The sequence below is a fragment of the Notechis scutatus genome, chromosome 5 (genome assembly GCF_049901735.1).
Source record: "Notechis scutatus isolate UNSWTSFEM ecotype Mainland chromosome 5, rNotScu1.2, whole genome shotgun sequence".
Taxonomy (NCBI): Eukaryota; Metazoa; Chordata; class Lepidosauria; order Squamata; family Elapidae; genus Notechis; species Notechis scutatus.
In genome coordinates this window covers 15,602,811-15,746,989 of record NC_142013.1, presented here as the reverse complement: position 1 = coordinate 15,746,989, position 144,179 = coordinate 15,602,811, and the positions used below count along the sequence as shown (strand labels likewise).

At 40.2% G+C, this 144,179-nt stretch overlaps 2 protein-coding genes across 11 annotated transcripts; both read right to left on the bottom strand.

The window, feature by feature from the left end:
* Positions 1-23,712: 23,712 nt before the first annotated feature.
* On the bottom strand, positions 23,713-118,146 carry YAP1 (Yes1 associated transcriptional regulator). Of its 8 annotated transcripts, none has more exons than XM_087966189.1 (9): positions 117,222-118,123; positions 107,916-108,151; positions 66,784-66,899; positions 62,177-62,290; positions 41,371-41,552; positions 39,421-39,468; positions 30,593-30,720; positions 28,361-28,473; positions 23,713-27,376 (listed from the first exon to the last, which is right to left on the bottom strand). In XM_087966189.1, exons 1-9 carry the CDS (start codon positions 117,537-117,539, stop codon positions 27,138-27,140), a joined length of 1,494 nt encoding a protein of 497 aa, XP_087822315.1. In that variant the 5' UTR covers positions 117,540-118,123; the 3' UTR covers positions 23,713-27,137. The 8 variants fall into 8 exon arrangements, with proteins under 8 accessions (XP_087822315.1, XP_087822314.1, XP_087822320.1 ...); XM_087966188.1 differs by having other exon boundaries at positions 41,359-41,552; positions 117,222-118,092; XM_087966194.1 differs by lacking the exon at positions 62,177-62,290 and having other exon boundaries at positions 117,222-118,146.
* A 1,334-nt stretch (positions 118,147-119,480) lies between these two features.
* Positions 119,481-140,363, bottom strand: CFAP300 (cilia and flagella associated protein 300). 3 transcript variants are annotated; one of them, XM_087966187.1, is made up of 7 exons: positions 140,242-140,363; positions 137,828-137,909; positions 134,554-134,626; positions 131,906-132,072; positions 129,302-129,474; positions 127,735-127,801; positions 119,481-120,893 (listed from the first exon to the last, which is right to left on the bottom strand). In XM_087966187.1, the coding sequence occupies exons 2-7, from the start codon at positions 137,903-137,905 to the stop codon at positions 120,762-120,764; spliced, it is 690 nt and encodes a 229-aa protein (XP_087822313.1). In that variant the 5' UTR covers positions 137,906-137,909; positions 140,242-140,363; the 3' UTR covers positions 119,481-120,761. The 3 variants fall into 3 exon arrangements, with proteins under 3 accessions (XP_087822313.1, XP_026531434.1, XP_087822312.1); XM_026675649.2 differs by lacking the exon at positions 140,242-140,363 and adding an exon at positions 139,995-140,171; XM_087966186.1 differs by lacking the exons at positions 119,481-120,893; positions 140,242-140,363 and adding exons at positions 121,573-121,821; positions 139,995-140,177.
* Between the last annotated feature and the right edge of the window lie 3,816 nt (positions 140,364-144,179).

Here is a 144,179-nt window from a genome sequence, read left to right as displayed (position 1 = left end):
GTAGACATATTTGAGAGGCAGTTTAGTGTAATGGTTGAGACCTCAGACTAGAAACGAGAGTTCTATTCCCATTTTAGGCATAAAGCCAGCTTGGTGGTCTTGGACCAATTACTTTCTCTCAGTCATAGGAAGGAGACAGTGGCAAACCACTTCTGAAAAATTGGGAGGGGGGGCTACCAGTACTTAAATATTTAGGTATATTTTATTTTACAAAAGAGATTGACAATTATCCTTCTTTCAACATCAGGTCTCTACACCTCACTGCATACTTAGATCTGTGTGTTTAGAATGGGAGCAGCAATTCTGCCGGCATTTATCTGGGTTTAAGTTTCATGGAATTTCAAGAGTAAAATATATATGAGATTATATAGCTATTGTTTAAAAATCATTTCCCTTATTGAGAGTGGAAAAGGTGCATTTAGGCTGGATTCTTATGACCCGCTTTCCCAACTCCACCTGTAACACCAGAAGAAGCTATTGCACCAAAAATCTTACCTTCCGTATTTTTAATTCATTGTACAAGTTGCTTTGCACCAGACATTGCAGCCTGACTCATTCATCATTTGGTAAACCTGAGTATATAGGAGCGGCATTTCAGTTTTCTAGATCCTCTTGGGAACCTGTTGATTAAAGAGTGACTGATTGTGTTCCTGCCCAGCTGTCTCCCAGGAATTAAGAGTGACCACACAGGAGAGGCCAAAGACAATACTGCCATTGTTAAAACTTGCCCAACTATAACAGCAGCTTCTTAGAAGGAAATGGTTGCAGTTTCTTTAGCGTTCTGTATAACATGGGAAGGATTAAAGGCCTGAAGATGCTGCATGAGTAGGTAACAATCCAGAAGACACCCTCAAGGTGGCAGAATGCCAATGAAGGATCCCTTGAGCATTTTTAAAATAGCCACCCAGAAGGTAGTGGTTACAGCCGGTCTACTTCACATTGGCAGTAATGGCCCACTGGATCGGATGGGGGGAAAAATGCAGAATAAACTTTCAGCACTGCACTCTCCTCTGTTTTTAGAAGGGCTCTCAGCAAAGGCAATTTGGCCACCCTGAAATACGTTCCCCAAATCTTTTGCTTTTTCATAACTGACATATTTCACACCCACAGAATAAACTCAGTCTTCAATGAGCTGTTTCTTCCTCTTAGGCTGTTTTTAACCTCCATCCCATGAAGACTGTTTGTATTTCAACCAAATCTGGTGTGTGTGTGTGTGTGTGTGTGTGTGTGTGTGTCCCAGTCTGCCTCTACTATTGGTCAAGGATTATGTAATTTTGGCAATAAAAACAAACAAGACTTGAAGAAGCGAGTACGAGTTCAAAGCAGATGAATCAATTGCTTGCCATATTTATACAATGGTGCTCAGTAATATTCAGGGGGGCAAAGCACAAAGTGATGCACTAGAAAATTAAAACGGTCATAAACAAATAAATTTCAAGCAGATAAAAAATAAAATTGGGCAGAGATCTGCAAATCAGTTGAAGAAGCAAAGTGTCTGTGGAGATTCTTAATCATCCCCGGTCATTGTTGTCCCAAAGGTGCTTTCTCCAAAAGGCAACTGGACTTTCTTTTTTCCCTTTGAAAACATTTTTTCTTCTTGGATGAGAAGTGGAATATTTTCAAAGAAAAAAAAAACCAAGAAAGTTCAGTTGCCTTTTGGAAAAAGCGTATTCGGGACATTTGAAGAGGTAGTTTGCAAGAGCTAGCCAAATGTCACAATTTATCCCAGGCTTGATAAAACTCCTAGAAAGTTTCCTCACATCATCTGAGCCTGCAGGCCTAATTTTATCACAATTATCGTATTAGTGAAGGAGTCATCCCATGGTCACACCATCAAAATTGGAGTGCTTGGCAACCAGCATGTGTTTTACAAAGGTTGCAAAATGAAGCACCCACAACTTCTGAAGGCAAACTGTTTCTCAGGTTAATTGTCCTCACTGTTAAGAAGTTTCTCCCTAATTCCAGGTTGCTTCTGTCCTTGATTAGTTTCCATCCATTGTCTGGTGCTCTGGAAAATAAGTTGACCCCATCTTCTTTGTGAATCCTCAAATATTATATGTATATAATAATAATAATATAAATAATAATAATATAAATAAAAAACAATAGAATCCTCAAATATTATATGCCACAATTTGAATCTCAAATTAGTCGAATTATATTCTTTTCACAATTGCTGTTCACGTAGTACTCAGTGCAGAGGTGGCATTCCGCAGGTTCTGACCAGTTCTGGAGAACCAATACTGGAAATTTTGAGTAGTTCAGAGAACCAGCAAATACCACCTCTGACTGGCCCCGCCCCCATCTATTCTCTGCCTCCTGAGTCCCAGCTGATTGGCTAGGTCTTCTTTGGTTGCCCTGCACAGGAGAACGGAGCTGGAAAGCAGGTTAGTGGGGTGAGGAGGGAATGGGGATTTTACAGTATCCTTCCCCTGCCATGCCCACCAAGCCATGCCATGCCCACCAAGCCACACCCACAGAACCGGTAGTAAAAAATTTTGATTCCCACCACTGACTCAGTAGGTGCAGAATGAGTACCAAGCAAGAAGGAAGGACAACTGGTTTATCTTTCATCATCACCCACCTTTAAGCTGCTTTCCTTTTTAAAGTGACTCACAGCTGTTCGTGTCCTGACTGCCAAGGTCTAATTTTCTACTGGTTATAAACTTTTCTGTTACAATGCACAATGCCTCTAAAGCAGTGGACCCCAACCTTTTTTGAACCAGGGACCGGTTTCACGATTATTTATTCTTCCACGGACCGGTACCTGAGCAACGCGACACTCCACCGCCATCGGGACGGCTCTTCGTTCGAAGCCGCCCCCCCTCTTCGACGAAACTAAGGCGCGAGCACCCAAACGCTGCTTTCCAACTGAAAACCCAGAAGCACTTTCCAACCGAAAACCCGGAAGCAACCGAAAACTCGGAAGCGCCGTCGAAACAAGATGGCGGCGCCCAAGCTATGCGGCCCGGTAAAAAATGATCCACGGCCCGGTACCGGTCCGGGGACCGGTGGTTGGGGACCCCTGCTCTAAAGGAGGAAGTAGGTCAAAGTTAATCCCTTTTTATTTGCTTCACTAAGATTTAAAACGGACATGGGTCAGCCGAGTCTGGCAATCCTTAGGGAACCCTAAATTCTTCATGAAGATGAGTCCAGACAGTGTCCTCTCTTGGAGTTGATTTTGCACTTTACTGCTAATCAGAAGGACAAGAGATTCTTCAACGATAAGGCATTGTTTGTATGTATCCCCAGAGAATGTGAGTTCTGATACCACTTTAGGCACGAAAGCCAGTTGAGTGACTTTAGGCCAGTTACTCTCTCTTAGCTCACCCCCCAACATCACAGGGTTATTGTTATGAGAGAAACAAAGAGGAAAAATGAATATTAGGTATGTTTTCTGTCTTGAGGTACTTATAAAGTAATAAAGGTGGGATAAAAATCATAGATAGATAGATAGATAGATAGATAGATAGATAGATAGATAGATAGATAGATAGATAGATAGATAGATAGATAGATAGATAGATAGATAGATAGATAGATAGATGATAGATAGATATAGACAGACAGAGAGGTAGACATTGGAATAAGATGAAGATGATAATAAAATATGTGTTGAATCAAATCTTAGCAACTAACTGCACCTTCAGATTTCAGTGGGAAGTGAGAAGGGACTCCACTTTGGACTCCAAAATTTCCGTACTGCTCTGCTTTTCCTTGTTCCCTCAACTCCTTCAAGATAATTTAGCTATTTTTCTGCTGAAGAAGTGTGGCCTATTTCACTGCCTGGTCCCCAAATAGCTTTTTAAAGCCACCATAAATGTTCCAGTTGCCCTGAGTTGCATCACATTTGATTGTTTCTCTATTTATTCATGCCTTCGGTGCACAGTGCATGAAGGACATAGCAACAGCCCCAAAGAGAACACACTCTCCTTGCCTAGAGATGTGCGTTAATGATATACAAACACACCAGGAAAAAGCAACCAAAGGTGAAACATCAGGTCTGAGCATGCTGCTTTTTCTGGGCCAGCTGCTCATTATCCTTTTCACTATCCATTTTCTCTGCCAAAGGAACTAAAGCCTGTATGTTTAACTTCCAAGAACAGAGGGGAGCGGATGAGAGAACAGTTCAGGGGTAACCAGTGGTGGGATTCAAAAGTTCCCACCACCGGTTCTGTGGGCGTGGTTTAGTTGGCGCGGCTGCAGGGGTGGGGGTCGCACGACTCACGGAATTGCACAATCACGTGTGCCAAGCGTGCACTTTGCGCAGGCGTTAAAACAGTAAAAACTAAGCTACTGCGCCTCTCAGCTGTTTAGCACAGTGATCCGCTCTGCCACGCCAAACAGCTGAAAGGTTAAAAAAGGACCTAGGAACAGGGGCAGGTGGATGGGCCCAACTGCAGAGCGTTGGAGAGACTCGGAGTGAACTGGTTCTTTGCCAGCTGATCTTCGGCGCTACCGCTATGCCAGAACCGGGCTGAACAGGTAGAATACCACTACTGGGGGTATCCTCCCTCCCCACTTTACAGACGCGTTCCCGCTGCCGCTTTGTTAACTCTTTGATGGTGGACCATAATAGGCCTCTTACTCTGCATTGTTATAGCTTGTGGCTTATGATTGATGAAATGTTTAAATGTTCGTTTATTTATTGCACTCAATTCAGGAGTGGACGCTGTGTACAGACAGTCCTCAACTTACGACCAGTTGCTTACTGATGGTGTGATGACCCTGGATGGGATACAAAATAAACACAGTCACAAAAAACAGGTGAAGCCCCTTTTATTCCTTCACTTTGCTTCCAAGCTCCAAATATCCTTGACTGGAGACAAAAAACTCCCACACAAGCAGTTACAAGAAGGAAGAAATGCCATTTAAATTATAAAGAGTAAAAAACAACACAAACCAGGCAAGATAAGGGCTTGAAGACGTCCACAGATATCAGAACACACACTGGGAAGGACACCAAACTCAGACAGGAACAATAAACGGGGGGATATTTTCATGCTTTGTTTCCAGCACTCACCCGTACGCATGTCCATCCTCTTATCCAGTTGTCAGAGCTGCAGCCCATGAAGAGGATCAAGGCCCTCTCTCCCTTATCCTCTCCTCCCTGCGTGGCCTAGGATGGAGAGGGGATGGGCCTGGGTCCTCCTCTGACTGGCCAGTCGGCCTCTGCCCTTCCCCAGCCTTCTCCACAACCTCCAGAGCCATCACTTCCACCTCCTGTCAGCTGTTGCTTCTCTCCCTCAGAGTCAGTCTCCACCAGGGGCATGACAGACGACTTGAAGTTATGAACTCCAAAAAGCTAGTTACAACCAAGTTTCTAAGTCAAGGGTGCTTAAATCTGGCCCACGGGGCCAGCCTGGAAATAATAAAGGATCGGCCCACGGTGCCTCTGGCAGCCAAAACGGGGTTGAAAGCTATAGGCAAATCGAGGGTTGTATCAAAACCTACTGCCATTTGCCTAGACTAGGAGTGTCAAACTGGATTTCTTCTCTGCAGGCTGGCTGGCTGGGGGGGGGGGCAAGGGATGGGAGATGTAAAACAGTCATAAAATCATGTCCCAGCATATGGTGATCTGCTTTACAACTATCACAATTTATGACTGTTGTAGGAGATGACCAGGCTGAGCTTGAGGGAGGGGTCAAACGCATCATCAATCATGAGTCCCTTCGCACCCACAAGAGATCTAAGTCCAGCCCACTGTGAATTCCTTGTCTACCACTAAATTGCTTTGACTGTTAGTAGTTCAGATTCTTGTAGAGACCTTAAGCTTGCAATAAACCTTTATACCCATTTGAATTGCCTGGATCTCCTGATTTCTCTGGCCCTTGACAACTGTAACCCCAGTTTCAATTGAAGCTGTTACTGGAGGACTACCTGTATATGGTGGGTGGGTGGGAGACAGATGGGTTAAGGGGCAGAAAAAGTAGGCTCAGCCCTATTCAACAATCTTGCCTCGTTTTAGGCAGGCGGGAAACCAAAACCAAAAGAAGAACCTTATAGATCCACAGTCAATCCATGTTTTTGATGCTGAATTTAGAAATATACTTGTAGAGGTGTCAAAATTATGCTGAGGGGCTATATGCGGTGTTGATATAATTCCTGCTGCCATTTTTATTTCTGCCTTTATTTAATCAGGCAATCAACCAATCAATTTATATAGCTGCCATTCTAGCAGGTCATTCGGAGCAACGTACAGAAACTCTACTTCTGTAGTATAATTATGCTTTCAGGTGGGATAATTTATTGAAGCGTAATTTATTTTTATACACAGAGCATGCTGTTTTATGGGTTTGGTTGCCCCTTACAGTTATCAAAGTAGTCATTCAATAGCCTCACCCCTTGGGATTCTTCAACAATCAACTCATTGTCACATCCTGATATAAATTGGTTTGCAACTTTGCAGAGAATAAATTCCCACAAGGGGAGTGACTTGAGAGCCAAAAGGTGTAGCCAGCTGTCATTGTTATTTCTTGGGTGTGGTACCAAATGATGTTTTGCAGGTGTACATGGCTTGGAGTGTCTCCATTTCTTGTTTCAGATACACATTGCATTTGTAGAGTTGACACTCTGGTATAAGACTCATAAGCCAAATTATCTTCTGATGCTGTTCTTCTGTTTTATTTATTTTCATGTTATTTATTCATGTCCTGCCTTTATTATTTTAATAAAGTTATAACTTGTATTTTATTGAATTGTAGTGTGTATGTATACATACTGTATACATACATACATACATACTGATTGTGGAAAGATGGGTGGCAAACAAATTTATTATTTTTTTTAAAGTCAGCAAATATACATCCTCCTAATCCTCTTTCTCCATAAAAACAACGCTGTGAGGTGGGTTGAGCTAAGAGAGGGTGATTGGCCCAAAGTCATCCAACCAGCATTTTTATGCCAAAGGCGAGACTTGAACTCATCACCTACCTGACTTCTAGCCTGCGTGCTTTAACCACTAGACCAAATTGGCTCTCCAGTTTTATTCTCATCATGCACCATAGAATAAAAGGTTTTGCGTTATTACTATTTTCCCCTCTTTATCTTGATGCCAAATTCTTTATTATTTCACTAGTTTCTCTCTTGTTCCACTTCATCCTACTCATTGCAGAGCCTTTTTAGGACTCCAAGAGATTCTGGAATAAAAAAAAAACATCCCCTTTTTAACTTTCTCCTTTTTTTGAATTCTAAGTCAATGAACAACAAATGCAATTTGTTTTTCTTCCATCCATTTTGTCCACTGAAATGAACCCTCCCTGTAATCAGGAGGGTAAAGGGAAACTCCAAATATTGAGATATCTGACACTCTTTGCCATTTCAGATACAGTGGTACCTCAGTACTTATCATTAATTACTTCCGGGAGGCATGACGAGTACTAAAAATAACAGGTACCAAATAAATCACGTGACTTATCACATGCTGCTTCATTTCGACTGGGAATGACTTCCTTTCTGTCCGTTTTCCTATGTCAGTGACCTTCCCAATACGGCCGACTTCCTGGCTATCTTCTGCAGCCAGCCCACTTCTTCCTTTTATTTATAGTGACATTCCCAACATGGCTGACTTCCTGGCTACCCTCTGCGACCGGCCTCCCTCTTCCTTTTATAGTGACCTTCCCAACATGGCTGACTTCCTGGCTACCCTCTGCGACCGGCCTCCCTCTTCCTTTTATAGTGACCTTCCCAACATGGCTGACTTCCTGGATACCTTCTGCGGCTGTTCCCTTTACAGGAAAGGTGGGGAGCTATGGCCCCTTTATGATTTGTGGACTTCAACTTCCAGAATTCCTGAATCAGTATGGCTGGCTCAGGAATTCTGGGAGTTGAAGTCCACGAGTCATAAAAGGGCCACATTTCCCTATCCCTGCTTTACAGCATCCTGCCCAGCATGGCTGACTTCCTGTTCGTTCTCTGCGACTGTCCCCCTTTTCCTATCACAGTGCACCGAGCACCAAACAAACAATGAGCATCGGGATGACATTTGTGCATCAAAATGCGCCGAGTACCAAATTCAACAAATTTTGAAGCAGTCGAGTACCAGGATATCATTGTACTGAGTTAAAGTCTTGAGGAGGGAACTCATGACAACCCAAAACATTCCTGTTTCCTAAGAAGGTCTACATATATTGCTTGCTTATCTTTGGTACCCTTTTCTGAAATAATGCAGGCAGTCCTCGACTTACGACCACAATTGAGCCCAAAATTTATGCTGTTAAGTGAGACATTGGTTAAGTGACTTTTGTCCCATTTTATGACCTTTCTTGCCTCAGTTGTTAAATGAATCACTGCAGTTGATAACTTAGTAACCTGGTTGTTAAGTGAATCTGGTTTCCCCACTGATTTTGCTTGTCAGAAGGTCGCAAAAAATGATCACATGACCCCGGGACACTACGTCCGTCGTAAATATGAACCGGTTGCCAAGCATCTGAATTTCGATCATATGATTGTGGGGCTGCTACAAAGGTCAAAAGTGTGAAAAATGGTCATAAATCACTTTTTTCAGTGGTATGGTGATTTTGAATGGTCACTAAATGAACTGTTGTAAGTCAAGGACCACCTGTAATCTCCTGTTGTGCCATGTAGCCGGAAGTGTAGTACATTTTATTTGTTTGTTTATATGGAACCATTATTATTTTCACAAATGTCAAGGCGACAAACATATTCAACACACCTTCCTCTTCCTGTTTTCCTCACAACAACAACCATGCGAGGTGGCTTGGGCTGAGAGAGAGAGAGAAACTTGCCAAAGGTCACCCAGTTGGCCTTCATGGCTAAGGTGGGACTAGAACTCACAGCCTCCTGCTTTCTAGCCTGGTGCCTTAATCACTAGGCCAAATTTGCTCACCTTTGCTTTGTGGCAATCTTAGCAGGATCCAGCCTTCCCCTGGCCTCGAGTCTTTGACATAAATTGCACAATGAAGAGTTTGGGGAACGGATTTATTTATTTATTTATTTTAAAAAAGGTTTCCAAACAGCCAAGTTTTCAAGATTGAATCTGGGTTGGCATGATATAAATGTATGGCCATGTTTTCCCCTTGCAATGCAGTTCTTTGTATCTCTAAGCTATATTTGTTGCACTCTTCCTTCATACACGTCAAATCCTCACTGCAGCTGCTGAAAGAAAACTTTGGATAATCGGAGACAAATTGAAGTAAAATCCAAAAGGCCCTTCCCCGGCCCACCTGCCCATCCCAGCGGCACATCTGTTCATTGGAGCAGACGCTGAAAAGTTTCAACAGCCTATTTCCTTCTGCCAGAGTTTTATAACTTGCTGGTCCTGCAACTAGATGCATCAGCCTGCCTGTGTTTGGTCTGATCCAGAATCCTTGGCAGCAGCTTTTGGGTTGCTCCATCTCAAGTGCAAAATGAAGACTTTGAGGGGTGTGTGTGGGGGGTGTGAGGCACTTTTGGACATCCCCAAGAAGAAGGAGTGGGGGAAAAGGGAAGATCAAAGGGAAGACACACCCCCTTAGCATAGAGTTGGAGTTTTAGCATCACATTGTGCACAGTATTGGGTCTTCAGCCCCACTGCTCATGCTGGTTTCCCTCAGACAATAAGAAAATCCTTACAAGGATTTATTGGCCTAGCTGACATCTGGACTGCAGATGCCAGGCTCCCACAAAAGCATTCAAATTACTGAAGAACGCCAACATCTGGAAGTCTCCTTAGGAACACATCTGTACCCCGCAAACACACCCAGATATTTCCCTCAGTGCCTGTAAAGTGATATTTGAGTGATTAAGATCCAATTCAAACGGAAAACAAAGAGGGAAGAAAAGCAGAAGGATAACATGCTATTCACTCTTAAATCAATCAAGCTGACCAGGGCATTTGCCTACTTGCGCTAATTTAATAGCTATTTCTCTTACACTTGAGTTTGTGGAAAGGCCATGAGCTAAGTAGAGAATCAGAAATCCCAGCAGTGGCCAACTTTGGGTTACATCTGCCTTCTCTATAACTTGCAAGCTTGTTTTAGCATATATGTATAGTAGATATTTTTTTATTTTTAAGAAAAGCTAAGGTTTTAAGATGATAAATGAGTGTCTCCCGATTTGGTGCAATCCCAGAAATCACTCAACCGTCACTTAAACATACAGTGGTATGTTCGTACTCATCGTTAATTCGCTCTGGGAGGCATGATGAGTACCAAAAATGATGAATACTGAACAAATTTTTCCCATAAGGAATAATGTGAGTCACAAGGAAGCCGACACCAAACAAGTTCTAGTTTGTGCATTGAATGTCAAACAAACGTTGAGTACTGGGGCAAATTTTTTGCATCAAAAGGCATTGAGTACAAAATTTGATGAGTTTCAAAGCATTTGAGTACCAATAAGGTGACCAACATTTTTACAATGAAAAGGAGGACACAAATAAATTGAAGAAAAAAACCCAAAGCCACTTGCACGTGGCACACTCTTGCACACGGCACACTCTTGCACACGGTGCACTCTTGCGCGTGGCACACTCTCTCAAAACAATTCTCTTGTGTGGAGCGCATGCGTCTCATAATCACGTCTCGCCGCACTGTACTGAGCCTTGACGAATCGTCACGTCAAATACAAATATGTCACATCACACATAACGGATCGGATCGGCATCGATCAAATACGGAGATTTACAGATTAGTCTTCAAATATCAAAAAGGAGGACATGCAGGAGGACACTTTTCGAGGGAGGACAGAACTTACAAAAGGAGGAGTCCTCCCTAAAGGAGGGTGGTTGGTCACCTTAGTGCCAAGGTACCACTGCATTTGGAATCTGCTCTGCAGATCAGCAGTTCCCTTTGGGAAAAGAAGAAGAAAGAAAAGAAGACAATAGGAATTACGTTGTCGATTTAACTTATTTTAAATAATCCAGAGACATTATTGCTTGCAATGTGGGGACTGCATTGTACTTACAACAGTCACTGCTCCCTCTTCCCACAATTCCTGAGGTTTGGGAAACTAAGCTAATTTTCTATTGGCTGAACTGCATTAGCTAATCAGTATATTTGCACAGGCTGAACTGCTATTCCAGAAATGGCAGCATTTCCTCAACACTACAGAAAAGTTCTGTATTGTGTATCTTCTGGAATTTCCCCCCACTTGCTTACAGCTAAGGCATCTTGCTACCATCCAGTCACTGTTTCTGCCGTCAGCTGGCTGTTGTTGCTACACAAAACAGCTATGAGAGAACAAGTGGAGAGTAGGCCAACTAGCTCTTGGTTTTGTTTGTTTTTTTAGCATGTTTCCATTCACTAGTTGGAGAGAACACTGGCTGTCCTCAGTGGAAGGTTGGGGTGCCATCATGGAGCACTTCTTCAAATGCTTTTTTGTCAAGTGCTGCGTCTGTTTCTTCATGATCTTCTTGTCCTCCATTATCTCCCATAGTTTGCCCAAATTCATGTTCATTGCATTGATGACACTATCTAACCATCTCATTTTCACCCATTCCCTTCTCCTTTTGCCTTCAATCTTTCCCAACATCAGGGCCTTTTCTAGTTAGTCTTCTCTTTTCATGGTCAAAGTATCCGAGCTTCAGCTTCAGTATCTGTCCTTCCAAAGAACGGTCAGAGTTGATTTCCTTTAGGATTGACTGAGTCTTCTCCTACACAATTAGAAATCACCAATTCTTTGGCACTCAGCCTTCTTTATGGTCCAATTCTCACAGCCATATATTACTACTGGGGAAAAACACATTTTTGGCTACAAGGACCTTTGTTAGCCAGGTGATGCCTCTACTTTTTAATATGCTGTCTACGTTTGCCATAGCTTTCCTTCCAAGGAGCAAGCATCTTTTCATGATGGAGCAATGATAATCCCCTATCTCTTTTGCAGAGAAAGCTTTGTTCTCGTGCAGAAGCTACGAGATTATTCTTTTTCCAAGTGTAAGAGGAAGATGTAGTTCAGCCAGAATGAAAAAAATTAGGAACACGGACCTGATATCCTTCATCTTTCCAGGACTGAACAGAAAGCATGTTCATTGAGCCACTTCTTTATAGAGACACCGAATTTATGCCTGTTGTTCTTTATCCTGTCAGCAGTCCCCCAACAGCTGGCCAGCAGGACAAGACAATTCTTAATGTGAAATGGCATAGATGAGAGATTTCCTGTATTCACACAACATGCTTAACTCATGTTCTCAGTTCCCATAGTACAGCGAACCCTATACTAACCAAACAATCTAAGTTCAGGCCCCTTCCCCAAACTCTAATTAACCAAGGTTAACCCGTAATGTCCTGCAAATGCTTCTGCTAAGTTTTTATCTGCCATTAGGACCATTTTGCAGAATAACTGCTCTCTATATCACACACAGAATGATACTTTTCATATATCTGTCTATGCCAAGGGTCTTCAAACTTGGCAATTTTAAGATTTGTGGACTTCAACTCCCAGAATTCCTGAGCTAACATGACTGGAGGAGAAATTTTGGGAGTTGAAGTCCACAAGTCTTAAAGCTGTCAAGTTTGAAGACCAAACTCCATCTTTCTCTATATATACTACTATGTAGAATAGGGTCATTCAAAGTCAGTACATTCTCAATGCCGTTTCCCACTGAAACCAAATTCAACTGTTTCCAAAGGTCAGCGCTAACAATTTGGCTGGAAATCTTTCTTTTTCACTGATAGCAAAACATATGAGTTTGCCAAGAAAAGTTGAATCATACCCAGTTCAGCGCTGGGACTCAAGTTAAGAAGGATTGTCATGGACGGTATTCATGAAATTATATTATTTTTCTTCTTTTGGATACACAGGGATCGCCTGGTCTTGAGAAATGGCCATATCCAATACAAATTGCTCCAAAAACAGTCCAGTCTAAATATAGATTCAGGAAAAATGAGCATTATTTTCCTCTAACTTGCATGGAGAAAGCAAATTTGTTAGCAATGTTAGCAAGCAAACTAGAACTTTCTGGGAAAATGCATGCCAAATTTCATACATACTAACGGAAGAGAATTGAGCTATATCTTTTTCATCTTATTCCTATATATATATATGCGAAATACCAGTCATGCATCATCACAAAGTCTCCAGAACTGTAAAACCTATAAACTTGAAATTTGGCATGTTTGTTCCTCTTGGCTTCTGGGTGCTCACTAAAAAAAGGGTTTTTCAAAATGCCCATCAGAGCATTATTATTTTGTATATTATCATTAACACTCTGTGATGCTAAGGAGTTCTACTCCCCCTCCCCACCTGAAAAGAAATCTGTTCCAAATGCAAAACACAAGCAGAGGAGAGGAATTTCAGTTTCAGTTTTAGTTTCACAGCACCAAGCAGCTTTAGTACAGAACAGTTGAGCTAAGCCATGCCCAGGCTCCTTGCTGTCTGCTCCTTGCTCACACAGCAAATACTGTTTCAGTTTCCAAACAGCCCTCAGCTGTCTCACACACTGACAGGACGCTAGCCAGATGAATACCGATGGATGCTGGTAGGCAGAGGCAGAAGTTCCCCTCCCCTTATTTTCCTCCCCAAAAACTAAGCCCGACCACATAGTTTCATAGTATCAAGCTAGTTGTACTATATGGGAAAAAGAATTCTTGCACTCCACTTGAATGTAACAGAGTAATAGAAATAACAGAGTTGGAAGGGACCTTGGAGGTCTTCTAGTCCAACTCCCTGCTCAAATAAGAAACTTTATAACATTTCAGATAAATGGTGGTCCAGTCTCTTCTTAAAAACCTCCAGTGTTGGGAGCACCCACAAATTCTGGAGGCAGGTTGCTCCACTGATTAATTGTTCTGTCAGGAAATTTCTCCTTAGTTCTAAGTCGGTTAGTTTTATTCCTTGTTTCTTTTCCGGCCTTCAGGTGCTTTTTCTTTATGGCAGCACCTTAGATATTGGAACACAGCTAACATGTCACCCTTAGTCCTTCTTTTTATTAAACTAGACATACCCAATTCCTGCAATGAGAAGAACAATGCTTCTAAAACAAACTCACAAAAGTGCTTCTAAAAACATCTTACAGAATTGATATCGTTCATGGAAACATATCTGAAGGGTGCTGTGATGACCCAGGGTGGGATACAAAACAAACACAGTCACAGGAAACAGGTGAAGCCCCTTTTATTTCTTCACTTTGCTTCCAGGCTCCGAATATCTTTGACGGAAGACAAAAAAAAACCTCCCACAGTTACACGAAGAAGGAAAAAAGCAACACAAACCAGGCAAGATAAGGGCTGGAGGATGTCCACAGATGACACACACTGGGAAGGACGCCACACTCAGAGAGGAACTATAAACTAGAGATATTTACACAATTTGTTTCCAGCGTTTGCCAGTACGTAGGTCCAAACTCTTATTCAGTTGTCACACCTGCAGCCCATGAAGAGGATCAAGGCCCTCTCCTCCCGAGGAGATCACGTCTCTCCCTTATCCTCTCCTCCCTGCGTGCCCTAGGATGGAGAGGGATGGGCCTGGGTCCTCCTCTGACTGCTCAGCCGGCCTCTGCCCTTCCCCAGCCTCCTCCACAACCTCTGGAGCCACACTTCCACTCCCTGTCCACCGTTCCTCCTCTCCCTCAGAGTCAGTCTCCACCAGGGGCATGACAAGTGCATTTGTGCAGATAATGTGATTGCAGGATCTTGCCTGGGCATTTTTAAGTTGCTCACAGGGAAGTAGTTTAGGACATTATTCATTTCCTTTTCTGACAGAACTATAAGCTGGAGCTGCGTGTTTATCTAAGCATTGCAAAGGGTTGTGTTAAACTAGTAAGTTTAACAGACTAAGTTTTAGGACAGATTTTCAAGTTAGTTCCTATTCCAAATCAACAAGAGCAAATGTCACCCTGAACTAGGGTATTGTCATTATTAGTCATGCAATTGGTTGATAGTTTTGTTTTTGTTGATAGTTCTTGTTAAATTTTCAAATGATTTAGTACTTTCTTCCAGTAAAGTTAATGCCCCTCTTTATAAATCAAGAGGAGACCACAGGGTTCAGAATATGACCAGCATGAATGCAAGATTATTTAATATGACCACTGTAAAAAAAAAAAAAAGACCTTGAAACAGAAAAATATGTAATGTTAATATCTCCCTTTAGCTAGGCTGGATCATTTTATTATTTGGGCGTAACAAATTCTTTTATACTTTTTTGTAGGTGTTGTACAGTAGTCCTCGACTTATAACGATTTATCTAGTGACTGTTCAAAGTTACAATGGCACTGAAAAAAGTGACCTATGACCATTTTTCACAGTTACAACTCTTGCAGTATTCCCCATGGTCACGTGAACAAAATTTAGACACTTGGCAAATGATAGATGATGCGTATCCCTCCCCTAGGTGAGGGAGGGCTGTTTCTGCTCAACAGAGACGAATATGACATTGTCTATATCTAGTCTACAACCGTCCTTTCAGTTGTTCCGAGAAGGCTCCAGACCCATTTGCACTACACTGGTTATCCTGAGGACACAGGTAAACCTCCAGGTGGCCTCAATTACTCTCTTAAAAGAATGCAAACAACCAGCTGTCTGCAAGGAGTATAAATCCTTCCATTCCCAACCATCCAGCCAGAGCTAAAAAAAGTTTCTTGGGTGAGAAGCGAAATGTCTTCAAAGAAAAACGAAGTCCACTGGCCTCTTGAAAAAAGCACCTTTGGGATAACCATGACCTGGATGACTGGGAATCTCCATAGACATTTAGTTGTCAGTCTTTTTTTTTTCCAGTGCTGTTGTGACTTCAAACAGTTGCTAAATAAATAAGTCAAGGACTAACTGTACTAACCAGGTCCAAACCTGTTTCCTAAATCACCTAAGGTCAATTATGTGCTGTCACACTTATCAGAACAATCACTTCAAAGCAAAACAAAGATACATCAGCCAGTTAATTCTAGCGATCTCCTGGCTACCGGGATATCACATGACACTATACTAAATTATGCTCCAAGGTTTGAATACAAGGAGTCCTTGACTTATGACCACAATTGACCCCAAAATTTGTTGAGACGTTTGTTAAGTGAATTTTTTGTTCCATTTTATGACCTTCCTTGCCACAGTTGATAAATGAATCACTGCAGTTGATAAGTTAGTAATCCAGTTGTTAAGTAACTGGCTTCCACATTGATTTTGCTTGTCAAAAGGTCGTAAAAGGCGATCACATGACCTTAGAACATAGCAGTGGTCATAAGTATGAACCAGTTGCCAAGCATCTGAATTTTGATCAGCTGACCGTGGAGAGGCTGCAACTGCTGTGTGAAAAACGATCATAGGTCACATCTTTTTAGGACCATTGTAATTTTGAATGGTCATTAAACAAACTGTTGTAAGTTGAGGACTACCTGTACAAAGGCTCTTTTCAGGACCCTATGATAAAGGTTGGCCCTGTTACCAAGATTTGTCAAATAAATATAGAAATATATGTGTAATCTAGACATATGTTCATAATATTTTAGCCTTTGTATTTCATATTTTATGTTCTTCTCTTTTTATTGAAACGTGATGCGAAGGTGCCATACAATAAATATAACATAGTGCTACCACAAACAGTATTGGAATGATTCTCACAATGCTATTGCAATACACGCAAAGTTCTACTATAACAATATTATGTGTAATATGCAATATATTACATATGAACAATGAATTACAGACCCTTGTCTTAGCTGAAAATGAATATGCTGACAAGCTTTGAAAAAGAAAAGTTGATTTTCATTTTATAGAGCATGTGCATAAAATTAGACTGTTGTGATTTTTTAAATTTATTTGTTTTCAGTTTTTAAAAATTACTAATTGTTGGTAGCCTGTTCTTATGTTGGTCAAGAACTATAATAAAGATTTGATTTGGGGAGGCTGGGAACCCAATATGCTTTGAGGGTTACTTAGGAAAGAGCAATATTAAGATAGTAAATAATTGAAAACAAATATTTTGAGACAGAAATGCATTTGTAGGTGTCCAGGCCATAAGAACAATAAACACACTGCATGAATGATGTAAAAAGTTTAATAATCCAGAATTTTTTAAAAATGGAGGATTTTCTGCTGTGTTGTGCAATTAACGCAGCAACCTTTCCTTGGATACATCCTGTGCAAAATAGTTTTTCTTAATAGCAATAAGCCCCTCTCTCCGATTCAAAAGTGTTTTTTTTTAATTGCACGTAACTCTTCTCCAACTATTAATGTACAAGTCATAAGGATTTAAATATAATGTACGACTCACAGCTAAACTATGTGCGCGCATGAAGACCACCCAGAAGCTTCAGTTGATCCAGAATACAAAATTTTGGATGCCCTGCAGTTTGCTTGTCCCATATCACTGCTGCAGGAGCTACACTCTATATATGGGTGCAATTCAAGGTCCCGCTCATCAGCCTTAAAAGCCCTACACAGCACAAGGTCAGGTTGAGGGGCAAATCAAATAATTTGGGAGTCTTCCAGGTTCTATTAAACAATGCCATCTGCCAGGATCTAGGAGTGGCATTACCCTCTTCCAAATCCAGAGGGGTCTCCCCAACCTGGCCTTCTGGAAGTCCATTGTGACCTGGCTCTTCCCCTACATTTGGGTCAGGATGCGAGTTGAGCCCAGCAGTTTTTATTTAATAGCAATAGTACTTAAACTTACCCGTGTTTCCCTGAAAATAAGACCCTGTCTTTTTTTGGCTACCACAAAAGGCACCAGATCTTATTTTCGGGGGGGGGATGTCTGCTGACTCACCTCAATTGTGGGCGTTGCCCCTGGACTCCTTTTCGCTGTCAGAGGCCTTCAGAAACTTTTCCGGCCAGCACAGCTTTTCTGAAGGCGTCTGAGCTGATAAGAGCGCTCCGGGTCAGTCCAGAGCTCTGTTATTGGCTACAAAGGCCTTCAAGAAGAAGAGATTCAAATAAGAAATTGATGCTAATCCACTTTGACATTAATAGGCTATTTCTAGCTGAAAATAAAGTGTCAAAGGGATAAAAGATGCTTGGATAATTTAAAAACTTTCTTTAAAAAAAAAAAAGAAAGAAAGCAGCGGAGGGAAAAAGGAAAAAAGAGGGTGGAATCTGGAAAATGGAGGAGACCACCTGGAACTTTAAAAAAAAAAAAAATTGATAGTGGAATTTTAACAAGGCTTGCAAAAGATACATTGTAGCTGAAACTTTGTTACAAAAGAACAAAGCTCCTGGAAAGAGAAAGTGAGAAAAGAAGCAAGAAACAGTTTTGGATTATTGGATGATTCCTGGAACTTTGGATGGAGGATCCTAATGAAATAAAATAAAATAAATTGGGGGTTGTTTAAAATTAAAAAAAATGGCATCACTCCTTGAAGAATTAAAAATGAGACTTAAAGAACAAGAAGAAGAAGCACAAGACAGAAGAGGATCTTTTGGCTTCGTATTTCAATTTTTAGAAATGGAGATCTTGAACTATGAAAAACAAGAAGAAACACTGGCAGAACAAGAAGGGCAGGACAACGAAGAAGCCATCTTTAACGACCAAGCAATTTTAAGCGGGGTAAAAAAGGGAAAGGGGGGAAAAGGGAATTAAAAACTTAAGCACTGAGGCAACAACCAAAAAAAAAGAGTAAATTGAAAAGTAATCATAATATCAGGAAGAAACAGAAGGGAGAATCAGATAGAAAAGGGAATAAAAAGGGGAGGGAGAAGAAGAGAGGGAAGAGGGAAAGGAAAAGAAGCTACAAAAGACAAAAACAAGATATAGAGGTACAGGAAAAATGTACAAGAATTGAAGGTATAAACCTATTTAAAAGACACAGAGACAATGGTTAAAATTTAACTTAAGGAGAGGATTCTGCAAGGGTGCATGGGATAGCATTGTTATATAATATGTTAGATGATTAAAGTGACAGAATTTTTTTTTATTGATGTGTAGTGGAATATTTGTTTGTAAAGGGAATAAGGCTCTCAATGATTTAAAAAGGATGTTAAAAAAACCTGAAAAGAAACATGGAAGATTTTTATCAGATGATAAGATGAACTTGAATAACAACTTTATTGACTACTGTTAATAACTATTGTTTGGTTTTTTATTTAAAGACAGTAATAAGTAAAATATGAAATATAGATGATTAAAGTGAAAGACAACTGATATTACTAGGTAATGTTTTTAAAAGAAATAGAAATGTAAAAGATTGTTATTAATATTAATGGCAGAGCTGTACTTGAATAGAATAATTATTCCATTTACTATTGTTATACATATATAGACAGATATATGTACATATATACTTTTTTCTTTTAAGAATTTAGTGTGTATTTTAAGGGAATGTACCAAGCAGAATTTGATTGAAAATTGGTATGTGTTATAAAATAGAGGTTAGAAAATAAATGTGATAACTGTAAAGATGTAACTTAAATTTTTAAATAAGATTTGAAAAAAGATACAAAGGTGTTACATTCCAGTCTAGTAACAGTAATTACAGGGGAAAATTTGTTTTATGAGAAAAGATAATGTGAAATTGTAAACAGGACAGACGAAAGTATAAAAACATTGATTAGAAAGATTTTAAAAATTAGAAAAAGATATGTAATTGAATTAAGAAAGGAATGAGATAATTTAAAATAAGGCTATAGGAAGTAAAGAAAAGGAAAAACTATTGAAAAACTTGTGAAAATAGTTATAAGATATGGATTAGAATGTATAAGATAAATATATATTGAGTTTATGTCTGCATGGAGAAGTGATAACCCGGGGCCACGCTGTTCTCAAAAAAAGGTATTTTATTTGTATATTTTGTGAAAACTTAAATAAAACTTTTTTTTTTTTTTTTAAAGGAAAGCCTTGCCGGCTGCAGAAGAAATGGGCCAAGATGTGCAAGGCCTGGCTGCAACTATATCCAAAGGCAAGTAGTAGGGCAGCTTTACACACCCCCATCCCCAACCTAGCTTAACTTTTACTCATGCGCCTTGGGGTGAGCAGGGTCTTACTTAGGGCTTATTTTTTTGGGGGGGGTAGGACTTATATTGGGTGTACATGTAAAAATCAAGCTAGGACATACTTTCTGAGTAGGTCGTATTTTTGGGGGAACAAGTATATCGCTTATAGTTAGCCTATTGCCCCCAACAATCTGGGTCCTTATTTTACCGACCTTGTTATACATATATACACAGATATATATATACATATATACTTTTTTCTTTTAAGAATTTAGTGTGTATTTTAAGGGAATGTACCAAGCAGAATTTGATTGAAAATTGGTATGTGTTATAAAATAGAGGTTCGAAAATAAATGTTATAACTGTAAAGATGTAACTTAAATTTTTAAATAAGATTTGAAAAAAGATACAAAGGTGTTACATTCCAGTCTAGTAATAGTAATTACAGGGGAAAATTTGTTTTATGAGAAGGATGGAAGGCTGAGTCAACCTTGAACCTGGTGAGACTTGAAGGGCCAAATTGCAGTCAGCAGAAATAGCCTGCAGTACTGCATTCTAACCACAGCGCCACTACGTCTCTTAGTTTAAATTAATCTTAAATTATGTTATATAAATGAGCAACCACATCCCAGTTCCCACTCTTTGAATGTTTCCCCTCTGCAAAGTAACACAGAATTGTTTCAAAGGCAACATATGGATTTGCTGAACGACGGAGGCGCATTCTGTTCAGTTCTGCTTCTCTACCCATGTACATCTCAGAAACATAATGTGCTGCATTAATGCTGGATCATATACAGGTGGTCCTTGATTTACGACCAAAATTGAGCCAACATTTCTGCTGCTAAGTGAAACATCCAACAAAAGTGAATTTTGCCCCATTTTACGACCTTTCTTGCCAGTTGTTAAGTGAATCACTGCAGCTGTTAAGCCAGTAACGCAGTTGTTAAGGGAATCTGGTTTCCCCATTGACTTTGCTTGTCAGAAGGTCACAGAAGCTGATCGCATGACCCCAGGGCATTGCAGACGTCATAAATAGGAGTCAGTCGCCAAGCGTCTGCATTTTGATCACGTGGCCATGGGGATGCTGCAACGGTCATAAGTGTGAAAAACAGCCATAAATCACTTTTCCCAGGGCCATTGTAACTTTGAACGGTGACTAAATGATCTGTTGTAAGTCGAGGATGACTTGTACTGCATGAGGAATATTAGATACATAACATTCTTTTGAGTATACTAAGCTCTGGGTGCAAAATCTAATCTATTATTGTAATATAAGATAACAGATAACAGATAATCAGAGTTGGAAGGGACCTTCTAGGTCATCTACTCCAACCCCCCACCCAAGTGGGAGACCCTTCACCATTTCTGACAAATGGCAGTCCAATCTCTTCTTGAAAGTCTCAAGTGATGGCGCTCCCACATCTTCCGAGAGCAAGGTGTTCCATTGGTTGATTGTTCTCACTGTCAGAAAGTTTCCCCTTGTTTCCAGGTTGAATCTCTCCTCGTTCAGTTTCCATCTATTGTTCCTTGTCTGGCTACAGGGGCTTTAGAAAATAGCCTCACCCCTTCCTTTCTGTGGCAGCCCCTCAAATATTGGAAGGCTGCTATCATGTCTGCCCTGATTCTTCACTAGACTAGCCATGCCCAGTTCCTGCAACCGTTCTTCATGTTTTAGTCTCCAGTCCCTAATCATCCTGGTTGCTCTTCTCTGTACTTTTTCTAGAGTCTCAACATCTTTTTTATAATGTGGTGAACAAAACTGGATGCAGTACTCTAGGTGTGGTCTTACTAAGGCTTTATAGAGTGGTATTAGTACCTCACTTGATATCAATTGTATCACTCTGTTAATGCAATTTAGGATTGCATTAGCTTTTTTGGCTGCTGCTGCACACTGATGGCTCATATTTAGCTGGTTGTCCACTAAGACTCCAAGATCCCTCTCACAGTTACTGCTATTGTGTCTGGTTTCACCCAGTCTATATGTGTACTTTTGGTTTTTCTGGCCTAAATGTAGGACTTTACTTTTCTCTATATTGAATTTCATTTTGTTAGATACGGCCCAGTGTTCTTAGTCTGTCAAGATCCATCTGGATCTTGAGCCTATCTTCTTGGGTGATAGCTATTCCTGCCAGCTTAGTATCATCTGCAAATTTGGTAAGTTCCCCTTCTATTCCCTTATCTAAGTCATTAATGAGGATATTGAAGAGTACTGGGCCTAAGACAGAACCTTGTGGCACCCCACTGCTTACTTCCCTCCATGTAGACTTAGATCCATTTAGGGCTACTTGTTGAGTAGTCCTAAATGGATCTAAGTCTACATATCAAAACAGCCGAACACCAAATCCCAAAAGTTCCATCTTTGGGGTAAAAGTCTAAAGAGTCATTTCCAAAGTAGAACAATCTTGCAGACTTGATAGTAACCTGCCATACAGTTTGAGTCAAAGGGGAACTTCATTGTATCACAAATCTGAGAGGTTAGGGTCTCAAAAGTCTAAATAGGCTTTTTTCTCCTCCTTCTGAATCTCAAACAAATGATCCACTCTCTGCCATGCTTTCTGAAGCAATTAAAGCAGCTATGTTCTATGAAAGACTCACAGCTGCTTCAAAAGGTTTCCCCAGTCATATGGAAATTGCCATTGGAAATGTTGCCTGTGAATGTATACATACCTGTAGGAAACAGGGGACCCTTTGAAGGAGCTACACAATCATTCTAAAATAGGGGTCACCAACCTTTTGGACCTCAGGGACCACCAAAGGGAACACTAACTGGTTCTGTGGGCGTGGCCTAATTTGTGGGCGTGGCTTGGTGGTCATGTGACTGGCTGGGCATGGCTTGTATGTAAATATTATAAATATTTAATAAATATTGAAGTTTTTATAAAAAAAGAGCAACTTTTACCCAAAATCAGGCAAAGCAGGCAGATTGAGTTGCTCACAGATTCATTCAGAGATCTATCTGCCATTGGCTAGCTCAGTCTGTCACATAAAATTTGCTAGCAAGCAAACTCACAAAATTAACTCACAACACACCATTTATGTAAATATTGATTTTTTTATAAAAAAAGAGCAACTTTTACCCAAAATCAGGCAAAGCAGGCAGGCAGATTGAGTTGCTCACAGAATCATTCAGTGATCTATCTATCTGCCATCAGCTAGCTCAGTCTCTCAAACTTGCCTGCCGTGAGTTTGCACTGAATAATAGAACCTTCAGTCCGCGGGGAGGTTTGGCTGTGCTTAAAAGCAGAGCCGAAGATCTAAAGACTAGCTAGAAAGCAAGAAATCCAACCATTTCCTGCTTTCTAGCTAATCTAAATCTCCCAGCAGAGCAGAATAGATGATGGTCGGAAAAAGGAAAAATAGCAATTTAGCAGGCAAGTTTGCTGGGTAAGGAGTGAGTGGGCGGGGAGGGTTCCTGCGGGCCATGTGAATGGCGCAGCCTTGTGTTTCTGCGCAGCCTGGATTGATTGCTTTGGGGGGGGGGTGCTCTGGGGGTGAGATTTCTCTGCAGCCCACCAAAATTTTCTCATGGCCCACCAGTGGGTTGCGGCCCACCAGTTGGCGACCACTGTTCTAAAAGATGTGGCAGATTTAATGCTTCCATTGAGAGTGTTTTGCTCATGCCAATTTACGCTGCAAAACAATTTTGTTTTGAATGGGCAAAGCACCACATTGATAGCTTTGGTTCAACCTTGCCAGCCAAGCTTACATTTCTTAAAGTACTTGGATTTCTTGAGAATATACAACAATTGTTGTCTTCAAATATGATTATAAATTCAAACCAGAATCACCCTCCCCAGTCATTATTTTAAATTACCTGTCAGTTTATGGGTGCAAATTCACTCATATTAGGGTTTTATTAGCATTAAGATGTGTTTAATGTTAAAAATATATTAAAAAAATAAAACAAACACATTGTTAAGCGCAAAGTATATATTTATATCACGTAAAACAAAAAAGCAGTGAAAAATGTATTACATAAAAGAAAATAATGTAACAGAATTTACTAAGGTATCTAACATAGGCATGCTCTTACACCTAAAGAAAATATAACATTTATAACTATATATATTTGAGAGTTGTGTTTCAGAGTTCTCTAATAGAAAACATTTTAAAATATAGAAGTTTTTCACCCAAAGGAAAAAGTGTCATTTTAGACAAACGTACAAACCCACCTCTTGTATAAAAAGTCGCTTCCCCCCATGATTACAAGTGAAGTCATTTTAATATGGATTTTCCATATGTGCAAAAGATAGGGTACCATTGATTGCTCTTAACCTTGCATTGCTTGAGCTCCAACACTGATTGGTACATCTGTGAATCCACATGATTTATCGACACAGTATATTTTTTTCAAAGCATGTTGCCAAACATACACAAGAATTCATAAGCTTTCACTGCATTTTGAACATACTGTATTTAAAAAAATATCTAGAAGCCATAAAGTTAGGACAGTAAATCTGTTTAAATATATACACCAGTCAATACAAAATACTACCTATAATACTTTTTGTCTTTTCATTTCAATACCCTAAAAGGAGTAAGCCACTTTGTCAAATGATAGATTTGAATAAAAAAAAATGTGTAATAGCATCTAGTTTGTGTTTCTTCTGCCAACAGTACAAGTGATTGCTAAGGCACATTTCCCACCTAATAAACAGGCTTAAAGAGTAACTAGAGTTAAGTACTGTACAGAAGGCTTAGTGTTAAGAGAAAATCAGGGAGAGTTTTAGGTAAGTACTTTTGTAGCAGTGCTACTCAAATATAGTTTGAGCTGTGTAGTGTAATGTACAAGAAGGAAAAATTAGGGTGGGGGGAAGTTCCAACTTTAAAGCTATAACCAAGTAAAGCAACCAAAAACTGTTACTGGGTACAGGAATTCAGAAGTTCCATTTGATATTCAAACAGGGACACATGGTTCTCCCATGTATGGAAAAAAAACCAAATGCAAGAATTCTGAATTTCTCACCCTTTCTCCCATTTGGAACACTATTTGAATCAATTTATAGTTAGTTTCAGTTGGCTTTCAAGTATTTCTTGGAAAGGATGGGGGAAACAAAAATAAAAATAGAGGAATCTTCTTAATGGGACTGAGAATCTGCTCATATGACCCCCATTCCCATGTTCACTGATATGGCATTGCAGAAGGCTGATATGGCATTGCAGAAGAAATATAATTCATTAAGCTGTGGCTTATTGGCATACACAAAACTCAAGGCTGGCAACTGTTAACTTCATCCTCGTGTCAACTAAAAAGAGACACATTGCTGAAACCCAGCATTACACTTCTTGAATTCTCTTCCATGTACCCATGAAATCGTTTCCCAAAAGAGCCAATCTTTTTAGAACAGATTTTGAGGGTGAATAGGTGGTGCCCAAGGGAGAGGGCATTTCCTGCGTCACAACACCTCAAATGGAAATAACTTTTAGCAACTTGAGCAAAGAATTGGACTCCGTATAATTTTTTTTTAGGATGTCCTAGTCTGAAAATTATACACTGAATTTCAGGTTTAAACTTTTCTTGATGGTTAATATCAACTCTTGCAACAAAGGTAACAAATTAATGGGAATGTTGACAGACCTATAAATCACTTATTGATACCAATGCATTTAAAGGAGAAAAAAAAAGACATCATAGCTTATATTTCCACATGGGCACATTTTGTTCATTTAAAATACTCTTTGGAATATCACAATTCCTACAGACATCTTTGAGAATAATCCATTCCTGCTAAAAGTAAAGTTATAGATTTATATATACTCACTCTTTGATTTCAGTGCTAATCACTACAACTAAAATACATGGCCAACTACATGCTTATGTTGCCATCTATCACATATCTTTACAGTCTTAATGTACTATGGACCTATTTTTCAGTATGCTTTTGATACAATTTAACTTTAGTGTTCCCACTGCTAGTATTGTAAACTCACCTGACAGTGCAGACAGTATCATGAAACTACGTACAGGAAAGCATAATTTTCTTTTCATTGAGGACACTTGATTCTCAAGTCAACAATTTCATCAAAATTAAAAAGCTCTCCAAATGACAAAAACTGTCCTTGGATTAAAAACTCAGTTTAAGGTTTACTGGGTTCAAAACTCAGGGTAAAAGCCATACAGCTGGCCATTCCTAAATGGCAATGTTAAAAACTTTAAAAACTCCTTCCAGAATATGTGAGACTAATAAGTACATTTAGGTAAAGAATTATGTAAGATGAGGAAGTTTCTTTGAATTCTGGATACAGGGGTGAAACTTAAGCCCATTACTCTTTAATCTAATGAAAACATTCAAAGTTATCTTTTTAAAAGCTGTAAGCAAAACATAGAACTACTACTACTACTATATTATCAGTAGTTAATATACTACTGATATTAACTGGCTATACTAGCTTAGTATAAAAACAATCCATTCAGACTTAAATAAGACTAGGTAAAGTCAGGAAATTTAAATTTCACTATTTAAAAATATTAAAACAAAAACAATCAATAAACACAACAGAACCAGAAAAAAGTTCCTTTTCTAATCTACTGCTATAATTAAAAATAAATCTAAAATTTGGAAAACAAGCTACAGAGGCAACAATCACGACCCATGATTTTGTATAAAAGGGTTTTTTTTTGATGCTGTAAAATGTGAGCAAACTAACGGAGGGAATTAAGAAGCTGCCAGTGGGCACAATCCAACAGCCGTCCTTGGCATGTTTTGTTCAATATAGATCAAGCAGCATGAAGAACTGTACCCAACACTAAAATGTCTCATGATTTGTGCCCAACAATAAAACATTTTATGCTTTATTTCCAAATTAGTATGGACTCCATCCACCCTACCTCCTATCAGCTATGCCATTTTTGGCTTGCTGGGCCAATTCAGTTTTTTATTTCTTTCTTTTTTGACAACACACAAAAGCTGAAGCTCCACAACATCCTTAGTCAAAGAAAAGGACAAGCAAACAGAAAGCAGGGCAAAAGGAATGGTAGACAGCATCCAGAAATATAGCTGGTCTCTTTCTCTCTCTCTTTCTCTCCCAACTTTCCCATCCTCTCCCTGTCCATTGCCACCATGCTGAACAGTAGTTGCAACAGAAAAAAAATAAAAAATAAACCAGAATTCTTCAGAGTCAACGTGAAAGAGGTCAGCGATATAACAGCAGCGATTGGACAAAAAAAAAAAAAAAGAACAAAACATTGGATCAACAAAATCTGAAGTATTTTGTTCAGTAAAACATTATCCTCTCTGATCATAAGCCAAGATGCCTTTATGATACAGACTCGTTCTCAACAAAGGTACATGTCTTATCTCCTTAGATCCTTCAAAGATTTCAAATTCCATCACCCTGAGGCCCCTATAACCAGGTAAGAAAGCTTTCTTTATCTAACTTGGTGGCTGCCAGCACAGATTCCATGTCATTAAGGATATCGGAGCTCAAAGCTTCTTGTAGGCTTGGCATCAGTTCCTCTCCTTCTATATTCATTGCATCGCCTTCCAGTGTTCCAAGGTCCACATTAGTCCCCGGAATGGCTTCAAGGTAGTCTGGAAAACGGTTCTGATGGGAGGGGATGGAGCTTTGGTTGATAGTGTCACCTAGATGCACAATAAATGCAAAACACGGCATTAAGCACATATATTTAAACGGCTCTAAAACTGGTCACTTGAAGCCACACCCCACCCTATGGAGCATCAGCAACAACATCTTAATCATGGAGACCCCCTACTGGAGCAACTCCTTTGAAAAATAGAAGGCATCAACTGGGAGCAAGAACAACTGCCAACCCATAGAGATAACTTGCAACAACTGTTGCTCAAAGAAGAGAAAATCAAAGCCAGGTTTCTCTTCTGAAACTGCCAGGAGCCCACAATAAAAAGATCCACCTGCCTTAAAAGGAGGGGTATCAATTTAATATCTCTACTTCTTTTTTCCCCCATCCCTTTCTTTTAGCATATTGTTGTTTAGATTGCAAAATGGGAATTGTTTTATGACTGATCTTGTAGGACACTTTGGCAGTCTTTTAAAAATTAAGGTTAAAAATAAAAATAATAATTTTATAAGTAATATAAAAGGATTAAATAAACAACAATATAAGCTCCACGATTGCAGTCAGAATAATTTTCAATAATGTTTGTTATCAATGGGACAGGAAATATGGAACCTTAAAAACTGAAACCACAGGGACAGGCTGCAGAACTTGCAGCAGTAAATTAGGAAATGGTTCAGATTTGCAGCTCAAAAATATCCAGGCCATTTTGAACAAAAGACATCATCACGAACTTTCTAGATTCATATTTGAGCATGTCACAGAAGAAGATATACTATAAATCTGTTGTCAAAATCACTATGAATCCAAACCATTTTTTTACTCTTTACAAATGATAAGGTTCGGGTAGAACGCTGTGAGACACATAGTTGAATTCCTTGTTCTCTGAGGAAAGTCAAGCCAAATGTACCTTTCCTGACAATTCCACTAGCTCAGTAATAACTCTACTGTAGCCAACTCCTCCATCTTACTGCTAGTTAAACAAGACATAAGAGCATCAGTCAGACAGCAACTGGAAGGAAATGAGCCTCACCTGTATCCATTTCATCAACACTATTAAGGAAGTCATCTGGAGTTCTGGGAACACTGTAACTGCTCATGCTGAGGCCACTGTCTGTGCTCTCATCTCTGGAGTGGTATGTCCCACTGCAAGGGAAATGTTATGTTAATTTAAGTTACTGATGGAAAGAACAGACAGCATTTATCATCAAAGGGGCTCATTTTCGCAGTCAGGGTTGAATTATGTTCTCCTTGTAAAATTACGCATTAAAAAAAGTCTGTGAAGGAGAATTCTTTAAACATTCAATTCTGAAGGTCTCAATTCCCACAATGCAGCATAGTTGAACACGTGGCATGTTCCCAGCACAATACATTTCGTACACAACCTTGACTAATCTTTGCTGCCACCACATAACTTCTCAAGTGCTATGATGCTGCAATCTTCTAAAATGGTAACTACATCTGTGTGACTCTCAATAAAAATTAATAAATTCACAGGAGTTAATCATAACAGATCTCCACTAGGGCAACATTTTTTAAAAGAAAGTTGGCAATGCCTTCTAATTTGCTCATGTGTTCTTGAGAGTTCTAATCTAGATATGTTTCTAATTTGTATTTGCTGTCTGTAACCTAGTTCGAGTAAACCTAGTTCGAGTCTATACTGAAGCAGTATAGAATTTGCATAAATAAAACTGAAATTTAGTTTACACACTATTATGCTACCGACTGCCCCACTGCAAAAGTGTATAGGTAGTCCTCGGTTTACAGCAGTTCATTTAGCGATGGTTCAAAGTTACAACGGCACTGAAAAAGCTACTTATGACCTTGTTTCACACTTCCAACTGTTGCAGGATCCCCATGGTCATGTGATCAAAATTCAGATGCTTAGCAACCTGTTCAATATTTATAATGGTTGCAGTGTCCTGGGATCACACGATCCCCTTTTGTGACCTTCTGACAAGCAAAGTGTATGGGGAAGGCAGAATCACTTAACAAGCAAGCTGAGATGTGGTGGCGCAGTGGTTAGAATGCAGTACTGCAGGCTACTTCTGCTGATTGCTGGCTGCCTGCAATTTGGCAGTTCGAATCTCACCAGGCTCAAAGTAGACTCAGCCTCCCATTCTTCCGAGGTCGGTAAAATGAGGATCCAGATTGTTGGGGGCAAAAGGCTGGCTCTATAAACTGCTTAGAGAGGGCTGTAAAAGCACTGTGAAGCAGTATGTAAGTCTAAGTGCTATTCCTTCTAAACAACTGCAAGAAAGGTTGTAAAACAAGGCAAAATTCACTTAACAAATGTCTTGCTTAGCAACAGAAATTTTGGGCTCATTTGTGGTTATGTCAAGAACTACCTGTATTAAAAATGCATTTGTGCCACAATGGCTGACAACTTATCTATGATATACACAGACATATAACCAAGGACTCCAGATATATTCAGAGTTTAGTTATGGTGATTACTATCCTTGAAGTTAGAATTTTGTAGGACTGCCACTGAGAAAATTCTGAAAATAATATTTATATGATAGTAGGGAGAGGAGGAAAGCCCTTGAGAAATGGCAAATTTCATTAAAAAGTAGTAATTTTCTTATGTTGATTGACTTATGTTTGAAAAATACACACAAGTCCTCAAATGAAACAATATCCAAGTAACTAACAATGACCAGCATTTCTTTTCAGTTGTTTGTGTGTATGGATGTCCCATTTTTAACCTTATCTATTCAATAATAAGGACTAGAAGTATTAAATACATGACCCTGTTAACTATTAACCAGAGGCTGCATAAATTAATACCAGAAAAAAATACCCTGCTTGCCTTGTAATATGATCTGCTGAATCCTATCACCATTTCCTGTGTGTCAGTGCTGTAAAGAATAAAATTAAAACCAGGAATACTGCAAGCTCCTTTAAGAAAGCCCCACAGCAAGTTCACTCCTAGCTTTTGAAAACATTTTCTGAGTCAGTAGTTTTAAATGGCTGTGCATCAATTGACTTGTGCTTGGGAGAACATGTTACGACTTTGAAGACAAATCTTTTCTACAAGTCTGAACAGTTGACTTTCAGAGATCTTAATCTTCAGCTTTTTTTGGGGGAAGGTGGGGTGGAAATGCGAGAGTGAACTGGATTTGCCCTGTAAGAAAAGATCCTTTTTCAGCTGTGGTTCTTAGAACAGACCAAAGTCCCAAACAGAGGATTACAGAAACCAAACAGAATTTGAAAAATTGTTAGCTTTGGTGAAATGAAATCACTCATAGCTACTGCCACTAACCTGTTAAGAAAGGGATCTGAGCTATTTGTGGTCATTGTTCTGAGTTCTTGAGACATTCCGGGAGAGGATACTCGGTTCTGGGTGCCATCTTGTTCCATACTGGGAAGCTGACTACGGAGAGCCAATTCCTGCCAATTAAGAAATGACTGTATTCATAACTCACATTCAAAGTTCAATGCTCAGTTGCAACATTGGAGGAAGATACTATTTGTTTGGTGCTAAGCTATGTAATTTCAAAAGTTAGCACAAGTCTCTTACCAGTTATCAGTAATTGCTACGGTAGTCATGGCATGTTATATGTTACCTCCAACATCAGTCACATAGGTACGCCCCCAAATATCAGCTGTTGGGGAAATTAAGTGGGAAAGTACTAATTTAAAGTACTAATGTAAAGTACTCATCTCCTACTTCTACACTTCCCAAGAGGCATCTGCTTGGCAGATGTGAGAACAGAATGATGACCTAAGTAAGTCTTTGATCAGAGCCAGCAGAACTCATAGTCTTATTATTCCATCTCATCCATTTACTTCACTTTCTTATCATCTGGATGGCTTTTTTTGTACATATACACTCCTTTATCAATGTACAATGAAAAATAATTTGTGAAACAACTTAAATGGTGGAGCTGGAGAAAAATAAATAAATCAAGGCACCTGCAGGGAAAAGAACCTGAGACTTAAGAGGAGGGATAGGCAAAGATAACATGAACACTAATGACACAGGAGATACTTCAAGTTCTTATGAAGTTTAAAAGGGATTTGCTTTGCTAGTTTAAGAGATGGGAAGGGCCTTGAAAGTTTGCCAAAGTTCTGCCACCAGAAACATAGGAAGTTACCCGGTGGTGTCAGCAGCTTTAGAAATGGGGACATGAACCAACAGGTTTAATGGGGATTATGAGACGCCGTCCTTCAATGGCTCCTCAAATATTACTCACCTTCATTCTTAATAAATGTTAACATGGCTTTTAACTTACACAATACCAAGAAGGAGAAAGAAATTCATAACTGCCCACTATTTTCAACAAGGTCCTCATTAATGTTTTCAGAGTAAAAGACAACACTGGATAGAAACAACACATGTGCACCCTTCTGTTTTAAATGCAGCTGAATAAAAAAAACACTGTAATATTATTTCTTAATCATGAAATTAACATACAGTATATAATCCAATGCAAGGCTTTGGAACTTGATATTTCAATTCATAAATCGAAAGGACACTGAAAGGATTCAGATTTCAGTTAATGTTTGTATACGAAGTCTGGAAAAGATCTGCCTGGTAATTATTATTTCCTCATTACTTAAAAAAACCAAAACAAAGTCAAACATTTCTAATTGGCATTAAGAAAATTAAGATTTAACACATTTTTGTACATAATTTTTAACACTGGACTTTATAAACCAAGCTAAAACAATTCATCAAATCCATAGAGAAGCTAGTCAAGATGAATTTAGACTTTTGAATATTGTCCAACTGCACTTTAAATGCTATTTTTGAGAGTCAGAAATTCATTTTTTTTCTAATTTTGAAATATGTAATAACATTCTTTTAACATTTTCTGTCCTTGAAATGTGAAAATCTTGTATTTTATAGTGATGTTTTATAGGATCAAATCGATTTTTTTTTAAAAAAAAAAAAAAAAATCAGTTATAAAGTATATGCTAGTAATGTATTACTTTCCATAAATGTAAAATGTGTCATGAGAGTTCAGATTCTGATACCATGGACAATAACGACATCATTGTACTGGCACAACATTATTTATTGGGGATGTATTTTCTGGAATATAAAAAAGTTGCAGATTAAAATCAAGTTCTATGTGAAAAAAAGGAATACTGGCAAAAGAAAAATCTCCATAAATTAAAAGTAGCTTTAAAAAAAAAAGAGGCTAAGAACTAGTACAGGTAGTCCTCGATTTACAACCACAATTGAGCCCCAAAATTATGTTGTTAAGTGAGAAATTTGTTGAGTTTGATCCATTTTACAACTTCTCTCACCACATTTGTTAAGTGCATCACTGCGGTTCTTAAATTAGTAGCACAGTTGTTAAGTGAATCTGGTTTCCCCACTGATTTTGCTTGTCAAAAGGTCACAAAAGAGATCACATGACTCTGGACACTGCAACTGTCATAAATGTGAGTCAGTTGTCAAGCATCTGAATGTAAATCATGTGACCATGGGAATGCTACAATGGTCGTGTGAAAAACAGTTGTAAGTCACTTTTTTTCAGTGTTGTAACTTCGAACGATCACTAAATGAACTGTTGTAAGTCAAGGACTACCTGTAATAGTTTACCAGATAAGGAATCCAAATTAAAACTGAAATAATAATAATAATAATGGTGCAACACTTTTTCTCAGTACCTGAAGTCCCGGCTCTTCCCTCAGCCAGGATATTATGTGAGCTGCCAGAAAGTTTCAATGTTTTTTGTGAATTATTGTGCATTCTACTAATTTGTTGTCTTATTCTGGTTTTTTTTTTTTTTGGCATTGTTAGTTGCCCATAGTTGCTTAGTAAGTAGGTGTCTATGTCTATTGAATAAAACACACACACACACTAAAGTTCTAAACTACCATGGGTATGTTTCCATTTTTATAATTTTCACTTTTTTATTTCAAAGTAGATCTTAATATGAGCAATCAGAAGCAAGTGAGTATAAAGGACAGAGTCACCAAATACGAATGGAATCTTTCAAATGACTTTAAACAGAACTATGGCTCATAGTTTCCACAGGCTAAAGAATATTTAGATTCAAGCCAAAATAAATCTATTAGGCTATTGGCCCCTTTATTTTTAGAGGCTTTTCTAGACATTGACACCAATCTAGACTTGGTGTTCCAGAGGCCTGAAAGTGACCAAACAGGTGTCGCATAGACACAGATGAATTTCAGGATCTGATTGCATATGAACATGGTAAAAATGATTAAGGGTGGAGTTGAGGAAAGCAACATGGATACAATGACAAAAACAGGCTTATGTAGTGGAATCAAAAGGATACACAGGACTGCAATCCTCAAATGGCTGTTCAATTCGTGCAGTTTTGAGGTATTGCTTTGACTCATTAATCTAAGTTATTTTTAATCAAAAGAACCTGTGATCTCACATAAATCTGCAGCCTTGACATTACTATTTCTACAAGTAAGCAATTCCCAGGATTAGAAAGAAGTTACCGTATTTTTCTCACTATAAGACGCACCTTGGTTTAGAGGAGGAAAACAAGAAAAACATAGGTTTTTTTTTTGCCTCCGCGTGTCCAGTTTTTACTTTCCCTGGAATCCAGAAGCATTCTGCAGGCCAAAAGCGGGCCTGTTTTTGGCCTCCCATAGCCTCCGTGAGTTGTTTTTGCCCTCCCTGGTGTCCAGAAGCACTCTGCAGGTCAAAAACGCACCCATTTTTGGCCTCCCATAGCCTCCGTGTATCCCGTTTTCAGCCTCCCCGGCATCCAGAACCACTCTACAGGCCAAAAACGTGCCTGTTTTTTGAGGAGGGCAAAAACAGGACCTGCAATAGCCTCCGGAAGCCAAAAACAGGTGCGTTTTTGGCCTGCAGAGTGCTTCTAGACGCCGGGGAGGGCAAAAACGGGATGCAGAGAGGCTTTGGGAGATCAAAAATGGGCTCGTATTCACTATAAGATGCATAGAAATTTCCACCTATTTTGGGGGGGGGAGTGCATCTTCCATTCGGAAAAATACGGTAATTGCTGCCATATTGTCAGAACCAACTTTCTCTACAATGATTTCATTGCTGAACTTTTCACTAGATTATATGCTGAAGCAGTCACATTATTGCTTCTAACAGGCTAAAAAGAACACTTTCTCAATGTTATGAATAACCATAAAGGAATCTTGCCCTAAAATAGGAGTTTATGTAATCCATCTTCATATTTTGGACAGCAAAAAAAATAAGAACACAAAATAAAAATAATAATTTCAGATTAAGATTGTAGTCCTCTGAATCCAAGGCGACTAAGACACTGCTGGCTTCTACCAATTTAATATTACATATTTAAATAAATAGTCAAGAATCCTACTTTAAACTTTCAGAAGTTTATCCAGAATTAGAGATTATGAACAAAAATAACCAATGGTTCAAGCAGGAAAATATAACAATTAAGATTAGAGAGATTATTGTTCATTCTTTTGCTTAAAAGCCAGCACCATTTATGAGCAACAATTTGAAGGCTGTATTTAATTAGGTGGGGGGGAGGTAAAATATCCAAATCAAACTCCATTACTGGTGATTTGATGGTCCATGTAGTTTTCTTGGCAGCAACACAGAATGGCTTTGCCAGAGCCATTTTATGATATAATCTCAGTTCCAGAGTCTTACCTATAATCCTGCAGTTTCTTGATCCTATGTCCAATTACTAAGTAAATGTAATTCAGTTAGCTTTTTGAAATCAGACAAGATCAGGCATATGCTATCTCCTAATCACATTACAGTATTTCCTGAGTCCAACATTTATCCTACTCACATTGATTTTGAGGTAACATGAGACATCAATAATATCTACCCCGGGACTTACATTTCACCATCTGTAGATGTTTAATTGGACCAATCATCTTGCATGAAGCTACAACAGGAGTTTTTTTTTCATACCTTCTTGTTTACTTTTTAAAATCTGTTTAAATCAGGATTCTGTATGGCCTGCTGTAATACTTCTATAACCAACTCTTCCGTATTCAGTTACAATGCTTAGTATTCAAGCAATCCCTCCCATTAGTCCTCCCACAGTCAATACATAGCACTGCAATGTGGAATTAGTAGTATGTGCTTTTGAGGTCTGGCAAAACATTGAGCCACACTGGAGAAGATGGAACATCACAGACTTATGATCATACGCACTTTTATTAAAAACATTAATACACATTTTGCCAGGAAATTCAACACAGATGAGCTCAGTCTGACACCGAAATCTTGAGAGCACACAGCCTCACTGTTCACAACAGCATAGAGTTGTGAACGTGATGAATTTAACAAGCAGGGGTTTAGATCTTTGGTGCATGAAATAATTCTAGTACTATGTGGTTTTAACTACATATAAATTGAGCTTAATTTGTTGGTCTCAGAAGGAGAACAGTGCAAATTAGTACTGTTTTCCCCAAATGGTATTTAAAAATAAATCCAACAACATTGCAAAGACGTCCAACCAGTTACTTATCTGCAACTCTCTCAGCTATTTCAAACAATCAATTTAAGATCAAGGCAAATCAGCTAATTAATATAACTGCCGTACCCAGAAAAGCCTTACACTAACTAATATGATGTCCTTTGCAGACTGTACTCTCTGTGGTCATTTTAGACTGCATTTTTAAATAATCTTCCAGGTTTATAAGCCTGTATCTATCAAGACAGTACATTATTTCCATTCATTCTTCTTTCTGACTTCTTCAGAAAATATTTATTAAAAATTGTCAATTTGTATTCTTAAGACTTTAAGTTAACCACATTTTCTTTCTCTATAGCTGAGTTGCTGAAGCCACTGCATGAATGCTAAAACCATTCTGATGAATCTGTTTAAACATTTGTATTCAATTATTTATTATTAGGAATTCTAGAATAAGAAGCAGTAATTTATGTACTGTTCACTTCGGGAATCCAAATTAAAGTGTCCCTGATGAATGGCTGTGCCTAGTCTCTTTTTCAACACATCTTCTAGTTAACTAGTTCCACTTCTGAAGTTTTTTTTTTCCAACTTATTGAGATAGAAATAAAAGTCTAACTTATAGACTTAAAACTTGTATTTTAGACCAGAGTTTTGAAACAATGGCTTTGAATCATTTGGGAGGGTTGCAAGCAACTTAAGGGCAAAGGGGTTGCAGTTTTCAAAATCTGATTACTTTGGTCTAGGCCAGGGGTGGGCAAACTACGGCCCGCGGGCCACATCCGGCCCGTTGGTCTGTCCAATCCGACCCGCCCCTGAAAAAAATCGCTGGGCCCTGAAAAAAATCGTATTGCCCTGCGCGCGTGGCCCCAAAGCTGCAAAACAGTGCGGGCGCTCTCGGGAGTAGGAAAGAAAAGAACTTTGCAAAGGCCTCGGCTGGGAGTTTGAAATCACCTTGAGTGCGACCTCTCGAAGGTGAGTCCCGCTGATCCCTTTTTTTCCGGGGCTTCAGGCTTAAACTTTGCAAAGGCAAAGTTTGCAGGAGGGCGTCTTCCCGCCGAGGAGTGGGAAGGGTTCCGCCCGGCGGCGGCGGGCTGCTGGAGCCACCTAAAGCTAGGCCGCTGCTGGTGGAGCCTTGCCCTGCCTTGGTGCCCTGTTTCCCGGCTTAGCGGTCCTGCTCGGGCGGCACTTTAAAGCCTGCTCCCAGCACCCGAGCAACTTCCCAGCAACTTGCGCCTTTCTTTTCCTTGCAGGCGCTCGCGCCTGGCCCAGCCATGCGGCGGAGGAAAGCCAGCCGGGCGGGCGGGCTGCTTGGAGGAGGCGGGCTGCTTTCCCCTCTGCCGCGTGGCTCGGGGCCAGGCGTGGCGCTCGAGAGGAAAAAGCAAGCCGCAAGGTTGCTGGGAAGCTGCTCAGGTGCTGGGAGCCACCGTCGTGGTGAGCGGCTTGTCGGGTGCGTCAGCACAAGATTTTGCCCCCCTTTTGCCCCCCTTCCCCCTTCTCCTCCTCCTTCCCCTCCTCGGAGGCCCCTGAGTCAGGAGTTGCTACCGCCGGCGCAGCTCCGCAGCGGCTCCAGTCCCGCGTTGCCTTGGGAAGGGAAAGGCAAAACCAGGAGCCGCTGAGCCTGAGCCTCCGGTGCCGCTGCTGCTGTTGCAAAGCACCACACGGCTCTTCCTTTTTGCCTTTCCTTCCCGAGACAACGGGACTGGAGCAGCGCGAACCGCGCCGCGGTAGCAACTCCTGACTCAGGGGCCTCCGAGGGAGGGGAAGGAGAAGAAGGGGAAGGGGGCAAAAGGGGGGCAAAAATCTTGTGCTGACCCGGCCCGTCTGTCAAATTTTAAAAGTCAATGAGGCCCCTGAGCCAAAAAGTTTGCCCACCCCTGGTCTAGGCAAATGACAGTAGGTTTTGATAGAACCCTCAATTTGCCTACAGCTTTCAAAGCTTGCTCTGGATTTCTGGGCTCTGCTTGTGCAAATCTTAGTGGGCGCCTTGAAAATCACTGTGATATAGAGTTTAAGATCTAAAATAGATGGCTCACACCTTTCTTCTTTTCTGGAGAACCTCTTACAATCTGGCAGTGATGGGGGAAAGCTTCCTATATGTTGGATGTTGTTGCTGTTCCTCAGGCTGCTGCTACTTCTCCATCTTGTTGGTAATGATTGCTGCTATTTTAATATTGCATACTCTCACTGTGTAACTATTGATGTAAGCTACTTTGATCCTTGCTGGACTAAGTGGGTGTATAACGTGTGGTAAATAAACATAATTTTTAAAAATAGGTAGCTAACATTTATTTTTCGCAGCTACTATCTCTATGGAAATCATTAGTTTCACTCATGGGCAAAACACTATTATGAGAACCTTTGTTCTAAGCTATTAACTATCCCACCCAATTTTTGGTATATGCAGATTTGATTGTTATTCTCCCCTGATTTTCATCCAAGATATTAATATAAAAGCTGTATAGGATCCAGAATGTTTTATGTGATCCAGAATCTTTTGACATCCTACTAAATACTTCATTGAATTTAATGAAAAACCACTAATAAGACATTTTAAATATGATTTTTGAATAAGCTGTACATCCAAGTCATATATTAAAATGCAAATTATTTAGCTATTTCAACTTATGTATGGTGTGCAGAAAAATAAAACATCTCTAATAAACAAAAAAGGTACAGTCCATATACTGATTAAACAAAGTTGGTTACTGGGATGTCTGTAAAAATTAAAATAGCACCATTGCATTAATTTTGCCAATTTCTAAACACAGGGCACAGGAATAATATGATAAACACAAAACCCAATCTGATACCAGGAATAAGTACTTATTTTCAACCAAGATAACCAGGCTTTAATTTTGCCTTGGCTATAATTGAAATCAATTGACTTTTGATAAATCTTAATGCTATAATTGAGCTTCTAAGAAAAAAAAAAGTGAGACTCTCCCACAAATGTGACAGATGGAATGAAACTGTATGTCACTATTTTCTTTACCCCAAAATATTTCCCAACAAAATGCTGTAGCAAAATTCTTCCATATAGAGGTCCATTCCTAATATAGCCCAGTATAAGATTTAGTGTTATTATTCAGCTCCTCAATTGGCAAAATTTGAAACACTATATCACAGGGTGGCCTTTACAAGATTTCTCTGAGGTAATATTTAAATGTGACATATTTATTTGCACAGCAGATCTGAAAATAAGAATTGGCAGTTAATATAATTTTTAAATCTTTATAAAACATTCAGCAGACTTGATAATTTCAATTTTAGGCCTAAAATTGAAGGAACATAAGATTGACTGCCAAGTTAAAAAAAAAAAAAAAAACAGTTGAGGCAACTTCGCTTCTTAAAACTGAAATAGAGTCCTTAGCTTTACAAGCCAGTTTTGGAAATTCAAAGTTACACAAGTCTAAGAGAGAACTAGAAAAGTAAGTATCTTTCGATCCCCGAAACCAGCAATTGACAAAATACGACCATACCATCTTGAAGTTGTTTGTGGGCATTTGTGTTGGAGGAGTGGGGGGACAGAGCAAGTGAAGGTATCTGTTATGAAACCACCAATTATTTATTAAACATATCAAAAGCAAGCTTATGAGATACACATAGCTGCTTTTTAGGCATGCCAGGGTATTAAAATACAAATGAAACCCAAGCACCTTGCACAGCTGATCTAAGTCAAAAGAAAATGTTTCTTATTTTGCTGAAACATTTGTTATGAGCCTACCTGACGTTTTGGAGCATTTGCTGTGCTGGGATTGATATTCCGCAATGCCTAAGAGTAAAAGAAACAAGATGGGTCATTACTTTTTTGTCTCTTACGACAGGGATGGCTACGCTGCCTTGACTTTACTCATCATCTTCTTAATGTTCTCAAGAGGGATGTTCCTAAAGCAACCACAGATGTCAAGGGATAAGGTGGTTAAGAGATGGCAAAGTTTTCTGCATAATGGAATAAGACGCTTAGGAGTGCTTACAGAGCACATGAACATATTTTGCTTAAGCATACAGGGGACAAAAAGAGGTAGTCTGAACACTGCCTGGCCTGAAGTTAGTTATCTTCTGGAGAAGAAGATATTGAAGAAAAGAAATCCCAAATTAGAAGCCTTTTCTAAAAACATGCTGGCCTGGCGGCATTTGGATTTGTTTTGATATTAATAGCAAAGCAGTTATAGGCAAAGTTCAGAAAATTCAGCTTAGGAAGCTGTTATTTTTAACTTGTCCAGAGGCAACTCATGATTTTTTTAAAAAAAAAGGAGACATCCCATAACAATCCAGTTTAAATGGAGTATTTATTCCTTTAAATATTATTTTACTATAAAGTCTAACTGCCTCTAGAACAAGGGCAGGAAAAGCAAGGAATGATGAAGGCAAAAGCCTGAAGAAGTGATCTCCAAGAATAGGAAAATACTGCCTGATGCAAGAACCACCACCCAAAAAGCAAGGAAAAAGAGGTTTTAAAAAGATTCTCCAAAAGCAGTTAGGGAATCTGCAATGCTCCACAACCCTTACAAAACATGATGCACAGCACTGAAGACAAGGAGCTAATCAATCATTAGCAAAAGATCTAGGACAGTAAGCAATGACTGAGAGCAAAGGTTTTAGAAAGTAAGCTTCATTGTTTCTTTGGGCTCATGCCTCCAGGGTTACCAAAAAAAAAAAAAAGCAAAAGCAACAAATCAGTTTACATTTAAGCGTTTAAGAAAAGTATTTTGGTTTAAAAGAACAAAATTTAAACTGAAGTAAAAGACCTGGGTTAATCAGTTTTAAAGTTCTCTTCTGAGAATTACTAATGTTACTGCAAACCACATAAACATTACCTAACATGGATGAATTTCCCCCCTTTAATTTTCTCTCTTATGAAGCAGACAGAGAAGCCGTTCATAATGAACTATGTAATTATCACATTGACTGCAAGAATCCACATCCATGGAAGAGGGCTCAGTAAAGTACTATGATGATAAGTTTCCTAAAATTCATTACTTTATGGAATTCACTTCCACAAGATCTGTTGAACAGAAACAGGCTTAGATGACCTTAAAAAAGGTTTAGGTATATGCGGAGCATGGATTCTTTAAGGACTTTTAAATTACGGTACCTAAAGAGATAAATATTTTTATATTTAAGTTCTAGATGCTTGAGATAGGTAACAGGGCCAATATCTTTAGGCCTTGCTTGTCAACTTCCAAACTCCCCTGATGACTACTGACGGAAAATGGAACAATGCATCACGTCCTTAGAAACAAGGAACAGCTTTGTTTTTTTACAGAGAGGCCAAAGTTTCAATACTCTTCACAAATACAGCAAGACCAGATCCAATTCACACATGCCATCCATCATGAAAGCTGGAAAATTCAGTCAGATGAGCTCTGACCATGCAGAGCATTAATACAGTTGCAGAGCTACTCAGCAAGTTGTCCAGGAAGCAGAGTTATCAGCAATGAAAAGAGCACCATGCCAGAAACAGCCCAGCACCACAAACAGTCGCAAAGAAATATTTCAAAAGGATCAAAGTGTCTGAATTGTTGCTTGCTGGGACAAGTTATACAGTTTGCGATTCCCTCTATCTACCGATGCTTACTAGAACTGCAGTGCTGAGAAGCTCAATGCCACTCATGCATATGCAACAAGTTATCGTATTATAGTTGAAGTTGTTTTTTCTAACCTGTGGCCTCACCTGCCGAAGCAGTTCTTGATGCTTCTGTCGCAACCTTTCTTTTTCCATCTGCAGCTGCTGCAGTCTTATCTGTTGCTGTTGATTGGAAGTGCCACCTCCCAGGACTCCACCGGGAGGACTTTGGGAGGCCAATGGTGGTGGCTGTTTCACTGGAGCGCTTTGGCTGATTCTCTGGTTCATAGCTGTAGAAGCAAACAGAAGAGCAGACACTGTAAAGTAGTCTTATCCCCCAAAATCCAAATGTTTTGGAATATACATGCCTTAATGCAGGGGCGCCCAACCCCCGGGCTGTAAACCAGCACTGGTCCACAGCATGCCAGAAACCGGACTGGCCAAACAAGCTAAGTCCCAATCACAGAAAAACCTTTCTCCACAGAACCGGTACCTAGACCCAAAAAAGTAGGGGGCCGCTGCCTTAATGGATATAATAAAGGGAGAATTAGGGCCAAATATAAGTTTCCCCACATTAACGGACATTGAGAACAGGAAGTGAGAAGTCAGAAAGGAAATAGAATAAGAATTGCCATTTGCAAGTAAAAATATATCTTGTTTATTATTTTTAACGCTAGAGTAGAGTACAGTGAGATGGGTAGCAAATACAGGTAGTCCTCGATTTACAGTTCGTTTAGTGACCATTCACAGTTTCAACAGCACTGAAAAAATGACTTATGACTTTTTCACACTTATGACCATTGCAGCATCCCCATGGTCACGTGACCAAAATCCAGGTGCTGGACAATTGACTCATGTTTACGACTGTTGCAGTGTTCTTGGACCGAGTCAAATGTCTTTTGAAACCTGACAAGCAAAGGCAATGGGGAAGCCAAATTCACGTAACAACTGTGTTGTGGTCGTAAAATGGAGCAAGACTCACTTAACAAATGTCTCACTTAACAACAGAAATCTTGGGCTCAATATATGGTCATAAGTTGAGGACTGCCTGTAAATTTAACAAATCAATAATGCTAACATGAGATGGAAAAAGGCAAATTTATGTTTTGAGTTCACCAACACACATCGTAAGTTTAAATCTGAAGGGATAATAATGTTAAAAATCTCACAGGCTGCAGAGGAAAATCTAGATGAGTAGGGAAAGGAAAGTTGTCTTGTTAATACTTCTAATAAAGGCCATCCAGATGGGTCTGTCTGTCTGTCTGTCTGTCACTCTTTCTCTCTGTCTCTCTTGGAATTTCAAAGAGATTGCCAATACTGCACAAAGATAAATCCTGGAGACAGTTTAAAATTGAAATCATAGTATCAGTATATATGTACAAAATTCAGTTTATGTATCAAAGGAAGTCCTCAGAACACGTCCATAATATATGTAGACATTATGTGATTAGTATTTAGTAATACCCTTATTATTTCCAATATTATTACAAGCAGAACAACATGGCTTAATGAAAGGATGAATTAAACTGAATTCAAAATAGCAACTGAGAAGAAAAAACACAGGTCAGAAACTCCACAAACTTGATTTATAGCCAGCCTTCTCAAAATCTATTTAAATTATCCAAGCACAGTTGGGCAAAGTAGCTGTATTCCAATTACATGTTTTAGTCAGCTGGGTTTCTTCTAGATCATAGAAATAAAATACATTTTAAGATAAATATAGGCTCATGTAGAAAATGTGCGAGTTTCCATTTCGGTTGTAAACTGACAACCCAACCAGTTCTACTGGGTTATAAATCAAAATGAGGCTTTTTTAAAATAGGCATGTGACAATAAGAACCAAACATTTTTCAATCTCTCAACTGATTCTAAGCCAGGTCTAAGATATACAATGATTAACATTTATGAGCACAGTGTCTCTAATAACATATCTGATAAAGAGAAATAAAGACACAAAACTATTTCTCAGCCTCTGCATTCTATCTCTATAATAGGAGACTTCAAGGACCATCTTGCCTTTAATAGAAAAGGCAAATAAATAAATAAATAAATAAATAAATAAGCAAGCAAACATTAAAAAAACATTGACGAATATCTTTGGGCAGTGAAGATGAAAGCTACAACTTTCAATCCATGAGTGAAATAGAAAAATAACACAAAAGACTTTTATCTAATAAAATGTATTTTAAAGAGATTATTAACATTATTTTAAAACATCATTAACAGGACATAATTCTGTTGAAGAAGGAAGGAGTGGCTGTAATTCTGTTGAAGAACGAAGGAGTCTAGAAAAACTGTACAAATTAAGTTTCAATCGTGCAAATCTCCCATAGGGGATTCTTTTTGTTGTATAGCTTCAATGCCTCTTTAGCGGCTCAAAACATAACTGCTTTTCAAATGGTGCCTAAATTGAGGAAAAGGAAAAAAATAAATATGTAGTCCTTTATCTACTAGAATTTGGATTTATCTGTTTCCTGTTCTTTCTTTTCTTGGGTAGCAGAGAAGTATTTAAATATGGGGTTCTACACCCACACGAGACAAGTAGCAAAGACCTCACAGGCAGACAAGAAGAAAATAAGTCTTTGTTTCACAGAGGATTTAGGAGGAAAAGGGATTTGGAAGAAGTGAAGCAGGGGACAAGTTAATAATGCACTGTTTACCTATCTTAGTTTCACGAAACCACCATGCCTTTTAACAAGGATAATTTTAGGAAAGTATGCTGTCTAGTCACCACTCTTGCTGCTCTAATGCAGCACATTATCCAGTTATCCTTCTGAAATTACTAAAATCCAGTTTATTATACATACCCTACTCATTCCGTCTAAAAGGCAACTGTGCAGTATTCCTTTTAAAAAAATAAATCTGAACATCAAAACCCTGGAAACTCTTAACTACCCGGTACTTAGTAAATACAAAGAACTAAATCATAAACAAGTATATTCATGTTTCTTTAGAACTAAATCCAACTATTTTCAAAGGGCATTACACTCTGGTTAAGTTGTAGGTAGGATTTAATGCTATATCTATTTAAAAATAAAGAACTGAAAAGGCTCTTTATTTGAACATTCACATTTTATACAGTATGGGCAAACTTTAAAGGCACATGTCTCAATAGAAAAATGGAACACTATGCTGGCTTTAGATACTCAATGCGATTTTCTCCAGGATTCCCATGTCCATATAGATGGAGGGAGATAGATGGAGGGAGGGGTACCAGTTGAATACATTCTTATAAGTACTTATGACCATATATACCTACAGCAAGGAAAAACAAGGTATTTCTTCATGTTAGTCATTTGATATAACACAAAGCAAAAGTAGGCAGATCTTACTTCTATATAAGAGTATCTCTACCTGCATAAGTGAATTAAAAACTGGTTCCCTGTTAGCCTTCAGTGAGAAAGTTTAATATAATGTATCAGATCTAAGCTCTGTTTGACTTTCCAGTAACAGTTCCACAGAGGAGTTGTGGCTTTTGAAAAGGGTTAATAGACACCTAAAGCAGGGATCCCCAACCTTTTCGACGCCGCGGCCCGGTTCCGACATCAGCTGGGCGCCGCGGCCCGGTACCGGCGTCAACTGGGCGCCGCCATCTTTTATGACGAAAAGGCGCTTCGGTGGCGTCACGAAGCGCTGTTCGTCATAAAAGATGGCGGCGCTGAGCGCTTCTGGTGAGCTTTTTCGGGTAGAAATGGCTTTCTACCGGAAAAGCTCACCGAGCGCTGGCGCCCGCCATCTTTTATGACGAAACAGCGCTCGGTGAGCTTTCCAAAAAGATGGCGGCGCCCAGCAACCAGCGGCCCGGTAAGGCTTGTTCCGCGGCCCGGTACCGGTCCGCGGACCGGCGGTTGGGGACCCCTGACCTAAAGTACTGCTGGAGGAAAATGATTGAATGACTCTGATTGGACATGACTCAGAGCTGCCATTAAGGCCCATCTTGTGGCAGTTATGAGCGGTAAATGGGCGTTGGTTCTTACCTGATACGCTTCTTCTCGTAGAAATGCGTAGAGCATCCATAGAATGGGAAGTGCTCTAGTCTCGCGTTACACAGGCTGAGCTGTAATTAAGGAACGCCCTCCTCCTCCACGTGGCATCTCCTTCGTGCTCCCCTCCCAGTTCAGCGAAACGAGAGGACAAACTAAGCCTCTAACTCAATTAACAATTCAACTCTAAACAATAGTAATAATAACAAATCATTGGCCGAAACAGGATTCCCTACCAGACGGAGAGAGAAGGGTGGGGATGGATGCTCTACGCATTTCTACGAGAAGCGTATCAGGTAAGAACCAACGCCCATTCTCCGTAGAAATGCTACGAGCATCCATAGAATGGGACATACCAAAGCATGTGTGTCCTACAGTTGGGAGTCCGTCTGGGTCGGAATCTCCTCTGACTCTCTCGCCACCTGCTGAAGGACTCGTCTACCAAAAGATGCCTCAGCTGAAGCGTAAGTGTCAATCCTATAGTGTCTAATAAAAGGAGATGGGGAAGCCCAGGTGGCCGCCCTACATATGTCATTAATAGAAGCCTGAGTGGCCCAGGCTACCAAAGTAGCCGCACTCCTGGTAGAGTGAGCAGTGATTCCACGAGGGACCGGTAAGGCTTGACTTAAATAGGCCTTAGATATGGTAGCTCTGATCCATCGTCCTACAGTAGACGGGGAGACTTTGCAACCCAGCGTCTTTGGTTGAAAGGAAATGAAAAGCGACTCAGATTTTCTAATGGGCTGAGTACGATGGATGTAGATGCGGAGGGCTCTGCGCACATCAAGAGTGTGCCATTGCCGCTCCCTCTCCCGTACAGGTTTCGGGCAAAAGTTAGGCAGGACCAATTCCTGTGCTCTGTGAAAGGCCGAATTAACCTTTGGCATAAATACGGGGTCAGGTCTTAGAATCACCCGATCAGGGTGGAAGATACACAGGTCTTTTCTGACGGATAGAGCTGCAATTTCAGATATCCTTCTTGCAGAAGTAATGGCCACTAAAAACACCGCTTTGAAGGTGAGGAACTGAAGCGAGGTCTCCCTGAGAGGCTCGAAGGGAGGTTTGGTTAATGCCAACAAGACTTTATTAAGGTCCCAGGTAGGGTATCTGTGGACCATTGGGGGGCGCAGATTGGAGGCTCCTCTGAGAAAAGCCTTGATACGAGGATGGTGGGAGAGCGGCACAGACGAGTCACCAGATATAACCGTTGAAAGAGCCGAGACTTGGCGTCTTAGAGTGTTTGGAGAGAGACCTTTGTCTTAGAGTGTTTGGAGAGACCCTTTGTCTAGACCGTCTTGCAAGAAGGCTAGAACTTGCGCCACGGAAGGAGAGAGCGGATCGATAGCAGATAAGCGGCACAATTTGTGAAAGCATTCCAGGTTGCATTATAAATGCGAGTGGTGGAAGGACGCCTAGCTGCCAAGATGGTAGCGATAACTTGAGGCGAAAAACCCTCTGCCTTTAGCTTTTCCCGCTCAACCTCCAAACGGCTAGCTGAAGCCACTGTGGATCTGGATGGAGGAGAGGGCCCTGAGACAGTGAGACTTTGTCCGCTGGAATCCTCCAAGGAGGGGCCACCGACAGGTCGCGAAGGTCCGCGAACCATGATCTCCTGGGCCAATATGGCGCTACTAGGAGAACCTCCGCCTTTTCCAGAACCAATTTCCGAACCACTTTGGGGATTAGCGGAAGAGGAGGGAAGGCATAGAGAAGGCCGGGAGGCCAGGGGCAACGGAGGGCATCGAAATTCTCTGCTCCGTTGGTTGGGTAGCGGAGAAGAACCTTGGCGTCTGAGCGTTGCACGGAGAAGCAAAGAGGTCTACTAGAGGCTGGCCAAAGATGGTTGTTGCCTCCTTGAATAGAAGAGGATGAAGGCGCCATTCCGCTTGGTCCAGCACGGTTCTGCTGAGCCAATCCGCGTGCACGTTCGAGGCTCCCAAGATGTGGTCCGCTTTGATGGACAGAAGATGTTTTTCTGCCCAGCGACAAAGACGTTCGGCTTCCCTCATCAGCCGAAGAGAGTGAGTGCCCCCTTGGCGATTGATATGTGCCTTGGTTGTAGTGTTGTCGGTGAGAATCAACACGTGTCTTTGCTGTACCTGAGGAAGGAAGGCCTTCAGAGCCAAGTACACTGCGTGAAGCTCCAACCAATTTATACTGCATCGCTGCTCGGTGACGGACCAAACGCCCTGAGCCGAGAGGGAGTGAAGGTGCGCCCCCATCCTAAGAGACTGGCATCCGTGGTGAGCATGACTCTTGGAGGATCTTTGAACAGATGGCCGCTGTTGATGGAAGGCCTCGTCCACCATAGAAGGGAGGTGAGTACTCGTGGAGGGACCTGGACCATGGTGTTGGAATTGCTTCGCCCGGAGCGTTGGTATGGCAGGAGGAACCACTGCAGAGACCTAGAATGCAAGCGTGCCCAAGGAATAATGGAAATGCAGGAAACGAGTTTACCCAATAGCTTGGATAAAGTAAGTAACGATACCCTGGGAGACTGCCTGATGGCCCTGATGGAGGTTTGGATGCTAATAAACTTATCCTGGGAAAGGAAAACTCTTTCCCCAACCGAATTGATAATGGTTCCCAAATGGGCTATCCGAGTGGCAGGAGTAAGTTGACTCTTTTCCCAGTTTACCAGGAAGCCGTGAGCCTGCAACACCGAAAGGGTGGTGTTAGTGTCATGTGAGGCCTGGGTTTGATTGGGTGACACCACTAAAATATCATCAAGATAACAATGAATCCGGATTGGGACGTGTCTGAGGTGAGCCGCTAGAGCTGCTAGTACCTTAGTAAAGGTTCTTGGGGCCGAAACCAACCCAAAGGGCAGAGCTACATATTGAAAATGCTGATGATCATAACAAAACCTCAAGAATTTGGAGTGTGTTGGAAGAATAGGAACATGGAGGTAGGCCTCGGATAGATCTATTGAGGTCATCCAGTCTCCCTTTCTAATACCCTGCAGGATGGACTGGAGGGTGTGCATCTTAAATTTGTATCTAACAATGAAGCGATTGAGTCTTTTCAAATCCAGAATGGGCCTCCAGCCTCCCGAATGCTTAGGGACTAAAAAGAGAAGGGAATAGAATCCCTGTCCTCTGTCAGTTAGGTGCTGGATAGCTGAGGACATAAGCGCCCGCTTAGCCGGGTCTCTGGATAGGGGAGAAACCATAAAATGATTCGGAGGGGAAGAATGAAATTGAAGGGAGAGGCCAAATTTAACAGTGTCTCTCACCCAAGCATCCGAGGTGGATGCTGCCCATTGGTTAGCAAAGTGCCTAAGGCGACCGCCAATGGGAAAGGAGCCGAAAAGGCTATCTGGGTCTCACGGGACGTCCTGCTTCCTGAACCCCTGAAGGGCCTCCTGTAATTTCCCCTCTCCTGCCCCTATCACTTGAGTCCCCTCTATCCTGATAGGCTGGGCGAAAGGACTGAGAGGCCTGATACCTGGGGGTGAAGGACTGCTGGAAGGAGGGACGAAAGGAGCCCCTCCGAAAGGGATGGGAACCTCTGGCATCTGGTCTACGCAAGATGGATGGGAGAAACTTCTTTTTATTGCGTGTCTCTAGAAGCAAGGTTCTAGGGCGGGCCAAAAAGTTTTCCCCGAAATGGGCGCTGATGCCAGTTTTGATTTATTTTTCACATCGGCGTGCCATTGCCGGAGCCAGAGTAGCCGACGAGCAGCCACGTGAGAAGAAATGGCCCGTGCTGAGAATTTTACTGAATGAAACGTGGCGTCAGCTGCAAATTCCGCCGCGGCTGTAAGTTTGGCGATGTCCTGCTGGGCTCTTGTGTTAGAGGCCGGGACATGTTGCTTGAGCTGCTTAAGCCACCTAATAGAGGAGCGGGTGAAAAAGGAGGCTGCTGTGGCCGATCTTATGGCCCAGGCGTCTGATTGGTGCACCCGCCCAAGCGCCAGCTCTGCTCGTTTATCCTCCGGTTTGAGTGCCTCTAGGAGTCAGTGGGATTGGAAGAAGAAGAAGCCAATCTGATGATAGGGTCGTCAACCTCCGGAGTAGCCAGCATTGCTGAAAATTCCGGGTCAAGGTTGAACAACCTTTTGTCCTGATTAGAAGGGGCAGGAGAAGGACCAGTCGCCAGCTGTCTAGCTACTAGGTCGGCAAATATCGGGGGTGGGAATAACCTCAGCCTCTACAATGGGATGACTGAAAACAGCATCTTCATGACCCCTGGGGTAGCAGGAGGTGGCTCAGAGGTGGGTTGGGGAAGAAGACCTGAGATATTTTTGGCTTTGAACAACAAAGATTTAAATAACTGGGGCTTGAACAGACCCACTATGGTTGGTTGTTCAGGGAAATGCCCTTGTCCTCTGACATTTCCCCCTCCATAGGATCCCCTCAAACATAGGTTCGGAGTACTGAAATGACCCCCTATCGGAGTCCTCTTCATCCCCGAAGGACTGAAAGTCCCCTTCCTCTTCTACCAGGGCTTCCTCACCCTCCAGGCACGGAACGTCCAATGGGAGAGGTACCTGACCCTGCGGAGATGTAGATTCCGTGATGGGTGCGAGCATGGGTGCCTGTGCAGGCGGCGCTCTCTGAGCCTCCGGTCTGGACATCTGCTGCATGCCCTCGGCAATCCCCTGCCGGATGGCGAGCTGTATCCACTCCTTGATGCTGTCAGGGATGACAGAAGAGGCCGGATCTTCACCTCGTAGGCCCGCTGCAGTGGGAGTAAAAGTTGCTTCGGGGACACGAGGAGACTGAAGACTTCAAGTAGAGCTGCACCTGGATGGGAAGACTGCCCTGGCAGGGGGCTGAACAGTAAGAGAGGGAGAGGCAATGGCTACAGAAGGTGAACCCTTGGAGCGTTTACTGAACTCCTTCTCCAGAGCCTTATGACGACGCAAGGCGTCCCTCTGGGAGGCACTGGAGGAATCCTTGTCCCTTGTGCGTAAATAGTGGGTTTTGGATTTGGCCTTTAAGGAAGGCCCACTAGGATTGCGCTCTGCCATGATATAGAAGTAAAAAGGAGAAGGAGGTGCTTTATGTGCTGAGGAGTCCGGCCTATCACCTAGGTCGGTTTTCCTAAGTTGGGTCACGTCCCCCTTTTTGGAAGGGAAAAGGAGAAATTCCTCCTAAATAACTACCTCTAAAAAAGTTTAATTCTAACCTAACTTATAATAATAATTTTTAATTCTTTAAATTTTTAAAATTTTAATTTTTATTACTATTATTATTATTTATTTTAGTTTATTTTTTTTATTTTTTTGAAAAAAAAAATATATGGGGCGGACCCCAGGTAGTAAACAGGAAAACGAAAACTTACTGTAAAACTAAATAACTAGAAAATGTACAAGGAAGCCAAATACAACGCTGAGGCCAATACACAGAGAAAGGAAAAAAACTTTTTTTAGTCCTCTTTACGCACACACACACAGGAAAAAAAATCACTGCACCAGTAAATCTTAGTGAGGAAAAAAACAAGGCCTCAAGGGCAGCCTCCCAGCGAACTTGGAAGGTTTCTGCCAGGGTCTCTGGGTTAGTTGCGGCAATAACACAGCAGCACTAATCGAGGTAGAGAAAGGACAAGCAAAGGGGAATAACTGGGCCCGGAGCCACGGTATTCCCTGCAATACAGAGCCCACGCGGCCTAGTAATCACGCTGAAGGCTCTGAAAAAACCACCACGCAACTTTATGCTTATTCAAAATGGCGCCGATCACGAGGCGCGCCTAAAATGGCCGCCCGCAATGGCACCAGCAGCCCAGAGACACACCAGCCCTTAAAAGTAGGAAAGAAGTCAGAAGGGCCGGGGAAGAAGCGACGCTTCCTCCGATAGCGTTGGGGGAGACGAACGATCAGAAAGATAAGCACCCAGAAAGGAAAAAAACGGCTGGTTTACAGAAACGCAGCCTCGGAGCGGCAGAGAAAGGAGGGGGGGCAAAGCTCCAACTCCCCTAGTTTCCCCTGAGAGCGAGAATACTCGCTAGATAACCCAGATAGCACAAGGAACAAGGATTAATGAGAAAAATTAGATCCAACCTGAAAACACGCTATAATGAGCAACAAGGAATCCTGAAACGCCAAGGAATATAATTAGCTGCCTGTTCGATCGAAGGCTGAGCTGAACTGGGAGGGGAACGCAAGGAGATGCCACGTGGAGGAGGAGGGCGTTCCCTTAATTACAGCTCAGCCTGTGTAACGCGAGACTAGAGCACTTCCCATTCTATGGATGCTCGTAGCATTTCTACGGAGAAACATTATTATTTCTCTGCCCCTTATTGCGTCCGCAGAGTGTCACCTGGTGGCTCTGTTCAGGATTGCTTGGTGCGTCCTGGGATGGGGAGTTAGGTTTCAGATAATCATCTTCATGGTTGCACAGAGGGTTTTGTTCCATACCTGATGGATAAAATCACTCAGATTTGTTCCCAGTTGGAACACGTGTCCATGTGAAATGTCTGGGGAAAGGTCTTACCTAGTCACCTGGGAGCAGTTCGATCATGCTGGACTCGATGAAGTGGGCAGGGTCCCTGATGCTGTCAGTCCAACCATCTGTCAGTTAGATCTTTATCCCTCCTGGTTGGTGACAGCTTCCAGATGACCACCAGGTGGCTTAGGAAGTAATTAATTCCTCACTGCAGGAAGGGACATTTCTGGCTTTGGTTTGCCCCCTTCTAAAAAAAAAACATCTCTTGACCCCCATCTGCCTGGACAGTTTTTGTCCAGTTTGCAACTTTCCCTTTTTAAGGAAGGTGGTGGTGGTGCTTGAAAAGGACACTGGATGAAATGCATTATCTGGAGCTTTTCCAGTCAGGATTCAGGCCTGGTTATAGGGCAGAAACAGTTGGTTCCATTTGCTTATGATCTCTGGTAAGAGCGGGATGGGGGTGGTACCAACATCCTTACTCAACCTTTCAGCAGCCTTCGATACCACTGACCATGGTATCTTTTTAGTCTCACTGTTTGAGGTTGGGCAGTGCAGTTTTGCATTGGTCTGGCTCTTTTCTTCAAGGCTGGTCCCAAGTGTTGCTGATAGGGAGTGAGAGATCCAATCCATTTGGGGTCCTTGTGGTGTGCCACAGTGCTCAGTATTGGTACTCTCCTCTCCATTCTTCTTTAGCTTCTACATGAAGCCACTGGGTGAAGTCATATATCACCATAGGGTGAAGTGGATGGTACCGAACTCTTTATGGTGACCCAAGGGATGTTGTCTTTGCCTTCTTGCAGTGGCTGGAGGCTATGAGGGTCGGGATGGGGCACAACAGTCTTTGACTAAACTCTGGCAAGACCAAGTGGCTTTGGGTACATGGAGCTTTGAGATCCAGGAGTTTTGCATCTCTAATTCTGGATGGGGTTGCACTACCTCAGATAGATCTGGTGCGCAACTTGGGGTTCTCCTGGGATTCATGACTTCTGCTCAAAGAGCAGTTGTCAGTTCTGGCTAGAAGAACCTTTGCACAACTCTATGTTGTACACCAGTTGCATCCTTTCTTGGATTGGGAGTCCCTGCGTTTAGTCATTCAAGCCCTGATCATCTCACAATGCACTCTACACAGGGATACTCTGGGAAGAGTATTTGGAAACTACACTTAGTGCACAATATGGTGATGTTGTAGGCAGTTCTTGGGGGCCCTAGAGTGGCCCATGTTATACCAATGTTCTGTGAGCAGCATTGGCTGCTTCCGGATGCAATTTAATATGTTGGTTATCACCAGTGAAACCCTTCCTGGTAGGGGTCAATTTTTCTTCAGATCCTGAGATTTTATTAAACATGCTCATGATTTCAGAATCTCTATACCATTAAAGCCAAGAACTCACTATTTATATTACTTGAAAACTAACAAACCCTAACATATCTTATTAGTGTTACTAACCTGCACAGAATGTGTGTGTGTGTGTGTGTGTGTGTGTGTATGTGTGTGTATGTATGTATGTATGTATGTATGTATGTATGTATGTGTATATATATATATAATAAAATGGTTCAATCAAGTTATACAGTGTAAGTAACTTATTTTTAAAAATTCTCAGTATTCTTAAAATATGATCATAAACCTTTTCAGGAATATATTTTTAAATAAAAGAATAGAGGAAAATACACTTCTAATTATGCATTCAATTCTTGGTATAGAAGAGAAATGTATATTTGTTTTGTGATTCAGATGTCACAGCAAAGTATGCAACTGAATAACTACTGACTGAAAAAGAGAGAGAGATCTAGTTCCAGTTCTCTGAGCCTTAATTTAGAGAAAATAACAAGCAAGGGGAGCTCATGTCATTTTGCATTTGTCCAATACAAAAAGGACAGAACTCCATCTACTCCTTCTCCCGTCTATAGAGATGCTGAGAAGATTGTGAGTCAATGGTCATGATGGGAAAGAATCTTCTCTGCATCCCTAGAGAGAAATGAGCTCATTTAGTAAGAGGAATAGTTCATCCTCTCTTCTCAAAACTATCAAAGTTTTAGAAAAGTTCTACAAATCTTAAATGTAGCTTTGAAAATATGGTGGTTGTTTATTTATTTGATTTATTTTAAAAATGTATATAGCCCATCTTAGATTGAAATCTGGGTGGCTCCCAATCAAACCCAGACACTTATTTACATGAGAATATGGCCCTTTATACACATTACCAAAAGCATTATCCTTGCTGTTTCTCCTACTATGATTCTGTTTGGTTTGATTTCTCCTATTTTGATTTTGTTTGGATAACATTTTGAAAAAAGTCAACCTGGACTAATACCCTGATCACTGTCTCTATGAAGACAGTGTCAGCAGGATTACTTTGTCAAGTACTAAAATAGCAATAGATATATATTTTTGTTTTGCTCCCAAAGGCTACCTGGACGCCAGTTTACTTCTTCAGGAAAAGGGATGTACAAGTGAGAACTTGTGTGCATACTCCTGCATATTTTACGCACCAAAACATATACTTACCTTGCTTGCTAACACCTGCTTACCTCCTCCTCCTGCATTTCCTTCTACTTCTGCTACTCCCACTTCCTCCATCCTCCAGAGCTATGCCCTCACCTCTCTATTAGTGCTATGCTATATGGAAAACTCTGGACAAAAAACTTGCTTGAAGTTCTCTATCTGCCTGTCAAGAGCCACAGTGGGTCAATGGGAAATCTTCCCATAAAAGCTGAACTGAATGGAAAATGCAAGCAAGATGCTGCATTTCATTACCAATATTTGAGTTCTGCAAAACTAATGTAAGGAAAAACAGATGTGTCTTTTCTTCATTAACTGGCGAGGAATAAAATATTCTGTGATGACCAAAACTCAATGCATTTGATTTCCAGAGTGCCTGAACAATAGGATATCTATTATAGCTGCTTATTTTGATTACATTCTGAATCTTGTGTTGCAACAGGCAGTTTCTGCATTATACAGGTGAAACTCAAAAAATTAGAATATCGTGCAAAAGTTCATTTATTTCAGTAATGCAACTTAAAAGGTGAACCTAATATATGAGATAGACTCATTACATGCAAAGCAAGATAGTTCAAGCTGTGATTTGTCATAATTGTGATGATTATGGCTTACAGCTCATGAAAACCCCAAATCCACAATCTTAGAAAATTAGAATATTGTGAAAAGGTTCAATATTCAAGGCTCAAAGTGTCCCACTCTAATCAGCTAATTAAGCCATAACACCTGCAAAGGGTTCCTGAGCCTTTAAATGGTTTCTCAGTCTGGTTCAGTAGGAATCACAATCATGGGAAAGATTGCTGACCTGACAGTTGTGCAGAAAACCATCATTGACACCCTCCATAAGGAGGGAAAGCCTCAAAAGGTAATTACAAAAGAAGTTGGATGTTCCCAAAGTGCTGTATCAAAGCACATTAATAGAAAGTTATGTGGAAGGGAAAAGTGTGGAAGAAAAAGGTGCACAAGTAGCAGGGATGATCGCAGCCTGGAGAGGATTGTCAGGAAAAGGCCATTCAAAAGTGTTGAGGACTTTCACAAGGAGTGGACTGAGGCTGGAGTCAGTGCATCAAGAGCCACCACATACAGACGGATCCTGGACATGGGCTTCAAATGTCGTATTCCTCTTGTCAAGCTGCTCCTGAACAACAAACAACATCAGAAGCGTCTTACCTGGGCTAAAGAAAAACAGAACTGGTCTGTTGCTCAGTGGTCCAAAGTCCTCTTTTCTGATGAGAGCATCTCATTTGGAAACCAAGGACCCAGAGTCTGAAGGAAGAATGGAGAGGCACACACTGCAAGATGCTTGAAGTCCAGTGTGAAGTTTCCACAGCCTGTTGATTTGGGGAGCCATGTCATCTGCTGGTGTTGGTCCACTGTGCTTCATTAAATCCAGGGTCAACACAGCCATCTACCAGGAAATTTTGGAGTACTTTATGCTTCCTTCCACAGACGAGCTTTATGGGGATGCTGACTTCATTTTCCAGCAGGACTTGGCACCTGCCCACTCTTCCAAAAGCACCAAAACCTGGTTCAATGACCGTGGGATTACTGTGCTTGATTGGCCAGCAAACTCGCCTGATCTGAACCCCATAGAGAATCTATGGGGCATTGCCAAGAGAAGGATGAGAGACATGAGACTGAACAATGCAGAAGAGCTGAGGGCCGCTATTGAAGCATCCTGGTCTTCCATAACACCTCAGCAGTGCCACAGGCTGATAGCTTCCATGCCATGCCGCATTGAGGCAGTATCTGCTGCAAAAGGGGCCCAAACCAAGTACTGAGTACATATGCATACTTATACTTTTCAGAGGTCCGATATTATTCTATGTACAATCCTTGTTTTATTGATTGTATGTAATATTCTAATTTTCTGAGATTGTGGATTTGGGGTTTTCATGAGCTGTAAGCCATAATAATCACAATTATGACAAATCATGGCTTGAACTATTTTGCTTTGCATGTAATGAGTCTATCTCATATATTAGTTTCACCTTTTAAGTTGCATTACTGAAATAAATGAACTTTTGCATGATATTCTAATTTTTCGAGTTTCACCTGTAGGTCCTATAATTCTGTTTACTCTGATGGTTAACTTCTTCCTTAGTTCTTAACCCAAGGGTTCACACCTGGGATTATTTTTAGCAAGTTAGTAGATGTAAACCACTAAATGTAAATTATTATTATAATAATTATAAATAATAATAAATAAATAAATATTAATTCCCATCGAACAGATTTTAAAGTTTTCATAAATAAACTTCTACTTTCAAAACAGAATTGTAAGCAACCACTTTTTAAGAAGGAGGCAAGAAAGCAAGATATACAGGGCAATCAAACAAATAGTGCTTTTGATGAAGCAACCCTTCCTGTTTAATTTATTTAGAGATCTTCTAACTTCTCTCCAAAGCACTATCTTCATGTTCAAGCAACATCAAGAGCCAAGGTGGCACAGTGGTTAGAAAGCAGTATTGCAGGCTAACTAACTCACTACTCACAGCCAAGAGTTCGATCCTAACTAGCTTAAGGTTGACTCTGCCATCTTTCCAAGGTGGGTAATGAGATTGTTGGGGGCAATAGGCTGACTCTGTAAACCACTTAGAGAGGGTTGTAAAGCACTGTGAAGTGGTATATAAGCCTAAGTGCTATTGCTATCAACAAGTCCAGCAATTTCTAAATTGCTAAATCCCAAATTTCTCTTTTATCTTCTTCTGGATGGGGAGGGGGTATGTGAGAAAATAATTTCTAATAATTAATCCTTCCACTGCAATATCTCATGATGCCTTTTCTGTACAAGTTCACCAAGGGAAAAAGTAGAATACAAGCAAATAATTTTGACTTTTTTTTTTTTTACTGGTCCTTAAGCTGGAGGAAGCATTCATATAACTGAAATTGTAAGGGGAACAATTTCCTTGGTACAGAAATCTGCAATACATTTATCATAAGCAAAATGCTCATTTTCAAGGAAGCCTCCTTTCTCTGTTCAAAAGCAGCCTGTCTCACACTTGCCATCAGTGTTCAGGGAAGCCCTTGTGTTTGGTTTTGTTCTTTTCTTGCTCTCCTTAGCTAAATAATCAATCAATCAATCAATTAATCCTTACTTCCTTCCCTTCCTCCCTGAACAAATTAAAGGCTGAACCACAAAATAATAATACAAGAAACTTCTGGCATTTAGTCAAATTTGTCCTGACAAAGCGTAGACAGTGGGCCCAAAAAGGGAAACTATGCAATTTCAAAAATAAAACAGTAATATGCATTTCTTTTTTAGAGTCTGAAGATCTTATTTTAACGGATGTTGTCATTTAAGAATCTTAGGAAACAATGGAATGCTTAAGCCAAGTAATTATGCCTCTCCACATAAGGTAATGCCACTGAGTACTACCCTAGTTCCTAAAGGATGTATTTTTAGTGTCTGGCCTTTGTTTCACCTTTATTTGCAGATAATTTTTAGTTAAGTCTTACAAGTAGTGTGTGAAGAAGAAAAGATGAAAGAAAGGAATAATTGCCTGAGGAAAAAAGAGCCAAAAAAAAGGAAGTTTTTTGACAAATCATCAACAAACAACTCAAATGTGATACTTGGCAGTTCACCCACTCTTTCCCTGGAGAAGTACCCTTCCCTGATTCTGTCCAAATATAGTCTATACTTCCCATAGTAAAACAGGCTGAAGTCAAGACTAAAAATCATCATGGCATGTATCAGAAGGACCACCTCCTATACCAGTTTTTCTCAATCTCAACAGCTTGAAGATATATGGACTTCAACTCTGAGAATTCACCAGCCAACATGAGCTTGATCGAAAAACTATCCCACGTGAGTCCACCTCCTCTGATTCCAGACCCTTTGGGAGGCTTAACAAGCTTGATACCCTTCAATGAAATGTTCTCCTAAAGATGATTTTTATGGCATCTACCCCAGTGTTTTGGGGGTATCAACTGCATAGCTTTAAGCTCAAAGTGGCCTTTGTTCCATTTTATAATATTGCTTAATTGGAATTCTTTTTTCAATTATTGACAGGGTTTTGTCTGCATTTTCAGAAAATACTTCAAGGCCTCATTTTTAAAATAAAAAAAATATTATTAATAATAACACTTTTAACGCCCTCGACCTGCAAACCACTTCTGAAATTTTGCAAGGAAAATGGCAGGGATTAGTCTAGGCAGTCATTAAAAATTAAAACTAACCTGAAAGCAAACACTACATACAAAAGTTTTATGTGATATGTACCATTGAAAAGTCCAAGCAGATGACAGTGCCTGGATAATTTTATCTACATCTATAGTGTGGGGCCAGATTAATACATGGATGGAAGACAACCAAGAAATCCCAGTGATGGGAAGCATAAACATCCTGGAGGAAAGCACTTCTATATGTTATTGAGCAGAGGTGGTATTCAGCAGGTTCTGACCAGTTCTGGAGAACTAGTAGCAGAAATTTTGAGTAGTTTGCGAACCAGCAAATACCACCTCTGACTGGCCCCGCCCCCATCTATTCTCTGCCTTCCAAGTCCCAGCTGACTGGCTGGGTCTTTTTTTGTTGCCCTGCATAGGAGAACGGAGCTGGAAAGCAGGTTAGTCAGGTAGGGAGCGAATGGGATTTTGCAGTATCTTTCCCCTGCCATGCCCACCAAGCCACGCCCACCAAGCCACGCCCACAGAACTGGTAGTAACATTTTTTGAATCCCACCACTGCTATCAAGCCAATTACACAGACCGAAGAAGACATGTTCAGAGGACTCATTGCTAAAGTAGCTATTTTTATCATCTTTGCCCAAATTCTGTAAATTCATTTTTACAATATTTATATTTTAAGGTTGATTTTTATATTTTATATTGTTGTGTTTGATTGTTCACACTGTCCAGAGTTCTTTTTGTGAGATGGGAGGTTATACAAATATGATTAATAAATAAATAAATTAGACGTATCAGTGTAGTCATAGAAGTAGAATCAAGAACTGACTTGAAAGAGACATCACCTTTCACTCAAGGTACACATCAGTCACTGGAAATTAAGAGTATGTATTCAACACAATTACATTTGAGAAGCAATCTTATGGTTGCAATGAAAACCTGAAAGTATCCACCACCAACCTAGGTTGCCAGGGACAAATAGGAAAAAGACAAAGGCTAATATATTCAGTATCAGGCAGTCTTGCTTTAGGCAAAATCTTAATCACACTTCTAATTTGCCTTTAAAAATCATATAGTAATATTAGGTATGCTAACTGCATACATTTATGAGAAACAGATTAAGCCACATTTTAGTATAATTGTAGCTACAGGATTATCCATATCTTTTTTCTTTAGATACTAACATAACTCTGTCTAAATGTACCATCTGCAGAATGAGTACACTCCAAGTCCCACCAATTAAATGCTGTCACCATATGGGAGCAAGGTTTGCACAGCTTACTAGGACCCCAAAACAACATTTAAGAGTGGCTTCCTTTATTGCTCTTCACCTATAGACAGAATCTTGCCAGACTAAAGCAACCATTGGCATAACTACTGATGTATTCTGAGCATAGCCACAGAGGAGCCATTTTAACCTTCTTTCTGCTGAAGAAACATTGCAAGCTCCGCTGCTTCTTTGCTCTCTGGAAAACAGCCCCTCCCTGCTGGGAACCCAGATTATGACACCTTAGGTTCTTGGGAAGAATGTGTTGTGTATGAAGGCCAACACAAGTTTAAAAAATCTGGCAATTGTGACTTCACACTGTTGTGAACAGGTAACAATATCATCCTTGATTTATTTAGCATTTTAAATATTGTTTTGTCCAATTTGTAGAAAGTTAAGATAATTATTGAAGCTATTATCAAGCAGCTTAACATTAAGCTCCTCCAGTTTACTGTAATTTCAATTATTCAGCCAGGCTACATGAGTCCTCCAAATTTGCAGAACAATACTTTCAAATGACATAAGCCAGAGGTATAGAACTAATAAGTAACTTGTGGTTGGTCATTCTTATTCCATCCTGTTAAGCAGCCTTCAGTATTATCAAGCAGTTATAGACCCATTGTGACAACTGAACTACAGCATCACCCATGCACCTGCAAACCCAGCAATATGTACAATGCAAGGACTGGAAGGAAGAAATATTCACAGTATTTCTGTGCACCTGAATGTTTGGAAATGTGACAAAATGTTGTGAGTGATAATTTTAAAGAAAATGGAAAACACTCTGCATGTGGAGTAGCTTATAACTGCTGACTTTTCATAGGATTTAGAACTGGTAACAGAAATGAATTATGTATGATAAGAGATTTTCAGTTCTTTCTTCCCCTCATATCTTATGAAATATTTCTGAAATAAGAAAGAAAAAAAAGACACCTTTCTTCTGCAGCTCTCTGGAAGCTGCCCTGCCTCTGCCATTTAGAGTCAGGTACTTATACGTTAATAAAGTATAGGACTAGTACTGATGAGAGATTCATAGTTCTTCGCTATCAGTCAATTCAGGCCAGCTGACTGAGCTGTTATATAAAAAAATTGGAAATGTAAGTCTTATTATAGCATCTTGACTGAAATAATAATAGTAGTAATTAAAAGTTATAATGATAATTAGCCATTTGTCTGTTAGGTTTGAGAATTACAAGTCTTTTTGATCTTCTTTTTTTATTACATAATAAAGAATGGGAAGATTTTAATGGGAAGGAAAAAATTCTTTTTCTTCCTTTGCTCTCGAAACTTCAGCTGTGCTGCAGATCTGCATGAAAGTGTTCTTATTAAAGAAAGAGGCATACGCTAATATTTTATTGCAATTTCTTTACTTTTTCCTGTATTAGCTGCATAGCACTTTTGACTGCTTAAATTCCAAACAAGGTTCACTGCAATTTTAAGACACAGTTTAGGAAGTCTAATTAATCACTGCAGGATTAACATATAAATTCACATATATAGGATTGCACTGGACACAAGAAACATTGCAAATTACTCATCCTTCACTGGGGAAAACTGAAGCTTTTGCATAATTTTGCTACCTCCGCATTAGTGATTGTTTTAAACTGAAACAAAATCAAAACCTAACTTTTTCCAGTAATCTTTAAATCGAGGAAATTCATCTGAAAGGATCAAATACAAAGTGATAAATACTACATTAATCACTAGTATTTTAGCTCTCCCCAAAATTATTTGGTTCTCGATGGAGCAGTTAAAAAAAAATAACGCTGTGACATTATTAGTTCTAATGGGGCTTGCTCGACTTGCTTATGCATGAATTTATCATGAAAAGAAAATTATACAGAATTGGAAGTTGTAAATTTTGAACAAAGATGTTATGTGTACTTTTTTTAAAAAAAAAATCTACTCTGCAGTTGTGGGGAACTTCTTAGGTCAGAGTACAAGACTGATAATAATAGCTTAAACAACAAATAACTGCCATTGCTTTATTGTAGTAAAACAATTATACTAACAAGAATTTATACTGCCAGACAATGCCTTATATACAATGGAACAGAAACCTAAAACAATGCCCCACAACACATAAATCTAAAGAAAGATTTGAAGGTTAAGTTAATATTCAGAGTCAGATCAGCTTCTTGTTAAGTAACCCAACAGGCTTAAAAACTATCATGAACTAGACTTTTTAAAGTTGATTTTACCCTATGCACACCGGGTAAGCCTCCATTTTTATTAACACCTAAGCCATCATGTTCAATAAGAAAACTGAATTATCTTTGAAACAACTGGCAATATAAATAATCATCTCTATTTTTATACAATAAAAATAACAAATATAATAGTAGTGGAAAAATTCAAATCTAAAAAAGAGATGGGAGAGGTAACATAAAATCGAAATACGATGAGCATGAATGAAAAAAGAGAGTATATGGAAAGTTTCACCTTGCCCTCAAGGGAGAGAAAGGTTACATGCTGTTAGTAGGAGTGGGCAAAGGCACAAGACATCAAGATGGGAGGGGGTGAATTTCTCAATTAATTTAAATTCAATAGCCAAGTCTCTGGATACAGCTACTAGTTTTTATCTAAGTGGAAGGAAAGGGTGGGTGGACGGGTGGAGGGAAGAATTTTAAGTGCCAGGAACTTTTACCAAAACGTGGGTCAAGTCTTGGATCTAGCCAAGATGTAGTCTTGTTCTTATGGTTTATGTAGTAAATTTCTCCATCCTGGGTCATGGCTTGTTCCCATCCTTCAGGGAGCGGGCCTGTAACACAGAAGGAAGCAATTCATAGTAGGCTGTGCTATGCCTGCTGAAAAAAAGTAGCTAAACTTAAAAAAGAAACAAACCTCAGTTAATTTACATAAAACCCAGCACACATGAAACTAATTGTTTCAACATATCGCGTGGCTCTGAGGGTTTAAGGCAGGGGTGTCCAACCTTGGCAACTTGAAGACTTGTGGACTTCAACTCCCAGAATCCTCAGCCAGCTTTGCTGGCTGAGATTCTGGGAGTTGAAGTCCACAAGTCTTCAAGTTGCCAAGGTTGGACACCCCTGGTTTAAGGGAAAGGAAGAATACTATAGCTGTGTTGCAATAAAACATTTGTTTCAAATATCTAGAGGGGGGGGATTTTAAATGCCCTAAAATTTACCCCATCTTTGGATTATTCTAAATTCTTCCTATTGAGAAAATGAAAAGGAAGGGATAGTTACAACTCCAGGCTCTACTGCCTGGCTTCATAATATTGGGGTGTGGTATTCCTATTTTCATTTTTGTCTTGGCATCTTTTTCAGAATTAGCCAAACATTCATATTCCAGGACATTTCAGAACTATTTTAGGCACGTTTCTGTTCCTATTTATCTATTTAATTTTCCATGTTTTGTACATTATTCCTTATATTATACAATTGTTTTTATGTTAAACAGTGGGAGTTCTGTGTAAAAACAATATCCTGCAGGAACTCAGCAAAGAGGCTGTATATATATATATATATATATATATATATATATATATATATATATATATATATATATATATATATATATATATATATTGTAATATGATACAGGTCATCATGGAGCCCTTAGCCATACTTATGCTAATTTTGGGCTGGCAAACCATTGGATAGTTTCTGAGAAATAATCTTTTTTTTCTTTATATAAAAAGCAAAAGGGTCTTCTGATGGTTTTCAGATTCTTTGAACCATCATTGCAGAAATCTCAGACCATTTTTTATCTTTAACCATGAACCTAGACAACTGGAGGGCAACTGTCCCTGTTCTACAGAATGGAAAAAGCAATCATGTAGTTTTCACAGGTTTGATAAGACCACAGTTAAATTAGAGGATAAAAGAACTATATAAACCATTAATCAGGGAGAAACTTGTTTATTAGCTGGGAACAGCAATGTCCTGTTTTAATGAGCATTGCTAATGGTCCATATTGAAACATAACACATGCTCCACTTAGCTTCAATGGAAAACACACATTAATTATGAAAATTGATGGAAATTATGTAGAAAATGAAAATGATGAGCTAAGAAACTTTCAATGTTATTTCAAGAACAGAGAGAATGAACATTTAAGCTGGAAAGGTCAACCAAGACAGAAGCTATGAAGAGTGTAGAAAAATACGAAAGTTTAGTTGCAATATGGGGTTTTTGAAAAATTCAAAACACTGAGAATAAAGTTATGCTGCTAAAATCTTTGCTCATGTCACTTGTTTAATGAAATATATGTGTGTGTGTGTGTGTGGTTTTTTTTTAAAGCTTTCGCGGGTACTTACATGTATGGTATTCAGCTTTGTTCGGGTATTTTCCCACGTCATTATAGTTGTCCCAGACGAACACAATACAGAAGCCTGATGATGGCAGATGATATTCTGCCGAAACGTTGCCACAACTTTAAAAGCACAACTATAATGACGTGGGAAAATACCCGAACAAAGCTGAATACCATACATATAAATACCTGCGAAAACTTAAGAAAACAAATATATATATATAGATATATATATAGATATATAAATTGATAAGACAAGAGTTCTCCTAGATCTATTACTCCAACTGTCATAATACTCTGTAGCTTGAGAATAAACAAAATTGCTAAACCACCATAATTTCATCCAATACAACTGTGGCAATTATTTTTAACTCTTATTTCTTATACTATCCTCAAACTTTTTCAACTGTTAAATTGAAAACTTGTTTCCTAATTGTAGGAAGTCTATATCTGTGCCTGTATCTATCACTGTATTTATCACCATCTATATAAAGTGGGCTAATTTTTTTTAATACCATAAAGCAATTCCATAAAAATGAGGTGAGGTTCAAAGAGCAAATATTGTTATTATTTGCTTTCATGTTTTAGAACAGATTCTGTAAATGATTTAAAATATATCAGTAGCATCTAATGCCAGGTTAGGCTTGCAAAAAACTGATACATCATTTAATGTTGTGAGCTGCCCAGTTATGTACTTGAGATGAGTGTCTATATACTGTAAATAAAATAAAACCACTGAAGAATTGTCTATTTTCAACCATTAATTCTGCTTATGATTAGTATGTTGTCATACTAAATACCATTTTCACAAAACAATTTTGAACTTCATACAATGCCATTAAATCATGTCTCACTGTTACATCTTGGGCCAAGATGAAACAGTGTGTTGCTAAGACTACATTTGCCACAAGAATAATTTGCAGTGTTCTCTCCACATTCTTAGATACCCATAATTATCATTTTTCATCAAGCTTAGGAAGTATGACTAATTACAAATCTTTATTACTCCTCAGCAAGGAATGTCCTTTCAAATCAGCAACATGTCTTATTGCACAGACAGATTCAAAAATTACTACTGTGAAACTTTTACCACTTTCCAAATCATGGTTTTAAAGAAAAACACACACTTATTCTGCTAAAAATCCCTGGAGATTTCCATAAAAATATTTTTCTGTAACAGTAAATGAGCTCTTTCTCTCTCATATAATCAACCAATGTTCTCAAATAAAAGTTTTTTAACATGCTGATAGAACAAGTAATAGTAGAACAACATTTGCAAGTTTTTATGCTATCATCTTTTCTTATCTTCTAGGAAGGAGAACCAGCAGATGGAATAAACTTTAACCATTTAGAATAAAACACCTGTTTTCTTAGTCAGAAAAGAATTTGCTCATACAAATATTTTAATAAAGCCTACATTTTTATTTCAAATGGACAAGATACGGACTGAGATGAGGATTATTAAGACCCATTTAGTTATAATTCAGACCAAGAGCCTGGATTTCATCTACTAAAATGAATGGAGAAGCTACAGATTAATAATCCAGGACTTTTCTCTCAAGGAAAGACAATTATTTCAGATCACTCATTATACAAAAACTTGTAGCAGACAGATATTACATATTATTACATTGTTATTGGGGAAAATTATAATTTCCAGCCAAGTTTTCTGACTGCCTATTCCAATGTCTGTTGAGTCATAATCCTAGCAGGGACAGAAATAACCCATTTCAGCTTAGTCAGTCTGTCTGTCTGGCAATACAGGACATAAAATTGGGCACAACTCACTTAATGACCACATAATTTAGCGATGGAAGTTGCAGTTCCAATTGTGGTCGTAATTCTAGGACTACTTGTACGGATTATTAATGTATCTGTAGCAGAATCTGTAAAAAGTGCCATTTTATAAATCCGGGACCCATCTTCATGCAAAAAATTTTTTTCCTTCACAGGTTGCCAAAAAAATCAGTGTTCGTTTTTCTGCAATACTCTATTTAGTTTGTTATTTTGAAGAGTATATGCTTTATTTTTTATTTCAAATGTTCTGCACTTTTATCGTTCATTTTCTTTATGTATTATATACCTCTAAGCAACTTTGAATATTATTTTGAAGGCAGAAAATTGATAAATGTTGAAAAGATGGTGGGAATAACAAGACAGACAAGCTTAGAACAAAGAGTTGGATGGCAAAATCCAACAGGGGAGAAGCAACACACTTCCCCCTGTACACTCCAGTCTGCTTTCCACCAATTCAAAGCCTGGTCCACTCAGAGGTCTCAGGACTGTGTGGTACTTTACATCCCAAGTAAAATTATAATGCTTACAGTAATGTAACACCTGTAGGCAACCACTTAAGACAGCTACACTTCTTCTCAAGATCACTAAGTTGCCTTCCACAGCTATAGCATGATCTTCAGAACTTACATGTATATGTTTGACATTCCTTTGCTATAAAAATATATTCTATATTGCTTAAATATCACTTGGAAACATGGAATTAAAAAAATAGTGATGTTTGCAAAATATTTATTTATATATGACAAAACTAATGCCAACAAAAACCACTATGAAGTCATAGCAAACAAAATAATAAGAAATAAATGCACCAAGATATAAAAGGAATAAAACTGAGAAAGTTTTCAACATGATAAGGCAAAGCCTAGGAAGAGGATAATGAAGACTTGCATATACTTACGGCATTTTGCACAAATCCTCATGTACTGTTTAAAAATTAGAATGTTTCAAAAGAATCAAGCTTCCTTCCTTCACTGGCATAACACTTTCTACCCATCGATTTGTGTTTTATTTCTCATAGGAAGTAACTCTTTGATAAATGTTTATATGGAAGACAATCTGTGTAACATCCATTTTTAGTAATAAATCTCAGCAATAATGACAAACGATCAGCAAATACTTTATATACTAAATGTTAAACTTCTTGTAATTCTCTAGAAATTTTGGTTGATTTCTCCTTACCAGTTGCTGAATTCATTATATTCTGCTGCACTGGAGGGCTTGTAGGAGCTGGGACATTCATTTGGGAAAGGAGAGTCTTCCTTGGATCCTGCCATGTTGTTGTCTGATCAATGTGACTAAAGCAAAATAGAGCAACGTGTTAAATACCCCATAAATGAAACAATATGAAAATTTATGAGCAGTTAAAAAATAAGCAATGAATATAGTCCTGAAAAAAAATCTGCTTCAAATCATTGCAGCCACAGGCAGAATTAATGCAGAGTGTCCAAGAGTTTTTGCTGATGTGTTATGAAAAACAAGTCACAGAATTTAGAAATTGCTTTTGAAATTCAGAAATACTTGTGAGGTCTGAATTTCAAGTCAAACGGAATCCTGCTGGAACATATACAAATTCATAGTAGGGACATTTAGGGTAGCATTTAGAATATTTGACAGATTGTCAAATTTGGTTTCAATCTTAAAGGTGACCAACTGGTATTTCCTGACTTGTTTGTGCTCCTAGAACAATGTTAATTTCAATAAAAGGGCTTTTTCATTACACAAAATTAAACCAGAGAGGACGCATTGAAATATTTAAATATTTAGATAGGTATCTAAAATAAATGTATCTTATAATTATAAAGGACAGATTTAAGTAATAATTATATTAAATATAAATATATATTAAGTCAAATATTTCACTTGTGTTCAACTTCTTTGCATTATGTAAGGCATTTATGTTTTAATGACAAACTTTTATGCATTTGTCTGTTAATGCCCACAACATTCAGAATTAGACATAATAAATATAGCAAAAATTGTAATGCTATCAATATCATGAAGAATATTAATTACAACAAGGGCAATATTAATGTTCACTTGAAGTTTTCTTTTTTTTTTTTTAATGTAGTGGCACTATAGCACCAAATGTATTAGCAAAATATGAAGATAACAAATGCATAAAGTTGCTTTTTTTAAAAAAAAACTGTGGAATATTATACTGCCTGTTACTAGCTGCTTTATTTTGAATTCCTCAAAATGGAAGAATTTAAGACATAGAAATAGAGTATAAATTTCTGAATAGCATTTTTACTATTCAGTACCTGCAGAACTACCTACTCCAAATATCATCTGTCTATCCGACAAAATCTGGAAGAATGGGCTTCCTCCACGACCCTTCCCTCAGGGAATGCCATCTAAAGGACCACTGAAGGCAGTCTTCTCAATTGCTGCTGTTCTGTAGTTATTAGAAAGCTCATTAAAACACATTTATCAAGTATTGGGGACAAGCATTGTGGTTTTTATTCCATCTGGTAGTGGAAAGTCTCTGATTTTTGACATATCAATTACAGATACCCTGTTTCTCCAACAATACGGCCTCCCCCAAGAGGAAGTCCTGGCATGTTTTATAGGCATGAAATGAAATTAAGCCCCTCCCCCCAAATTAAGGCCTATATTAAAACATGCAAAACGGGGGGGAATGGTGAGGGGGGGGGCTTGCCATTAGGAAGTACTTTTGTTGCACCCCTAGATATGGTGCTGCCTGCGTTGACCCCGATACGAAGTGCCCCACCAACACCGAGGTCAACATCCAAGCCGTCGCCGCCCGCCCACCCAAAGATGCAAGGGGGGGAATTAAGTCACCCCAAAAAAGACGGCCTAGCCATTTTTTCAGGGCTCAAAAAAAAAAAAAAAAGACCCAGCCTTATTATATGAGAAACACGGTAGACCTCAACCTTCAGTTGAAGGTTGAAAGTTAATAAGGTGCTAAAAGAACAGTAGTTATAACTGATCCTTGGAATTCTGGCCATCCCAGCAGTCCCACACCCATGTGATTGGTAACCAATTTGCACTTATGATTAGTTGCAGCCCTACAATCATGTGATTGCCATTTGCAAAGTTCCCTGACGGCTTCCCCATTGACTTTCTGAAGCAGCTTCATGGAAGATTACAAGTTCCAGGAATAATTCTTTTCTCCCTGCATACCCTCCTCTAGCCCCTTTGTGCTCATGCCACATTGCCCACTCATGTATGCCCATGCCCCTCCCCCCTCTAATGCACCCTTTTGTGCTCTCTCTCTCTCTCTCTCCCTCTTCACAACCTTGACTCAACTTGCCTGCCAACTGGCATGGAGCTTGCCATTTCTTGCCCACTTCCCCACTGACTTTGGTTGTGGGAAGCTGGAAGGAAGGTGATCATGGGATTTGGTTAACAAAAACCAGGACTATAGGCATTGTTGTTACTATGTGATGCAGTCAAGCTTTATGATCTCATTGCTCAGTGGCAGAAATTCTGGTCCTAACTGCTGTGGCAAGTCAAGGGTTACCTGTAATGTTATTTGTGGGACTATTTTTCTCCCTTTGTTTCTGCCATTACTATAAGATCAGAAGAAGTTCTGAATCCCATCCATTAAGCAATGTCCTGTGACAGGACCTAAAAAGCACCTGATCGGAGCACTCCCCTTTAAAACACTCTGCTCCCCAAAATTTTGAAGAAATCCAACTTTGCTCTCCTAAGCAAATAAACAAAGATTTGCAGTGTTGGGTGTAGGTTGTGTAGTATTACCGATTTAGTTTTATTGTATTGTTTTTAACCCAATTTACAGATTTTGGGATTTATGATGTTCATGATTGTTTGTGATTGGAATAGCATGCACGCCCACTAAAATGTTAAGAAAGCAGCCATCATTATTCTTTGAAGGTTAATTTCATGAGAAATTACATCATTAACATGAATGAGTCTTAATGAAAATACCTACAACATACACCACCAATTCACAGACCCACAGTAGCTTTCTTCAAAATTGGTAATAGATGCAGGGATGGGATATAAAGCAGCAGATTGATTCTGAATATTCTAAGTGGTAGATACACATATCCATCCATCCATCCAATTTAGGCACTCCCCATCTCACTAAGTTCATGCAAACACTAAAGTGCAGGATCCAAAAATTCCACCCATTTGTACTATTAAATAAAGGAAAAGCACAAGAAGACTTCAGTTAACCGAAGAAAGTATTTGTAGATGATTGCCCATTTTGCCACAGAGATGTGTTATTCAGTATTACTATTTTTTAGCTGGGAAACCATTCACTGTTTACTTCTAGCAAAATCTCCCCATGTTTAATGTTGTGCAGTTTCCTTTACAATCCTGCAATCAGCCTAGGAGTCTCAGCTCATATATCACTGAAAAACACTTTCTGATCTCCTTTAGTTTGGCCTGCAATGTACTTTTCAATAATGTGTTGTATTTGGTCTCCATTCAAAAGGAAGTTATGAAAGTTCCATATAATTCTTCCAATCCCTTTTTAATAAAGATGCATTCAAATCCTAGCTAATTCTCCCTCTCCCTCTGAAATAAATTTATAGGAAAATGTAGCTCAGAAACTACCAACCCACAATATGCTTCAAATATTAATCTTAAAAATTAGACTAACAGATGAAGTTGACTGGTTTTATTAAAACAAAAACATAGCAGCAACTTCTCACAGATCCTTTCAAGAGAAACCACAGCCCGATGTTTACAAAGAGCTGACTTTCAGTCCTTTAATATGGCCTGTTGTTCTAAGGCATATCTCTGACTCCTACTCAGCATGAATCTCGTATTACAGTTGCCCTGATTTTTTTCAGAACAGAAGAAATAAGCACTAGAAGGTAAGCAGCTGACTTGGAAGAAAATATACTTAACTTTACAAATGAAACAGTGCTGGACAGAAGCCCTTATTAATCCTACAGAAAAAAACAACCTATCATTACCAGCTCTACCACTGTTTAAGTAAATTCTTACCTCTGTACTGTTGAAGAACAACAGAATACTTACTGAAGAAGGAAAAGGTGGGTCTGCAAAGCTTCTAGGGAAGCCAGAAAAGAATATATACAAATATTTTCCTCCAGATCTGTTCTACCTACCTGCAGATTATACTTGGAGGAGAGGGAGGGAGTAGGAAAGAGCATAACCTCTTTACATATCCAGATTGTGTTCTCCTCTACATTTTCTCCTTTGGCTTGGAACAGAAGACTTGGAAAACATTAAGTCACAGAATAGCTCTTATGACAAAGCTTGCATTATTATATATGTTATAAGAGATATGCCACCTGTTGCATTCCACCTGTGCTGTATTTCTTTTTCCTGTATATCAAAAATCCTTTCAACTCTTGATTTAATCTAATGATCCCATGCTCCCTGATAGAAAAGACAAGTGACACATGTTAAATTCATGAAGAGGAGTATAAATTGTTTTTGTCAACAGAATCCTGCTTAATTCCAGCTTTCCTTAATTTTCTCATCAGTAGTCAGTTCAAAGAATAGAGATGGCAGAGCTGGCATTAAAATGCTCAGTAGGCTGTTTGCCCAGATTTATGGGCTGCTTACCAAGCCTATATTCGTTGTGAAATTGTTATTTATAAAGTCACATGCTTGGACTTGTTCTCAAGCTCACCAAACCTACAAGTTTAATTTACTCTCTTCACAATGCATTATTGTTGACCACTGTAATCTTGTTACAGTTCCTCATATAAAAATGTCTCATCTGGGTTACTCTCTTTAGACATTTGCTTTTGTCTATTTCCAGAATTGTCAATACAAAGTATAGACACAACAGACTACAATTACATTGCACAAATTAAAACCATGTTTATTAATTTCATATTATAATGGAAGTCAGTTTTCCACAAGAAATCTCACCAGTGGCTAATTCTACAAGCATATTATAGTAAAAAAAAACAAAAAACACCTCAGGCTGAAAATCCTTCTTTATTTAATTCTGAAAGCAAGGATTTAATCACACCTTCAAAATTTACTATATAGAACAATTACTTTTAATATAGCTTAGAAATTATTAACTTACTAGGATTATAAATCCTAGTAATTTTATCCATCAGGACAAAATAAACATACTTGATAACATATTTCTAGCTTGTTCGGTATTAACAGTTTCATTTCTCCACAAAATATAATGATTAACAAATGGAGAAGTTATTATTTCATTTAAATATAAATATGATGAACAATATATGATAATTCTGGCAATAGTTCTATAGATTACAAAAATACAGAGCACATATAGGGCTCCCTAAACCAAGCTCGGAAATCACCAAGGACCCCTCATTTCAACCCCAGACTACAAAAATGTATGTATGTATGTACGTACGTATGTATATATGTATGCCAATGAGACTTAGACTGTATCAGTGGTGGGATTCAAAAAAATTTACTACCGTTTCTGTGGGCATGTCTTGGTGGGCGTGGTGTGACTTGGTGGGTGCAACTTGGTGGGCGTGGCAGGGGACGATACTGTAAAATCTCCATTCCCACCCCACGCCTGGAGGAAGGTTACTGCAAAATAGGCATTGGTAAATTTACCTGAGAACGCCCTTTCTATCTATGCTGCTAGAGAGCCCAGGATGGGTTAGAGTCCTCCTGATGACATCATCAAGCTGAGTCTGTCTTGTATAAAAAGGAGCAGCCTGTGGGAGTGTCCCCAGCTTTGGGGAAGGTACTTGACAGACTTTAGTGAGTGTCTCTGAAAGCCAAACAGAATCTTGAACAATAACATATCTTACCATAGTCCAGACGAAACAAGGGAGGGGCTGGGCTCTCTAGCAGCATAGATAGAAAGGGCATTCTCAGGTAAATTTACCAAGGCCCATTCTCCTCCATGCTGCTGCGAGAGCCCAGGATGGGACATACGAAAGCCTGCATGTCCTCGGGAGGGTCCTCGTCCGGTTAATCACTCCGAAGTTGGAACCACTCGCTGAAGCACCTGTTTGCCGAATGCTGCACTCGTTGAGGCATAGGCGTCCAGGCGGTAGTATCTGATGAACGGAGACGGGGATGTCCATGTAGCCGCTCTGCAAATCTCTTCTAGGGGTGCCTCGGCTCAGGCAGCTGAAGTAGCAGCACTTCTAATAGAGTGTGCTGTTAGGCCCTGGGGCACCAGCAGGGCTCTGGCTTTGTACGCATATGCGATACACGCCTCGATCCACCTACTTAAGGTGGGAAGTGAGGCCTTGTTTCCCCAGTGGGAAGGGGAAAAGGACACAAACATGGCCTCTGTCTTTCTAAACGTTAAAGTGGGTTTGAGGTAAATTCTAAGTGCCTCTAACGTCTAGGGTGTGCCACTTGTGCTCTAGGTTGTGGTGCGGAAAGGGACAGAAATCAGGTAACACTATGTCCTGGGATCTGTGGAACATGGTATTAATCTTAGGTACGAAGGTAGGGTCTAGATGGAAAACAATTCTGTTGTCGTGAAAGGTGCAGAGGCCCTGCCTTATTGAGAGAGCAGCCAACTCCGACACCTTTCTAGCTGATGTGATAGCTACTAAGAAAATCACCTTCAGGGTTATGAATTGAAGGGACACCTTTCTGAGGGGTTCGAAGGGAGATTCTGCTGTTAGAGCCTGGAGTACCTTGTGAAGGTCCCAGGATGGAAACCTGTGTACAACAGGAGGGCGGAGGTTGGAAGCTACTTTTAGAAATATCCATACTGAAGGATGGTGAGACAAGGAAATGAGTCCCAGGAGAGGACTGAGGAAAGAACCGCTACCTGATGGCGTAAGGTGTTAGGTGCAAGACCCTTCTCTAGGCTGTCTTGAAGGAAACTGAGGACCTCGGATACCTCAGCTAATGTTGGAGTGAGACCCTCTTTTTGACACCAATGACAAAAAACCCTCCAGGTGGCATTGTAGATGCATGTCGTAGATGGTTTACGAAGCGTCTGAATAGTAAGGATGACCCTTTCTGGAAGATTAACCTCTCTTAACAGTTGCCGCTCAATCGCCACACAGTCAGCTTGAACCACTGGGGATCCGGGTGGAGCAGGGCTCCCTGATGAAGGGAGATCTTGTGGTCTGGGATCCTCCAGGGAGTGGCTATTGACAGGTTCACCAGGTCTGCAAACCAGGGTCTCCTGGGCCAATGGGGGGCCAGAAGAATCAGCTCCGCCCGTTCCTCCAACATCTTTCAAATGACCGCTGGAATGATGGAAAGTGGGGAAAAGGCATACAGGAGACCAGTGGGCCACCTGCTCCAAAGTGCATTGGTCCCCTCCGCTCCCTGACAAGGAAACCTGGTGAAGAACCTGTTTACCTAAGCGTTCTGGGGAGAGGAGAAGAGGTCTACCTCCGGGGTCCCCAACCTGAGGGAGAGATCCCTGAATATGGACTGAGGAAGGGACCATTCTGCATGGTCGACTAGGCTCCTGCTCAGCCAATCGGCTTGGGAGTTGTTGACTCCCAAGATGTGGTCTGCTGTGATAGACAGCAGGTGTGTCTCCACCCACCGCCCCAACCGTTCAGCTTCCCTCATAAGGGCCCTGGATCTTGTTCCCCCTTGTCTGTTAACGTGTGCCTTTGCGACCATATTGTCCATCAACACTAGCACATGGGATCCAGCTATCTTGTCCCTGAAATGTTTCATGCTAGATATATGGCTCTGAGTTCCAGCCAGTTTATAGGGACGGTCCTGTCCATCCGGGACCAAATCCCTTGAACTATGTGCCCGTCCATGTGGGCCTCCCAGCCCAGGAGACTTGCATCGGGGGTGATGAGCAGTCTGTCCAGTTCCTTGAACAGGAGTCCCTTCCAAAGGGCCGGGGAGAGCCACCACTTGAAGGAGTGACGGGTCTGCGGAGTGAGCTGAACCCTGGCAGACATGTGGCTGGTTCCTGCTCGTTGAAAGGGGAGCAGGAACCATTATAGAGCTCAGGAGTGTAGCCATGCCCACGGAACGATGCTGATGCATGAGATCATTTTCCCTAATAGTTTGAACAACAGTGACAGGAAAACAAGTGTGTTGATGTTGAACCTGTTGAATGATCTCGGTAAGGCTCTTCCCTTGATCTGGAGACAGAAAAACGTGGCACAGAGTTGCGTCGATGACAGCTGCCGGATGGAGCAATCTGGTTGTGGGGAAGAGATGGCTCTTCCTGGAGTTGATGGAAAAGCCGTGGTACTGAAGACAACAGAATGTGATTTGTAGATCTCGATGAGCGGAGTGGGTGGAGGACAATAGGATCAAAATGTCATCCAAGTAACATTGGATCCTCACTGGAACAGACCAGAGCGAAGCCACCAATGCCGCTAGTATCTTTGTGAAGACCCTTGGAGCCAATGAAAGCCCGAAGAGAAGGGCTCGATAATGGTAGTGAGAATTCTGGTAGCAGAAACGGAGAAAACTGTGATGATGAAGACAGATGGAAATGTGGAGGTAAGCCTCCATAAGATCAATGGAAGAGAGGCGATTGCCCTCCCAAAAGCTCTCTAGAATAGAATGCAGAGTCTGCATTTTAAAGCACTTGTACGGGATAAACTCATTCAGAAATTTTAGGTCGAGAATGGCCCGCCACCCCCCCGAGGCCTTAGGGATCCAGAAAAGCTGAGAATAAAAGCCATGTCCCCATTGGAGTTCAGGGACTGGTTGAATGGCTCTTATGTCGACCAGGTATTGAATGGCCAATTCCATAAGGGCCCTTCATGAACTGTCCCGGGAAACAGGGCAGAACACAAAACTTTCTGGGGGTGATGGTAGAAATTCTAGTTGTAATTCCGACCTTACTGTATTGAGTACCCAGGCATCTGTTGTTGACTCCTCCCATCTGGAAGCAAAGGAGGCCAAGTGACCTCCGATGGGAGGGGAGAACAAGGGATTATTTAGAGCGACGGAAGGAGCGACCCCCTCCCCCATGAAAGGTCTGTATACCCACAAGTTTGTTGTTGCCTGCCGGGTGCATCAGGGCAGTATTCTTGGTGCTGGGGATATGTCCTCTGTGGCCTGGAGGAGCGAGAGGCAGTGTCGGGCCAGAATGACGGTGGTCAATATGGAGCAAGGCGGTAGTTGCCCTCTTGCTTGTCAAGGAAAGAACTTTTCTTTTGTCCCTCATTTCGACAACAAGTGGGTCTAGTGCCTCACTGAATAGCTTGTTGCTTTTGCAGGAGCCGACGCCAGTTTCCACTTGCGATGAGGCTTCGCTTGCCAATTTTGTAACCATAAAAGTCTCCTCGCTGCCACAGATAAGGCCCTGGCCCTGGAGGAGAACTTGGTGGCGTTAAGGGTAGTGTCCGCAGTGAACTCTGCTGCTGCTATAATTTTATTGAGATTTTGATGCGATCTCAAGTCTGATGGGGGTATGCGGTCTTGTAGTTGGTGCAGCCAGCGGATGGAGGAACCTCATGAAAAACGATGCAGCAGTTGAGGCCCAGATGGCCCAAACAGAGGCTTGATGGTTACGCTTTAATGTTTGTTCGGAGCGCTTGTCTTCTACTTTTAGTACATCCTCGGACTCAGTTGGAGTGCCCGAGGAGAATGAAGCCACAACTGTGGCGTCTACCGAGGAAACTGCAAGAGTGGTAGCTAGGGAAGGACCCATGCTGTAAAACTGCCTATCATGGGATGATGGGCGTGGGTCTGCGGTCGGACAGGCAAATTGCTCCTTGACTAAGTCTAGAAAAACGATGGGAGATGGAAGGACCTCCGAGTGAACAACGGGTTTGGAGAAGAGGGAATCCCCATGCCCCAACGGCACCACTTGAGGTTCGGGGGAAGCTTCCTCCTAGGACAACTGGGCTGTGACCAGTGCCTTGTGGAGGAGGAGTTTAAATAAAGCAGGTTTGAATACTGCAGCTGAGGGAGGTAGATCGGGCCTCAGATCCCCCTCTTCCTCCGAGAGGTTGCGGTCCCAGATTTCTCCCTGTTCCTGTTCAGATGCAGGGGAGGGGCTATGCTTAGATGGTTCTGCATAGTCTCCCTGCTCGAAATCACCCCATTCTGCGTGGGTAGGAGGGGCCCTGTGCTCCACAAGGTGAGGTAGTCCCCTTTTGGGGATCTGGGCCTGAGAGTAGGCCGGAAAAGTGGGCTGGGACCTGTCTGAGGGCCTAAAGATGTGTTGAAGCCCTTCTGCTAGGCCCTATCTGATGGCTATGGAGACTACATGATGGATGTCGGAGGGTCTCCCACTTGATGGAGGATCTGGGGGCCGAAGGCCTGCCACTGTTGGGGTAAAAGTAGCCTCTGGTCTAGGTCGAGAGCTACTTTGGGCTATAGATGGCAGAGAAGAAGAGAGGTCCCAAGTTATGAAGTTGGGGCCTGATTTGCTCAAGTCCTGAGGCCTGAATTGGTCCTCAAGCCTCTCTGGGGACCAGGATTGGAGGTGGCTAAGAGGGACTGGAGTCTCCCCCATCCCCCTGGAAGTACCTGCCTGAACCACCAGAGGATTGGCTGGCTGGGAAGCCTGCTGCAGTTGTCCCTTCATTTGCTCAATAGTCTTATTGAACTGTCTCTCCAAGGCCGCATATCTTCGTTTCTCTGCTTTTAGTTCAGCCTGGGGTGTTTTCTTGGAGCCCAAGGCTTTGGCCCTGATCTTGGCCACTACCTCCCTTTGAACAGATTGAGAGCATTGTCTCCTTCTTTTTCTTTTGGCAATCTGGAGGCCTTGGGTGTCCAGGCCTAAAAGCTCTGGTGGATCTTGTCTTGATCCATGGTTGGCATAAGCAGACTGAAGAGGTGCTGGGAGTGACCCTCACTATGTGTTGCCTATGCAGTAGCCTTAATTAGGGCCCTTTTGAAGACAGGGGAAGGCTGTTGGTAGATGAGGCCACCTAAAATGGCCGCTCGCCACGTGCATTGGAAGAGGAAGCTTTCAAAATGGCCTCTCTCATGAATTACAGGCTATGATGGCTGTTCTTCACTCCCTAGGCTGGAAACAGCCCCAAGTGGTGAAATCGGCTAGAAATGGAAAGCCGCAGCTTTTGTGATCAGCTGTGAAGCGTAGTTATCACTGATCCGATCTTTACGATCATGGCGGCCAAAATCGCAGAGGGAGAGCTGTAGGGGAGGGCCGAGGGCTTCTCCCTTACTTACAGTCTCCCTTAGATTGAAAACGTCAAGTCCTTGGCATTGCAGGAGAGGCACAGCTGCACTGAGTCCCCGGGAGCTATGCCAATGATCAAAGATCGCTGTTTGACTTTTGCTGCTGACTAAAACTGCTTTCAGAGACACCAATTGTCATTGAAAGAAGCTGAGTCAAGGCTGGGAACACTCCCACAGGCTGCTCCTTTTTATACAAGACAGGCTCAGCTTGATGATGTCATCAGGAGGAGTCTAACCCAACCTGGGCTCTCGCAGCAGCATGGAGGAGAATCCCCATTCCCTCCCCACCCCACTAAGCTGCTTTCCAGCTCCATTCTCCTGTGCAGGACAACAAAAAAAGACCCAGCAGATCAGCTGGGACTTTGAAGGCAGCGAATAGATGGGGGTGGGGCCAGTCAGAGGTGGTATTTGTCAGTCCTCTGAACTCAAAATTTCCGCTACCGGATCTCCAGAACTGGTCAGAACCTGCTGAGTACTACCTGTGGACTGTATACAGAAGGCACACTAGGCAATTGAACCACTTCCACACAACCTGCCTCTGAAGACTTCTGAGGATCTGGTTGCAGGACATGGTGCCAGACATAGAAGTCCTCTCCAGAGCAAGCCTGTACATCAGTTCACATCCTGTTGATGAAAGCCTAGACATGCTGGGCAGGCCATGTTGCAAAGATGCCAGACCACTGCATCCCTAAACAGCTTCTCTATGGTGATCTGTCTCAAGGAAAGCGATTGCAAGGGAGACAAAGGAAGGGATACAAAGACACATTGAAAGCCTCCTTCAAGTCCCTGGACATCGACACCACCTCCTGGGAAACCCCAATACAAGATCGATTGACATGGTACATGTTGATCCACCAAGGCTGCCAGACATGTGCAGACAGAAGAACTACAGCACAAAAGAAGTGAGCACTCTGCAAAGCCAGAGCTGCAAATGCTGCAGCAATGGTGCCCACACGTCTGCCCAACATGTGGCAGAACATTCCGTGCCTGAATAGACCTTACCAGCCACCTGCGGACATACTGTGGACAGCCCACAATCCATTAGATGTCAAGGTCCTCTTCAAACACTATGTACGAACATCAGGTATGTATGTATGTGGTCCCCATCTTGTTTCAACTGTGGGGAGCTTACAGTCCTCTATCCATACAAAGCATAGAATCTGAACTGGTTGAAGTTGTCATTTTTTTCCAAGGAGTAGGGAAAATGAAGAGACTACTGTTACTGCTTTGGGATCTTAAATATAATTCTGCCTTTCGTTAGCTAAATTCCAAACTATCTGCATCTGGATACATATAGCTTTATACCCAATATTTTAGGAATATGGATAGAATTAAGACAACTGGCAGAGAAACAAGTTCTAGACACTGCACTAATAACCAAGTCGTAACAATTTACAGTCATCTGTTTATATGGGATGCACTGGAGGGAAAATCTATGCAAGGAATATGAGAGAGTATGATGCATGAAGCATAAATCAATGAATCCGGCCCAGAATAAAATGTGAAAAGCAAAGAATAGCGAATAGACTGGAGGATCAGAATGCAGAAACATATGTAGAACTTATTTCAAGCCATCAGTATTGAACAATCACATTTTGCAAGATGTAGTTATTCCAGATCTGTAAAGTCCCATGAGCAAGCAACAGCAGTAATAAAACGATGGCTTCTTGAACCTACTTTACATACTTAATTGGGCAATAAGCTCTGAGTTTCCAAAATATAGACATTCTACAACTACTTAGATCAATGTACTTAATTATTTTCTGCATTACTATTAAATACATATCTTTTCTTCTTTAAAACAATGGCCTTTCAACATCTGGATGGCACTTTTTGTAAATATTATTTTAATGAGGAGGATGGCTGAAGAGCAGATTCTGAAAGACCTCCTGTATGGAGAATTAGTGCAGGGGAAGTGCCCTAGAGGGAGACCACAGCTGAGATATAAGGATATCTGCAAGAGGGGTCTAAAGGCCTTGGGAATGGACATTAACAGCTGGGAAGCCTTGACCTCTGATCATTCAGCTTGGAGGCTAAAGGCGCAGCATGGCCTTCTCCAATTCGAAGAGACACTCGTTCGGCAGGCTGAGGCAAAGAGGCAGTCCCGGAACCAGTAAAATCTGGAGACTGGACAGGGAGCTGACAGTATATGTCCACAGTGTGGAAGGGATGGCCACTCTCGAATTGGCCTTTTTAGCCACACTAGATGCTGTTTTAGGACCTCTTTTCAGAGCACAATACCATAGTCTTTTGAGACTGAAGGATGCCAAGAAGAAAATCCAAATGATTCAAAGATAGGATTGTGAGTTTCCTTTTTCCTTTTAGCTCTACTTGAAATTATTCTCTACCTTTACGTTCCACAACTTGATGCCTAATAAGTATGTGTTCTATACAATCCTTCATCCAAATTCAGCACTCTCAACAGTAAAGCTGACAGGAATAATTGAAATTATAACCCAATGCATCAGAAGGTCAGCAGGGTGTGAAAGTGATTCAACTAAATACATCTTACAATCCTACTTTATATATATTTAGTCTTGCAATTATGCATGGTAAAAAGCAACATCCTTCATAGGTTCCTTGAATGTTTGAAAGTAAATATAGTAAAATACTAAAGGGAGCAGGGAAATCCAGTATTACTCAAGGCATCAAAGATGCAAAACCCATGTATGTTTGCCACACTAGGCATAATATGAATAATTAAATATTAATTGGGTTATGAACTCTGGAAAATCATTTTAGTCCTAGCAAATGTTTGGCATAAGATTTATTTCATTTCTAAAAGTTGTTTCACATTATTTATTAGTAACCATAATTTATTAGTGATGAATCATCCAAGTGCAAACTGATCTAACTGGTTTGCTTTTAGTGTTGAAATATTTCCCCTTTTCTCAAAGTATGGATTTTAGTAAAGATAGAAAACATTAGCTCAAGCCCAACTCTTTGATATACGCACTACTTAAAATTAACCAAATTAGCCTCAAACTGAATAGAATGTTATCAGCATGACTTTTAGGTTATCTTCATATTCTTGTAGATTATTAGAATAAATAAAAACAGCATTTCTAAGATCAATCATACCAGATCAACTGAAACTTTGGTGGAAAAGAGGCATCTTTGAGTGAGTAAGATACACCTCTGAGTACATCTAACAATGCTGGTCACATAACAATCATTAAGAGCCACAGAAAGGGGAAATGGCTATACTACATATAGCATTCTGTACACAGTTCAAATATTCCAAAATTTCCAGATAACAGGGCAACACTATAGAATCCACCTATCCAAGTCTGTGAATTCAAATGAACTGAAGTGCTATGTAAATTGGTCATATCAGCCAGATGGGTGTCTCTAAAGGCACCTTCCTAAAAGTGAATTTGTAACCTTATATACAACTGCTGATAGACAATACAAGAGTCCACCATTCAAAGTTACAATGGCGCTAAATGAGAAGACTTATAACTGTTCCTCGTAAGGCTCATAATATTTTTTGAAATGATGGACAATTTAGAGCTGACAGATACATGGAAATACAAAAATGGTGGCTCAAAAGAATATACATATTTTTATGAAAACCACAGAACTTTCTCAAGAAGATATATGTGGATTTCCAAAAATCTTTTTACAAATGTTAATGAAGTGGAGATGTGGCCAAAGACCTCTTAATGCAATGACTTTAACATACATGAGGAAAAAGCATTTGACTTTGGCAAGCAATTATAGAACAATATCATTACTTAATAATCATTATAAACTGTTCACAGTGATCCTAGCTAATAGGTTGTAAATTTTTCAGGAATTTATTGATGAAAATCGAACAAAATAAAGCTGGGTTCTTACATAAAAGACAATTTAAAGGTAATGTTAAAAATGTGTTGGATTTCTGTTTATTTACATTTTCATGAAGATGTAGAAGAAAAAGTAAAGATAAAGGTACAAAAAGAATGGTGAAATGAGAGGTGGGACCTCATCTCATTAGTTTATGGAGAACTATCATAAGAAGATAGGTATATCTTAGTTTTGTTTAAAGGTTTTCAGACTTCACTGATTATTATTACACTGTAAAATAATTTGTAAACATGACTGAGCACTGACATCTTAATAGGATGAAATGCCTTTAAACAAATACCAGTAAGAGGCATACAATAAAGATTAATCAAGTATATTTGCAACTTGAAATGCGCTGAATATATTCATAATTCCATGTACCGTAAAAATATTAAAACATTTAGCTGATGACCAAGCAATAAAGTGAGCATCCATGTAATCAACGATTACATGGCTTGCAAAAAATTCAACTACAATAGAAATTTACATTTATTTGCATTTTTTTAAATGCTGCCCATCTCCCCTATATGGTGACTCTAATCAGAGGTGTCAAACTGGCAGTCTGCAGGCTGGATGAGTCATGCACAGGCCTCACCCACCCTAGCTCCGTGGATGGGAAAAACATCACATGACAGCATCGTGACGCGACGAGTTTACACCACATTTCTCCAGATACACCAGCAAAACTAGCAACATAGAATTTCTGGGGATGGAATGGAATAGGGATTTTTTTTTCTAGTACAGAATAGAGAGGCTTCAACACATTAAACACCACTTTCAAGAAAGTGGGGCTACCAAAGTAGCAGTTTCCTTGTAGTGTTGACTTTCATTTCACATTGCTGCAGACTATACCTCCTTGAAATAAATGAGGGTGGGGGCTTTGTATAGAGTCACTTGGAATGCACACGCTTTGCCAAGAGAATATTTATAGTATCCGATTTGCAATTAGTTTTATGCTTTGGTAGGAAGCACAGAAGTAGCGATTTGTCAAAGGGGTTAACAAAATTAGGCAATTGGTTTCAGGTTTCTGGACAATGCTAGGATTTATAAGGATTTATAACAGTAACCTATGTCTTTTTATTCCGGTGCACAAGTGAACAATAATGAATAAAAATATTTGAAGTGTTTCTAGGGTTTATACACACACCCAAGGTAATGTGCTTTTTTCTCATTCTTGAGATAGGAAGAAAATATGCCACTTAAAAACTATTGCTCTCCCAGTTTTAAGAGGCCACTAATATTGTTGTCCACACAGAAAATAACACGGGAGAGGCCACTGCCTGTTGCTTCTTCTGAGTTTTTTACTGTTAAAAAAATAAGGAACTAAACAAATAGAAAAGATACATCATTTTTTAAAATGTAGGCAACAATAATATGGGCATATTGCTAGGGTGAGATAAAAGTACAAGCATACCCACTACCATTTCAAAATCACATGCTTTTAAGAGAAAGGGCATTGTCTTACCTGAAAGCCTTTTCTCAGCAGGTCGATGGAGAAGCCACACATGGGTTGACACATGCCTTTCTGCCCAAAGACTGAGTCCTCAATCTTTTGCCATACCTCTTTGCCAACTGTCACTGTCCCAATTTACAATGAAGGCGCAGTCATCTAATGGACTCCTTGGTGCCTCTGTATCTCCTGGACGTGGGATCAGACAGTCGCCAAGGGGGGAGTGGATTCTCTATCGATCTGCTGAGAAAAGGCGTTCAGGTAAGACAATGCCCTTTCTCCAGCACGTCGATTGGAAAATCCACACATGGGACACACAAAGCCTGGCTGTCCCTATGGACGGGAATCGGTCTGGTCCTGAGTCCCCCTATCGACATGCACTCGCTGAAGCATCTTCTTGCCAAAAGCAGCCTCAGCCGAGGCGAAGGTGTCCAACTTGTAGTGGCATACAAAAGGAGACGGGAAGGACCACTTCATCGCCCTGCAGATCTCTTCAATTGAGGCCTGCGTTGCCTATGCAGCTGTAGTCGCTGCACTTCATGTAAAATGGGTGATTACTCATCTGGGCACCAGGAGAGCCTGCATCTCGTAGGCCTGGGCTATACACGCCCTTATCCAGCAGCCTATGGTCAATGGTGACTTGGTGCCCATTGAAGATGGTTGGAACGACACAAATAGGGATTCTGTTCTATGGTGTGGAGATGTTCTTTTGATACATCTACAGAGCGCCCTCCTTACATCCAAAGTGTGCTACCTCTGCTCCAGTGGGTGGGAAGGTCCCAGACAGAAATTTGATAACACTATCTCCTGGGCCCTGTGGAACCAGGAGTTAATCTTGGGGACGAAGGAGGGGTCCAAACATAGAACAACCCTGTCTGCATGGAAAATGCAAAGATCCTCTCTGACTGAGAGGGCTGCTTGTTCCGCCTGGCCGAAGTGATGGTCACTAAAAAGGTGACTTTGAATGACAGGTATCGCAGATTCATAGTCCTAAGTGGCTTGAAGGGTGCTGAGGTGAGGGCGTGTATTACCTTGATCAGGTCCCAGGTGGGGTACCTGTGTACCACAAGCGGTTTCAAATTAATTGCACCTCTGATGAAAGTACACACCATCGGATGGTGGGCAAGGGATTCCAAGTCCCCGTAGGTCAGCAACATGGACAAGGCAGCCACTTGTCTGCAAATAGTACTAGGGGCTAACCCCTTGTCCAGACCCTCTTGCAAAAAGTCCAGGATCTGTGGAATAGAGACCACCATGGGGTCTAGACCTATCCTAGTACACCATCTGCAGAACACCTCCCAAGTAGAGTTGTAAATTCTATTGGTGGAAGTCTCCTGGAAGCCTGGATTGTCTGTATCACTCTCCTTGAGAAGTTGTCCTTCCTCAGGATACTCCTCTCAAGTGCCAGGCGGTCAGTTGGAGCCACTAAGGCTCCAGGTGGACCAATACCCCCTGGCTGAAAGAGAGAGACCCTGTCCTGAGGAATCTTCCAAGGACAGGATATAGGCTGACAAGGTCTGCATACTATGGCCACCTGGGCCAATGGGGAATGATGAGTAAAATCTCCACCTTTTCCCATAGAAGTTTCCTGATCACACCCGGTATAAGGGGAAGAGAATGCATACAATAGGCACTTGGACCAAGGGCAGCGAAGGGCATTGACTCTCTCTGCTCCTGGTGTCACAAATCTCAGAAATATCTGGGCAGTTGCAAGTGTGCCAGGGTGGCGAACAAGTCCAGGACCAGGTGGCCAAATCTCCCGCACATTTCCTGAAAAAGGCCCAGGTGCAGTTGATACTGCTGATAGTCCACCTGTGCATTTGTCGCCTCTGAGATATGCTCCGCCTTGATGGAAAGCAGGTGAGCTTTTGCCCAGAGACAGTTGGTTTGCCTTGCACATGAGGGATCTGGAGTGGGTGCCTCTTGGCAGTTGATGTGTGCCTTTGTGGCCACGTTGTCCATCATGACCAGTATGTGCTTTCCCTCTATGGCAGTCTGGAAGCGCTGAAGGGCGAGGTGGATTGCTCTGAGCTCCAGCTAGTTTATGTGGTTTTTCAGGTCTGCCTGAGACCATTTCCGTGTGCCAACTGGGACTGGAGATGGGCTCCCCATCTGAACAGGCTGGCATCCGAGGTCAAGGTAAGGCTGGGCTCCTTGAACAGGGTTCCCTTGGCTATTGCTGGGGAAACCCATCATCTGAGGGACCTGAGTGTCTCTAATGATACCCTGACCTTAGAGATCGAGTTGCTGCCTCCTGTCCTCTGGAATAGTAACAGGAACCATTGCAAGGTTCTTGAATGTAATCAGGTCCAAGGCACTCTCGCTATACAAGATACCATCTTCCCCAGGAGCTGTGAAAACACAGCCAATGGAACCGTGCATTCCCTCCTGATTTGATTTACTGAGGACTTGATGTTTCTCCTGGAAAAGATAGACCTTACATAACCTAGTGTCTATAACTGCACCTAGGTGAAGCAGCTAAGCAGTTGGTACTAGATGACTTTTGAAAATTGATAGAGAATCCGTGTTCCTGAAGAACACAGATTGTCATCTCCAGGTCCTTCTATGCTAGCTGGGGAGAGGTAGACTGAATGAGGATGTCATCCAGGTAGCACTGGACACGCATCAGAATTGCTCTTAGGTGCACGGCCAGTGTTGCTAGCACCTTTGTAAAGGTCCTGGGGACCGAGGATAGGCTGAATGGCAGAGCCCTGTACTAGAAATGGTGGCCCAAGTAACAGAATTTGAGGTACCTTCGATGGAAGGGAAGGATTGAGATATGGAGGTATGCCTCCGTCAGGTTGATGGAGGTCAGGAGGTCGCCCATCCTGATGCCCTTCAAGATTGACTGCAGAGGCTGCATTTTGAACCTCTTGTACGTCAAGTGGACATTCATTTTTTGAGGTCCAGAATTGCTCTCCATCCCTCCGAGGACTTCGGAACTATGAATAGGATTATGTAGAATCTGTGCCCCCATTGGTCTTCCAGGACTGGTTTGATGGCCTGGATGTCCAAGAGGTGTTGAATTGCCATGACCATAAGATCCCTCTTAGTGGTATTCTTGGAGATGGGGCAACGGATGAAGTGTCTCGGAGGCATGGAGAGGAATTCCAGAGTGAGGCCAAATCGTAATGTATTTAGGACACACAAGTCGGTGGTGATCTTCTCCCATTGACTTGCAAACAGGGCTAGGCGCCTGCCAATGGATGGAGGGTCCTGGCAGTCATTTGGGGTGGTGAAAGGGGTGACCTCCTGAGCCACAAAAGGGCCGCTTGGTCTGAGGTTGTTGCCTATATTTATCCCCAAATCCCAATCTGTCCAATTGTCGGTCAGATCTTGGCAGGTAAGGGTGTTGGAATTGGCTATGGTTGGTGCCAGCATCCATCGGACGAAAAGAAAACTGACGGCCATAGGGCGAAGCACGCCTGTCTGCCCGTCTGGTGAGAGAGAACAGAATCTTGCATTTTTTCTTGTTTTTGGCAAGGGTTCAAAGCTCCCCAAAGAGGGAGGTATCTCTGTACGAAGCGGAAGCTAATCACTTCATTTTGGCTTCCACCTGCTATTGGCAAAGCCATAGCAAGAGGCAGGAGGTGATGTTGGAAGCGAGAGCCTTGGATGAGAACCGGGCAGAGTGTAAGGATGAGTCAGCCGAAAACTCGGCAGCTTGTTGATGTCTTGGTGCATTCGGGTCTCCTCCAAAGGGATTCTCGCTTGCAACTGTCATAGCCAAAGCAAGGAAGTCCTGACAAAGAAAGAGGTGGCTGTAGCTGCCTTTACTGTCCAGGCAATGGCTAAATGGATTAGGTGGAAATTTAATTCCGCATTCCTGTCCTCTGCCTTCAGGGCTTCTGCAATGTCTCCAGAAACCACTGTGGAAGAGACCAGAGAAGCCAGTGGTTCACCCATCTCTAGGGCTTCCAATAAAATGGGAGCCATATTAAAAACCTCCTGTCATTCCCCCCCCACCCCCCTTCCAGGTTGGGAAAGGTGACTGGCTGACCCCACTGTCTTTGAATCACATTCAGGAAAAGCTTGGGGCAGGGAATGTCCTCCTGCATTATTGTAGGTTCAGGGAACACAGTATTATCGGGTCCCTGGGGATCCAATGGTTCCACAGGCACACTGGGTGCCGTTCCAATCTGGGTCGTAGCTCTGGCCTTGTGGAGGAGGGATTTAAATAGCCTTGGACGGAATAGTCCAGTAAAGGGAGGGGGTCATGGGAGAGGTCTTCATCATCCAAAAAACCCTGTTCCCTCTGGTCATCATCCTCCATTACTGACACCCTACTTCTAAAGGAATGGGTGGGTGATACAGACCCTTGCACCCATCCTGTCTCAATTGGGATCTGATAATGATGGGACAGTTGGGGAAGAGATTCTGGTGTTACAGAGGCCAAGCATCCTCTGATCTGTAGGGTAGTGGCCATGCCATGAGAAATTGCCTGTGAAATGAGGGATTTAAGTTCCTCAGACAGGCCACATCTCTGCCTGCCTACTGGGCGGAGCCCTGCCGCAGTGGGGGTAAAGGTTGCCTCTGGGACAAATCCCCTATCCCTAAACTGAGGTTCAGCAAACTGTTGCCATGCAGGCAAAGGGAAATTGTTCTACCTCATCTTCATTTGCTGTTAAAAAAAAGGTAACTGTTCTCTATTGCCCTCTATTGCCCTCTATTTTCCGGTGACCAAGTCATAGGAACTGCAACATTGGACTGCAGGAGTTGCTGAGGGCGGGAAATGGCAGTTGCTGTCTGAGGAGGAATAGAGATCCTTTCCTGCTCTGCTTTTCTCTCAGCTCTGGAAATCTGTTTCTCCAGAGCCTTCTGTCTTCTGCTGGCATCTTTCTCTTCCTGGAGCAAATGGCTTTGGCCTTAATCTTGTCAGCTGCGTCTTGGCTAGCTGGCCTAGTTCTTCTGGAGCTGATCTTTTTAAATTGAGCCAATGTAGAGGCTGCTTGTTCTTCCATGCTGTCTGCTGACTGGGGCTGTGTTCAGCCATTTTGATCGCTTTCAGCCCTATAAAACTGTCCTGTCTTCAGCATAGCGCTGCAACCATGCTCTGCTCTACTAACTGGCAGTTAGTCCTATTCTGGAACGAGCTGATACGGAGCTCTGAGCTGTGGCAGCAAGGCCAGCAGACTGGGGCAGCCTGCACACACGCTCGCACCCACACGCACCTCGGTAGTGTTGGCTGTCAGGAAGGCAGGCTGCCTGGCCGAGATGAGTAGAACAGCCAGAAGGCACTAATGAGGGCAGGCAGCGTCCAGGATAGCCCGTCTCAGCCAGCCGATGGATTTAAGTCAAGCCGCTAAAGCCGTGAGGTTGAAGCAATCAACAAGCTGAAAATCAGCTATAATGCATCAATGGCACATCAGGCAAGCTGCAGGGTGTGTCTCGCATGGGAGAGGAAGCTTGTGAGGTTCCGAGCTCTAAATAAGGCAAAGGGCTGCTGCATCGGCAAAGCTGAGCGAACTGGAGCCATGGTAGCGCTTTGACAGTGCTACAATCCAAACCTGCCAGCGTGTTCAATGGAGAGCCAATCTGTTGCCATGTCCCTATCGGGCCAGACTGAGTCATAAACTGGGACAGTGACAGCTGGCAGAGAGGCGTGGCAAAAGATTGAGGACTCAGTCTCTGGGCAGAAAGGTATGTGTCAACCCACGTGTGGATTCTCCAATCAATGTGCTGGAGAATGGTGCCTCATCTCAGTATCTTAGAACATTAGAACATTTATTTTTATTTACTTGTATCCCACTTGTATTATTTTTACAAATAACTCAAACATACCCAGCACAACTTTCCCCTCCTATTTTCCCCAAAGAACCATTTTGGTTATGTAGACAGAAACCTAATCTCTTTTCAAAGGAAGGGAAAAGGTGCAACCAAGGCCAAAGTGATAAACCTGATGGCTGGAATCGAATCTTTCATCTTCTAATCCTTAACACATTTTACTACTGGTTTTTGATGGATCATTCTAAATCCAATTGGAGGATTTGAGGTGGGTTGGGGGAACAGAAAGCCATGCCAGGAATTTTCACTGTGCTTTTGTGGCACTGAGGGTCATAAATGAGACAGAATGAGGTTTTACTATAAGCAGAAAGCATATATATAAATAATATGCTATATTAATATGTATTATATATATATATATATATATATATATATATATATATATATATATATATATATATATATATATATATATATATATATATACACACACACACATACACACATACATATATACACACACACACACATACATACACATGTGTATCTATCTATTTATCTACACACACACACACACACACTATTTGCTAGGATTTACACACAATTCCAATCAGAAAGACTTAACAATGTACCTACATCCCTACAATAAAGTTCAAAACAATAAATCACATAAATTACAAATCTCAATTAACTTTTAGAATAAGCTTTCACACCAGAAAAATGCCAAACACAAAACACATACAGGTAGTCCTCGAGTTACAAACATTCATTTAATGACTATTCAAAGTTATGGCACTGAAAAAAGTGACTTATACTCAGTCCTTGCACTTATGACAGCCACAGCTGTCCAATGGTTATACAATAAAAATACTTGGCAAATGGCATGTATTTATGATGGTTGCAGGATCCCGGGGTCATGTAATCACTATTTGCAATGTTCACAGCTGGCTTCTGTAATGACAGCCTGATTCACTTAACAACCATGGCAAAATGGTTATAAAATTAGGCACAACTTACTTAACCACCACCTTATTTAGCAATGGAAATTCTGGTCCCAATTGTGGATGTAAATTGAGGACTACCTGTAATCATAATATACTATCCCTCAAAACTAATCTATTCCCAAGGATACTCTTACCATATTGTACCTACAAGAGTAAAGAAGACTTCTGGTACTAATTCTGATATCCAAATCCTAACTTGGCCTACCTGGAATGGCTGACATAGCCTATTTTTTTCTCTGTTCTTCTTACATCAAGAATCAAAGCAGGAAAATTTTGAGTTTCTTTCTTACCTCCCTCCTAGTTCTTAGGGATGAGCTGATGTTTACATATCTGTTCTTGCATTCCTTCTTCAAGATTATCTCTGTACTACTCTACACAAGGTTCTCTGAAAACAGATTTTAAAAGCTTTCTTTCTTTTTTTAAAAAAAAAAGGTCAACAAGGGAAGGAAATGATCCTCCAAAGAATGTAGAGCTAAGATTGAGAAGTCTTGTCTCTCTGGTCCTTAATAATAAAACTCCCTAGGGAGAAGAATCCAGAGAGACTACTCTTCCAAACCTTACTCGACAATCAGAAGCCAGTATAAGTAGGCAACCCATAGACTTTAAGCGGGATTAGGCAATTGCCAGGTTTTAAGCCATGGCGGGGGTTAAAACCAGAACTCTGAATTGCATCCAGAAGTTAAGTAGTAACCAGTGTAGTCCCTGAAGTAGAGGTCTTATGTTGAATACCTAGAGGCTACACAAGATACTGCATTCAAGACCAGCTGAAAGTTTCAATTGTCTTTAAGGGCAGCTGTATGTACAACACACTGCAACAGTTCAAACAAGAAATCACCAATAAATTACTAACACTAATTAGGGCTTTCCCAATCTAGGAAGAGTCAAAAATGCCACCATGCAAGATATAACTGCAAATTCTCTCCTAGTTACAGCTATCATTTGTTCTTCTGCAGGAACTCAGAATCCAAGAGAACCCCATGTTACAAACCTCTTTTGACTGGGCTAAATTTAACCCTAACCCCATCCAGAACCAAATATGGAGTATATCTGGTGTCAGAATGCTTTTGGACTCGTAACCATTGGGATCCCAGTTATTTGGATTAAGTCTTAACCTAGGTTAAAGTTTTCCTAAAAGCCTTTAGGAACTGCGACAGGTAGTCCTCAACTTACAACCACAATAGGGAGCAGACTTGTTAAACAGTGTGGTAGCTAAGTGAGGCATCACTTGACTACACCCAATTTTAAAGCCTTTCTGCCATAGTCACCAAGTGAATCACCTTGATCATTAAGCAAGATATCATGTGACCACAATTTTTCCTGCTGGCTTCCTCATTGACCTTCTTTCTCAGAAGCCAGCTAAGAAGGTTGCAAATGGCAATCACATGACCATGGGATGCTGTGATCATCCTAAATGTGCAACTGTTGCCAAAAGCCTGAATCTCAATCCCATGATCACGGGGACACTGCAACAGTCATAAGTACAAGGGTTGATTGTCACTTTTCAGTGCCATTTTAATTTCAAATGGTTGCTAAACAAACGACTACCTGTATTTGGCCCAGGGTTGAGATGCACAAGACAGACAGACAGACAGACAGACAGACAGACAGACAGACACACACACACACACACACACTGAGGATACCTGGCACACAACCTTCCAAGTAGCTTCTTATATGATAAATGGAAGAACAGTGTTTGCACAGCATTTCCAACTATAAAAAAAATCTGGAAATCAACTGAATAACAATATCAATGAGTATGTTTTCTGCTAATACAGCAGAACCAGGAAAGAAGTGGATGGGACTACAAAATTCATTATGGGCTCTCCTCCATAATTATACATCTCGAAGAAGCTACAGCTTTCAACCTGAGATGCCAATTTTCTATACATCATAAATCAGTTTGCTACAATTCTGATATATAATGCCCCAATCATTGTCCTTTCCAGATACAGAACTGTGACTTTGGCTATTTATGAAATTGTTCTACTAAATAGATTACTTTTTAAAAGAGACTGTCTGAATGCCTTATGATCAATCCAATACTGATTCGCCACCAAAGATAGAACAATTTGTCATTATATTAGTACGTACTTAAGAGCTGTATCAACATCTTTAAGAGAACCCAGACATCAACTGAAGACAGCCTAGAAATTCATTTAGGAAGCTATACCACCAGATGAAAGAGAAAAAAGGAAATTGTTGACAAACTCTTTGGAAGAACAGTTTCCTGCAGAGAAAGCTAACAACAGCAGGAATAATCAGTAACCATTTCCTCATCATAACCTATGATTAAGCAAGCATTGTAGGAATGTGCAATTCAATTCATGAAAATATGAAATCAAATCATTCAATTTTGGTTGCTTTAGAAAATAAACAAATTCACCCAAAGGAAAAAACTTTACTTCTCTTGAAGACACAGTTCTGAAAAATCATCTGTTGATCATTAAAGCCTGTTTTTTACCATGCAGGATGAAGCCAAAACTGTACTTCATAGTTCACTGCAGTGTCAACCCACAGCTGGCCAGCAGGAAGCATTTTGAAAGATATATACACTGCTCAAAAAAATAAAGGGAACACAAAAATAAGACATCCTAGATTTGAATGAATGAAATATTCTTATTAAATACTTTGTTCATTACATAGTTGAATGTGCTGACAACAAAATCACACAAAAATTATCAATGAAAATCAAATTTAGCAACTCATGGAGGTCTGGATTTGGAGTTACACTCAAAATTAAAGTGGAAAAAAAACACTACAGGTTGATTCAACTTTGATGTAATATCCTTAAAACAAGTCAAAATGAGGCTCAGTAGTGTGTGTGGCCTCCATGTGCCTGTATGACCTCCCTACAACGCCTGGGCATGCTCCTGATGAGGTGGCGGATGGTCTCCTGAGGGATCTCTTCCCACATCTGGACTAAAGCATCCCCCAACTCCTGGACAGTCTGTGGTGCAACGTGGAGTTGGTGGATGGGGCGAGACATGATGTCCCAGATGTGCTCAATTGGATTCAGGTCTGGGGAACGGGCGGGCCAGTCCATAGCATCAATGCCTTTGTCTTGCAGGAACTGCTAACACACTCCAGCCACATGAGGTCTAGCATTGTCGTGCATTAGGAGGAACCCAGGGCCAACCACACCAGCATATGGTCTCACAAGGGGTCCGAGGATCTCATCTTGGTACCTAATGGCAGTCAGTCTACCTCTGGTGAGCACATGGAGGGCTGTGCGGCCCCCTAAAGAAATGCCACCCCACACCATTACTGACCCACTGCCAAACTGGTCGTGCTGGAGGATGTTGCAGGCAGAAGAACGTTCTCCACAGCATCTCCAGACCCTGTCACGTCTGTCCCATGTGCTCAGTGTGAATCTGCTTTCATCTGTGAAGAACACAGGGCACCAGTGGCGAATTTGCCAATCTTGGTGTTCTCTGGCAAATGCCAAACGTCCTGCACGGTGTTGGGCTGTAAGCACAACCCCACCTGTGGACGTCGGGCCCTCATACCACCCTCATGGAGTCTGTTTCTGACTGTTTGAGCAGCCACATGCACATTTGTGGCCCACTGGAGGTTATTTTGCAGGGCTCTGGCAGTGCTCCTCCTGTCCTTTCTTGCACAAAGGCGGAGGTAGAGGTCCTGATGCTGGGTTGTTGCCCTCCTACAGCCTCCTCCATGTCTCCTGATGTACTGGCCTGTCTCCTGGTAGCGCCTCCATGCTCTGGACACTATGCTGACAGACACAGCAAATCTTCTTGCCACAGCTCACATTGATGTGCCATCCTGGATGAGCTGCACTACCTGAGCCACTTGTATAGGTTGTAGACTCTGTCTCATGCTACCACTAGAGTGAAAGCACCGCCAGCATTCAAAAGTGACCAAACCATCAGCATAGGAACTGAGAAATGGTCTGTGGTCACCACCTGCAGAACCATTCTTTTATTGGGGATGTCTTGCTAACTGCCTATGCTTTCCACCTGTTGTCTATTCCATTTACACAACAGCATGTGAAATTGATTGTCAATCAGTGTTGCTACCTAAGTGGACAGTTTGATTTCACAGAAGTGTGATTGACTTGCAGTTACATTGTGTTTTTTAAGTGATCCCTTTATTTTTTTGAGCAGTGTATTTCTTTCTATCTTTCTATCTATTCATTCAATTCCTCATATACCTGGTGTATACCTCTAGACTTTTTAAAACACTAATTTCCTAATAAAGGTCAGTGAATCTTCAAGAGATCCAAATTAATATGCACTGCGCTGTGTGTACCAAAAAGGAATAAAAGTTCAATAATCATTTGATGAATTTCATTTAAAATCCTAAACATATAGCTTCATTTGCAAGTCTCAACAATGAAATTAAAATTAGGTTAGGCTATGTAAGCAGTCATAACAGGAAGAGATGTGCTAACAAGCTTTATGTCTTGCTCTTCCTGTCATACTATGATCCCAAATACAAAATTCTCACAAAGCTCCCATCTGTGCAATAGCCAACTATCTCACATCAGCATAAGAGAAATATGCAAAACAAGCGTGCTATGGAAAAACAGGAAATAGCTCTCAAAAACAAAAGCTGTGCTTCTGGCAGTACTTGCTCATCAACAAAGATGTCAGAAGTTGCAGAAGTAACGTGTATCCTTAGAATGTTCAAGTGAAATTGGAATTCTAAAATTAATTTTATCCAATTTATTAGATAAACTAAATACCATAATTAGAAAACCACAGCATAATTTCCATGAAGTGATGGGCATCATAAATTGATTTTGAACATAGAGACAATTGTTGTTTGCAATAAATAAAAAGGGAAATAGCAAATTACCATTTGTTTGTGGTTTACTGTGTTTAAATTACATAGTTGTTCTTTATGCTACCTTCCTTTAAGATAGAGCTCAAGACAAGAAAGATGGATTGTACAGGAAGTCTCCTACGCAGGTATCAACAAGATTTATACTGGATCTGCATATCTTAAATAAGGCTGCTTCATGTATTTTTAAAATCGGTGTTACTGTCGTTAGTTGCAAAGTCCTGTCCGAACCATCACGACCCCAGGCCTTCCTGCTCTCTCCCATCTTCTGGAGTCCATTTAAGTTCACGCCTACTGCTTCAGTGACTCCATCCAGCCACCTCATTTAAAAGCATACCCTGGATCAAAACCATGATGGAGTGATACAGAAGACGAAATTCCAAATAACAATAGAAACGATGCCTTTCTCAGAAAGTACACATACCAAATTATCTACTGGTATTCCACAATTCAAAGATACATAAATGTCTCTTTTTCTAACAGAACCAGTAATGCACTTTATTTCTGTACATTTTCTACAACCTCAACAAATGAGGAATGAATTAAAATGCTTTATTCTGTGTTGTTTCTAGGTTTTATAGATATTAGATAATGTTCAACAGCAGCTAAGACAAATTCTATTGAGGTAATGCAGGTTCTTTTAATTTTCCATCCTGTTTAAATATAGTTTTTCCCCCTGTTCAGACATAAAGTAGGTTCTTTTGAAATGAATGAATTAAAAAGAAAAAGATAAAACTACCTCCGTATTTTAAACATTGGTTATCTTTTTCATGAAAAAGTCTTCATCAAAACTCAAGATTGGGGTTTATTTTTCACTAATTTATTCCGGGAAACATTACTTTCATGAAAAGTTTTCTTTCCAGCTCTCTCTCCAAATAGAACAGAAATACCCAAACATTTATATATGAATTTTTGGCACACCCTTTAAAAGAATTCACACAGGAACAAAGCAGTGAACTACTGCTGTATTTTTTCAGTTATAGCTGGAGATGACCATTGATCAAAAGTGAATAAAGCTATGATCTATTTAATGAATTAAACTGCATCCAGAATTCAAGTTGAACAAAACAGATCAAGTCCAAATAATTCAGGAGCACCATACAAAGTACTACTTTTATCTGCTTGCTACAGCTAAAGAATCATTTTAACAGTCAAGAATGATTGGTCATACAGCTTGAAAATCTCAGAAAGGGATCTACCATGAAACAGTGCTGTATCTGCACAACTTTGCAAAACAAAATGAGAAGTACAACTATGCACAGTCCTGCTACTGTATTAGATTATCACTGTGATGCTTAAAATTTGGTGACTCCTTTCATCAACGTTTTTCAATTACATATGACCTGTTCTCCACATGTCCTAAATTTATATAAAGAGAACTCAATTAAAAAAAAAACCCAAGAAAGCCAATTTGGTATACGCGGGGGCCAGAGGGGGGGGGGCGGGCCAGGAGCCAAAAGAAAAAAAAAAAAAGGAAGAGAAACCCCAAAAAACCCAAAAAAAAGGGGCAAAAAAAGGGCCCAAAACCGGGTTTCGGTGTAAGGTATCAGAATAGAAACTGAGAGATTTGTGAGTTCTAGTCCCAACTTAGATATGAAGTCAGCTAGGTGACCTTGGACCAGTTACTTTCTCTCAGTCCTAGGAAGTAGACAATGTAAAAGCACTCCTGAAATCTTGCCAGTGAAAACTAGTCACCTGAACTGTGAGATGGGTGGCAAATTTGTTAAATAAATAAAATAAACAAATGCAGGGATTTGTATTCAATAGTAACTCAAAGGTACAAAAATAAAGAAGCAAACGATTCAAAAACATTACACTTGTTCATTGATTTATTGAGAAAAACGATCCAAAGCTATTTGTGTCTGGCAAAAATATATTAACCTTTGCTTTCAAGTAAAGTATACCCTCCTTGGACAGCAATAATTGCAAATTAAACAATTCCAACAATCGTTGCATATTAGCTTGGATAAATTCTAGTCCATTTCTCCTTACGAAACAGTTTCAACTCAGGGATGTTGATGGACTTCCTCACAGCTTGCTTCAGGTTCTTGTCAGGACTTTGACCTGGTCATTCCAAAATATCAACTTTCTTCTTCAGCAATTCTTTGCGACACTGTCCGACTGCATGGCCCACTTTTCTCTTGAGCTTCAGTTCACAGAAAATACCGACCATTTCCTGCAGACTTTGCTGACACAATTCAGAATTCACAGTTCCATTAATAATAAGCCATCGTAATCCAGAGGCAGCAAAAGCAAGCCCAAACCACGATACTGCCACATTTCCCAGGTGGCAAAAAGTTCTTATGCTGGGAGGCAGTGGTTACCTTTCGCCAAACATTAACACTTTTTATTCAAGTCAAAAGAAATTATTTTGGTCTTATTTTGTCCACAAAATAATTGAATAGTCTTCCATAGCCTTCTGGCTTATGCACATAAGCAGTTACTGTGAGAGGGAGTCCTAGTGAACAATCACTTAAATATGAGCCAGTAATGTGCTGCAGCTGCCAAAAAAGCCAACACAATCCTAGGCTGTATTAATAGAGGGCTAGAATCAAGGACACGAGAAATAATAGTGCCGCTTTATAATGCCTTGGTAAGACCATACTTCGAATACTGTATCCAATTTTGGTCACTACAATATAAAAAAAGATGTTGAGACTCTGGAAAGAGCGCAGAAAAGAGCAACAAAAATTATTGGGGGACCGAAGGCTAAAACATGAAGAATGTTTGCAGGAATTGCATATGTCTAGTCTAGTGAAAAGAAAGACTAGGGATGACATGATAGCAATATTCCAATATTTGAGGGGTTGCCACAAAGAGGGAGTCAATCTATTTTCCAAAGCACTAGAAGGCAAGACAAGAAGCAATGAATAGGAATTGAACACAGGGACAACCAGCCTAAGGAGAATTAAGGAGAAACTTCCTGACAGTAAAAACAATCAACCTTTGGAACAACTTGCCTTCAGAAATAGTGGGTCTTCCAACACTGAAGGCTTTTGAGAAGAAGACAGCCATTTGTCTAAAATGGTAGAGGACCTCCTGCTTAAGCAGGGGAGTTGGCCTAGAAAACCAGCAAGTCCCTTCCAACTCTGTTATTCTGTTAACCTTTCCAAAACTGTAGACAGGTAGTAGTGTTCTGTTTTGAGAATGGCTTCCTCCTTGCAACTCTTGCACATGGTGTTCTTTGGAGAGTGAGCTCAAAGCACAATAGGGCTTCTAAGACATTATCCAGGGTTCTTTGAGAACTCCTAGACTACTATACACTTTGTGCAATCTTCATTGGTTGACCACAATAGACAGTTTTTAACCTTTTCCAACTTGATGGTAAGCATAGATTGTTTATTCAGAGGTTCTCAGAAATCTCCTTGGTTTAAGCCATGGCACACTTCCACATATCTGTGTTGTGAAGATTAGACTTTGACCGTGACTATCCAGAATTCTGGTCTTTAAATAAGGCAGGACCTGTTATGCCTGATTACCATCCCTTTCAATAAAACACCTGAACTTTCCCCTTTAAATGAACTTGATAATCATAGAGGTTCCCCTACTTTTGCCAAACACAAATATATAGCTTTAGAATATTTTCCTCAATAAATCTTTGTTTTGGTTCATCTGTTAAATTGGGTTCTCTTTCTCATGTTTTAGAACTTGTGTGGAGAACAGTTTATTTTTTAGCGTCTTATTTCTGCATATATTTTTTTTGAAAATTTAAAACGGTTCACAAACTTTTAAGCATCACTGTTGTTTAGCAATGGTAGTGAAATGGCAGCAGAACCCTGTATAGATCCAAATTGATGCAGTCAATGGAACCACAATTGGTAATTTGGGGGTGTGGAAATGGGGCAGAATGACAAAAAAAAGAGGATGTACTGTTTTAGTTAATGTCTTCAAGCTGCAAAGACCTGAAGCCGTTTAGTGAAAAGATATTAATTTTACAGCTTACACAAGGAAAAACATAGTTTACAAAATGAGAATTCGGTATCTTGTACAAAATGCACTCATTCTACTAATAAACATTTTCAATAAAACAGACCTTATAAAACTAATCATTAGGTCTTATTTCAAAGCAAGCCAGAAATCACTTCTAGTTTATTACAGATTTATGAGTGTTCTTCTTTAATCTTTAGTAAAACTTTTACAGTTGTTTTCACATTCTCTCAAAGCACAGCAGCCCCCAAGCAAAGGCAGGGGGGGAAAAACCCAGCTTATAATAGCATGTGACCCAGCAGAGAGAGAGATTTTTTAAAAAAGTACAGTCTTTATTTTTCTTCCTAACAACCTGGTTTGTTTCTACAACCCCCCCCCCCCCCCCGACTCCACCTCCCTTCACGACACATCCTTCATAGCTAGCAGTTCTTTCAATCATTGACTTTGGATGTCTGCTTGGGAACAAATGATCATGCTCATGCAGATGAGTTTGCCAGACTTGTGTGTACTTTCCAGTCTCAGTCTCTTTAATTGTTCTTACTGAAACATGACCCTTTTGAAGTAGATATCAAGAAAAAACAAAAGGGAAGGGTGGGGGAGAGGGAAGGATAAAAACCAAACTCACTTCTCTCGAGGGTGGAGAGCAATATTTTCAGTAGCAATAATAAAAACCTAGTCATAATAAAATGTGTTCTGATTTCACTAGCAGGACCACAACTTCAAAAAACCGTCTGTTAAAAAAACCTTGCTTTCCTTCTTTCGTGCAAAAATTAGTATTGTTTAAAAGGAAGTAACTGTCTTTTGAGCAAAAAGTCTAATAAAAAGTCTATCATGTGGCTGATAAAACATATATATAGATCAAAATTAATAACATTAACCTAATGTTAAATAATGTTTAAATAAAAATAAAATCTGATTTCTCAGATTATCTTGCACTAAGACTGCCACAGACAAAGAGATAATACAAATCAAAGTGAATTTCAGGATATAAATCTAATAAATATGGGATAGAAATTAAATAAATAAATTTTCAAGATGAAAAAACAAATCAAAGCTGAGAAAGACAAAGATCTCAAGAAACAATTCTCTGAAATGTGTTATTTCAGACAGCTGGTAGAAGAGACAAGGAGCTACATCATCTGAAAATGGAAACAGACAAGAAATTGGGCGTTGGTTCTTACCTGACACGCCATTTCTCTGGAGCCGTGAGGATCATCCAGAGAGTGGGAGGTGCTTCAGTCTGCGTCGTTGTAGGCTGAGCTTAATTACTGAGGATTGCTCCGCCCTTCACCACGTGGCTGCCTTCCAATCCCCAGTTTACGCGAAGTCGAGAGTGAAGAGAAGATCTTGCTCTCATCTTACTATGCTAAAGGGTTTATTGGCCGAAACAAGACCCCACCAGACGGAAAACTTAATAGCAGGGGCTGGATGATCCTCACGGCTCCAGAGAAATGGCGTGTCAGGTAAGAACCAACGCCCATTCTCCTGGGAGCCGTTCGGATCATCCAGAGAGTGGGACATACCAAAGCTTGGCTGTCCTACGGGAGGGAGTCCGTCTGGTCTTGCAATCTCTGCGGTTCCGTGAGGACTCGCTGGAGGACTCGTCTACCAAACGAAGCCTCCGCCGAAGCAAGTATGTCGATCTTATAATATCTAATAAAGGGAGATGGGGAGGCCCAAGTGGCCGCCCGACAAACGTCAGCGATTGGAACCTGGGTGGCCCAAGTAGCTGAGGTAGCAGCACTTCTGGTGGAGTGTGCCGTTATTCCGCTGGGAATGGGCAGGGCCTGGGACAGGTAAGCTTGGGAAATAGTAGCTCTAATCCAGCGGCCGATGGTTGACGGGGACACTTTGTGGCCTAACGATTTGGGCTGAAAGGAAAGGAATAGGGATTCGGATCTCCTGAAGGGCTGGGTACGTTTAATGTAAATGTAGAGGGCCCGTCTTACGCCTAGGGTATGCCAAGGCTTCTCCCTTTCCCGCGAGGGATTGGGGCAGAAGTTCGGAAGTGTGAGTTCCTGTGCCCTGTGGAAGGCTGAGTTGACCTTGGGCAAGAAGGTAGGATCCGGCCGGAGAACTACCCGGTCGGCATGGAAGATGCAAAGGTCCTTCCTCACCGACAAGGCCGCTTATCTCTGATATTCGGCGAGCCGAAGTTGGCCACTAGAAACACAACCTTGAATGTTAGGAACTGGAGAGTGGATTCCCTGAGCGGCTCAAAGGGGTGTTTGGTAAGGGCCACAAGGACCTTATTGAGGTCCCAAGTGGGGTATCTGTGAACTGATGGGAACACAGGTAGTGGCTCCCCTGAGGTGGGCCGCCAGAGCCGTGAGGACCCTAGTGAAAGTCCCCGGGTTAGAGGCCATCCCAAAGGGAATGGCCACATATTGGACGTGGTGGTGGTTGTAGCAGAATCTGAGGAATATGGAATGGGAGGGCCGGATTGGAATGTGGAGATACGCCTCTGAAGGTCTATAGAGGCTAGCCAATCCCCTGTCTGATGCCCAGGAGAATGGACTGCAGGGTGTGCATCTTAAACCTGCGGTAAATCAGGTAACGGTTGAGGCGTTTCAGGTCTAGAATAGCCCTCCATCCCCCTGAGGATTTGGGGACCACGAAGAGGTGAGAGTGAAACCCCTGCCCCGCTGGGATGGTGGGACGGGATGTATGGCCTGTATGCTAAAGAGATGCTGAATGGCTGAATCCATTAAGTTGCGTTTAGTGGGGTCCCTTGAAGGGGGATGCCATAAGGAAGTCAGGGGGTGCGCTGGAATTCAAGCGCGAGACCAAGTCTGATGGAGTCCCGGACCCCGCATCGGAAGTGGAGGAATCCCATCGGTCAGCGAAATGCTTGAGGCGTCCGCCGATGGGAAGGGAGGGACGAGGTCTATCTGGTGCGCCGGAAGGGCTACCCTCCGGAGCCCCTGAAGGGACGTCTGTAGCTGCCGCCCCTCCTGTTCCTGTCACCTGGATCGGCTCGATCCTGGGGCTGGAGTGGCCGGAAGGAGGGGAGTCTCGGATACCTGGGCTGGAAAGATGACTGGTAGAAGGGTCGGGAGGGACCTCTCCGAAAGGGCTGGGGGCTCTTGACTCTGACCTCCGAAAAGGGGGGAAGAAATTTTTTCTTACTTCGGGTTCGGATAGCAATGGCTCCAGGGCGGCACCAAAGAGTCTGTCCTCTTAATGGGGGCAGTGGCCAGCTTAACCTTGTTTATGTCCGCCTGCCAGTGCTTGAGCCAGAGCAGGCGGCGAGCTGTAACGTGAGAGGATATCGCTCGGGCGGAGGACTTCACCGCGTGGTAGGTGGCGTCGGCCGAGAATTCTGCTGCGGCCGTCAACTTTGCGATTTTCTGATGTGCCCTTGTGTTAGAGGGGGAACATGCTGTTTCACTTGGCGGAGCCATCGGATCGAGGACCTGGTGAAAGGGAAGCGCCATGGCTGATCTAATGGCCCAGGTGTCGGCCTGATGAGTCCTACGTAAGGCCAGTTTGGACCTTTTGTCCTCGGGTTTCGGGCTTCCAGGGGGTCACTGGAAGAGGACGAGGATACTGAACCAACGAAGGGCTTGTCTACCTCGGGAGTGTTAAGCAAGTTGCAAAAGCTCAGCTCGAGGTTAAAGAACCTCTTGTCCTGGCTGGATGGGCAGGGGAAGCTCTTGTAGAGTCCAATTGGTCTGAAACTAGGTCGTGGAATATGGGTGGGGCCGGAATAACCTTCGCCTCCACCACGGGCTGCCTAAAAATGGCGTCCTCTTGTCCCTCTGCCGGGAGGGAGAGCCGGAGAGGACTGAACCGACAGGCCAGAAATGTTCTTGGCCTTAAAGAGTAGTGATTAAGCATGTGTGGCTTGAACAAACCCAGAAGGTGGGTTGATAGGGAGTGAGGCCCTCGTCCTCGGACATGTCTCCTTCTATCGGGCCTATCTCCGATAGGGGTTCCCCTTGTGTAGACCCCCATTCAAGATCCTCCTCCTCCCGAACCTATCCAGGTCCTCTATAGCCTCCTCCATTTCCCCTTCTGGGAGGGGCTGTCCCCCATAAAGGTACCTGACCATGGGTAGGGTCCAATCTAGGCGAGGACCTGACTGATGGCGAGTCGTGTTCGGGCGCCATCGAGGGGGGACCAGACCTGTACATCTGTTGAATGCCCTCTGCTATCCCTGGCGGATAGCCCGTTCCATCCATGCCTGCATGAGCGCAGAAATCTCGACAGTGGCGGCCTCCTCCTGGCGCAGACCAGCAGCCGTGGGCGTGAAAGTACTTCGCCGTCTGGCTGTTGATTCGAGGACCTGGCGTCCCAGGGATAAGCTGCGCCTGGAGAGGGAAGAACAATCTGGGGAGGGGGGTGTCTGGAGGTAGAAGGAATGGAGGGTGGGAGGGCTGGGGGCACTGGTTGTGCCTTTCTAGATCGCCTGTCAGATTCTTTCTCCAGTGCCCTATGACGCCTTAGGGCGTCTCTGAGAAGCCTTGGAAGTTTCCTTAGAGGCTTCCTTAGCCTGTCTGCGCAGGTGGTAGGATTCTAGATCTGGCCTTCAAAGAAGAGCCTCTAGTGGAATTGTCATCTGCCATTATAGAAGAAAGGACTCTAGCTCCAATTTAAGGCGGTTGGCTCGCCAAGGTTTCGCCTACAACAAAGGCCGGGTGTCCTTTCAGCTGGCCCGCGCCCTTTTGGAATTTAGATATGTAAGTTCTACAATATTATTATTGTTATAATTATTAATATAAATATATATACATGCGTATAAGCACTGTATATGTAATCCAATCAGTGTTGGTAATGCGTTATTGCCAAGTACCAATAATATATATGAAAATATATATATACCTCAGAAAAATATATATATGTATATGTATATAGTTATGTATCATTATCATCATTATCATTATCATTATCATTATCATTATCATCATTATCATTATTATTATTATTTTTAATAATAATACTTTTTGACAAGAAATAAACCGACCTGTTCAGCGCTCCCAGGAGGGAGTGACCCCAGATACGGTGTTAAATTCTCCAATTGTCCAAATGAACGCCTGAGGCTGAAGTGAGGCCTCTGGCAGCTGGAGCTCCCAGGCAACCACCGGGAGGGATAGGCTGCAATTCCCTGCCCTGAGCTGCTGCGGAAAGCCAACAATTTGCCAATGTCTAAGAATGCAGTAAGTTCTCACAGGCTGGGAGGCCTATGATTAGAAGACTAGTTTCTTCGCAGTCGCAGAGGCCTGTTACAAAGCGCCAAAACGTGGCGGCGCCCAAAAGGCGGCCGCCCACGATCCCTTTAAAAACGGGCCGCTCAGGGCAAGACTAAGCCTCTCCGGCAAACCTGGAGGCCGAGAGAGGCAGCGAGACAATTTTTCGCCCTTTTTGGGGCGATCGGCGTCGCGGTGGGGGGATCACCAGCTGCGCTTATCAGCGCGATCGAGTGGAGCCGCTACAATAGCGGCGCGAAAAAGCGGCAGGAAAGGAGCCGAATGGAAGGGGGAGGATTGGCGCCGGAGCGCGAAAGCCGCCCGCTCCCTATCCCCTGGGGGCGAAGAACGCGCTCCCCTGCTATAGCCACCCCAATTGCGCAGAGGCTAAGGAGAACCGAAACGCAAGGCAAACCTGAAGGGAAAATTTTTTTCTTTTCTATAGCTGTTAAAAAGGAACTTGAATCGGCCAAAGAGTGGGAGATACACAGCCTAATCTGACGAAGGCTGAGCGTAAACTGGGGATTGCAAGGCAGCCACGTGGTGAAGGGCGGAGCAATCCTCAGTAATTAAGCTCAGCCTACAACGACGCAGACTGAAGCACCTCCCACTCTCTGGATGATCCGAACGGCTCCCAGGAGAAAAAGGATATCTGCCAAAATATGTTCAAACTCAGAAGATGTTAAAGATCCCAAGAGATATATAGTAACTGATTCAAAAAAAGATCAAAGAAGGATGGAAACAGTATACTAAAATTCTGTAGTGTCAGCATCCAAGATATCTAAGAAAACGTTCCGTATTTATAAGAATCTCTAGTACTGGAAAATGAAGGTAGGTAAGCATTCTCATCATAAACAAGTTGGAAAGCTATACAAATCTCTCATTTACAATCAGTTAAAACAAGGTAAAACATTTAAAACAGTAAATAGTAGCACTAAAATTGAATTAAAATTAATATTAATTAAAATTAACATTAATTGATTGAATCTATAGAAATATATAGCAATTTCAGAAAATCTCATTGTCCCTTAGAGACAATAGGAAGCCACAGTCTGGATGGAACACAGTGAAACCAGTGGCTTCAGGTTGACAAAGGTGTGAAACAAAACTCTATACCCTTTTTTTATTTATTCAGCCTATATGATGGCTATACAGTGAAGGAGGCAGGCTTTAAAGAAGATAAGTGCAATATTAAAACTGGAGGCAAATACATCAATATGCTATGTTATATCAATGATACTACCCTATATGATATAGGATCTCCTGCTTGAGCAGGGGGATGGACTAGAAGACCTCCAAGGTCCCTTCCAGCTCTGTTCTGATTCTGAAAATGCAAAATGTTTAGAAATTCTAATCGTGGAAGTCAAGGAGCACAGTGAAAAAGTGTGACTAAGATTAAATATAAAACACACCATATTAATGACAATGGATACAACAGCGAGACAGAATAGACAATGAAGTCATTGAAGTTATTGATAGCTTTTGCTTTTAGGATCAACAATCAACAGTAAAGAAACTGGTAGTCCAGAAATCTGCTGCAGACAAGTGTTTGGTAGGGGAGCAAAGAAAGTATTGGAAAAGATATCTGGATGTCGTAACATGTCTATGTATGCAATTGTTTTTTCCTGTGACACTCTATGGAAGTGAAAGCTGGACTTTAAAGAATCAAGATAGAAAGAGTATTGGCATCTTTGAACTTCGATGTTGAGGAAGCCTTCTGAGAATTATGCAGACAGCCAAGAAAACAAACAGATCATAGAACAAATCATTTTTCAATTCTCACACCAGACCCAAATGACTAGGTTTAAATTAACATATTTGGGTCACATTATGGAGATCACAGTTCCTCTGAGAAGCCCATAAGTTGGGAAAGCTGGAAAGAGAGAGAAGAGGATGAGCAATACAAAGATAGGCAGATGTAATTGCTGCAGTAATGGATGTAAAGCTGAAAATCCTTAAGAGCCACAGTGGTACAGATCATCATAGAGGTCAGTCTATATCTATGTAAAAGGTAATATTAATTTGAGGTCAAATGAAAGTCAAAAATCATGACAGAAATATATCACAGCAAAAGTCAACTTTCTTTGTGCTTTCTATTTATGTAGTATAAAATATTGATACTACAGATAAAACACTTATTTTTCTCCCCAATAGAACAAAGCTAACAAGAAAAAAGTCTATCAGAATAGATTAGCTTTTGGATTAGGAGTTAGATATGTTTGTAAGCACTGAACAATACAATATTACTACTTATAGTGTGGTTGGTGTTCCATTCCTCTTTCTGGATCTTCCCAAGAATATATTTTAAGACAAAACAATCTATAGTGTAGATAATTCAGAAATGTTAAACTTTTTGTGATATGGTTCCAGGAATCTGCCAATAAAACTGTATCCAAGAAACATGGATAAAGCGTAGGTAATAGATATGGCAAACTCCTAAGACTGAATTGCTCACAAAGGTAGAAGTCTCCACCTCAAATTGTCAAAAAAAGACTTTCAGAATTTCTTTTTATTTTGTTCACAATTGTTTATAATTCACTCAGAAATATATTTCTCAATTTTGTCTAAGCTAGCCTTCAAACCACTGACCTGTATTGTCTCTAGAATCATGGATTTTCAACTGTTGCAGTATTGTTTGGGTTGACTTGTTATTTAGCAATATCATGGCTGTATATTATAAAGCATCTTTATCTGCTCCATTATTCTTTACCCTGGACTTAAGTAAAGCTATTTTCCATTACCTATTACCTAATCTTATTAACTGGAGGTGCCAATGCCCTGATTCTTCTGCAAGTAAAGCATGTCCTGTTCAACTGTGTGACCTATCGCCAAGTACAATAAATTGAACAGGCCTGTATTGTTTATTTCCGCTAAACTTTCTTACAGCCCAAAATTGTTTCTAGTTCAGACTGAAGAGTTTATTTGTAACTAGCCATATTAGCAGTTGATGCAAACAGTTTAAACCAGTAGAAAATGTTCTCAAAAGACTTTTCAATATAACAGTGCATACTGGCTACATTTGTCTTTTAAATGTATTTACAAGAGAACAGGTGTTTTTTTAAAAAAAAAAAGTGTTCAGCCTAAGGAACCAAAACAATACAAACCTACAAAGACACAATGTATGCATTGGATAGAATTGAATTAGGAGTAGGGAGAACAAGTCTCAAGCCACCAGTCAGCTATGAAGCTCACTGGGGAAGACCCTGGCTCAGCCACTTTGTCAGAACTGGAGAGTGAAAAAGAATAGGGTCCATCAATAACCCCTGAAGAAAGGAAGAAACAATGAGGCAGTTACCAAAAATATTTCTGTGTGTTTATTTCAGCCCAAGCAGGACATACAAACCAAACACTTTCTTATGATATGGCTTCAACAATACAAATACTCTTATAAGGAAAGTAATTATTAATCTACTGAAGTGCTTCCTTGCACACAACAAGGTCAACTGGGTACCAATTTAAGGACAACTTTCTGCAATTTTAGGAATCTACGCAGAATAAAAGCAAACCTTTGCAAACCATACAAAGAAAAGCTGACCAATCTTAACCATTCCTTGCTCTCTATGACAGCAACTTTCTTTGAATGAATCCTCATTTTTGCAATAATTACAGGCTCTCTCCCAGAACAATGTCTCTAATCCCCACTCTCTGCAGATAACGCAAAAGAATACAATGACCAATGACACTGACATTGACTAAGGCAAGAAGTAAAAACTTCTCCAAGTCCTGCCATAATGACAACGTCGTTTCCATCCCAAGCCCAACTTTGAAAGGCTAGACAGGAAAACCCATCTCATCCAGGATCTTTCTCAATCACCTTAATAAGATATACTAATTTTGCAGAGTGGCTGTTATATCCAGACAGAGGTCAATATATGGCTGTCTTTTGAGGGAGCACACTACTATTCAATCGAGACACGCCATCCCCTCTGCCAAGGTCATAATCACCCCCACTTATGTCACAGTAATTTCTCTGGCCTCACATCACTCAAGAGAGACAAATATCTAATTTTCATACATACGCACCACAACCAATTCATACTTTCTAAGATGCATTTTAATCTTTTCACTTGTACTTAAACCTATAAATAAAACTATATTTATGGTAGCATTTCTCTCAGAGACCACACAAGCAAGCCAAACGTTGAACAGAAAGATGGTTCCTTCAAGAACCCAGATGATAAACCATCTAGGCTTTTAAACATAAATAATTTAAGCACGTTACTTCAGCACAGCTTTTTCAGATAGTGTAATTTTCTACAACTTGGATGAATAGATTCAGCAAAAGATAAGAATTCAATCAAATGCTGTTCCAAAAACTGCCAGCATCATAGTTTTCCCATCCCCATCTTCCATACTTGTACTTACTTCAGAAAATATCTCTGGCCAGAAGGTGTCTTTGCCATCTCCCAACCTGGTGGTAGGGGCACATCATCAGGGATTTCAAAAGATGATTGACGGAGATGCTGAGAGGGTGTACCTCCAGGAACTACAACAGATGGAGTAAGTGCAACTGGAGAAACTGTTCCCAACAGAGCTGGAGAAGAGTGAGCACGGACATGTTGAGGAGTTAGGGCTCCTGCCGTTCCTGCATCTGTGCTGGCCTGTTAGAGAGTTAAACAGTTCTTTAATCTATAGATACCCAATACATTAACAGCATGCTAAAAAAACTACTCCTCTCTAATTTGAAATATTTTGCAACAAGACTTATGAAGACCAATGAATACTCATCCCAGCACTGCATACTACTCTTGAAATATGTGCAAGACAAAGTGACAAATGGAGCAGAATGGAAATAATGCTTTACAAAAACACTACTACTGAGTTACGGTATATAGAACTTTTATGTATTTTGGGTTGATTTGTTTATTTTTACCAAAGATCAATGAGATCTACAGTTGCTTCTTATGGAACTTGGGGGATGACTAGAAAAAATGATTCTGAAAATTTATACTGTACATTTTGAGGGTGTAAATTCCTTCCAACCATTAAGAAACTGTTTCATTCATTTTACAGACAAGCCAAATTATTCCCCAGACTTGTGGATAAAAACATTAATGTTTCTTTATTTCTGCCTTCTGTCAGGCACAAGAAGGGAGCAGAAATAAAATCTGGTTGCTCTTAATAAAGGGATCATGCAGCTTTAGATTTTGGGTTTTTCCCCATGGACCCACATAGTTATAACTGCTTTTTAGAATGTTCAAGTACTCTTTTTTTTTTCTCAGAATACCTGAGTCAATCTCCTTTTTTCCCCGTTCCCACTGCTTTTCGCTTCTTTGTCCCACATCTTTATCAAGGGCTTCAGAGACAGCTGTGAAAGCTATTTAAACAGTATTACAGAATAGGACAAACGAGGTCCACATTGCAAACAGTAATACATGTCTGGTTTTCCTAAAATGTATTCCAGATGACAAAAGATTTAAAGGGGGAGGAAAAGAAAGCAAAGGATGATTTAAAGCAGGGCAGGGCAAATCATTCTGTTCTTCAGACTTTCCTCCTTTTACTATGCATTAAAATGGACAAAAGTTGCCTTTTTAAAAAATTATTTGGAAAATAATCCACACAACTCTTTCACATCACAATGGCTTTTCCACTGACAGTGTTAAAGAAAGAGACAGGAGGAGGAGGGACAACAACAGGATATTACAGTGATTAATAAATATATTAGGGCACAGGCTTTTATCAACATATGGTATCACAGTTCAACAAAGGAGTATTATATTTTTTGTCTAGGATAGCGCACCATTTTCTATGGGTTATGAAAACTTATGCCATAGAAAATGTGTTAAAAGAAATTCTTTTAAGATTCTTCACAGTAGCCATCTGCATATCAGATACTCTCCTGAAAACAAAAATGGCTCTAAACTAACAGCCTTAAGAAGAAATAAAAAAAATCACTCTAAAAATATCTAATGAAGGACCTCCGTTCCTCTGCCACTTTTCAACAGATGTCCTGAAGACTGTTTAGGGAAACCTTTTTCGCATCTACACAAAAGGTCTTGGAAGGACCCTCACCTCCCTTAAATCTCAGGAGGGGGGATTAAGTCACAGCTGTGAACTATAACCAACAATCCCTTCCAGGAACAGAAGGAATCCTTCTGTTTGCAGACAACTCTTTGAATCAATGGAGAACTCAGCTAGCAGAAGAGATAGGGAAGCAATTTTCATCAATTACCCTTTTTTCTGTGCCACATTCCATACTGTTCTGGAGAGACTCCCAGCCCCCCTAAGCTGATTTTGGAGGGCTGCAGAGGAAATTGGTGAGAACAGAGTCAACTTTCTCTGGGGGGGGGAGGGGCTGGGGGGAGGGCTTTCACAGGATCAAGAACTCTTCAACCAAAGGGAAGAATGCGAATACATTCAACCCATTAAATTAATGTAAATATTACGGTGTGTTCATATATATTAGCTCAAATGATAGTAAGCCACATTTGTAAACTATACACTATTCTTAATGTCAGCAACAGGATTGAACTTTTCCTTAAAATAAAAAAAAATGTTAACTATTAAAATTAATAATGACTTAACAAATTCTGGGATTGAGTATAAAAGTTAAAAAAAAATCTGTCCTATTTTTTAAAATATATTCATATTTGTTCCAAATAAGAGTTATGGAAAACTAGCTTACTTTATCTGTTTTTTCTTCCAAAGATGCTAAAGAATTATCACATCATAAGCCTAGCTAAACTTTCTGCCATCCATTTATGTTTTATTAGATTAAAACTCCCATTATTTGACAGCAACATAATTGTCTGACAAAATTATGAACTACAGTCTAATACATATCAGACAAATGTATTACAACATACTTGTTTTTATACTTAGGCACTAAGATAACGAAGAAAGATGAAACTGACTCTTAAACTGCACTAACAATATGCATAACTATGGAAAAATGCACTGGAATTGTTAAGGATGACAGCTGTTCACAGCAAGCCATGTTAAATCATACAAGCAGAACACATATTTACTAGCTTGTCTGTGTCAGTATTATATTATTGCATAGATATAATAGACTTCCACCATGGAAATAACTTGCTATTGTATGAATTGAGGAAATCTTAAATGCTAAGCAACATATTCAGCACTACTAATACATTATTGTCTGACTTTACAGACAAGAAATTGTCTCTTGATATTATTCAAATTCATAAATACAGTACATTTGTTTATCCAAAACATACTTGAAGAAACCTTTGTAGAAACCTCTTCAAAAGTGAATTGGCCTACTGAGCAGTAAAGAGTTTTCAAAGATGATTTCAAAAGCAAACAAAGACTAAGTGGAATTATATTTGGATATAAGCCAAAGTTGATATACAGGTAATGCTCAACTTACAACCACAATTGAGCCCAAAATTTCCATTGCTAAGCAAGCCATTGTTAAGTGGGTTTTGATCCATTTTATGATCTTTTTTGCCATAGTTGTTAAGTGAATCATTACAGTTAAATTAGTAACACAGTTGCTAAATGAGACTGGTTTGCCCATTGACTTTGCTTGTCAGAATATTGCAAAAGGTGGTCCAGGGCTCTGCAACCATCATAAATAAATGCCAGTTGGCAAGCATCCAAATTTTGGGGATGGGGATGTTGCAATGGTTGTTAAGTGTGAAAATTGGTCATAAGTCACTTATTTCAATGCTGTTGTAACTTCAGTCGCTAAACAAATGATTGTAAGTCAAGGACTACCTGCACAACTAAAAGTCTTTACAACTGATGCATATACTGTACAAATGAGAACGTTTGGCTGCAGAGATGTAGACTCCTGCTATAATCAAACCAGCCTTGTATTACTGCTATCAGATTTAATTCATCTAGAAACCACAGTCTGTATTTTAGCAGATAATCTTCAACCAGTGTTAGTGTGTAAATACTGTAAGTTACCCCCATTAGATTACTTAGGAATAGGGGTCAACAATACAGCACCTATAGGCACCACTACATTTATAAAACCACTAGATGGTGCTCATGGACTTGACTTTTAAAATCGTAACATGTTTTTTTTTTTTTTTTAGTTCTTATATATATAGGATTTGGCTCTGCCTTCATAGGAGAGTGCTCAATTTTGAATATTGTATTTAAATGAAATTGTGCAATAGTGCGCCTGCAACTTGAAAATGCTTCCCCTGTGCAACATAATACTGTACGCACATAGTTGTAAGGCGCATAACACAGAATTATATTATCCATTCAATGAAATACACAAAATTAATAGCAGTTAGACATTTTTATCTGTTTTACAGGTTTTAAATTTAATTTAAAGCAGTTTCTCACCCAAACAAATTGCTTCCCTTCCTATGTGCTCAACAAAGTGAATGGCCCTCACATTTCAAATGTGAATTATTTGGGAAAAATACTTTTATTGAAGTATTTTTGCTTCTATATAAGGAATAACTTCTTTTTCATAGTTGTCACAGCAGATACTAAGAAACTCAGCCCACATGGAAAGCATGTGTCAGGCTTTTATTAGGCTAAAGTTCAAAGGTGATAAAGCAACAGTCTCCACTTACAATTCCATGACTTAAAAGTCTAGGTTTTTTCCATTTTGCAACTGACAAGTGAATTAACACTTAAGCCAAAGATTTTTTGAATTATGATTTGAGCATCTTAAGGCTGTAAGCCAACCAGTGTCCTTTCAAAATGAGATGGGAGGCAAATAAATCTAACAACTAAACAAATAAAATATTTTTTAAAAAATATTTGTGCTGTCAAAACCCTCTTTAAAAGGTCTACCTAGTCACAGAAATATTTGACAGTCACTCCTTTTTGCTATATAAACAATAGCTAATAATTAAATGATTTTACAGAATATAACTTAAACATGTATTTTAAAAGATAAATGGAATGTAAAAGCTTTTAAAATAAACTTCACTTTTTCACTTTTGTCTATATTATATATCTATATCTATCTAATACTTTATCTATATTATATCATAAAAGCATTAATTCATGACTTGATGAACACAGGAAAATAAAGAAAATATACTTTCATATCAAGCATTTTAGTCTAGCATTTGCCTTTTTTCATAGTGGCATTCCAGTATCAGAAGAGGCAAAAGGAGGAAGCTCTACATAAATAAATTTGGCACAGCCAGCTTGGTCTAGGGCAGTGGTCCCCAACTGTTGTGGTTTGGTGGTCCAGCTTGGGGGGAAGAGGGAACTGGGCCACCTGAGCATTGGGCTGGATGCACACACACAGCTCGACTCATGCGAGCATCAGACCAGCATGCACATGCATGTGCACATAGCTCAATTTGAGGTGCGCACATATGTGAACAGCCTACCACTCTCATGAATATAGTAGCTGTGCACACATGCACGCTTGTCCCTCTGTTCCTGCGGCCCAGTTACGAATAGGCTGCAGCCCAGAGGTTGGGAACTTCTGGTCAGACTAGAAAGTAGGACACTGTGAGTTCTAGCCCCACCTTAGTAATGAAACCAGCTCTGTCTCAGCCCAACTCACCTCACAGGGTTGCTATGGTGGAAAAAATAGGACAAACGTGTGTTATATATGTTCAACATCTTGAGTTATTTGCAATAATAAAAAAAAAGGAATATAAATAAATCATCTTGAGTTTGGGAGCCCTCTTTCCCACCCAATCTGCTGTGACTTCAACAACTCAACTGATATTAATGATGCTATAAAAGTTCTTGGGTCTTCTATATCATTCCAAATCTAGCTTTATGGATTTTAAGCAACTCTTTATTAAGAAGCACGACAACCTTGTTATAAGATAGCGAAGACTGCCATTGTAGCAAATTTGAAGATTAGGAGAGCATTTTAAAAAAGGTAAAAGTGTCCTCTATCCAGTCGTATCTGACTCAAGGGGGCGGTGCTTATCTCGTTTCTTACCTGAGAAAGCCAGCCGATGTTTGAAGACATTTCCGTAGTCATATGGCCAGCATGACATCACACCATAATGTAGAGCATGCAGTGAAACATGGGACGCTGTTACCTTACCACCAAAGCGGGACCTAATTATCTACTTGCATTTTCATGCTTTCAAATTGATAGGTGGGCAAGCCATAGAGGTCCTCTATTTCAGAGTAGTGTTACAGATTTCAAAATTTGAAACAAGATGAATGTAGGTGAAGTTTGGTAAACACATCATTTAATTGAACATGAGGATTAGTTCTTCTCCACCTCCCACCCTGTCATTAGCTTTCTTAAAGATAGAAAGAGAACAGGGATTATCACAAGCAGCTGAGAAAGGCCCAAAGTATACTCCCCACTGTCAGAATAGAGTCCGCAAAGGGTGCAAAATATGTTATGGTTCCTATTACAACCACTCCTATTAGCCCACACACAGAGAGAGTTAAGGAAAACAAACTATGAAAGAAGGGGCATGAATGAGTTAATTCAAGGTACTTTTCAGGGGGGGGGGGAATAGAGTGAGAGCAAAAATAAACTTGTTTTTTTACAAATATGTAAATGAAGAAAACTGAAGGAACTCTCCCACAATCAAGATATAAAGAACGGACAAGGAAAAAAATAGCTTTTTCTAAAGATGAGTTCTAAAAGAAATATAACATGAACTGGATATATCTGTAGGTGGAAATTTGGTGAATCCTACCTCTGAGACATGAAAAGGGCATAACCCTCCACCATGCACCAATTATTTCTCCTAAGATGAAGAAAGGGCACTGTATCTTTTATCATTTGATAAGGGAAATTTGGATAAGAAATCTAATGATGGTCAGAATTTCATCACAGTAAGAAAATCTTTTTTTTACTGATATTTCTGGGACTGGTTTCGTCCTACTTGAAATATTATGACTGCCAACATGGCACCCTACCACTTATATACAAGTACCACAGAGAAGATGCAAATGAAGGAAGAGTCTGCTTCCCAGAGACACATTCAAGAAAAGAGTGAAATTTTCCAATTTCCATTCATGAATCCACTTGTTCCTGCACATCCTAATCAACTTCACAGAGCTAAAGTCAGGATAAGATGGAAACAACAGCCATCACTTCCACTACTTTAAAATATGCTGAATAATGATTTTAACATTTGATGACATAAAACAATTGTCCTCTCTGTGAATTTGGGAAACAAAAGAATACTCTGGAGTGTAAAGAAATAGAAAACAGAAAATGCTTTCTCCACTTTTTCCTTTTAAAGGGAAATCTTCAACTCACTGCACTTACTGTATAGGAAATCTATGCAAATTTAAATTATAAAAATATATTATTATAAATATATATTATAAAATAATATCATATGATATATATTAGCATAAATTATTATTTTATAATTATAAAGATGCAGAATCAAGCTGCATAGAGCCCATGCCTTCTGTCCTGATAAGTGCTTTCTTCCAAGCAAAAGCAGTTTGTACCTCTTTTTGCATCCACTTATATTGGAAGAAATTATATATATGTAATCGTTGTAAGAAATCCAAACTTCATTTTGCTAAAAGTGCATATTTATTTATTCATTTATGGCACATTCCATCATTAGAAATACCAACTATAATATGCACATTTACTCATATAATGCAAGGGGTACAAGAAGATATGGCTTGTGATGGCCCATTTCAGCCACAGGACTTCAAGAAAGGAGGGAAGCAGAATCACACAAGATTTTACTGAATGAGAATTAAGACCACAATGATTTCTGAGAGAACATCAGCTAAGCAGCCAATCTGAATCTCATTTCTGAAGGAATAGAAAAAATTGCAGTGGACTTAGTACCCAAATACTTAAAATTTCCCCTCCCCCACTAGCATCCAATTTGTATATTCAGACAGCTAGGAAGCTCTGCTCATGATCCTATTATGGGTTAACTCAGAGTGGTTAAGTAAGACCAGGGCCACAGTGATAACATTCCAATTCTGTTGAAGAGCTACATAAATCTAAGTCTACCCATTCTCTTACAAAAAAAAACCCCACCTTCATATAGAGATATATGGCATTCTGGGAATTTGTTTATATAAATTATAATTTTCAATAACATGCAAAACGTTTAAAAAGGAAAAAAACTAAAATAAGAAAAGGGAGAAATGGTTCCCTCCCACCAAAAGTCTACCAGGACTTGGATGAACTGGTTCATCCATATTTGGACCTCCTTCTGGCATGACATGCAGGATTCCTCTAACTATGTATTTTGGGGGGTTTTCTCTGAATTCCCACATTTCTCTCTCTATTTATATTTAGATTGGGAGAGGAGTTCTGGTTATTTTTTTAGCCAAAACAACTTTGCAAGTATCAAATACACACTGTGGGATGAGAAACCTGCAGCCTTCAGGCTGATTTCACAAAATCCTTGACCTACTTTTAAAACCCATCTGCAAAAGATCAATTCAGACCCTTGGTACAAGTATCTCCTTGCAGCCTGCTGCTTGGAAAAAAAAAAACAGAAGAGGACTTGAGACTGAAGAGGGGGGAAAAACAGAATTTCAGGAAAATAATGAGTGGGGCCATCCATTTCTGATACTAGCCCCTCCTACTATTTTATATCCATCGTCTGGTCCCTAAAAATGCAACTGAGATAAAATAGCCCTACCCACAAAAAGCTGCCATCCCAGTCTGGGATGATAGTAACCAGCGTCATAATCAATGGATAAAATTAAAATATGGTGCCCTGGGATATCTGGGATTACCCCAGATGAATCTCACTAGTATTCCAGTAACTTCAAACTTCTGAATAAAAGGAACCTCCAAAAAGTTATATTTAAGATTTTCCCCAGCCTCCTTCAACCTGTCCCTCCCAGGCTGTGTTGGATTATAGTTCCCATCAGGCACAGCCAGCAAGCAAGAGTGCACCAGCCAACACAAGGACCTTGCTGGCTAGTGTTGTAACAATATTGTTCCAGGAGTTGCCCCATCTAGAAGGCCTGACTGGAAAGGGCTGCTTTCATTCATCTGTCATATTTGCTTAGGAAATTTTCCTTTACTGGTTTAAGATTTAGATGTCGCTTTTTTTCTCCTGCAGTGGAAAATAGATTTAGATCCTGCTTTTTTCTCCCTCAGCTGAAAACTGATTTAGATCCCGCTTTTTTTCTCCTGCAGTTTAAAATAGATTTAGATCCCACTTTTTTCTCCTGCAACTGAAAACAAATTTAGATCCCCGCTTTTTTCCCCCCCTCAGCTGAAAACAGATTTAGATTCCCTCCCGCAGCTGAAAAGGGCATCCTCTCAGCACTCCTTTCCTCCCGTTTTCCACCCTCCACCCTCTCTCCTCCTCGGCCTGCCGGGATAAAAGAAGGTGCCGGGCTTCCAAATCCCCTCAGGCACTGCCCCTGCGAGAGTCGGACAGGCTCCCAAAGCCTGGCTCAGCCCGACCCCCCATCTTCCTCCCCACCGCCGCGCAAACTCCCGCGGCGCTTGGGGAAAAGAGCTCGCTGGTCTTGCGACCTCCTCTTTCTCAAGTCCCTTCGCTGCAGCTTGGCCTCTTCTTCCAAGATGTCTCCGGACTACAATTCCCAGCCTGCACAATCTGGAGAAGGCGGGGCGGGGGGGAGGCAGAGGCGCTCCCTCTCTCGTCTTTCCCCGGGAAAGTTTTCCAAAGGAGCGCAGCGACTATTGACGGCGGGGGGATGTGTGTGTGTGTGTGTGTGTGTGTGTGTGTGTAGAGAGGTGTGTGTGTGGAGTGTGAGTGTGTGCGCGCGCGATAGAGTATACCCGGAGACAGCCCCCCGCGTCCCTCCCGCCCACCCGCTTCTCCCCCTCACCTGGCGGGAGTGGGCCTTGGGCTCCGGAGGCTTGAAGAAGGAGTCCGGCAGTTTGCGGAGCCGCATAGGGAGCGTGTGGGGCACGTTGGCGCCCTTGGGGTTCATGACGGCGTTGAAAAGGGCCTCCAAGTCCGTCTCCGAATCGCCCCGGACGTGGACGACCTGATGGCCGGCCGGGGGCGGCCCGGATACGGCTCCCCCGCCGGGCTGAGGCGCCGGCGGCGAAGGTTGCCCCGTAGGCTGGGGCTGCGCCGACGACGGCTGGGGTGCCGCCGCCGCCCCCGACGGAGCCTGCTGGGGCTGTCCGGCGACATCCATGGCCGTCTCCCCTCCGCGTTCTCTCGCTCGCTCGCTCCGCTTAAGCAACAGCGCCGGGCTGGCCGCCCCGCATGCCCAGGCGCCGGAGTCGTTCGCTCCCTCCCTCGCCTCGCCCCCGTCTTCCGCGGGAGGGGGGCTCCGGGGGCCCAACACGCGAGGGGGGGCAGGACTCGGGGGCACCCGCGCTCTCGCTCCGCTGGACGCGAAGCCAGGGGCATAAATCCGTCGCTTCGCGCACCAACCCTTCCAAACAAAAGTTCGGAAAGACGCCCGCCCGAGCCTGCTCCGCCCAGCGCGCGCCCGCCCGCCCCGAATCCCGACAAGCAGCTTTAATTCCACTCAGTCAGGTTTAGGGAGCCGCCGCGGCCGCCACCTCTTCTTTTTCCGCGCCCGGCCGCGCTGAAATTGAACGGCGCCCAACTTTGCCACGGAGGGTTCCCCAGCTTCCTTTCCACGCCCGTCCAGCCTGTGGTGGTGTTTCTCCTCCTCCTCCTCCTCCCCACTTCCTTCTCTTCCTAAGTGGTACGGCTGCTTCTTCGACGTTTCCAGATTAACTTGTTTTCTAAATTCCTGGAGCCGCCCGTGCAGGATTCGCCGTCGCCGACATGGACAGGAAACATGGGGTTTATAGTTCTGGCTCTCTTCCCTCCCTCTCCCGCCCCCTTTTCCAAAAAGTTTTCCAACCCTCCCAAAGAGAGAGAGAGGAGGAGGAGGAGGGACAGTTGGGACTGTTTTCTCTTCCTCCCCCACACTGGAAGAAAAAGGGAAATAGCAACTACTAGACCCCGACCCACCAGGCTTAGAAGCGGAAAAGAGAAAGGAAACACTTTTCCTTTGTCACAAATTTCCCCCCACAACACTCTCTCTCTCTCTCTCTCGTGCCACCCCCACTTGCTGTTGTCCAGATTTCTGCGCTTTGAATTCTCACAATCCCAAGGGCAGTGCTGGGAGTTGTAGTCCAACGGGCTGGATGCGAGCCCTGACCAGCGCAAAACTCTTGGTTGTAAACCTGAAGTTAGCTATATGCCTGCCACCCACCCATGCAAAATCACCGCGCAAGACTGGCTTTGCAGAAGATAAATGCTTTGTCGGAAAAACACGGGTACAAAACACGCAAGTGTAGATAAAAGTACAACTGACTGACGTAAAGTTTTTTTTAAAAAAAAAAAAAACCCCACATCGGAATGTGGTAGAGATGCCACTGTGGGTGTACGAGTGTTATTGTTTAGATGAGATTATTTCAGTTTTGAAGTTTTTGTGAGGGGTTTTTTATGCTTTTTTCTTCTTTCTTACATTATAATATTGTTCTTCTGTGTTTACACACACACACACACACACACACACACACACACGAAGGGCAACTGTATAAATATGGTAAATAGACAGATCCTCAAGTTGAGCATGATTCCTGGTGATTAAAATGGACATAACCTTACCAATTATTGGCAACAGTACAGAAATGATAAAGACACTCGTTCAGAAAAGAGGTGGATTATACCAGACAATACATAATTAGGATACACATCACAAACCACAAGATTTCTGATTGCTTTTTAAAAAAAATAAAATAGGTGCATCAATACAAGAAAAAAAAATTAAGAGACAAATTTCTTGTCCGCTCCTCTAATTCTGTCAACCACCACTCCAGAATGTTATCTTCCAGTGTCTTTATCTCCCTAAAACCTATTCTTGAATTTAATTGTTGAAATCATGATTGCATGTGATTGATGGTTCTACTCGCTATTTAAAGCTAATATTCACAATAGTGTTCATTGGCAGGAACACCCTTCTTTGGACTCACTTCCCTACTTTTTTTCTACAATTTTAATTTTAATTAAAATTAAACTTTGTAGGACTAAATTTGAAATAAAAATGTATACAAATGATGAACATGTCATTCCTAAAATGTATACACTTATACTTGAGACAAAAGAACAATTATTTAATGTTTAATATTTTTATTTTTAATGATTGTGATTTTATGATTGTTAGAGAGGGAGAGAGATGGATGGGTGGACATATAAATGTGATAAATAAATAAAAAGTGAAATACTTTAGGGGATTGTCCTTGATTTGCAACTGCTTACTTAGCAATCAAAGTTACAACAAACCTGAAAAACAGGACTTATGGCCCAGATTCAAAGATCCAACAGTCAACCCCCACCTCCAAACTTCAGCTGCTTGGCAACAGAGCTGCATTTTATAGCCTTTTGCAGGGTTCACCTGTCACATGACCATGCAGTTTTGTCAAAACTCTGCACTTCCGGTTTTTGCTTTGCTTAACAACTACATCATTCGCTTAACAACCGTGAATTCAATTATCAACTACTGTGATTTCCTTAACAACTACTGCAAAAAAAACCCACCATAAAATCAGTCAGTCATGTGCAATTCCAGCAGATGATAAGTGCACCCCTAGGCCTGCACAAAACCATGTGGGCTGCTGCATTTGAACCAATTGAAGTTTCTGGATACTTTGAAAGGGCAGCCCCATGAGGAGCGTGTTTGCGATAATATTGTTAAGCAGTATTTCCTTTTCTCATTAGTAATCTAAATTTTGAATAAATTTGTTCATGAAGTCTTCTGTAAGAATTACAAATATATATTCTCTTCGAACTGAATCATCTCAAAATAAAGGATTTATTCCGCACATCTGTGCCACGCACCATATTTCAAAAATTTTCTTATCTCTTTCGGTTTATTAGGAAAAACCCAAATGACATTTTTTCTATCAACAGCCTATATTTCTGTCCTAGAAAATTTGGTATGGTTCTTATTTAACTTTTAAGAGAGCTGTTAATATTGCTCTTCCACTTCTGCCTTCTGTAAGACTATTCTTACTTTTAATTTTGATGTTTCTTACCTTCTAAACTTTGTCATTTTTTAAAGATTTTAAATTAGAACTCACCTAGCCATCCTTCCAGGATCAAAAAACAATCCAGAAATAACATTATAAAATTATGTAATGAGAACATATATTCACATCATTGCAAGATTTCTGCTCAATAATTTATTATTTTTATAATTATAATAAAAGAATTATTAAAATAAAGTTGTCTAAGGATAGGATGTAAATTTAGCAATAGCCCCATTTCCAACATTCCAACAAAATCAATTACATTCCATTTGCAAGTAATTTCTAATGCTCTAACAATATTGGAATTCCAACAATCAATACTTAAATTCCTCTATTTACCAGAATTAATTGAATAACATGAGCAGTCACTCACAGAATGAAGATACCCCAAAAACATGGTACAAAACATAGATATGACGATTCAAAGGATTCACAATCAAATAGGCAAAATTTTGTTCATGGCTGTTGGATGTAGGATAACAAAGGCCATCAGCATCCTAGAAGACAAAACATTAATCATTAATATCATGCAGTGAATATATTAAGATAATAAAATAACTGCTTTCTGATTCTAATTTTGAAATAATCACTTAAATTTCATGAGGAAATAGGAGTCAAAATATGTGCCCAGTTGTATTAGAAAAATACAAATACAATGTGAAAATTGTAATTTAAATAAAGAAAACCTAATGGTGTGACCTTCATTTAACACTTTCGGAGTGTTTTACCAGTATGTTTAAAATACTTGGCATGTATTAACACAGAAAGTCCTCTAAAAATATAAATCAATAGTGAAGTAACATTCCTTTTAATTACATTTATAAGTTCAGGGGAACTACAAATGCATTTCTATCAAGTTAATCTAAAACAAGTGCCAGTTTGGTGGAATGGTTAAGGCATCAGGTTAGAAACCAGGAAATCCTGAGTTCTGGTCCCACCTTAAGTAAAAATACCAGCTGAGTGACTTATGCTAGTCAGTTTCTCTCAGTCTTTAAAAAGAGGCAATGGCAAATCGTTTCTGCAATCTTGTTAAGAAAAATGCAGGGACTTGTCCACAGAGTTGCCACAGCCAACTCAACATGGCTAACTTGCCATAGCCAACTTGCCATGACCATCTCGCCACAGATCAACTCGCTGTGGGTAATATTTATTTAGTTGAAATAATTAAATAGTTGTCCCGTGGAAAGTTGGCAGTGGAGAGTTGTCCTGCAGCAAACTGGCCATGATGAGTTGGCCATGGTGAGTTGGCTTCAGCAAGTTGGCTGTGGCAAGTTGTCCCATTCCCTGCCAGGAATCATGCAGGAGACATAAACCAGACATAGTAGTAGAGAAGGACTAGAAGACAATGATGGTCATAGACATAGCAGTGCCAAGTGAAGCAACATCAGGAAAAAGGAGAATGAGAAGCTGGAAAAGTGTCAGAGCCTGAAGGAGAAACGAGATGATATAGAAAGTAAAGGCCAAAAGTCATGATAGGAGACTTGTGGCTGTGATTCCTAACCTTGGAGAATGACTCCAACAGATCCCTGGAACAGTACCAGAGCTCAATTATATTCAATTCTACTAACTATCAGGCACAGCATTTTCCATGAGTTAGAACTCAGTCTACATAAAACAGTATTATGGTCAATTAAAGATCCCAAAACTTGTTTAAAAACTCAAGTCAAAATTATCTGATCAACCACAAATCTAAAAAGATAAGAAAAAATATGAATGTAAAAGATTTTGGCTCATCTTTAGAAGAACTAGATTAGCTGAAAAAGCACTGCCCTGCTGTTACATATTTAATTATCAAAATTAAAAATATTCTAAATCATTTTTTTCTTGCTTCAAAACGAATCAGGATTGTTTACTACCTCCTAGCTGATCTTTAATCACCATGTGTGTATGTCTGACCACTCTAGCACTTAGATGGAAAATCCTCATGAGGTAGAAGATTTGTTTAAAAATAGTGATTTCAGCTTTGAAATCACCTGGTTTATTAAACAGGAAAGAGGATAACTGGCCACAAGGGTGGATGGACTCAGTTACAGTGATGGAGATCAAAAGGACCAGGTTAGGGCATACTATTATGAGAAGAATGTTGTGGTCACCAACATTCAAAATTGGCTTGCTGGCACATAATAAATAACATTCTGGGAAAACAATACAAAAACCTAGATAAAGCATACAGAACATGGCTACCAGAATTCTTTCCAATCACTTCATAACAGCAATAATTATTGTTCAGGAAAAAAGAGGGGGACTGAGAATGTAAAGTCAGCAATATTTTGGGCTGTTGCCCAATTGCTTCTCCCCTAGGGAAGTGTTTGAGAAATGATTTTTTTTCTCTATAACACCTGGCTATATGCAACGCATTAATTATTTGTTACTTGCTTTCTTCAAATATAGTTTCAAAAACCTAGTTCTCTCAGAATTATTAAGAATAACGTAGAGAAATCTACATTATTAGATTATTAATTATAACTGGACAACCTGTGACCTGTTGGGCATCCCCTTCAGACCTATTTCGTTACCAGATTCCTCAATGCCTTCAACAATGATAGAACGTCTAATGTATCTGAAAAGTTCTTAAAATCAGAGATGTATCCGCCTTGAAAGTAGCCCATGTTGAACTGTATAGCACAGGAATCCCTAATCCCCACATCATGATTTCATGAACAGGCCACCGGTCTGTGGGATATTAGGAACCTGGCCTCACAGCTGGAGGTGAGTGGCAGGCGAGCAAGCAAACACAAACTGTGCATGCATGGGATCGAGGCTGCGTGCTCCATCTCCCTTTGCCGCCGCCCCCCCAGTCTGTGGAAAAATTTTCTTCCACAAAACCAGTCCCCGGTGCCAAAAAGGTTGAGGACCACTGCCATAGCAGAACTTATATCACTATATAGTCTACAATCAAACATCAGTGTAGAAAATGTTTTGTGACCTTTTCTATTATATTGTTTTATGATTTTTACGTCATAAAATATTTTATAAAGTTTGCCAAGTTTGAATTCAAAGGGAGTCATGGGCCCAAGATTTTGGGTACATTCCATTTGAGGCACCTTGGTCCAAAAACTGGTGTCTCTATGCTGCACCATTTTGCCCAGTTTAAAGGTTATGGGAATGAAAGTTTTAGTACCATATAGATGAATGAATTGATACTCTCCTGAAAATGGGTGTTATGTTTTTGTTGCTGTTACTAAACTATTAAGACACTACACTACCTTTTAGCTAGTTCTAAGTACATTTATTTTAATGCCAGAAAGTGAGACTTCATGTTTTATGTGGAACATACTTTGCAAATTCTTTAGCTTTGTCAGTTATGCCATAGTTGGGTATATATGCCAAACACCATCATAGTATTAAACATGTGTAGAAAGTTAGCACCCATTCCCCCCCTAGAAGTATGAAATATTCTAAGAAATATTAACAAGGTAGAATATTATATTTCCTTGGATGAGAAAAGGAGAAACATGTTTTTAAAGACAAAGCAGCTCCTTGTTGTTGTCTCCCTTTCAGCTCCAGGGTGATGGGATTAAGACATCATCCTCAGGACATAATAGGATTGGCCCTCTACCCATCTCACCACATGGCACCTGGGAAAATTGCATCACCCAGCAAGGTTCAACCAAGCCTGGGACTCAAGACAGCCTACAAAGTTACCCCTGCATGGCCCATGGGAGTCTGACAACCAATCAGAGTTCTTGCCCTTCCCATAGGAACAGGAAGCAAGTTCAAACCCCGAGAGGGTATAAACCTCCCTCTCTCTCTCTCTCTCTCTCTCTCTCTCACACACACACACACACACACACACACACACACGTGCTCGATTGCTCAGGACCTCAAACAATGTGGTCCTGTCTACCAGTAAACCATCTTTCCAAATAGCCTCCATGTTTCCAGTGACTTTCTCCCCACTTAGAACTGAACTGAACCCAGAGGGACATTTCTTCCAACATATGTTTAGTGCTTTTTTTTTTTTTTTTTTTGGGGGGGACTTATTTAGTGCTTTCAAGGTGAAAACTGTGCATCACTTTTGTACGTGCACGAGATGGGCTATTTTAAAAATGTGATAAACTTTTACTATAAGCCCCACTAATTTCAATTCAAGAGGCAATTTGGAGTAGTGGTTAAGGCAGCAGGCAGTGGGACCATGAGTTCTAGTCCCACTTTAACCATGAAGCCAGCTGCCTCAGTCTCTTTCTTTCAGTTCTAGGAATAAGGAGGCAAGGACACTTCTGAAAAACCTTGCCCTGAAAATTGCAGAGATTTGTTCAGGCAATTGCCAGGTGTCAAAAAGTGACGCAAAGGCATAAAACAAAAACAAACTTCAGTTAGAGTTATTTTCTCATTCTGAAATTGGCAACACTGCATGCATGTGCATCACAATGCAGCCAGACAACTGCCTGGCTCTTTCACACACACACACACACACACACACACACACACACACACACGACAGAGAATGCGATTCCCCTCCCCACTCCTGGATCTGGGATTATGTTTGTGTTGGATGGGAGAATTTTGTCTGTGTGGTCTCTGTGTAGGGATTAAGTTGCAAATGAAATAGGAAAATAACTTGGCCTGAAAGATTTAAAACTTCATATCAGAAAAAGTGTTTCTTACAAAGGCATCAAAACCCCATTAAGAAAACACCCACTCGCTCTTTTGGAAAAGCAAACTCTGTAATCTGGATGATCTCTGTCCTTTTCCTCTGAAAAATGCTACAGTCAATTCACAAACTTAACTATTAACTTATATTTCAAAGGCTGCACTGTGAGCTTCATAAATGAAAAATAAAATATACCTAGCAGACTCCTTCAGGCATACAGATAAAGTACATGTTATAAATACCCATCCATCCAGCCTTCCTTCCATCCATCCATCTCTGGTTTTATGCTAAGTTACAAGTGTTTCAGTCAACTAATTTCATTTATAAATGTATCACAACTGCATGAAATGTTGTTAATTTTGGTCTGTAGACAGGTATGCTGGCATCAAGTGTATTGTACTGACTGCTGAGTCTTAAGTTTGCCTTCATAATGCTACTGTCCTTAATGCATGGGAAAGGTGGTGGAAAGTAATTGGGAAATTCCCAATTCCCACACTCATCAAGATCATATAGGAAAAGTAATCACCAAGTCCCTATTTATAATTAGAGTGTGGAACTGGGAAGAAGGTCTATTTTGACAGAGGGCCAGACCACTTAGTTTAAGGTAAACAAATAATTTCCCTCGCACATACATGCTAGTCATTTCCGGCTCAGGGGGCTGTGCTCATCTCCGTTACAAAGCCAAAGAGCCAGCACTGTCCAAAGATGTCTCTGTAGTCATGTGGCCGGCATGACTAAATGCCGAAGGCGCACGGAACACTATTACCTTCCCACCAAAGTGGTCCCTATTTTTCTACTTGCATTTTTACATGCTTTCGAAATGCTAGGTTGGCAGAAGCTGGGACAAGTAATGGGAGCTCACTCTGTTATGCGGCGCTAGGGATTCGAACTGCAGACCTCTCTGATCGACAAACTCACTGTCTTAGCCACTGAGCCACCGCATCCCCTTGGTTTAGCCATCTGTCAAAACATGGTCCCAAGATTGATCTGTGGAATAGGTGGTGGCTGCTTGATAAATAGGAGATGCTCTCCTGCTTCACTGGGCAATTGTCTTCTTCTGCTTAAATCAGTTCTCCCCCCCCCCCCACTGTTCAGATTGCAGGGAATAGAAAGGTGTTACATTGCTTAAGTGCTGTTTATGAGCATCCCAAAGTCCACTAAATGAATGTTGTATTAGAACTGGTCTATTATGGGACATCTTCATTTGTTTTAGAATAGATGGACAAGCAGCTTGAATCTTAAAGAGAATCATTATCATCATTAGAGACCTCAAAGAGTCACGTGTGAATATGTTTTGAATTCATAAACCTCATCTTTTTCTATGTTTGGATTTCATATCCTACCTACCATGTGAGTTTTTCTAAATTAAGCATTCTTTCTTATTTATTCATAAATACATTCATCTCTACAGTTCAAAAACACAAAAATCAAAATGAAATGATGGGAATGCAGTCATGTCAGGATACTTCATTTTTGCACTGACCATTCTCCATCAGTTGAAGTATCTCACACCGCTCAAATGGAGTTTTTAAGTTGGCTGATAGGCACAGGTAAAGCAGGAAGGAACTTTCCTGCAAAACCATATGATCACCCCAAATCTCAGGTACATTGTTAATGAAGCACCCTACATTATATTCATTTTAAACACTGAGAAGCGAGAAAACAGTACTTTAAAACTGTAACAGCTTGAGACAATTTTAAGCTGTCTACACAGCAGACTGGGAATGAGCCAAAAGCAGTATCATAAAAACATGTCATTTAAGAATGATTAGTAAGATATGTTTGTGCTACAGTTATTGCAACATGAAGATGAACCCTGACTCAACACAAATCAGACTATTTGCCTCACACAAAAGTTCTGTGTAAAATATAGAAATTTTCCAAATGAAAATAGAATTTGTAACCAAGTTTCACAGTTAAGTCTCCAATTTTTAAAATGGAAATAATTTTCATTTCATATATTGTCATCAAAATAGTCTAAGAACTGCAAGATGTTTTGATATTTAAATCATAAGCAGAACGTATCTCTCATATCTGTTCCATATTAATCCAGAAATCTACTTTTTATCATTAACTAAAGAAAAATATAAAATAGGTATATCATAATCCCCAAAAATTAAATTCATAATATAATTTATTTTTAAGTGATAACTTTCTCATCAGATGGTCTATGTTAGGCCATCTATGTTAAAATTGAACATCTCTCTCTCGACAGAGTAGAGATGAACACCACCTATCTCCTGTTTACAACACAGGCCTTTCAACCATCCCAAGAAGTTCCACACCCATTCGCCTTCTGATTCAGGTGACTCTGAGGGTACAGGTAAACTTCCAAGTGGTCTCAATGACTTTCAGAGAGGTAACAACCAGACGGCTGCAAAGAATATAAATCCTTCCATTCCCACCAGTCAATTAGAACTGAAGAAGCTTCTTGGATGAGAAGTGAAACATTTTCAAGGAAAACCCCCCCAAGGAAATCCAGTTTCCTTTTTGAAAATCACCTTTGAAAATCACCTTTGACCTGGAAGATTAAGAAACTCCATAGACGTGAATAAATGTGTGTGATTGTGTTTGTGTGTTGGTATATACAGTATTATACACCAATCTGTTAAACTTGTTACCAAAGATTGAGTCAGTTTAAAAATAAATGATAATACTTGTTTGGATTAGTCTTACATGTAATCTTATTTCAAATTATAGTGAAAAATGTTATGCATTTAATACTGCTCTAACAAGATACTTACATATGCACAGACTTTAAAGACAGTAGATACTATGTTAATGTTCTTGGTTTCAGGATCCTTTTGTACACTGAAATTCATAAAAAATACAAAACAGCTTTTAATAAAGTCAGCTAGGCTACTTAAAACTTACATTTTACACTTTGAGATATTTATCCAAGGTCCAAAAAAGAGAACAAAATCTTAAACTTAAACTGATTCCTAACAAGATGATCAAAATAAGTCAAGAAAATTTTAAAAATCAAATTAGATTTTCAGGAACAACAGCAAACCTCTAAGTTATAAGTGGAATCCTGAAATACATTAGATAGAGAAAAAGGAAAAAGTGTGGAAGAAAAGTCTGCAATGGTTAAGTAGGATACAATTACAACTTATTTTAATGTTCACCAACCAAGACATATTATCTGCTATAGCCTTTCTTGAAGAGTAACATGTATTCATGTAAGGTTCTCTATGACATATGTTGTGCATGGATACTACTCATAAGCTTTATTTAGAAATACCAGTTTGTACAAAATTCAACAACTAAGTGAACTAGGATGGGAGTGCAGCTAGCATCTTATTATTGTTCCGTCACTAAGTTGTATCTGACTCTGCAACCCCATAGCATGCCAACCTCCTCTTGCTCCATTGTCTGCTTGAGTCTGCCTAAACTCATCCCTAGTGTGTTGATGACAATATCTAACCGTATCATCTTCTGCCACCCCCCTTCTCCTTTTGCCTTCCCAACATCAGGGATTTTTTTCAATGAATTCTCTCTTCTCATTTGGTGGCCAAATGAGCTTCAGCTTCAGTATCTATCTTTCCAAAAGATAGTCAGGGTTGACTTCCTTTAGGATTGACTAATTTGATCTCCTTGCAAACAATGGGATCTCTAGAGTCTTCTCCAACAAGCTAGCCTTAAATCAACTGCAGTAGTTACCAAACCTGGCACTGTCACCAACACATTTTAAACAGTGGCAGGATTCAAAAAATTTTTACTACCAGTTCTGTGGGCATGGCTTGATGGGCATGGCATGGCAGGGAAAGGATACTGTAAAATCTCCATTCCCTCCCCACTCCTGGGGGAAGGTTATTGCAAAATCCCCATTCCCTCCCCATCCCACTAACCTGCTTTCCAGCTCCGTTCTCCTGTGCAGGGCAACAAAAGAAGACCCAGTCAATCAGCTGGGACTCGGGAGGCAGAGAGTAGATGGGGCTGGTTCACTGAACTACTCAAAATTTCCGCTACCAGTTCTCTAGAACTGGTCAGGATCTGCTGAATACTACCTCTGATTTTGAGTACCTTTTCCATCGGCAGTGAGATTAGGCCATTTTATATTGTTGTATCTTGACTGAATTTCAAAGGACACTTGCCAGGCACAAATTCTGGATTTTTCCCCCAGCAGTAGGAAAGCATTTTCTTGGGATAGGCACTTTAAATGCTGAATTCTATATTATATCAATTCACTTTTTCATACTCTTTTGATACAGTTGTTATTTTTTTTTAATATGTTTAGTTTTTTACCTGAAGATCTCGGCTAACAGTTGAATAATAAATGGGGAAATTGGTTACATATAAGGAACAAACCTCACTAGATCCTTATATAAAAATTTTGTGGTTTCTAAGTATGGGCTGAGATCATCTTCATATTGACAGAAAGCTCCTCCAAGGCAAAGGTGTTTAAAGATGCAAAAAAGAAACTCTTCACGGTCTAAATGGCTGAATAAGTCATAGTGGTCTGAATCATCCAGAAGAAGTACCTTGGGTGAAACAAAAAACAAAGGCAAAGTCAGATGGGAAATATTTCAATTACCTCAGATATAACAATATAAACTCACCTGGATTCCCAAAGTGCTTTCTATACAGGCATGCATAGTAAACAAAATAATGGAGTTGTACATTGATGAAATGGTAAATATCTTCCCATGAATGGTAACAATGGAAGAACCAAAAATGAGTTTTAGGAAAATTAGACCACGTTCTGAATGAATGTAATCTGAGGATAAATTATTCATTAGTTGACCTGAATGATTAGTAGATATGAGAGACAACATAAACAGACTGGGGCATTTGAACAACTAGAAAATGAGAATGGCGATGGATGAATACCTGCTTAGAAAAAGATGTATTTCAACTATGTGGTTAAGTTAAAACTTAAAACATGTAGCAAATGAATGAAAAAAGACACACACACACACACATTTTGTTTCTGTAATAAAATATTCAACAATCAATGAAAAATATTAGGGTTAACAGTGAGGCCCTGAATATGAAAGAAATTCTTGGTATGATCAACAGTATATCTTAGGGGCAAATGGACTTAGAAGAAAGGAAATAAACTGAAGTGAAAATAGAATTAGAGCAGAATGGAAATAATAATTCCAGCATTAATATGCAGTATAATGACATGTACGGTTGGTTGGAATAAGATGAGAGAATTCAGAAAAAGTGATTGGGCAATTAAAGACTGAAGGAGAATGGTAATGGAATAGCGGATGAAATGCAAAGTAGACATGGGAAAAGAACATATTGAAGTTGCTTGATGAAAAGAACATTATAGGGTGCCATGGAAATGTATGCAAATGCATTAACGGGACATATATAAAATGCCTGACAGAATAATAAAGTAAAAAAGCCATAGAGAAGGTTGCCTGGATCATGCTGGAAGAAAAACCTACAAAAGGACCTATTGTTCCATTCTGCAAAGCTGGGTTATCAAGGAAATGGAGCAGTTAAATATCAATGAGGGCAGCAAGAAGTTCAGAAAAAACTCACCGAAGAGACAAGAGACATTGACCTGTTCATCTGCAACCCTATATCATTGCCGAGTACAGTTGTATGAAACAAAATACTTACATCATTATCAAATAGTAAAGGATTTTGATATCTTTTTTAATATGTACTAGATTTATGAGCACAAGGCCCTCCTCATAACATAGCTGATCAATCTAGGAATAAGAGCATTCTGTGATCAAAAATGTTAAGACGTAGGAGATAATCACCTTCAGCCTCTATGCATAAGCTTCCCAAGGAAGCTAAACTGCAGGACTAGGATAAATGCAGCTTGACGTGATCCAGCACAGAATTCCTTTCATTGTCAAATATCCAAAAACACTTCACAGGGTAGGATGGAAAACAATTGTGTCATTGTTTCCCTTTCTGCTTGCTCATATTAATTATACTGTTTATATCTTCGATGGAAAAGAAAAAGTCCACACTTTATTTCTGGAAAAAGCAATTTTGGCTCCATGTGCTACTGGATTAGAACTGGTTTTAATGTAACATTCTGCTACAATCTAAAACATGATTAATATTCCAGTAAGCGGACAAAAGAAAAATATAGGAGAGTACACAAATGCACTTGGTACAGTGTGATTTATTTCAATGCAAAGAAAGTGCTATATAAAAAGTCCATTTCAACTATTAACAGCAATAAAAGTATTTTGATTAACTCAAACAGGAGTTATATTTCTTTCACCTCTTCCTCTTTTATTTACAAAATCATGAATATACTTGAAAATGCTTGAGCAGGGGATTGAACTAGAAGAGCTCCAAGATCCCTTCCAACTCTGTTATTCTGTTATGCATTCACTCATACATATAATATAATATGTATATACATGCACAAAAGATGAATATCCTTTCCTAGATTTGACTGAGATTCTTGGAGGAAGTTAAAATAGTCCCCTCCCTGCCAAAGTCTCTGCTTGCATGAAGATAATGGAGAGAGAAAGTTTACAATGGCAGCAGCCTGGCTATTCCATTCAGAAAACTTTGCAATTAAGGGCCTTGGAGGAAAATGACTTTTTGGTCCATATTCTTTCAAGCTCTGCCTTGGCCATAGTATAGGTACATAACAGCTGAATGTGGTTTGCAAAATAAATATCTAAAATCTAAAGAATTGTTCTGCAATATTTCAGGGGATTTAATTACTAATGACCTTCCACTGAAACAAAAAGAACTACTTATATAATTATACTAAAAGTAAACTCAGTGCTATTTGCAAAACCTCCTGCTGATGAACTGCAGCTGAACCAATTTTTGATTTATTTCCTTCCCCCCCCCTAAAGTTGATAATTCCTACTTCTACTCTGAGGCAATAGCTCTAAGAAAATATAGATGGATGATAAAAATTACTCACAAGGCTCAACATGTGCACATTGGCAGGAGATTAAAAATACACTTACTAACCTTTCTCAATTCATCTGCAATAAGAATTTCGTCATGGTATTCATCAAAACACTTTACAATAGTCCCATTTTCTCGAACAAGTCCTTCACAGTACAATCGGTCAAAAAATGACATAGAGACTTGTGTACACAAAATATTTTTGGCGTCAACTTTTTTCACTTTAACATCTGAAAGATAAAAAGCATTTGCATGGTATCTTCCACTTGTAGGTCTGCAAGATGATCTTTTCGCACCTGAAAATAGCAATAATTAACTTGACGATATCATTATAAGTATCTTAATATGAGCAAAATATCATGGCTGATTTTATATATTATTGGGTTTTTATAACAATCCTGTGAGGTGGGTTGGGCTGAGAGTGATTGGCCCAAGATCACCCAGCCAGCTTTCATGCCTTAGGAAGGACAAAAAAAAAAAAAAAAAAATCACAGACTCCTGGTTTCTAGGCCAGCACCTTAACCACTACCCCAAACTGGCTTTCCATTTAATTCATGCCTTAGGTCTTTTTTCTATACAGAGGAAGAGAGGGGAATGGGGAGGAGAGGAGATCAAAAACGGTATGCCTTAAATAGATTGCCTTGGACAACCCATTATCATTCAAAATAACCACAGAATAAAATATTGTCTTTACTTCTTTAGAAGGACAATAGATACATTTTAATAATTAATAAAATATTATGAAATTATAGCTCAAATATCAGACCTTCAAGTTTTTCTGTTAAATGCACTATTGTTATTTACTGTATATGTATTTTTAAACAGCCTCAATCTTAAAAGCCTCTTGTGAATGTGCTATTGAAGTGAACAGGAAACACTCAAGTATTTTTCTACCAAAAAATTACATATAATTGTTTTTTGAATAGCAAGTACATGTCTTTACTTCCTAAATTAAAGTTAAGATGGAAACAAAAAAACAAAAAAAGAAACAATATAATGCTAACTGAAAGAAGAGAATAGATTTAAAAGCATCCAGCAATACTTGTAAAGAAAAGGTGTTGGCTGGGATTTTTTCCTGATTTTTCCATGTGTATGTATGAGTGAAATGAACAAAAAAAATAAAACATTTTTATGTTAATCTTATGCTGTAAATTCTCATGTAAATTTAACATATTATAAAATGCCAATTTTGTACAGCATAACAAAACTTAATTAAACCAGCACTGAGAATAATTTCAGGTAAAATTAAATTAAATTACACATCTGGGAAGAAATTTCTATACTTAGGACAACATATCTAGAATGCTCTTTTGCCAGTTGTGTATAATGCCTAGAAAGTGAAACTGTAAAATCTTTGAAGATGTTAGTTACAGCTAAATTGACTGAATGAGAACAGTTCCTCCAGACCGAAGACACGTACAGCACTAATAAGTAAACACCAATACTTTAAATTGCAGTTGAAATCCAACCAGGCTTGAAGCCAATAGTTTTTTTTAAACAAAGCAAAAGTTTGTTCATTTACTACAATAAAATTTGGTTGGTTGGTCTGTATATGAATTACAAGAATTTAGCCATTGCGTTTAGTTATATGTCTCAATATATGGGGCGAACCTAGGCAATTGGAAAATTAATTTAAAAGATAGATAGAGATAGATAGATAGATAGATAGATAGATAGATAGATAGATAGATAGATAGATAGATGGATGGGTGGGTGGGATGGATGGATGGATGATAGACAGGGCAGGCAGGCAGCTAATCTTTATTGTATTGTGAGAATAAAATAGTTGAAGAAGTATCTTCCAATAGGTGCATGCCATTCAATAAATAGTTATCCAAATGTATAATTATGGACCATATATTGTAAATCTTATCTAGAAATTAATCAAATATAAGTGCTGATCATACTGTTTTTGTTCACACCTCCCTTGATCTTCTAGTGACAAAACTGGATCACGGATCACAGTCACAATGTAAACCTGATTCTTTTAGGTAAGTGCAAGTAATTACAATGAAAAGTTTAATCTGGTGATTTCTGCACATGGCCATGCCATTTGAAATCCAAAGGAATATCAGGATATTTTCCCCAAAATTGTTAGATTACTTCTGGAAACCTTTCATACTAAAAAGTTACATTTACTTTCCTGAGCATAGCCTGGAATAAATATAAAATACACAATAGGTTTTAGGGAGCTTGAAGAAAGAAATTAGGACATAATGAGGACTCTTCAACAGACTTTTAGCCAATGACTTATAAGTGAATGGTAAGAAGAACAGAACAGAACAGAAAACCCTCAATCAACTCTAATATAAAAAAATCAACAAACCTGGGCTGAGGACTTGCTACTCACTTAGTCACATACTAAACTATGTTACGGATTTCTAGAATCTACCTCAAAACGTTCTAATATTTAAGGTGTTACTACATTCACATTTGATTAGTATCAGTTTTTTAAAAAAAGAAAACAGAATTAATATCTTACAGTAAGTCAAAATCAACATCACAAATCATTAAAGCATATAATAAAGGGTTCTGAAGAAAAAAAAATCCAGTATAGTCCCTTATCAATTTAAGAGTAACATTTTCATCTTTGTAATTATGTTATCGAGATAACCATCAGTGACAAACCTATTGGTTATAGGAGAAAAATAATTACACTGAAAGAGGATTTAAAAGACAAGAAAAACTTATCTTAAATATTTTCTACTTACTTAATGTAGTCCACTGTCCAGATGATGAAAGCAATTTCAAATTGCTGTTCACCTCTGGGTGATTAAAAAAAGCCTAGAAGTATAGAGGCAATGACAAGTCATTAGATTCTGTTATGAAATAATATCTGACAAGCATATTAAATTAGTTGACAACTATCAGACCCTGCATACTTTCAAATGTCTGGAATTTGGGACTGCCTTCCAAATCAGATTTTATTCATGTGAGTACACTTGCTTCCATTGATGAAATCTATAATGTGAAAATATATATCCATGTCTCTTTATAAATCAGAAAAATCTGGCCAGTTGGTTCAAAATCTTGTCATGCCAAAAACATAATTTTTCTATGAATGGAAAATCTTTATTAGAATTATGAAATAACCAAGTATATTAATATTTGATACAAGAGTACAGTAATAAAAATACACAGAAATTATTTAAAGACAGCATGTAACAAGTTTTCTAAACTTCAACTCACAACTCATTATTTTAAAGCTGCTTCACATCCCAGATCAACAGATCAACATAACCCTACACATTAATCACTATTGATGATGTGCCTTCATGTCAATATCCCATAAATAGATTTTCTCCAGGGTGACCTCTTTCTAACCTTCAGGGCTTCCAAATTTGCATTCATTTCTGCTGTAATCAAGTCCATCTTCTTTGTAAGTATCCTCTTCTTTCCTTTTACCTTTCCTAGCATAATAGACTTCTCAAGAGAGCTAGATTTTTGCATAATGTGTCTAAAATATGATAATTTGTACCTCAAAGAATTCCGGATTCATTTGTATGATGATTCATATGTTTGTTTATTTGGTTATCCATGGTATTCTCATAAGTCCACTCTACCACTGAAGTTCAAAGATGATAATACGCCTTCTAGTCTGCTTTCTTAGTTCCATAGAGCGCATAGGATAATAATATCCTATGTGATTCTGATATTTATAGATGATTGACTTATTACAGTATATGATCATGTTGCCAAGACCTTTATTAGTACTCTAACAAATTCTAGTTTGCAGAGTATTTATTGATTGCTGGCTCCTTTACTGCTGACAGTCAATTCTAAAAGGGAGAAGCTATCCACCATTTTAATATCTTCAATATATTTTCTAAGGATGGTTGTTGTATCTATTGCCATTAGCTAGAGCTTTATACAATATCTAACTCCTGGACTTCCTTTTACTAAAGCTTGTAGATCATTTGTATTTTCAGCTATTAGAGTAGTATTATCAGTACAGCAAAGATTATTTATATTTTTTCCTCCAGTTTTAAAAGACACTTATTTTCATTCAATCTAGTTTCCCTCAAAATGTATTCATCACATACCCCAAATAAATTAAAGGGAGACTATTAGTGACTGCAATCCCATTCCCAATTGCCATCATAACCCTAGGACTAGCTATATGTACCATGCACATTTATGGATATTGTCATAGGTTTGTATATCACCAAGAGTTTGATTACTGTATATAATGCAATGCAAAGTAAAACAAAACAAAATAAAATATATAGATGCTGCTACATGTTTAACTTGCCCTGTGAAAATGAAACCCCAAATTTCACCTTGAATGTATGTCAGTGGAGATTCTCAATCATCCAGGTCATAGTTGTCTCAACTGTGCTTTTTCAAAAGACAATTGGACTGTTTTATCTTTGAGGAAGGAAAATAAATGTTCTGCTTCTCATCCAAGAAGCTTAATCGGTTCTGATGGTTGGGGGATGGAAGGATAGGTACTGAGACAGTTTAGACTGGATAGTGAGGGGAGTGGAAGGATAGATTCTGATAGGTACTGACAGTTTCAAAGGATTGTATTTATATTCCTTCCACTATCCCCACCATCATCCTATCAGTTCCTATCTTTTCATCCCCCCACCATCCAGTCTCAACTGTCTATCTATACTTTTGATTCCTTCCACCCTCAGAACTAATGAAGCTTCTTGGATGAGAAGTGAAATGGTTTCCTCTTCTTTCTCAAGGAAAAAAAACAGTCCAGTTGCCTTTCGAAAAAGCATCTTTGAGGCATCTTGAATGTAGCCAGTAATCATAAAAGAATCCTAGAGCATACCGAGTTGAGAAAGATTTAAAAAATAACACATTAACTATCTTCTTGGGGAGCTTAATTACTATTAACTGATATTTTAATTAAAAAGCACAGTGCCTTAATAAGTTCTTTATTATAAAGTTATAAATATATTGTGTCTGTCTATCTATCTATCTATCTATCTATCTATCTATCTATCTATCTATCCAGAAATAATACAAAACCTAAGAAAATATTCTATTCTTTTATCTTATTCTGCTATATACATACATAAACACAAACACATTGATAAATGTGTTAATCAAAAAGAAAAGAAAGTCTTTCTGTAAGTATTTTCCTATTAATTACTTTGAGGATGTTAATCTATGCCAGCCTTGGGACATACATTTGTTGGCCATTGATGGCATGCAGAGAATTCTTCTCCCACTTAGAAAAATACTCATAGTTTTGATGTTACAGCTAACTGTAAAAGCCATGCAAGTTTCTACAATAACTGAAAGCAGATCTCTGATGATATGTCCCTTTCTTCAAAGGCGAATATTTTTCCCTGCTATTATGTAACAGTTTACAAAAGCATATCTAGTACATACTATAATTCTTAACTGCCTACAGGCAGGAGTGGGATACGAAAGGGTTAACTTCCGGTTCGGGATTTACAAGCTTCCCTGTGAGCCTGTAAATCATCATAAATCGTCATTAGCATGGGGAGAAGCAGCCTTTGAAACAGCCCTCTTTTCTTGTTTTTTTTAACTGCAACTGTGGCTCGTTTGGCAGCTGAAGTTGAAAAATCAGGAAATAAAGATCAGGTAACAGCCCGGGTAGGTGGGTGGGCAAAAACATCAGCAGACATAGAACTGGTTCTATGTCTGCTGCTCTTCGGAGCTATCGGTTCTACAGAGTTGGACAAAACCGGTAAAAACCCACCCCTGCCTACAGGAGTATGGTAGTTGATTATATTCTTGCTTTCATTTTAATATTTAGGACATTCTGCTTTGAATGATTTAAGTTAATACTGAAAAGTAATGAAGTAACTGGAAGAGATCCAGCTTCAAGTCACCCCTTCATGATGTTCACTGGATTACTTTTGAGTCATTTTGTAACTTATAGGAATATTATTCTGAGGATAAAATGAGGGGGTATCCCATTACCTTCCAGCTTAAGTTTCCACTGAATAATATAAATAAATGAATAATCCTTTGAATAGTAAATAAAATATGGGTAACTACCATTAGAAAATCATCCCGTTGATAGCCTTTGAGATTCTGATCAAAACTGAATGCCTGTGCTGTGATTCTGCCATCCATGGACCTGTAGAGAAATGCTAATATTAATTTATTAATGATGTCTAATAAGGCAGTAAATGGACAGTTAACACTGTAGTTATTGAAAAGGAAGGAGATTGAGTATAGAGCAAAAGCTGCCTAGGAAGAAGAAAAGAATTAGCATTGCAAACAAAATATTAGGATAATTATCCCTGGTGTGCAATGGGTTTTTTATTATTTCTATAAATGATTGGAACAGGCTAAATTACAGCATTCCAATTCTGTAGCTATTTGTATAGAACAGGTTTCTGAATTCAGTGCATGAAACAGTCACTTATATTGTCACATAACATATGTTACGTAGGAGCAAAAAGGCTATTTTCACAGCCCGAGTCTATTCAGTTCTCATTCTATTCGATATGTATTTCTTTTTTTAAGAAAAAAAATGAGCATTGTGTCTTAACTTTACATTTGGAATGTCTTATTCTGAAGTCTAACATAATTGTATAGATATATGTAAGTATCAGAGTATGAATTCTCGTTTAAATTGAAAATAAAAAATGTTATTTAAAAACACAATTGTCTGCATTTGTAAAACAGATCGGATTGTGTACAAACATCAAAACAGTTCAAAAGTAAACAAGCAAATACTCAGAGAAGTTGAGCTAATGCAAACAAAAACAAGGACAAAGAACATCCAGTTAACTCAGAAGAAGTAAACGATGTTTGTAAAATTAGAAACCAACTTAATCCTCAGTTGAAAAACATGCAAACTGAACAATGAAGTACTTGCTAAGGATTTTTGTGGGGACAAATAAATGCTTTGAGAAAAAGAAAATGAGAATATAACAATCGATTGATTTCAAATTATTCGATTCCTGCTCCATGTGATTGTAATGTAATTATTATATAAATGTATATATACTTTTGAAAAAGCAGGCAGTAAGTACCAATCAGAATCTGCCATTCTGATTCCACATCCAAAGCTGCTCTTCTGATTGCAGCATAGCCATTTCCAAACCTGATGTTCTGACTGCAAGCCTAACTAGTCTTATAGGATGGAAGCAATGTTACCAATTTTCCATGTGTACACACACACACACACACACACACAGACTCATCTCCTGATGTCCATGCCTTGAACTGTTATTTCAAAACACATATTATGATGATGATGATGATGATGATGATGATAATAATAATAATAATAATAATAATAATAATAATAATAATAACAACAACAACAACAACAACAACCACCACCTGGCTATTTGGAAATTCTGAATTTATCAGACTTGAATACCTTGATTCTACAAAAAAACCACCCTACTTGGAACAGCTGGCTGAGGAACTCTGGGAGTTGAAGTCCACAAGTCTTAAAGTTGCCAAGGTTGGAGACCCCTGTCCTACGCAACTTTAACAGTTCCTAGGGCCTTGGTTAGGATTTGAGCTGTTGAGCTACCAACCAGCCCCAAAGGCCCCAAAGATTTAATAATGATAATAATAATGATGATAATAATAATGATGATGATGATGATGATGATAATAATAATAATAATAGAATTATCCAGACATTATAGTACCTGGAGATCACAAAATACAAGGATCTGCAAATAAAATGACCTTGACCAAAAAAAAAAAGCAATAGCATCAATAGGTGCCTTGGTTGCAAACCCAAAACATCTGGAGCATCACTTGAACACCGTCGACATGGACAAAATGACCACCAGTCAATTGCAAAAGGCAGCTTTACTTAGAACACCTTGCCTCCTGCAGTGACACCTCTAACACCATCAGGCAACAATATCTGCCTATCGCAAGTCCTTAGGAAAGACCCGATAGATGGACAAAAATGCCAAATCCAGTTAAAATATCTGGCTGATTGTGCAACCAACTTGCATGCCTCCCAATTTAACCACTCTGCGGGGCAGCTGAGGACGATCAAAGATCTTACAATAAAACCTGTAAAAAGATTATTTTTAAAAAAGGCAAAAAAAAGAGAGATGGATTTGCGTGATAGGAGGAAGTCCAAACCTTCCCCCCACCCCCATTTCTCTATAAACATCCCGACTTCTTGCTTCTTCCCCCCGTCCTGCCGATAAAAGGACAAACGGTAGCAGGCCCACCCCACCATTTGAGTAGGCGCTCCCGTGTGCCTTTGCTCTCCAGGGCTGGAAAGCTTTTCTGGCGGAGATAATGGAAAGTATATGGGGACTCTGAGCTTTGGTCCCCGCAAGCCGACATAGTCGCTCTTTAACGCTTAGACGCGCCAGCGGTTACCATGGAAACGAGATTTTTTTTTTCCCTTCCCTCGGCGCCCTATATTTTGAGCCCCCTCCGGAACAAACGTCCCGGGGACAAAGGTTCCGTTTGGGTACCTTCGACAGTGAGACGAAGGCGAAGGATGAAAATCACCAGCCTTGTTCTCGGCGAGGGTGGGTTACATTCCCTCCACCAAGCGGTCTCGGCGTAACAGAAGGGATGCCTCAAACCTCGAGGAAAGCTCTAGGTCGGAGAAAACGGCTTTGCGTTTCCTGCTTTGGAATCAGATGCATTAAATGCAATGGAAGTTTCTTCTCCTTAGGGTTGCATTATATATTGTTTCTATTAAGTATTTATGTTCTGCCCTTAACATCACTTTTCGCAGCGGGAAGTTTTAAAAATCATAATAATTTTAGTTCAGAAATAAGGAATTCACCAATGATATACAAAAATAAAATGAAAAGCATTCTAAAGATGAGAAAAGGCTTCGCGTTTGATCGATATAGGTGCCTCCATCACAATATTTCTAAGTAGTGGACATATTAGACAGAATTAAGGCTAAAACCTGGAGGGGGAAAAACACAAATCATAGCCAATACCTGCAAGACTACTAGCATTCCCCTTGACAAAACAAATAATTGCATACAATGTACATAAGGGAAGGAGGTCTTAGAAATCAACCCTACGAAGTAGAGCAGAGCAGAACACTAGAATTCGACTTATATTGAGATAAACCAGTGGTTTCAAAGATTTTGGTTTCAAGAGCCCTTTGTGTTCTTAATAAGTGATGGAAGACCCCAAAGACCTTTGGCTTGTAATGGTTATATCTATCAATATTAGAAATTAAAATTGAGAGATTTTAAACTATTAATTTATTTGACTTTGTGGAGCCCCTAAAGGGTGTTGTGGATATCCTAAGGTCACCAGACCACATTTTGCAAACAGTTGATTCTTAGTCTGTTCTACCTTATAGGGCTGACATAGTGCAATGGGCAAAATTATATACATTATGTACCCACTGTAGCTTCCAAGTGGTTTTCAAAGACTGGGTCCATAATGATAGTCTGAATGGGAGGTTAACAAAGGAGAGATTGATCATGAAAATAACCTTCCAATCCAGGAAAATAATTGTTTGCAGTGAGAAAAAAGGATAGCTTTGGATAAAAGAGGGAAGACCCACCATCAAAACAGCAATCAGATAAATGAGAGCTATGCCCAGGTCAGAGAAGTAGCTTACAAAATGCTTCAGACAGTACCAACCCCAGTCCAGAAAAGGTTATAATTGGCATGAAAGACAAATCTATGCACAGGCACACTGAGCAATTGATGACAGTCCAAAATGAGTGACAAATTATATACAAGACTTGGCAAATACAAACCCCATCAAGAACTAAAGCTGGAAAATTCCTGGAATCAGAAAGTCCTTGAATGGATAGCATTCAGTCTTGCTAGAGTTGAGCCTAGATTTATTTCTCCTATCCGGATTCTGACAATACTGTTGAAGACCATTACAACATATTTTTACTTGAAGTCAAAAGAGTCATCAAACTATATGTACCAACAACAACTCCCAAAACAAAACAAAAGCAGATTACCCATAACAATAAGGAAACTTCAATCCAAAAAGAGATCACTCTGGCGGAAAAACAAATCTGGTCACGTTGCCAATTTCAAAAGCCGATACAAAAATTTATGCCACCAGATAAAGACCCAATGCACCAATTATCACATTAAACAAGAGGAAAACCTTCTAAGCACCAATTCCACCCGTGCTTTTTACAATTTTGTAAACAACAAACTAAAAGACTCAAGGTCCATCCCACCCTTGATAGGACCTGATGGTAAAGACTGCACGACGACACCATTAAAGCCAACCTCTTTAACACATTCTTCGGCTCAGTATTTGTAAACAGCAATGGATCATGCCCAGTATTTCCTAGCTTTCAGAACCAGCTCCTTGCCTAACCTATGGTCACAAGCCACAGTCATCCCCATCTTCAAAAAGGGAGACCCAAGCCTAGTTGAAAATTACAGACCAATCTCCTTATGCTGCGTCACCTGTAAAGTCATGGAATCAATTATTAACCAATCCATCATCCTCCACTTAGAGACAAACAACCTACTCTCCAATAAACAATTTGGTTTCAGAAAAAAACTATCCTGTAATCTGCAACTCTTACACTGCAAAAACATATGGACGACACAACTCGACCAGGGCAAAGCAATAGACACAATCTACATAGACTTCTGTAAAGCCTTCGATTCAGTGGTACACGACAAACTACTCCTAAAAATAAAATCCTATGGTATCTCTGGACAACTGAATAACTGGATAGAAGCATTCCTGGCAAACAGACAACAAATGGTCAAAATTGGAAGCGTCCTATCAAATTCTGTACCTGTCAATAGTGGTGTCCCCCAAGGCAGTGTTCTAGGACCAACTCTCTTCATACTCTACATAAATGACCTCTGTGATCATATTAAGAGCAATTGCGTTCTTTTAGCTGATGATGTAAAGCTGTTCAATACCACAGACAATACTGCTACCCTACAAAAGATCTTGACTATGTATCAGAATGGTCAAACAAATGGCAACTTCAAATCTCAACAAATAAATGCTCTGTCTTACATATTGGCAAAAAAATCAGAAAATAAAATACAAGCTGAATAGTCAAGATCTTGTTGATGACCCAAGCTCTGTAAAGGACCTTGGAATACTCACCTCTAATGATGTAAGTGCTAGAGCCCACTGTAACTACATAGCCAAAAGGCATTAAGAGTTGTTAACCTAATCCTACGTAGCTTTTTCTCTAGTAATATCACACTACTAACCAGAGCATACAAAACATTTGCTAGACCAATACTCGAATACAGTTCATCAGTCTGGAACCCACATTACATATCTGATATTAGCACAGTTGAGAAAGTCCAGAAATATTTCACAAGAAGAGTTCTCCACTCCTCTACTCGTTGTAGAATACCTTATGCCACCAGACTTGAAATTCTAGAACTAGAAAACCTTGAATTACGCCATCTTCGGTCTGATTTAAGCATGGTATATAAAATCATACATTGCAATGTCCTACCTGTCAATGAATACTTCAGCTTCAACCATAACAACACAAGAGCACACAATAGATACAAACTCAAAGTAAACCGCACCAAACTTGATTGCAGGAAATATGACTTCAGCAATAGAGTGGTCAATGTCTGGAATACTCTACCCGACTCTGTAGTTTCTTCCCCAAACCCCAAAAACTTTAACCTTAGACTGTCTACTATTGACCTCACCCCTTTCCTAAGAGGTCTGTAGGGGCGTGCATAAGCGCACCAACGTGCCTACCGTCCCTGTCCTATTGTTTCTCTTATTCTTCTTTTATTTTTCTTATATGTACCCATTTCATGTATTCACAACTATGTATACACTTATACTTATTATCTTGTAAACAATTGGCAAATCAAATAAATAAAAAATAAAAATAATCCCCAGGGACAGAACCTCACCTGTATTGCTTGGCCCAAGGTCAAGTTATAAAGCTGGCATCATCAACTACTTAATAATACCTGGCTCCATAATAATAGATGATCTCACCTAGCAACCTCATGTAGCTATTAAGTAAGAATGGGGAGTTTGTCAAGACATGAGAAACCCTACAGACCAAAGACTGATCTCTTTCTCCTCTACCAACACAAACTGGAAGGAAGAAAACTTCTATAATATAATGCCCATCTAGATGTCATAATAGATGGCATTGAAATCTGCCAAAAGAACAAATAGAGTTAGCTACAGTATACCTATCCTGGTCCCACTATAGGTCCCACAGTTTTCTCAAAATATTCATTAAGAGTTGAATATATTTGGAACTGATCTTTCCTAACTTTCAAAAAATTAAAAATAAATGCATTAAATGTATTCCGTCCTAATACTACTACTATCTTTGTTTAGACTAGCGTAAGTTTTACAGTTGGATTAGTAACAACGAAATGTTGCCTTGATAGACAGCCAATGCAGAAAACTAAATGGGGAGAGCACATTGCTAATTCATCTGGCATG

Coding starts and splice junctions, on each gene's coding strand:
- YAP1 (XM_087966188.1), bottom strand. CDS start 117,539: ATGGATGTCGCCGGACAGCCCCAGCAGGCTCCGTCGGGGGCGGCGGCG. Junction 108,152..117,221: donor CCAAGGCCCACTCCCGCCAG/GTGAGGGGGAGA, acceptor ACTCTCTAACAG/GCCAGCACAGATGCAGGAAC. Junction 28,474..30,592: donor TCAGATCCCTTTCTTAACAG/GTTAGTGGCAGT, acceptor TTTCCCTTGCAG/TGGGACATACCACTCCAGAG.
- CFAP300 (XM_026675649.2), bottom strand. CDS start 140,107: ATGTCGGCTTGCGGGGACCAAAGCTCAGAGTCCCCATATACTTTCCAT. Junction 137,910..139,994: donor CGGGAGCGCCTACTCAAATG/GTGGGGTGGGCC, acceptor ATTTCTCTACAG/GTCCATGGATGGCAGAATCA. Junction 127,802..129,301: donor TTATATAAGGATCTAGTGAG/GTTTGTTCCTTA, acceptor TATGAATTTCAG/TGTACAAAAGGATCCTGAAA.